This window comes from Hemicordylus capensis, chromosome 3 (genome assembly GCF_027244095.1).
Source record: "Hemicordylus capensis ecotype Gifberg chromosome 3, rHemCap1.1.pri, whole genome shotgun sequence".
Taxonomy (NCBI): Eukaryota; Metazoa; Chordata; class Lepidosauria; order Squamata; family Cordylidae; genus Hemicordylus; species Hemicordylus capensis.
The window spans coordinates 348,635,332-348,777,805 of record NC_069659.1 but is presented as its reverse complement, the minus strand read 5'-3'; the positions used below and the strand labels follow the sequence as shown (position 1 = coordinate 348,777,805).

General features: G+C 48.4%; 4 protein-coding genes across 8 annotated transcripts in view; 2 read left to right on the top strand and 2 right to left on the bottom strand.

The window, feature by feature from the left end:
* CHRD (chordin) overlaps positions 1-37,293 on the bottom strand; it is a 64,131-nt gene extending 26,838 nt beyond the window's left edge. For 2 of the 3 annotated variants that reach the window (XM_053304374.1, XM_053304375.1), the window contains exons 1-11: positions 36,801-37,293; positions 32,670-32,773; positions 29,342-29,468; positions 17,506-17,652; positions 14,814-14,931; positions 6,648-6,744; positions 5,387-5,528; positions 3,995-4,129; positions 3,525-3,607; positions 3,007-3,154; positions 61-167 (exon numbers count right to left, since the gene is read on the bottom strand). In XM_053304374.1, coding sequence (XP_053160349.1) covers positions 61-167; positions 3,007-3,154; positions 3,525-3,607; positions 3,995-4,129; positions 5,387-5,528; positions 6,648-6,744; positions 14,814-14,931; positions 17,506-17,652; positions 29,342-29,468; positions 32,670-32,773; positions 36,801-36,954 — 1,362 coding nt within the window. In that variant the 5' untranslated portion in view covers positions 36,955-37,293. Of the gene's footprint in view, positions 1-60; positions 168-3,006; positions 3,155-3,524; positions 3,608-3,994; positions 4,130-5,386; positions 5,529-6,647; positions 6,745-14,813; positions 14,932-17,505; positions 17,653-22,204; positions 22,251-29,341; positions 29,469-32,669; positions 32,774-36,800 lie in introns of those variants that run through there. The other variant, XM_053304376.1, reaches the window with a different exon arrangement.
* Positions 37,294-65,672: 28,379 nt separating this feature from the next.
* On the top strand, positions 65,673-79,548 carry LOC128351073 (erythropoietin-like). The gene is made up of 5 exons (XM_053310196.1): positions 65,673-65,841; positions 66,402-66,529; positions 68,990-69,076; positions 74,255-74,419; positions 76,923-79,548. The coding sequence occupies exons 1-5, from the start codon at positions 65,829-65,831 to the stop codon at positions 77,079-77,081; spliced, it is 552 nt and encodes a 183-aa protein (XP_053166171.1). The 5' UTR covers positions 65,673-65,828; the 3' UTR covers positions 77,082-79,548.
* A 2,906-nt stretch (positions 79,549-82,454) lies between these two features.
* On the bottom strand, positions 82,455-92,949 carry POLR2H (RNA polymerase II, I and III subunit H). Its single transcript, XM_053312140.1, has 5 exons — positions 92,555-92,949; positions 90,923-91,006; positions 88,355-88,448; positions 87,428-87,511; positions 82,455-83,032 (listed from the first exon to the last, which is right to left on the bottom strand). The coding sequence occupies exons 1-5, from the start codon at positions 92,625-92,627 to the stop codon at positions 82,915-82,917; spliced, it is 453 nt and encodes a 150-aa protein (XP_053168115.1). The 5' UTR covers positions 92,628-92,949; the 3' UTR covers positions 82,455-82,914.
* Positions 92,950-101,488: 8,539 nt separating this feature from the next.
* On the top strand, positions 101,489-137,389 carry LOC128352004 (uncharacterized). 3 transcript variants are annotated; one of them, XM_053312137.1, is made up of 12 exons: positions 101,489-101,941; positions 113,278-113,463; positions 119,235-119,297; positions 119,564-119,683; positions 122,897-122,976; positions 123,988-124,300; positions 124,742-124,815; positions 126,638-126,721; positions 128,924-129,053; positions 132,003-132,128; positions 136,450-136,580; positions 136,850-137,389. In XM_053312137.1, the coding sequence occupies exons 1-12, from the start codon at positions 101,866-101,868 to the stop codon at positions 136,934-136,936; spliced, it is 1,470 nt and encodes a 489-aa protein (XP_053168112.1). In that variant the 5' UTR covers positions 101,489-101,865; the 3' UTR covers positions 136,937-137,389. The 3 variants fall into 3 exon arrangements, with proteins under 3 accessions (XP_053168112.1, XP_053168113.1, XP_053168114.1); XM_053312138.1 differs by having other exon boundaries at positions 101,490-101,941; positions 132,006-132,128; XM_053312139.1 differs by lacking the exon at positions 113,278-113,463 and having other exon boundaries at positions 101,490-101,941.
* Positions 137,390-142,474: the final 5,085 nt, after the last annotated feature.

Sequence of the window (142,474 nt, the reverse complement as noted above, 5' to 3'; positions counted from 1 at the left end):
TGGGGCCATTTTCTCCACCCCACTCCACTCTGTCACACAGCCCCAGAAACCCCTTCCTACCTGATACTCTAAAGTCCCATTCATGTGCAGCGTGAGCTTGGCAGAACCCACAGCTCCTGTCTGGGTGGGTATCAGGGCGTCTCCTCCACACAGCACACTCTGGATGGCTGGGCACAACAAAGAAAAGGGGTGTTTACGGGTGGCAGGGACTGAATTCATATATTCACTGCTGCCCTGAAGCTTTGGAATGTGCTCCCTGCTGAAATCAGAGCCTCCCCATCTCTGACAACTTTTTAAAAGTCTTTAAAGACACATCTGTTCACTCAGGCTTTTAATTAAATACTGTTTTCATTGTTTTAACACTGTTTTAAAATATTGTTTTAACATTTTAAATTGTTGTAATGTTTTGACTTTCTCTGTTGCCATTTATTTTGTTTTCACTAATCTTTTAACTTTTCTGTTGTCATTTGTTTTGTTTTGTTGTAAACCGCCCAGAGACATAAGTTTGGGGCTGTATAAAAATATGTTAAACAAACAAACAAACAAACAAACAAACAAACAAACAAACAAACAAATGCAGGACAATGTTCAGACAACATGAACAGCTGTAGGACAGGCAGAAGTTCAAAAGGTGAAGTGTTCATGACATAGCACTTGTCTTGCTGGATTAGGTCAAAGTCCATGTAGTCAAGCATTCTGTTTCTGACAGCTGTCTTAGAAACGTCTCTGGAAAGCTCATGAGCAGGGCATAGAGATGGTGGCCACTTCCTACTGTGTGGACCCAGAAGCTGATATTCAGAGGTATATTCCTTCTGTTCATGAAAGTTCTGTTAAGTTATTATGGATAATAACTACTGATCAGCCTGTTCCCTATGTTGTCTAACCCTTTTTGAAGCCCATAAGAGCTGATGGCCATCATTCCACAAGTTAATTATGTATGGAGTGAATAAGTACTTCCTTTTGTCCATCCTAACCTATTATCAACTTACCTGGGTGATGCACAGTTCTGCTATTTTGAGAGATGGAGAATTTTTTTCTCCCACTCAGTGAAGCTGCATTGTACTGAATCAGACTTTCGGTACCCTCTAATCCAGGGGTTCTCAACCCTTGGAACCTCAGTTGTTAGCACCCCTGCTAACTTGGCAAAGAGGCATCTTTTAACGTGGTGATTCTCTTTATTTAGCAGGGGGAGAGTAACTGGCTCTGTCCACCCCCAGCACAGGTCCTCCAGTGACTGTTGCTGGTGTCTATCTTGTGCTTCTTTTTAGATTGTGAGCCCTTTGGGGACAGAGAGCCATCTCATTTATTTATTCACTCATTCATTCATTCATTTCTCTGTGTAAACCACCCTGAGCCATTTTTGGATGGGCGGTATAGAAATCAAATGAATGAGATTACAGCTCTAATCATCCCTAGTCAAAGGTCACTATGGCAGGGGACGATGAGAGCTTTGGTCCAACACGATTTGTAAAATAAATAAATGACACACACCTATTTCATCAAATGTATATACGAAAATATACATTTTCATATATGATGTTTTAATGTTTTAAGGTTTTATTTGCATTAATTTTAATCTGTTTTATATGATTTTGGGGTTTTACCTGTTGTTTGTTTAGATTGCAAACAGCCCTGAGATTTTACATAGTTATTTTTATAGAGATTTTATATTTATTTACATACATACATACATAATCTACATATGTTTAATCAAGCTATTTATTTATTTATTTATTTATACATTTCTATCCCGCTCTTCCCCCAAGGAGCCCAGAGTGGTGTACTACATACTTAAGTTTCTCCTCACAACCCTGTGAAGTAGGTTAGGCTGAGAAAAAAGTGACTGGCCCAGAGTCACCCAGCAAGTCTCATGGCTGAATGGGGATTTGAACTCGGGTCTCCCCGGTCCTAGTCCAGCACTCTAACCATTACACCATGCTGGCTCCTTATAGTTTTACAGTTTTAAGTTTTAGAGTTTTTATCTATATCTTAAATTGTTTTAATTGTGTTAATGTTTTAATTGTTGTGTTTTAGATTGTAAACCACCTAGAGATTTGTATATGGGGTTGTATAGAAATGTGCCTAAAATAAATAAAATCTGGGGACCTCCTTGAGAAACCCTGGGCTAGCCCAATATTATTAGGCTGCCGCACCTCTCCAGGAGGTCTCAGGCAGAGGGATCTTTCACTGCCTGCCCCCTGGTTTGTTTTAAACAGGAGGCACCAGAAACTGAACCTGGGACCTTCTGTAGACAAAGCCTGTGCTCAGCCACTAAGCTATGACCCCTCTCTTGCCACACTCTTCAGGTCCTCATAGCTTCAGGTTCTCTCATAGCTTTCAGGTACAGGAAGCCTTACTTGTTCATAGGAACATAGGAAGTTGCCAGGGAGGGAACTTGGCCATCCCCTGAGGAGAATATCTTGCAGTGCTCACACATCAAGTCTCCCATTCATATGTAACCAGGGCGGACCTTGCTTAGCTAAGGGGACATGTCATGCTTGCTACCACAAGACCAGCTCTCCTCCTTAGTTTGGGGTTGCTATGCAGCTGCCAAAAGCACAGGAGCCCTGACATTTAAAAAGTGGCGACCCTTCTTCCATGTCATAGGAACAAAGGAAGCTGCCATATACTGAGGCAGACCATAGGTCCATCTAGCACAGTATTGTCTACACAGTCTGGCAGTGGCTTCTCCAAGGCTGTAGGCAGGAATCTCTCTCAGCCCTATCTTGGAGATGCTGCCAGGGAGGGGACTTGGAACCTTCTGCAGGCAAACAAGCAGGTGCCCTTCCCAGAGCAGCCCCAACCCCACAAAGGAATATCTTAGTGCTCATGTGTAGTATCCCATTCAAATGCAATCCAGGGCATACCCTGCTTAGCTAAGGGGACAATTCATGCTTCCTACCACAAGACTAGCTCTCCAAAAAATAAAAATAAAATAAATGCTCATAGGGTTTCTATGGGCTGGGATGCTAAGCCTCAAGGACTTTCCCCCTGCCTGTGACTCACTGTCACAGCTTCTCCTGATGGTGATGCGGCCAGCAATCTGGTGCCGGGATCCGTCCTCCACCTCGGCAGTGATCCTCAGATGCCCCTGTGCGAGCCACAACATCTCTTGGCTTGAGAGTCCAGTCAGCACCTCTGCAAAGTCGGGGTCCTGGGATGGCATAATGAGAGACAAGAAGGGTGGAGCAGCAGTAAAGAGGCATAAGGACAATACTATCTAGCTCAGTATTGTCTTCATAGGCTGGCAGTGGCTTCTCCAAGGTTGCAGGCAGGAATCTCTCTCAGCCCTATCTTGGAGATGCTGCCACAGAGGGAACTTGGAACCTAGATGCTCTTCCCAGAGTGGCTCCATCCCCTGAGTGGACTATCTTACAGTGCTCACACTTCTAGTCTCCCTTTCAGATGCAACCAGGGCAGACCCTAGTCATGCTTGCTACCACCAGACCATCTCTCCTCTCCCAGCAGGATCCCAGCATGATGCTTCGCATCGCGAAGCACTGCATTAAAAGACGACAGCCTACCTGCTGGGTGACATTGGCTAGGACTTCCCTCAAGACCGTCTCCTGGTGCAGGATTTGCACTCTCAGGGGAATCCAGGGGGATCCTGGGGAAGGAAGAGAGAAGACACGTAACAGTACCTGCTCTCTGTGCCACTGAAGTGCAGTCCTAGCCACCCATTATAGCTACGCCGCCATCATGCTAACCGTTACTTGCGCGCCAGTATGGCCCTCCTTCCTTGCCCCTCCCCAAACTGGCTTTCCCATCGGGGGAACAACGGTGGCCGGCACCCTGAAGGATGCTGCCCGCCTGCTTAAAACAGCACATATGCAGTGGTGGCCCAGACCCACAACCCAGCTCTTGAGAATTCAATCCCACCCAAGACCCCTTCCCTGCAAGAACAGCACTGCTAAGATGCGGTGGCTGGCGCAGCGCTTCGTTTCTCCCGCCCCTCCGAAACAGCAGAGGTTCTGGTTCTTGCTCCCGCTCTTGCCTGCTGACTCAAGCAGCCCCTTGGTCACCAGGACAAAATGCAGGTTGTTCTCCGTGTCACTCAGGGTGAGCATAGCGATGCCCCCCATGCCAACGTGGGCCGGGTCCACTGATGTCAGGATGGAACTGAATGTTTCTGCAGCGGAGGAAAGAGCAAAAGCACATCACAACGGTGCCAGCAGCCGGTGTGGACGAGTAGCCGGTGCTGGCCAGAATGGAAGGGACTGGCGGAGGATCTGCCACTCCTTGGCCCCAAGTGCCACCAGTACTCTCTTCCAATGGCAACCCTGGCTGACTGAGCTCTGTCGTTCAAGGGCGCCCTCTAGGCTGCAGTACCAGCCTGCTTCGGCAGCTAGTCACCTGACCGCAAGGGCCAATCCCCACCCAGGTGACACAACGAAGCAAGGCTGCACAATTTCAGCCTGCCCGCCGTTGTTGGACTACAACTCCCATCATCCTCAGCCACAATGGCCAACGGTCAGGGATTATGGGAGCCCAACAAGAGCTGGAGAGCTGAAGTTGTTCGTAGACATGTGTGGAGGTGGAGTCAGCTCTCACGTAGGACTTGGGCACAAACTTCTCACATGACTCAGTTTTATTGCTGCCTGGAAGGACCCATAGTTGGGGTACTGGTAATGAAAATATTATTTGTTCAAAAAAAGGGGGGGTTTAATCCTGCGAAGCAGCTCACAAAAAAGTCAAATGCACCATTATGTAAGAAATGAACAATTATTTTTTTAAAAAACTCACTAAAACCACAGAGTACGCAAGAGCCAAGTCAATGCTGAAAAACAGTCACTAAGCAGAAACAACTAAAAGCCTGACAGAAGAGCCAGGACTTTGCAGCCCTCCTGAATGAGGCCAGGGACGGTGCCTGGCAGATCTCTCCAGGGAGGATATCCCACAATCCTGGCACCATCACAAAAATGCCCTGTCTCCAGTCATCACCAACCAAGTAGGGAGTAGTGACAGGCCAGAGGGCAGGGCTTGAGAAAGTGAATCTTAAAGTTCCGGAAGGTTCATTGCCCCCTTTGCTAAGCAGTGTCCACCCTGGTTTGCATTTGAATGGGAAACTACATATGAGTGCTGTAAGATATTCCTCTGAGGGATGGGGCCACTCTGGGAAGAGCACTTACATGCTTGCATGAATAATGTTCCAAGATAGTCCCCTTAGGAGATGGAGCCGCTCTGGGAAGAGCACCTAGGTTCCAGGTTCCCTCCCTGGCAGCATCTCCAAGATAGGGCTGAGAGAGACTCCTACCTTGGAGAAGCCGCTGCCAGTCTGGGTAGACAATACTGCGCTAGATGGACCAATGGTCTGACTCGGTATATGGCAGCTTCCTATGAATACTGACATGGGGCTCAGGGAGAAGACGCTGGCAAGCCATGTTACCTGCAAAGAGGGCCCGGTGCTTGATGATTTTGCCTCTGACCTCACCCGCAGGGTGGGACTTGGTGACTAGGGACACACGCAGCTGATCCATCTTCAGTAGCCGGATGGAGGACTTTTGTACGTTTCGCCACATACCACAGATCTATAGAGATGGTAGCCAGAGAGAGGGTCAGGAAGGAGCAGGCCAAGTAATGAGTCAATTGGTGCACAGGAGTGGATGTGCATCCAGGGTACCCATGTGATTTGCACATTGGCCCATGCACAAGAGCTGGTCATAGGAATCATAGGAAGCTGCCATATACTGAGTCAGACCATTGGTCTATCTAGCTCAGTATTGTCTACACAGACGGGCAGCAGCTTCTCCAAGGTTGCAGACAGGTGTCTCTCTCAGCCCTCTCTTGAAGATGACAGGGAGGGAACTAAGAACCTAGATGCTCTTCCCAGAGCAGCTCCATCCCCTAAGAGGAATATCTTGCAGTGCTTACATGTAGTCTACCTTTCATATGCAACCAGGGCGGACCCTGCTTAGCTAAGGGGACAAGTCATGCTTGCTACCACAAGAGCAGCTTACCTCCCTCAAGGGTCTTGCGGTGGCAAGGACAGAATCTCCCCTTTGCTAAGCAGGGTCTGCCCTGGTTTGCATTTGAATGGGCTACTACATATGTGAGCACTGTAAGATATTCCCCTTAGAGCAGGGATCCTCAGCATTGGGCCCCCAGATGTTATTGGACAACTCCCATAATCCCCAACCAAAGGCCACTGGGGCTTGGGATTATGGGAGTTGAAGTCCACTAACATCTGGGGGCCCAACGTTGAGGATCCCTGCCTTAGAGGATGGAGCTGCTTTGGGAAGAGCACCATGCAGAAGGTTCCAAGTTCCCTGCCTGGCATCATCTCCAAGATAGGGCTGAGAGAGACTCCTGCCTGCAACCTTGGAAAAGCCGCTGCCAGTCTGTGTAGACAGTACTGAGCAAGATGGTCCAATGGTTTGACTCAGAATATGGCAGTTGCCTATGTTCCACTTCAAGCAGAGTTGGGTGCAGGTTAAGTGTGATGGCAGCACACTTGGCTGGTCACTTTGAGACAGGGATGCTGCTATCCCATGCAGCTGTTCTTCCCACAACATCACCAGCCGTCGTACAGATGTGCTGTGTGGCTGCATCTCCCTCAGGGCTCCATGACATACTGCTCCAGTTATGCAGGAAGCTAGAAGTCATGTGGGAAAGGGAGGAAGGTGATGACGGTGCCATGGTCCACTCACCATCTGGTCCTGGGGGGAGGCGCCCTTCTGCACAGGTTGCTCAGAAAGGACAGTCCCATCAGGCTCCGTGAAACGGACTCGAATCGGCTGGCCTAGCCTAGGCATGAAGAAGAGCAGAGGACGTGACATAGTCTGTTAAGCAGATGATGGAGACAGTGGCTCCTACCTGGATCTCAACAAACTCTGGCCGGCAGCAAGGATTTATTCATTTGTATTTATTTTTAAATAATGTGTGTGTCAGTAAAACAAACATGAACATGAACAGAATGCAATGACAGTACTGAAAATACGATACACTTTACTTTCTCTTTTTTTGGGGGGGGTTCCACAATGTCACAAAAGAGGTCATTGCTTAATAAATGTATCTGAAGGGTTATAGTGAAAGCTTCTTGTAAAATAGGTGAGTTGCACTGCACCTGGTGCCGAAAAGAGATCCGAGCAGGTGCCAGGCAAGCCTCCCTGGGAGAGCATTCCAAAGCCACCACGTGGTGGAAGGCGCTTTTCCCCACGCACCACCCAGACCGCCTTACTTAGTTCAGATGGCATGGAGATCTGCAGGAAGGCCTCCGCAGGTGACCTCAGGGCGCAGGCAGCTTCTATTTAGATCAGGGCTGCACAACTCATATGCCCTAGCAGGCCAGTACCATACACAACTTGGCATGCAGGGGCCAAAGTCAATTTTTAGCACATTGCATTAAAATTAAAAATATTATTATATTTGTGGATCTATTCCCCCTGTCAATGGACCCATAGTTTCAAACAAGGATAGTGGCCAGAGAATAGGTCCCATCCCTGCTCAATCAGTGGGGCCCCTAGAATGCATGCCAGCCCCCAAACAAATGCCAAGTCCTCTCCTCTCCCTAAACTGTCATTGCTTTCAGGCTGCATTGCTAGGCATGCTCACATGGGAGTAAGCCCCGTTGGGAACACCATAGAATATATTTATAAGAAAACATGCATAGTATGGCGCTATAAGGCAGTTTCCAGCTCCTGTCTTGCTGCAGGATACTTGGGCCCCCAGGCCTTATGTTGTGTAGGGATGTGCACAAAACCGGTTTGCCTGGTTTGGTTCGAATTCGAACCAGGTTCGAACCAGGAGGGGGTGGTTCGGTTTTGGTTTTGTTCGAACCTCCCCGGGTTTGGTTCAAATTCGAACCAGTTTGAACTGGTTTGGACACCCAAAAATTGGTAGGATGGTAGCTGGCACCCAGGGGTACCTGCCACCCAAACCCCAAAGCAATCGGACACTCGTACGATTTTTTATGAATTTTTGGAAATTATTTTTATTTTTTTCTCATAGGGTATAATGGGACTCGAACCAGCCCATTATTCCCTATTGTGGAGCACCCATGGGTGCCAAAAACCATGCAAACCCCGAAGCAATTGGACACCCCTATGATTTTTTATGAATATTTGAAATATTTTTAATTATTTTTCTCATAGGGTATAATGGGGATTCTATGATAGCAAATGAGATTTTCAATGAGACACCATGAATCCACTCTCATTTGCTATCATAGAATCCACACTCAGAACACCTCAGAAACAACAGAACCCTGTATGACATGGGTTAGCAACCCATGGGGGTGGTTGACACCCTATGTGCACTACACCACCACTCGAGCTGGGCCACCCCAGCACCCCCCAAGTGCACTTATGGGGCTGCTGAAAGCTCCATTATACCTTATGAGGAAAAACCTTAAAGACGCATAAACTTCAACAATTCACCAAAAATCAGACCTCTGCCCAAATCCTTTGAAAAAATGCAGGTAGCTTCCTTGCCCCCACCTGGCACTACCACCAACCCCACACTGCTCTAGGCCACCCCTTTCGCCCTGACGTGAAGCAATACACCCTCCATTATAAGTGTTCTGAGTGTAGATTCTTTGGTAGCATATAAGATTTTCAATGACAAACCATGAATCCACTCTCATCTGCTAACCTTAAAGACACATAAACTTCAAAAATCACTTAAAAATCAGCCTTTTGCCCAATTCCTTTCAAATAATTCTGATAGCTTCCTGGCCCCCCTTGGGCACTACCACCCACCACACTCTGCTCTTGGACACCCCTTTGCCCCTGATGTGAAGCTATACATTTGCTGACACCTCCATGCTTCTTTATGGAGAAAAACTTTAAAGTCGCATAAACTTCAAAAATCACTTAAAAATCAGCCTTTTGCCCAATTCCTTTCAAATAGTTCTGATAGCTTCCTTGCCCACCTTGGGAACTACCAGCCAGCACACTCCACTCTAGGACACCCCTTTCTCCCCGACGTGAAGCTATACATTTGCTGGAATCCTCATTATTCTCTATGAGGAATTCCAAAATAATTTAAAAATTCACCAATAATCAGAGGATTGTCTGATTGCCTTGGAACTTTGTGGATAGTAGGCACCCCTGGTTGTCTACCATCCACCCCACTTTTGTGCCCCTAGGTGCTCCACAATAGGGGATATGGGCTGGTTCGGGTCCCATTATACCCTATGAGAAAAATAATTAAAAATATTTCAAATATTCATTAAAAAATCATAGGGGCGTCCAATTGCTTCGGGGTTTGCATGGTTGTTGGCACCCATGGGCGATCCACAATAGGGAATAATGGGCTGGTTTGAGTCCCATTATACCCTATGAGAAAAAATAAAAATAATTTTCAAAAATTCATAAAAAAAATTGTACGAGTGTCCGATTGCTTTGGGGTTTGGGTGGCAGGTACCCCTGGGTGCCAGCTACCATCCTACCAATGTTTGGGTGTCTGAACCAGTTTGAACTGGTTCAAACCGGTTCAAATCGAACCACCCCCTGGTTCGGTTCAAATTCGAACCTGCAGCTCGAACCTGATGGCTGGTTTGGTTCGAATTCAAACCGGTTCGCACATCCCTAATGTTGTGTAGGCCTGATTTAGAGCATTTATGTATTCAAAATATTTATATATCACTTTTCAACAAAATCTCAATGTTGCTTACACAGTAAAAGGAATGAGAAAACTGTTGCCTGTCCCCAAAAGGAACTCGCACTCTGAAAACAGGCACACAGGAGACAGCAGCAACAGCCACTGGAAAAGCACTATGCTGGAATGTATAGGGGCTGTTGCTATTCCTTCTGCTAGTTATGAAAGAGGCACCACTTTAAAAGATGCCTCTTTGCCCAGATAGCACAAGTAAGGATGACGTGGAACTAGATGTTATTTCAGGTACCCAGGTTACACTATAGACTACCGTTCTCAAACGTAGGTCCCGAGAGGTTGTTGGACTACAACTCCCATCATCCCCAGCCCCTTTGGCTGGGGATGATGGGAGATGCAGTCCAACAACATTTCAGGGGCTTTTAAGGGAAGCACCAGCATTTTGCATGGCCCTGCCCATCTGTAATATTCCTTGAAATTATTTGGCATCAGAGGGATATACTCTCCCACATTTTAAACCAAGAGCCTGAATCTGTCCAGCGAAAGGATTTTAGCTGGCACGACGCAGTCCTACCAAACTTAAAACTGGGCTGCGTTGAACACTTTGCATGCACACACCCCGCTCTGGTTTAGCTTTTAAGGAAAAGAAAATTGCTTTCAAATGGAGAGGAAAAGGGGCATTCCACACTTCGATGTGAATTACATGATGTCACTTATCTTTTGTGGATTTCATACTCATTGCCCCAACTATGTCTGAGCACATGTGCTCCATTACTGGACTCCTTACATTTCCCACCCCACCTTTAACATATTTAAATATTACAATCTAAATATGACATCCCTTTAATATGACAATCTAAAATGATAGCCATTATAGAACAGGGCTGAGCCCAACCTTGTCACAAGAGAACTTTTTCAGCTCAGAACCTGGGGCATAAGAGAGATGGGCCAGCCCTGGCACAATGTCCCCTCCTCTCCTGGGGACTCGGGAGTGATGGGAGGGGTTCTGAGGAGGGGACAAGAGAAGTCTCCAGTGCTCCAAGGCTCCTCTGTGTGGGTGACCGGCCTGGCTGCTCCTTCGAGAGGCTTTCCTCTGGTCGACCTCTCTCTCCCACGCAGCATAAAGTGAGAGACCTCCTCGGCTCCACATGTCTGGGGAAGAGAGCTAGATAGTCTTGTGTGGTAGCGAGCATGAATGGTCCCCTTTGCTAAGCAGGGTCTGCCTTGGTTTGTATCTGGATGAGAGACTACCTGTGAGCACAGGATGATATTCCCCTTAGGGGGCGGGGCCATAGCTCAGGTTCACTCCCTGGCAGCATCTCCAGGTAGGGCTGAGAGAGACGCCTGCCTGAAACCATGGAGTGCCACTGCCCGTCAGTGTAGTAGACAATACCGAGCGAGATGGACCAATGGTCTGACATGATATAAGGCAGCTTCCTGTGTTTGAAGTCCTCAGAGGTGCACAGCAAAGGCCATGAGATGGGTTTCGGACTTTGTGCTGGGCACCTGGGACAGGTGGTCCCCGGAAAGAGCATGACGCTGGCTGCTGGTGACCTGGGGTCAGTGACTGTGGACCCCTGCCCATGCCCGTGAACCCTCTACCCGTGTCTGCTCCCTCCTGAAGGGGTGACGAGGTCCTGAAGGCACTGCTTGCCTCTTTCCTACCAGCCTCGAGAGCTGCAAATTCCTCTTGGCCTTCCTAGGAAAAACAACTGCCTCGAAGGCTGCTTGTGGGATGTGTGCATGCATTTTTGAATTCGTCACCGCTTGGCTATGCAAAGGCCTGGAAAAAGAGGAGGGCCCACTGCGGCAGAGTGGCTAGGCGCAGCTCTCTCCCCGTGCAGGCAGCGGGCTGCTTTAACCATCAGAGGAGAGATTGATTGATTGCAGCTCCCCAGAGCCAAGCCCCAGGCAGAAGGACCCCCACTGACGCCAGCCTGGAGCAAGCAAGGAGAGGCAGCTGGGGCCTGGGAACACGGTGGACGCTCAGATTGTTTATTGGACCCTTTCCCATTCCCCCCCCCACCAATTTGTTTCTAATTTTTTTAAAAATTAACTGTGACAGGAGGCGCTTTTCTGCCTGGGATGGACGTGGTGCAATCCCAAACTGGGATTCACCAGTGCCTGCTCAGCTGTTTCGTAATGCTCTTTTCAGAGAAACACCAGCTGCCTGTGAAGATCGGGAGACAGAGAATTGGGGTGAGGAGGAGGCAGAGGAGGGAGACAGTGAGTAAGTACTTGAACCCCAAGAAAGAGGGTGACATTAACCCAGTTCTGTTTTAGGCAGAGTGCCTGGCATGCTGTTGTGTCACCACGGGCATTATTGGAAAGTTGGCTGCACATGTGTGTAGGGATACAACTAGGGCCATACTCCGATAACAGGGGTTTCCCCAGATGTTGTTGGAGTACAGCTCCCATCATTCCTAGCCAGAATGGGCAAGCCATTGTAGTTGGGGGTGATAGGAATTGTAGCCCAACAATCTAATGGGGATCCAAGGTTGGGAACCCCCGTCCTACAACCATAGATATGTCCCCACACTGACCAATGTTATACACCTATACATCATTAGGAAGGGGATTGAAAATAAAACAGCTAATATTATAATGCCCTCATACAAAATGATGGTGCGGCCACACCTGGAGTACTGCATACAGTTCTGGTCACCACATCCAAAAAAGGACATTGTAGAACTGGAAAAGGTGCAGAAGAGGGCAACCAAGATGATCAGGGGCCTAGAGCACCTTCCTTATGAGGCAAGGCTACAACACCTGGGGCTCTTTAGTTTAGAAAAAAGACAAATGCGGGGAGGGAGACATGATAGAGGTCTATAAAATCATGCATGGTGGGGAGAAAGTGGATAGAGAGAAATTCTTCTCCCTCTCCCATAACACTAGAACCACAGGTCATCCCATGAAACTGATTGCCAGGAAATCTAGGACCAACCAACGGAAGTATTTTTTCCACACAATGCATCAACTTGTGGAATTCTCTGCCACGAGATGTGGTGACAGCCAACAACCTGGATGGCTTTAAGAGGGTTTGGATAACTTCATGGAGGAGAGGTCTATCATCGACTACTAGTTGGAGGACTAAAGGCCACTTCCAGCCTCAAAGACAGGATGCCTCTGAGTACCAGTTGCAGGGGAGCAACAGCAGGAGAGAGGGCATGCCCTCAACTCCTGTCTGTGGCTTCCAGCGGCATCTGGTGGGCCACTGTGTGAAACAGGATGCTGGACTAGAAGGGCATCCTTGGGCCTGATCCAGTAGAGATGTTCTTATGTTCTTACACACCTCTTATCAAAATACGTTTTACTCACTGAGCAGGTCCTTCAAAATGTCCCTCACATCCCATTTTTCCCATCACCATTGTCAGGAACATCGGAACACGGGAAGCTGCCTTCTACTGAGTCAGAGACCTTTGGTCCATCTAGCTCAGTATCGCCTACACAGACTGGCAGCAGCTTCTCCAAGGCTTCAGACAGGAGTCTCTCCCAGAGGCCTTTAGTTTGCATCTACTCTGGAATAGAGGTGTGAGTCCACATGTCAGCTGGATTTACCCCACGGTCCCTGCAAGCTGTCAGGGAGCACTTCACACATAATTTGGGTTTTTCATCGCACGTTAGAGTGTAGCCTGATTTATGTCCAGGGGTTTTTTAAAAATCAACTTTTTGCCTCCCCCCCACTCCCGAGCAACTTCAAACTTCCAGTAAAGCCTTGCAGAAAGCCCACAGTAAACAGTAAACACAGTCCACAGTAAACCCTTGCAGAAAGCCTGCTGTCTAGGAAAGCACCTGGAGATGTTGGGGATTGAACCTGGCACTTCTGCATCTAGACCTCTGCGTGGAAGAAGATGCTCTAACACTGAGTGACAGCACCTAAGGGGAACATCTTACAGCAGCCAGCACTCACATGCAGTCACCCATCCAAATGCAAACCTTACTGAGCAAAAGGGATGACTCCTACTGCAAGACTGGTTGTCCACAATGCAGCCTATCTGCCAGATATGGCAGTCTACTAGGGGCTCACAATACCCCCTGTTTTTGCTGTCTGTCTGGAAAGGTAAAAATGGGGTGTGTGGGGTATGGGTTTCAATTCAGCAGCCCAGAATTAGGGCTCAAAGTTTTCCTCTGAGGATTTTTAAATTTGGATGGTCAGGGATTAAGATGGAGTGGGAGAACTTGGCTTATCTTTTCATCAGTTTCCTCACCAGAATGGGTCACACCAGAAGGGTCGCACTTCCCCAAAAGGAACAGGTTCGCAGTCTGGGAGTACTTCTGGATTCACACCTCTCCCTGGTTTCTCAGGTTGAGGGGTGCTTTTTATCAGCTGCGGCTGATATGCCAACTGTGCCCGTTTCTCGAGATCAATGACCTCAAAACAGTGGTACATCTGTCGGTGACCTCCAGACTTGGCTTCTGTAATGCGCTCTACATGGGGCTGCCTTTGTATGTAGTCCGGAAACTTCAGTTGGTTCAGAATGTGGCAGCCAGGTTGGTCTCTGGGTCATCTCGGAGAGACCACATTACTCCTTTACTGATGGAGTTACACTGGCTGCCAATAGGTTTCCGGACAAAATACAAAGTGCTAGTTATAACTTATAAAGCCCTAAATGGCTTAGGCCCTGGGTATCTATGAGAGCGTCTTCTTTACTACAAGTCCCACCGCTCACTGAGGTCATCTGAGGAGGTCCATCTCCAGTTACTGCCGACTCGTTTGGTAGGTACACAGAGACGGGCCTTATCGGTCACTGCCCCGAGATTGTGGAATGCACTCCCTGCTGAGATACAATCCTCCCCATCTCTGGCAATTTTCAAAAAACACCTTAAAACCCATCTTTTCACCCAAGCTTTCTCAGCTTCCTAAAAAAAATTGGGTTTTAATTTCTGGTTTATTTTTAAATTGTTAAATTGTTTTAAATTTTTTTGTATGTGTTTTAACTGTTTTTATGCTATTGTTAACCTCCCAGAGATGAAAGTTTGGGGCAGTGTACAAATTTGATAAAATAATAATAATAAAATAAATAATAGCTGGCCTTAAAAGGGCTTCCCATCCCGCCATCCCCTTTGTAAGTAGCAACAATGGGGTGGCCATTATGCTAATTGTGGTGAGGTCACCAGAAGAAGGTAGCTGCCATTTTGGTACCCAGAATGCCCCTGGGAAAGATGCTACACCACCACATAGGTTGTAAGGTGGAACCCACATGTTTTGATCCGAACCTGAACACTGACTTCAGAGTGTGCCAAGAATGAGACTCACCCACCTCTCATAATGGATGGAGAAAAGCAGGGAAGAGCGCACAAGAGTAAACCTGGCTTTCGCCACTGCGCTGGTCACAGGCATCCATGGCTCCAAACCCCCGGTCAGCAAAGCCACAAAATCTGGGGAGCAAAATGGGTCATTTATGTGATCCTGCAAAAGGTGCGAGCAATCAAGGATGCTCTGGATTCGCAAAAGAACAACCAAAAATGGAACCAACATGATCAAGTCAATTCTACAGGATCACCATTCCATAAGTGCTCTGTTAGCAATCTGGTGTACAGCACATTTCTGGTCAAACAGGTTTTCTAGGTTTCTGAAGAACAAGAACTTCAGAAACCTGCAAAACCTATGATCAGGGGGCCAAACTAGGGGGCCAGCATAGTGCAGTGGTTAGTGTGTTGGACTATGACCAGGAAGACCCGAGTTCAAATCCTCACTCAGTCATGAAACCTCACCAGGGCACTTTCCAGACCAGCTGCTCAACAGCAGCAAAATGCCTCCATTTAGGCAAGTCGCACTGAAAACGTAAACAGCAGGGGGAGCAGTCTTGTGGAAAATAACAACCCTAAAAAACAACAAATTCCTTACGCCGGATATATGATGTCCTAGCTCTCTATTGCAGCGATTAAATTTGAGACAAGGCATTGGCAATGTGAATGCCATCCTGCTGTCTGCGTAGGGACTGCAGTGTCACAACGCAGGAAGTGTGGAAGCACACTTCTGAGATCCGACGTGACCCCTGTTGCAGGATCTAATCTGGAAAGCGCCTAGATGACCCTGGGCCAGTCACTTTTCTTCCAGTCTAACCAACCTCTTAGGGTAGTTGTGAGGATAAACATAACCATGTACACTGTTCTGGGTTCTTTGGAGGAAAAGTGGGATATAAAGGTAAATGCATAAATAAATAATGTTGCCTGGATGGAACTCCTGATATCGTCGGCTTTTCCAAAAAGCAGCTCTGTGTCTATGTGCGCGCGTGTTTGAGCACTCACAAGCAATTTGGATCAGGGCCATGATGCAGGAGAGGGTTTTTTGCAGGTTTTGGTGAGGGTTTGTTTGGAAGTCTTGCCCTCAACAGTTAATATCCAAATTTTTGTGGGTGGATGGTTTAGGTGGATTTAAATCTGGGCCGTGGCACAGGACAAAGGATTAACCATGGCCAATCCAAACTAATTGTGCGCCCCCCCGCCCAGCTCATTTCTTGAAAAAAGAAAAGACATTGGGAGTTCCAGTCACAAAGCTCTTTCGTCACATTTAGCCCAAAGACATTAAATAAACTCTTCCCCCCCACCCGCCCCCCACAAAGATTGTGAGCTGTTTTGGGACAAGGAACCATTTTTTCATTCCTTTTGCGTTGAAAACCACTTTGAACACTTGTTTGGTTGCAAAGAGGCATATACATCTTTAAAGTAACTTAATAATACATATACTCACTGCAGGCAAAGGTGCCTCTACCATGCCATCTTCAACACTCTGAAAAACTATTATCTAGCGCCAGTCAAGGTGAACTACCTGACAGAAGGTTAAAGGTGGCCCCAGGGCCAGGCCAGTGTTAGGGATCACTGGGTGGCTGCTGAGGGCCCAGGGTCCAGCAAAGGACCCCCTGCTGATCCCTGAGGCCACCTCTGCACCCAGAGGCTCCACGAGGTCGTCTCTCAGGATCCTTCCAGGTAGGAAGAGGCCCACTGAGGGAAGTTTTCCAAGAGACTCCTGAAACCTGGATCCAGCTCTGCTAAGATGATGATGATGATTTATTTGATTTCTATACCGCCCTTCCAAAAATGGCTCAGGGCAGTTTACACAGAGAAATAATAAATAAATAAGATGGCTCCCTCTCCCCAAAGGGCTCACAATCTAAAAAGAAGCACAAGATAGACACCAGCAACAGTCACTGGAGGGATGCTGTGCTGGGGGTGGACAGGGCCAGTTACTCTCCCCCTGCTAAATAAAGAGAATCACCGCGGTAAAAGGTGCCTCTTTGCCAAGTTTGCAGGGGCTGCACTAAGATGCACAACTTTGGGATTATTTAAATATGCAGAGTTTCTCACTTTTATTTATTATTTGTATTTATTTAACATCTTTTTATACCTCCCAAAACTGGCTTCTCTGGGCATTTCCCCTACTTTGGCCACAGTTATGCTGTACTATTATTTACCATGGCTGGATGTTATATGTGAATTTGGTGCTGTTCCAGATCAACACAGGTCCAGACTGGAGACTCGGAGTACAAGGCTAAAACAAACAAACAAACAAACAAAATTCCGCCCTCGGGCAGTCCAAATTGGGTGCCAGGCTAGGTCCAGCAATCTGTATAGATTGTGCAATTTGAGTGCATTTGCCTAAATCCTCTTAGGCTGCATAATGTGTTCTGCTGTTTCCTTTTGCTATTTTGCATAATTTATTCTGGGTTTTGCTAGAGGGCCGGGGGGCGGGGGGCGGGCGGGCACTGAAGCCTCTCCCTCAACCACTGGCAGAAATCTTCTTCAGCCGCTTTTCTGGTTTCTGAGATTTCAGCAGGCATAGGGCACACACTTTCAGGGAGATCTGCGCAGCCATAAGGACTTGAAACTTGTGTGCAAGTGTGTGTTTTAAAACTGAAGCCAAGAGACACACAAAAAGCCAGATTCTGCATGCCCCCTTCAGCATCTGATGTTTATTCCCCCGCTCCTGCTGATGCACAGCCCTGCCCATACCTGTGCGGCTTTCATCCCGAGCCAAATCTTCCACGCTGAGATAGGCGCGGTCGTTGTAGTTCCTGTGCAAGTCATCTTCCTTATCCTGGAAATACTCCAAGTTGTCAAACAGCGGCTCAGGTCTCTTCTCAGGGATGCTGGGAGTGGCTGCAAGATGAATAACACAGAAGGAAAGAGTGTTTGCTTGCTCTTTTTGACAACACTGAATCAAGGTTATGTCACAGTGCCTCCCAATCAACCACAGAGACATTGGTCGTCGGTACTTAAAAGGGGTCTAGGCCTACAAGATCTGGGGTCCAGGCTCACACCCTCTTTTTGCTAATGAAACTTTTTCATGCTCGCTACAGCAGTGCTTCTCAAGCTTGAACCCCCAAAGGTTGCTAGACTAAAAGTCTCATCCTCCCTAGCCACAACGCCCTTCAGCTTGTTCTCCCTGGCCGTATGTGGCTTCCAAGAAGGGGAAGAGAGCACTGGATGTCTTTAGAGCAGGGGTCCCCAACTTTGGGTCCCCAGACACTGATGAACTACAAACTCCATCATCCCCAGCCTCCATGATCTCTGTATAAGCATCTTTAGTTTGCTCTCCCTAGAAATATTTGGCTTGAAAAACTGGAAGACAACACTGGATTTCTTTAGGACAGGGATTCCCACCCTTGGGTCCCCACTCAGATGTTGTTGGACTACAACTCCCACCACCCCCAGCCACAATGACCTTCATTGAAGCTAGGGATGATGGGAGATGTAGTCCCACAATGTCTGGGGACCCAAAGTTAGAAAATACCCCTGCTCTAGGCTGCAATGCCAGTCTCAATACATTCAGCTGACCCCACATTCCAGGTCTGACTCATCAGGCCCCATGAAGCCTGACCTCCAAACTAGCTCCTTCCTCTGTGCTGTTTGAGTTCTTTCTTTCTCTTGTCCTACCCCAACTGGATAAGCCACCTAATGGCGCAGCGGGGAAATGACTTGACTAGTAAGCCAGAGGTTGCTGGATCGAATCCCCGCTGATATGTTTCCCAGACTATGGGAAACACCTATATTGGGCAGCAGTGCTATAGGAAGATGCTGAAAAGCATCATCTCATACTGTGCAGGAAGAGGCAACGGTAACCCTCTCCTGTATTCTACCAAAGACAGCCACAGGGCTCTGTGGGCGCCAGGAGTCGACACCGACTCGACAGCACACTTTACTTTACTCCAACTTGTGTTCCTGTTGCAGAACCTGACCAGTGGCTTGTCTCTGGCTGCGTCCTCTGCATCTGCAGCCTGGCCTGCTTGTGACAGCTCTGAATCCCCAAAGATTCCTGAGATGGCCCTCAACCTCCCAGCTTGTCTCTGAACAGACCTGAGGCAGCCTGCCAGAGAACGTCTCATTATGCCTCTTTAGATTTAATTGTATTTAGACAATGCGTTCCCACACTAGCACTCAAAGTGCGATCCCTCCGTTTTAAAAAAAACCAAAATTGCAAGCTGTAAATGAAACCATTCCCTCGGAGGAGCGAGTTTTACAACATTCATGTAAACACTGAGAAGGCCCTGCTCTTCTAAGCCCTCACTTGCTTGACCTCCAGTAAGGATGGGAAATTGAGTCGGCCTTGTCTGAGAGCTATATTAGAAGAGCAACCATACTGCTTGCTTATGTGTCTGCCTGGATCATATCTAAAATGAGAGTGAGGGTTTTGTCACAATAAGGCCACAGGGAGTGAGGGGACACACACACACACACACACACACACACACACACACACACCTTTCCTGATGTACCATTGCAAGCACTTTTCAAACTCTGATACTGTAAGTGAGATGGGCTGAGGAGAAAAGCTCTTGAAGCAGAGGAGGACAGCAAGAAAAGGCAGGGGATGGGGAAGGTGTCCGCTGTCCTCATCTGTGCACCCCGTTTCATGTTACTATAGCACACACATACACACAAACACACACACACCCTTTAAAGACATCAACATGGGCACATCCGGGAATAAACAAACATGGCTGCTACTGTCATGTGTCACTCGGCTCGTAATTGATAGCGAATGTGGGCATTTACTTGCTAGATGTCCCTGGCAAAATGTGCAGAAACGGCATCTCCCAGCTTCACTAGTATACACAGAATCTAGTTAATTCTTCAAAACATGTCAGTGCCTCGTTGGCAATGAGATGCTGTGTGACAGAAATGTGACGATTTATGACATCCACATGTGAACATTCATGCTGTCCAAATGTGCGTGTCTTTTATAATCTCTTTCGGGAGGCAGGCCACAGGGCTCATTCGGCCTCCAGGAACACCAAAGACTTTTGTGCAATTAAATACGACAGGCAAATTCTTATCTTTCCACTGGGATTCCCTCGCATGCCATCGGACAAGACATCCGACTTGTAGAACTAGGCCTGTAAGGTCAACTTGCAGCAACTTTACTATGTCAAAACATAAAGGAAGCAGCAAGCCCTGCTAACGTGGCAAAGAGGCACCTTTTAACGTGGTGATTCTCTTTATTGAGCAGGGGGAGAGTAACTGGCCCTGTCCACCCCCAGAACATTACCTCCAGTGACTGTTGCTGGTGTCTACCTTGTTTCTTTTTTTATTATGAGCCCTTTGGGGACAGGGATCCATCTTATTTATTTGTTATTTCTCTGTGTAACCCACCCTGAGTCATTTTTGGAAGGGTGGTTTAGAAATTGAATAAATAATAATAAATAATAAGGTCTACTCTGCTGCCCCATTCCCACTGTTTTTCCACATCAAGGTCCCTACTTCAGTTTCCTTCTCCATCTGAACCCAGATTGGTTTCTACTAGAAGCGGGGCTTTCTCTGTGGTAGCACCTTCCTGTAAAAATACTCTCTCCAGAGAAGGCTGCCAAGTTCATTTTGTTGGATGAATTGCTAGGGCTTTTTTGGTGGGGGAAAAAAAATCAAATTGTATCACACACATGCTACTACTATGACAACAACGCTGACGAGGACGAATATCTATATACCGCTCTTCAACAAAATTCTCAAAGCAGTTTACATAGAAAACTAAATACATAAATAAGACGGCTATTCTTATTTATGAATATTTATGAATAAGATGGCTATACTATTTATACATTTTAGCTGTGCTGAAATTTCACTGAGCTGAATATTAAAAAAATAAATCAACATTTAGGCTGTAGATCTGGCTGTGGAAGCAGCCACACCCCCTGCTAACACGCAGCACATTGTTTCTTCTTCTTCTTTTGGCTGCACCACAATGAGGGCAGGGAGTATTGCTTCACTTTGATTTAGCTTTGTGATATCATCATGTAGCCACATTGGACAAAGCCAAGTCAGAGTGAAGGCAACACTTCCTGCCCTCGCTCTGGATGAAATATGTGGCATCACGATCATCACATAGCCGAATCTGACTGGCTATGTGGTATTCTCATAAAGTTAAATAAGAAGGTGGGGCAATGCTTCTTGTTCCAACTGTGGCATCACATAATGCCAAGAAGCAATAGGCAGTACAGCTAGAATGGTCAGAACTGCTGGTGGTGGAAAGATGGCCAAACATTTTACCCATCTGCAGACCCTTCTAGAAGAACTGCCCTCTCTGTAGTCTGTGAATAGTATAGTGAGGTTGGGAAAAGGGCTGTCTTGGCTCACAACATTTTTTACAGTGTATTTTAATTGTTTGTTGTTTTATAAATATTACACACTGTGTATTGTTGTTCAGCTAAAATTGTAGCTGCCTTGAGAGCTTTTTGGATCATATTGGTGTGACAAAAATATAATATAGTAGTTTTGAGTGCCTGGCGTTGCTTGGGCGTAAGGTGCGTGTTTCTCTTTGTTATTGCATCCATATCCATTTTTGGGCTATACCCGTTGTATATCCACCTGTCTGTCTGTGCGAGGTGGTTGTCAGGGATCCTGGGTACCCTACATTACTCGTAGGGTCCTAGGCAGTCACTGTGCCAAGTTTGGTGCCAACAGCTCAAAGGGCACGGGAACGCATAGGGAACAGACAGACAGGCATTCAATTTTATATAGATAGATAAAACACCCATTTTCAGAAGAACAGGTGCCTACACAGAAATTGCTTTTATAGAAGCAACTACACAAGTCTTGCTTTTACTACTACTACTACTACTACTACTACTACGATGAATATTTATATACCGCTCTCCAACAAAATTCTCAAAGCGGTTTACATAGAAAAATAAATAATACATAAATAAGATGGTCCCCTGTCCCCAAAGGGCTCACAATCGAAAAAGAAACATAAGGTAGACAGCAGCAACAGCCACTGGAGGGATGCTGTGCTGGGGATGGAGAGGGCCAACCCTTTTAAGACTCACGTTGCCATGTTAGTGGCAACTGCACACATACCCATGCCAGAACAGACACACATGTGCCATTCATGCACGACAAATTATAGTCAGGATCCATGCAACTTCTTACACCAAAGTAACCCAGCGTGAGAGCCAGCGTGGTGTAGTGGTTAGAGTTATGGACTAGGACCGGGGAGACCTGAGTTCAAATCCCCATTCAGCCATGATACTAGCTGGGTGACTCTGGGCCAGTCACTTCTCTCTCAGGCTAGCCTACTTCACAGGGTTGTTGTGAGGAGAAACTTAAGTATGGAGTACACCGCTCTGGGCTCCTTGGAGGAAGAGCGGGATATTAAATGTAAGAAATAAACAAGCAAACCCCTGTGGGAAGGGGCCATTGCTCAGCAGTGGAGTACCTGCTTTGCATACCGAAGGTTCCTGGTTCAATTCCCAGGATCTCCAGGTCGGGCTGGGAGAGGTCCTGCCTGAAACTCTGTAGAGCAGCTGCCAACACAGGGTCCGAATGCAAACTGCTCCCTGCACACAATTAGGGAAAGGGGAAGGACCAATGTGCAGACATCCTTATTGCCAGCCGGCAGAGGTGCTGTTGCTCAGCTTGCTTCTGCTTAGCTTAGCTTGCCGAAGGTCCCAGGCTTAATCCTCAGCATCGCCGGTTTGCGGGGCTGAGAAAAAAATCCTGCCTGAAGTCTGTAGAGTCCAAGGGAAAGAACCGTGGTATGCAAGGACAAGGCTGTGGAGTGGAACCAGGAACATAAATAGTTTTGTGGAACAGATATTATGCTCAGAGAGGAAAGCACAGACAGCTTTTCGGTGCTCTTGCTGCTGGCTGTTATTTTTAGCCCCGCCTCTACTCCAGGACGGGAATACAAGTAACTAAAGTCCCATTCAAAAGCTGGCCTGGATCAAGGAATGGGTTAACCAAAAAAACACAATACGAAGTCCTGGAGAGCTGCTGCCAGTCAGAGTAGACAAAACAGAGCTAGATGGACCAAGGGTCTGACTCAGTAGATGGCAGCTTCTTGTGTTCCTAATGAGGGAAGCTGCCCCAAAGAGGCTCACCAACGAATACACCTCTCTGCCCCCTGGCCTTGATCTGAATGCCAAAGGTCTTTTCCCCGCCTTCACATTGCATTGCCTGGATTGGTGACAATCCAGTAAAGGCCCCAATTTCTCAACTCAAATAGGGGTCTTACAAGATCAAGTGCCTCCCCCTTCTTCCATGTACAACCTGAGATACAAAACAGCTAATCTGAAAGCCAAACTACAAATTAAGTCCCATGCAAAGTCGGCTGCACCCTACATGATTTTTACTTAAATAGCATTTGTGGTGGCGGGGGGGGGGGGGTGTCCTCATCAAGATGAGGCATATGGGTATTGCGGGGGGGGGGAGTTATTTAACCCATTCCACTCATGCTGAAATTTCTTCATGCTGTGAAACAGCACTACAACTTCCTGACCAAAAATGCACCCAGAAACCTGCTATTAATCCTAGGGCAGAAGCTTCTATTGGTGCTGTTAAATACCCCCTCCCCATGCGCCTTGATCTCGATCCTACGCTCCCTCCCTCCCTCTCTCTCTCTCTCTTTCTCTCTCTCTCTCACACACACACACACTCCCGCAACAGCTATTTAACTTTTAAGGAAGCAACAATGCATGGCCAAATTATGGGTGTAACGTAATGTGTAGTCTGACCCTGAAGTTATTTAATCCAAGCCAGAGTAGCCCCATTGAAATCAATGGGACCATCTTGGCCGAAATCCAAGCATTCCACCTTAGCTGGGGTGAGGCTCAGCCAGCCCAGCTGGAAACAGCATTTGGCAGAGAATTTGTCTGCATGCTACTTGGGAGCGAGTCCATCAGAATCTGTTATTAGGTAATCGTTATTGGGACAAAGTTAATTGTGTTTGTGCAAAATCACTTAGGAACGAAGTATCAACAGGATAACTCCATCGAGGCGGGAGACGAGGCCACCGCCTGGGGTGACACAGCTTATTCAAAGCCCTCTGCTGCTTCCAGAAGGGACAGCTCCCCCAGGCAAATGGAGAGTGCCTCCCAGAATCCTGTCCACTTTAGCAGGGGATTCTGGGATGCACTCGTCATTTGCACAGAATGCCCTGTGCGAACCACTAGGCTAGCAAAAAAAATTTTAAAAAATGAAATGGCTTTGAGCAGCAATATAATCCACACCATGTTTCTGTCACGTTAACACGGAAGGGACCTCTTTCCCCTTTTTTCCAGTCCACCCTAGATACATATTTGCCCAGACCATCTTCCAGACTTCCTTGCCAACTTTGGAGGTATTGCCACCATTTTGAACAGAAACATTAAACAGACGCAAAACCCTGCTCCAGCCAAACAAAGGTCCCCTTTAGTCCACTGGTCGGTTTCCAGCAGTAGCCAGCCAGAAGCCTCCGGGAAACACACGAAGAAGAAATGAAGGCAACAGGAGCGCTCCCTCACAGGGGCTCTCTCTCTCTCTCTCTCTCTCTCTCTCTCTTTTTTAAGTGCAACCAGACACAAAACACGCACTTCCAAACCCAGAGGGCAGTTCCAAAGGAACATTTCGGCAGTACAGAAATTCATGTCATGCAAATGTTGTATTACGTTAGAGGATGTAATAAATGACTGATAACAATGGAAAAAGTGAAACGCGTAGTCCAGACTGCTCTTGAACCCGGATCCTGATCAAGCATGCTCATCTCACCCCCCGCCCAAGACGCTTCTGCAACTCCACTGCTATGCCCCACAGTCTTCAACAGTGAATATGGGTGAACATTCATTCTCTGCCATCAAGCTGTCAAATTAACATCTTTGGCAGCCTTTAGAAGAACTCTTAAGACACACCGGTTTAATCAAGACTTTGGCTAGTTAAAAATTGGTTTTATTGTGGTTATTGTGATTTTAACTGTGGATGGGTTTAATGTGATGATTTTACTGTTTTAATTTTTTGCAAACCACAGGAGACACAAATTTTGGGGGGTTATACAATTATTTGGGATTATATAATTTTTTGGGTTACATAACCGTACTTTGTAGTTTGGGCTCATTGTTAAATAAATAATTTAATAAGTAAGTAAGTAAGTAAGTAAGTAAATAAATAAATAAATTGTTGGCCTTCAAGAGAGCCCTAAAAACCTATTTGGTCTGACCTTCCAAGGTTTTTTAATTGTTCTTAAATGTTTTTAACTGGCTTTAAATGGTTTTAAACTTGTTTTTAGATTGTTTTAAGCTGTTTTAAATAGTTGTTTGTTATTGTTGTATACCACCCAGAGCCTTTGAAAAGGGTGGTATAGAAATATAATAAACAAACAAACAAACAAACAGTGTAAATAAGTCAAATAAATAAATGTCCAGTTCTGAGGATTTTCTCCCACTCTGTGTAGGCTTCTAAAAGTCACAGGATGCGACTCCAGGCAACAAAGTAAGTGTGCACGTAGGCAGAAAATGCACAGGTGTGTGTTGTAGCAGCATGTGCTATGTGTTCCATTTACACTCATGTACCACTGTGCCGTTCTGAATTTTCTTCTTCAAAATTCTTGCTCCCCTGTGGAGTTACTGCCCTCTTATCCTTGGGAGAAAGGGATGGGGAGACTGCAGTGTTCCCTGTAACAGGGATTCCCAGGTGTTGCTGATTTCAACTCCCATCATCCCCAGCTGCATTGGCCTTTGGCAGGGGATGATGGGAGTTGTAGTCAACAACATCTGGGGATCCCTGTTACAGGGGAAACTGGGGGAGAGACTTCTCTCCTTTCTTTGACTTTATGTGCTGGAATGCTGCAGTCACTAAGAGGAGGTTTGGGAATGGACAGGTGGGGGCAGGCTGGGGCAGGCTCAATCCAAAATTGGCTTGGGAATAAACTAAACTATTTTTTTGGGTGGGGGGGGGAGAAGTAGCTCAGATTATTTCCAAGTCAATCAGATTCATGCTGGGGAGAGCTCGCCCGTCACTCATTGCATGGTACTGTCTGAGATTTGAACACGGGGGCTGACATCCAGACTAAGTTTCTCAGTATTAGCACTCAAGAGGTACTCTAAGTAAATAAGTAAGTCACCTTAAGTGGCGCAGCAGGGAAATGCTTGACTAACAAGCAGAAGGTTGCCGGTTCGAATCCCCACTGGTACTATATCAGGCAGTAGTGATATAGGAAGATACTGAAAGGCATAATCTCATACTGCATGGGAGGAGGCAATGGTAAACTCCTCCTGTATTCTACCAAAGAAAACCACAGGGCTCGAAATCGACTTGATGGCACACTTTACTTACTTAGTTTACTCAGAAGTAATGAAGTGGCTGTCAGCCATTGCCTCCCATACCCAAAGTAGGAACCATGCTCCTATATCAATTAGCTTACAGCACGCAGTATCCTCAGGGAATCTCCCACTCAGGTACCAACCTCTGCTTAGCCTCTGAGATCAGACAAGAGCAGGTGTGTTCTGGATAGGATGTCCATAGACAAACTTTCTCCCTGGTTGCTACGAAAGACCCAAACAAATGGGGAATAGACTATACAGGGGAAGCAGACACTGTTCAGTGCACAAAGTCAACACACTGAATCCACAAAAGAGCAACACATGTCTCTTCCTTCAGATATCTTTCCCTCCTGTCTGCCATCCAAAAGGGGGTGGCACACACAGCCTCCTCACACAGTAGCTCTCAAATGAAAGTTTCTGCCACAAATGGGTGGGCGGGTCAGCAGACTGCTGGCCAGGGGTGTAGCAAGGTTGGAGTGGGCCCCGAGATGAGATTTTAAAATGGGCCCCCAGCCCCTCAAAGTCCAGGACCGCCACACACCCCAGGCCCCCAAGGATTTAAGTCTGATATTTCAAAATAAGTATGCTGCCTGGAAATACATTTCACTGAATACACACATGCACACATCACAATATATCGTGATATACACTGAATACTATATATCTGTGCTACTTTTAATGCCTAGAACACACTAGAAACACTAATTATTAAAATGGGCCCCTCGCTGCAGATTAGCAAAGGAGACTTTCAGCCATGCAGTGTGAGTCTATGTATGTTTTCTCAGAATTCTGAACAAATTCCGTAAATGGGGAGTCTTGTTACATGTCTCTGGGGGGCCCCTGGAGGCAGCGGGCCCCGAGACAACTGTCTCCCCTTGCCCAATTATAGTTACGCCCCTGCTGCTGGCAACGGATATTAGAAGAGAAGGGTGCTGCCTCAACGACTGTTAGAGGGAGAGCCAATATGGTGTGATATAATGGTGAGTGTTGTGACTAAAATGGAGGAAACCCAAGTTCAAATCCCACTTGGTCATGAAACTGGATGACCTTTTTGCCAGTCTAACCTACTGCACAGAGTTGGCATGAGGATAAAAGGCGGGAGGAAAGAGCCATACATGTTACCCTGAACTCCTTGGAGGAAGGGTGGGATATAAGAATACAAATCCTGAGAAGCGACTTTGGTATAGAATGTTGGCTCTTAGAGAATCTTGACTGTTCCTGTCTTTGTTTTTACAAGCAAGCTGCTAGTCCTCATGAGTCACAGCCAAAGTGGTATACAGGGTGCACAACTACAATGATTTGAAACTAGTATAAATCACACAACCTAAAGAAACCTGGGAATTGCCATCTCAATCTTTCTCCTGGCACAGAGGACCCCTACCCCGTTTTATGAAGGAAGTTAGGCTAGTCACCCAGGAAGTAGTGCAAGAGAGAGACCTAATTTTCACAGAGAAGTATGCACCAGGCTGCAAATGGGAAGCTCATCTCATGGAATGCTCCCCCACACCAACATATTTGTTTCCCCCCCATCTGGCCTATGGACCACAATAAATTCACAAACTCAGACTGACTGACTGACACAGAAATATTATCTGCATTTTTTTTTTTTTAAAAAAAATTACATTTTATATCCTGCTCTTCCTCCAAAGAGCCCAGAGGGGTGTACTACATACTTAAGTTTCTCTTTACAACAACCCTGTGAAGTAGGTTAGGCTGAGAAAGAAGTGACTGGCCCAGAGTCACCCAGCCAGTATCATGGCTGAATGGGGATTTGAATTCGGGTCTCCCTGGTCCTAGTCCAGCATTCTAACCACTACACCATGCTGGCTCCATTTATTTTATTTTTTTAAAGCATATCAGGAAGCAGTTTATTCCTGACATGCTAGTTTCCTATGTGCAGGGATTACTTGTGCATTTATTTGTTTTAATGTGGAGAAGCATTCAATAATGCAAGCCACCATCAGCAGTCTGAAATGGTACAGCCCAGACACAGGTGTGTCACCTCCACAAGGGCAGACTGTCCTCTGTGGAAACGGCCACATTCTCTGTCACTGTCATGGAAACTCACTAGGAAGGCCTACAGCTTCACCCGTTGGCAATGACGTATCGAGAACTGAGTGGACTTGCTCCAAGAACATGAGCTGCTCCTTGGCCACCAAGAAGAAGGGCCGCTGAGCCCCTGCTCCCCGGCTGCCTCTCCTCCCCCCGCACAACTCACCTGACACCCAGGGCCGGATTGAAGTTTTTGTGGGCCCTAGGCACTCTCATAATCTAAACATCTATCTGTAGGCAGTCATCTCTATCACCACCTAGAGAAGTATATATCAGGTGGTATATAAATATGATAGGAAGGAAGGAAGGAAGGAGAAAGAAAGAAAGAAAGAAAGAAAGAAAGAAAGAAAGAAAGAAAGAAAGAAAGAAAGAAAGAAAGAAAGACTGACTGTAGGCCCCCAAGATAGATCTACAGACAAATATTTGCATTGTGTACAATGTATAGAACCCAAATATGTCCCATGATATGTCAGAATGGGCAACCACAGAGCTGGATTATTAATTAAATAATAATAATAACAACAACAACAACAACAACAACAATAATAATAATAATAATAATAATAATAATAATAATAATAATTATTATTATTATTATTATTTATTCAATTTCTATACCGCCCTTCCAAAAATGGCTCAGGGCGGTTTACATAGAGAAATAACAAATAAATAAGATGGCTCCCTGCCCCCAAAGGGCTCGCAATCTAAAAGAAGTGTAAGACAGACACCAGCAACAGTCACTGGAGAGGTACTGTGCTGGGGGTGGATAGGGCCAGTTACTCTCCCCCTGCTAAATAAAGAGAATCACCACATTAAAAGGTGCCTCTTGACCCAGTTAGCAGGGGATTAGCCATTACTTCCTCACAAGACGCTGTATTTTGGGGGCCTAAAACACTTCCGTTGGCCCTTGGGAGCTCTGTAAGCCCTAGGCACTGTGCCCATTGGATCATCCAGCCCTCTTGCTGACCCTGCAGTGGAGGCTTAGTGGGGTCATGTGTGCTACGGCCAGCTTGCTAAGCGCTGCTGCCTGAGGTGCAGTATAATGACGTCATGGCCTGGCAAGAAGTGAGTGGCTGTGGCAGCAGCACCCCAAAAGAACAGACCACTGCAGCCAATGTCCGATGCCACTGCACTTTGAGAACCATTATCTTGGATGCACAGTTAGTTGACAACTCCTCCCCAAACACATCATGCAGGGCTGAGGGCTCTCCGCCACCCACAGACCTTACCTTTCAGACAGGTCCTACAACAGTGTCCTGGCAGGAGGACAGCATCATTGCACATGGGCGTGGGGCAGTCATGCTTAATGTTCTTACAGCTGACTTTGCCTGTTGGCTTCCCACGGCGATTCCTCTGCTGGGGAGGGAAGGGAGGAAGGAAGAATCTGCACAAAAGCAAGAGCTGCCACCAACAGTCATTAGGTCTCCAGGGAGATGCATCCTGACTCTTTGCTTTCTGTTGTGGAGCAAGCAGTAGTTTGCTTCCACATCCATACTGGACATCAGAGAATCTGCAATTGATGGCGTAGATGCCAGAGAACACTCACTTTTATTTTTTATATATATTAATGTTTCTAGACCTCATGACGGCAGAGAGAAGTTTCAAAAGTTGCATGCAGTGTCCATTTGGCATTGCAGCTGGGGATTATGGGAATTGTAGTCAACAACATCTGGGAATTCCTGTTACAGGGAACACTGCACCTCACTCCCTCTGGCGGCTTTCTGTCACTGGGGGAAAGAGTTTCTTGTTCTGCCAGGCTTTCGACATCTCTGCTGCGTGACACCCTTTCACCCTACGGAAACGATGTTGAATCTGTTTTTGCCTGCTGTGGTTTTAGATTGCTGAAATTGTGTTTTTATCTGCTGTTTTTATCTGGGGCTGTTTCTGTTGCATGATTGGTTTTATGTGATTTGCATGATTGTTTTTATTGCATTTTTATTTTCTCTCCTTGGCCGCTATGAGCATCTTATGTAAAATGGGAACATAGGGTTAATATAATGTAACATAAAACAACATGAAAGAGCAAGAATTTCCTGACCTTGAGGGAGCCACTTCCTGTTTCTCTGCATGAATTCTGGAAGCACGCCCAGAGCAGTGACTCATACAGAGACACAAATCAAGGCAGCCTGTGCCAGGGCAAGTCATTCTGCTGCATCACTGCTATTAGGAGCAGCTCCGTGCTCCAACCACACACGATACAGAGACGGGGCGAATTCTCACCCTCTAGGAAAATTTGATGGGAAGAAGGCCAAGCCAGAACAATGACTCATACAGAGATGCAGCAGACAACCCCCAGTGTGGGAAGATATTTTGGGCTTACAGAATCCTTTAATGTACCAATTGTAGCACACACCCTGTTCCCTCATGGCAGACCAGTGCTTCAGCACCCTGGGAATGTCTGGAGCAGACATGAAAGAGAGCCATTCAGTTTAAGGCATATTTATGCCCACAGAGGGTTTACACTGACAATACAGGTGTGAGAAATGGAAAAGCTCACTGGAGCACCTGCAGCTGTAAAGAGTTATAGTCTGCTGTAGAAAAACAAAACAAAACAGAGGCATCTTAAGGACTAACCCAGGCGTTCTCAAACTTGGGTCCCCGGATGTTGTTGGACTACAACACTCATGATCCCCAGCCACAATGGCAGGCATTGTGGCTGGGGATGATGAGAGTTGTAGTCCAACAACATTCCAAGTTTGAGAATCCATGCATGAAAAGATACACACAGTTTGATAGGCTTAGAAGTGTATGGGTAATACTTGGTGACATCACAAAAGCCATAGGACCTAGTAGGCTACAATTCCCTCTCTCCATGCCCTCTCTCCAGCTGTTACTCCCCGGCAACTGTCATCAGTCATTGGTTGTGGGGAGGAGTTCAGAGCCCCACCCTTCCCCAAACTAGCAGAAAGAGAATAAACTATGCCGCTTGAGTGAAGATAGAAAATGTGCTTGGTTGGGATCTTTTGTGCAGGTCACAGAAGTGGTGGAGTTTTGATCCCCCTACACACACACACTCTTTAGCTCTCTCGCTCTCTCTTTAAAAAGCAGAATACATTCAGCCTTGGGTACTGCACATTTGCCTTGTGCTGCCGAGGTAGATTACAGCACTCTCCCTGCTCCAAGTTCTTCGATGGCCTTCCTCCACTCGTGCAGCTCGCAAGGAGACGTTCTTCCTCCTTCCCCGTGACCCCTGCTCCATAACTCTCTGGCTCAACTCCCAATTCCTCGACTGACTCTTTCAAGCAAAATCTAGATGTCAGAACTGAGAAGCTGCCAAGGCTGTAATTAGGGGAAGGAGGGAGAGGATTCATTCCATATCCCAGCATTAGGAGTTTGTGCGTGGGTGTGTCTGCTGGTGGCATCCCCATTTGCGGATATCTTGTTGTTATAAAATATTAATCGGAAAAGATATGAGGCTTTGCTTGGAAATAGTGGTGTAGAGGGGAAAGGGGACAGAAGAGGGGAGGTCCATTTTTACCAAGTTCTCTCCCCCCACCTCCACTTTATGATTTCACTGCCAGGATAGGTTTTCTGTTATTGGGACACATCCTAGTCCGAGGTGCATGGGGGCAAGAAATGGGGCTGTAGCTCAGTGGAAGAGCATCTGCTTTGCATGCGGAAGGTCCCAGGCTCAGTCCCAGGTATCTCCAGGTAGGGCTGGGGAAATACCCTGCCCAGAACCTGGGAGAGCCACTGCCAGCCAGTGAAGGCAATGCGGAGCCAGATGGATCAAAGCACTGACTCAGCATAAGGCAGCTTCCCTTGTTCCTATAAGTCAGAGTTTCTTAACCTTGGGCCCCCAGATGTTGTTGGACTACAACTCCCATCATGCCCAGACATGGCCTTTGTGGCTGAGGATGATGGGAGTTGATATCCAACAACATCTGGGGGCCCAAGTTTAAAAAACCCTGCTATAAGTGATGGCAAGTGAGTGAATTTAAGTTGGTTTCTTGGGGCCTTGATGAATGACGATCTTATCTGCAGCATTCAGCTGTGCACCTCTGGTTCAGGAGTGGATAATGGGCTTACACAGAAACATAGAAAGCTGCCTTATACTGAGTCAGACCCTTGGTCCATCTAGCTCAGTATTGTCTACCCAGACTGGTAGTGGCTTCTCCAAGGTTGCAGGCAGGAGTTTCTCTCAGTCCTATCTGGAGATGCTGCCAGGGAGGGAACATGGGACCTTCTGCATGCAAGCATGAAGATGCTCTTCCCAGAGCAGCCTCATCCCCTAAGGGGAATCTCTTTCAATGCTCATGCAGATCGTCTCCCATTCATATGCAACCAGGGTGGACCCTGCTTAGCTAAAGGGACAAGTCATGCTTGCTGCCACAAGACCAGCTCTCCTCCTTTCCATGTAGCGGATCTCAACCTTGGGTGCTCAGAGGTTACTGGACTGCCACTCCTATCACTCACAGCCATTTGGCTATTGTGGCTGGGGATGATGGGAGCTGTAGCCCAACAATGCCGGGGACCTAATTTTGAGAAGCCTGCTCCACAGTTCTGCAGCAACCTCCTCCCACCCCAGCAACCACAGATCTCCAGACTTATACTTACTGGTTCGCAGGAGCACACCACACAGTGCATGATCCCGAAGGGGTCCCCCAGGTCAGGATGCCAGGTGTCCTCCAGGGCATAGAACCTGCCACCAAAAGAGCAGCCTGCAATGGAGAACAGCACCTTGAGAGTTCCTGCAAAGCGTCACACAAACAAGCCTCATACGGAGTCCAGTTATTGGTCTGTCCAGTCTGATACTGCCTGGCCCAACTGGCAGCAGCAGCAGTTTTCCGTGGCCACCAGAGGGCTCTTTTAGCTGGAGATACTAAGGACTAGAACTGGGGCAATTTAGACTACATGCGCCGCCACAAAGTCATGGTTGCAGGGGTGTAGCAAGGTGGGAGTGGGCCCAGAGACAAGATTTTAAAATGCCCCCCCCTCACTGAAGTGCAGCTTATGAAGTAAAGAAATCTTAAATGAGGCTGAATAGTGGTAACAAAAAGCATAGTAAAATTTATAGACCTATAACCTATGTGCCACAATAGAACATCATCCTAAATTGTTTTTTAAAAGGTTTTGTAAATTGTGGAGGATGCAAAGTCATTTCATGGTCCTAGAGAAAGACATGCTGTTCTGGTAGCTCCAGGTCTCAACACTCACATCCATTTCGGAGGATGAATACAACTGAAGGAAGCCCGGGCGGGTGCGCGGCTGGGGGAGTCAGTCATGTGACCTGCCTCTGGGAGTCAGTCATGTGACTTGCCCCCAAGGCCGCGGGCCCCCAGACAACTGTCTCCCCTTGCCCTATTATAGTTACGCCCCTGCATGGTTGCTCCCCCTCCCTGCAAAGTGTTCAGCCCACTTCCTGTGTATCTGCATACATTCTGGGTGTGCCCCGGAAAAGGAAGGAAGCCAACTAGCCCGGAGCAGTGATTCATACAGAGACACGAAGCAAGGCGGCCTCCTCCTCCAGGCCAGGCCATTATGCTGCAGCACCATATCTTTCTCTGTGCCCTGGTGATTCTTGCCAATACACTGCATTCAATCAAACTTTAATAAAAATGTATTGTTAATAAAATTTATTATCAGCCCCCTGGCTAAATTCACCCATCTTGGACTCCCAGCTCGGAGCATCTGTTCACACTCTATAACGCTGCCCTGCTTGCGGCTTTGCCTCCAGCAGGTCCAATCCTGATTGGGCCAAGGAAACTACTCTTTTGCTGTCCTCAGCTTACCCCAGCAGTCCGAAGCCCTTCTCTAAAAACCTTCCACATACAGCAGGAATTCTCAAAGGTGGGTCCCCAGTTGTTGCTCCCATCAGCCACAGCCGCTGGGCCACCGTGGATGATGGGAGTTGTAGTCCAACAACCTCCGAGGACCCAACTTTGAAAACGCCTGACATGCAGGGAGCCTCTGGTGGTCTACCAGTCTCCTCCTCCAGCCCTCTACATTTCTGCCGCCTCTCACAGTCATGCTCCCGAGTCTCCATTTGAATCAAGATTCACTTAATGTGTTTACCCTTCAAACTTCTTTCCAGGACCAGAAATCAGTCTTGGCTCATGTCCATTGGAGAGCCAACATGGTGTAGTGGTTAAAGTATTGGACTAGGACCAGGGAGACCCATAGAGTGGGCACAAAACCGGGTTGCCTGGTTCAGTTTGAGTCCGGACCGTGCTCGAACTGGACTAGGCATTATAGGTTTTGCCACCCCCCCGGTTTTGTCCAGGGGGGTTCGCAATTATTATTATTTTTTAATCGTGGATCCCACCAAACAGCTGGCATGGGGTGGGGGTGTTGACCTGATAACAAACCAAACCGGTTGGACATAGAACCTGTTTGCACATCCCTAGAGACCCGTTCAAATCCCTGTTCAGCTATGAAACTCACTGGGTGACTCTGGGCCAGCCAATTGTCTCTCAGCCTAGCCCACCTCACAGGGTTGTTCTGAGAATAAATATATAACTATGTACGCCGCTCTGGGCTCCTTGGAGGAAGAGCAGGATATACATGTGGGAAAATAAAATAAATAAAATAATAATAATAAAAAATAAAAACATGTCAGGAATGACAGACAGGCAGCTTTTGGCCACAAGCAGAGTACACTCCCCCCCCATTGATTAAATGCAGTCAGTGCATTTCTCCACATCTGGAATTAGAGTCAGAGCTTCCAGTTCCAGAGGGCGAGTCTTTTTCTAAGAATCCTTGGCACTTTCCTTGCCTTTTTCATATGATGTGCCACTTTTGCTACCTCACATCTCTCAAAAATTATCCGCTCCAAATCCCAGCCTGCCTCGTACCTCCTCTCCCCTCTCCCCCCACCCCCTTACCCTCACCCTGCCCACATGCGCATCCTGACGACACGCCTGTATTTAAAGAAAAGAAAGTATAAACACAAGGCAGCATGTGGGCAGAAGGTCTGGCATTTTACTGGGTAACAGAAGACGACAGGTCCAGGGGCATAGCTAGGGGAGCAGAGGCCCGTGTTCACTCCTCTCTCCAGTGGCCCCTTGGAGTGAGGGAGACAATGAAGCAGATAGGGAGGGGTAGAGCTGGGGGGCCCTCGGGAGCTGGGGGCCCCAGGTTCTTTCAACCCATCCGCTCAATTATTGCTACACCCCTGGACAGGTCTCTGCCCCCAAAGCGGTTACAAACTAGAATTTGACACTGGGGAGACAACAAAAGGAGGGAAACAAGATAATGCAGAAAGGAAGATGAGCTCCTTTCAGTTCCGCATCCCAGGGTTTCATGTCAGTAGCCCAGCCTGCATCCCCCTTGGCCCTCCTTTATTTAATTTCCAAAAATGAGAACTTCTAGGATTCACATCTGCTTGGAAGTCACTCGCCTCGTCCGGGGAATCCTCCTTCCTAATCTCAGCTTCATTAGAGCTGCTGCTGGCAATTCAGTGGGGAAGGAAAGGAATTATTCACAGACTCAGAGACCCACATCCCTCCCACCCAAAGCTAGACTCCACCTATGCTGAGCTAGACAGAGTCCTAGAACGGCAGCAGAGTGATGAGGGAGCAGATGTGAAGCCCACCTCACAGGAACACAGGAAGCTGCCTTATACCGAGTCAGACCCTTGGTCCATCCAACTGAGTATTGTCTGCACTGAACGGCAGCAACGCCACAGCACCCAAGTCTACACAACCAAAAATCGGGGGGGGGGGGTGGAGATAACCCTGGACATGGCACCATTGGGGCAATTGGGCCCAGACCAGCCTCCCCATCTGGTTGTGTTCCTTAGCAAGAAACTATGGGAGAGGGAAGCCCACTGGCCTGATTGGGGGGAAAGAGTGCTATGCAATCGTCTATAGCCTGGAGATTATCTGTGGGGTCCCACATTTGAACCCAGGACCAGCGCACAGCTAGGGAAATAACGAAGAAAACAGAGAGGGGTGGAGCTGGGGGGCCCTCAGGAGCTGGGGGGCCCTCAGGAGCTGGGGGGCCGGGTTTGTTGAACCCATCCGCTACTCAGTTATAGCGACATCCCAGCCGGGACCGACCATGCCGCTCGGAAGTGGCTGCAGGAGGAGGCTCGACAAAGAAAGAAGAAGTTTGTCCGCCGGAGTCCTGCCCTCCGGGCGTATGACTTTCGCGAACAAACTGCAGAAGCACGGGAAGAAAACTTGGTCCTTTTCGCGCCGGTGATCCTTTGCAGGCAGGGATCTTCCGCGGCCAGCGGCTGCCTCCTCCGGCAACACCTTGGCAGCATCGGGCCTCCAGCTCTGCCGCGGCACACGCGCCCCCTGGCACTGCCCGCACGCCCCCCTCCTAGCCAGCCTGCCTGCCTGTCCCAGCTGGCAGCGCGCTGCCTGCCCGCCCGTCAGGAGCTCTCGCCTGGCCAGCGGCAGCGGAGAAGTCACAGCGGGCCGCCCGGCGGCGCGGCCACGGGGGCAAAGGCGAGCGAGCTCCCGACGCATGCCCGCCCGCCCGCCCCCTCCCCGCGGCTGACACCCAGCCAAGCGAAGCCAAGGGATATCAATCTGTCAATGGGAACCAGATGGGAGAGACGCCGCCGCTGTCCGGGCAGCTGTGCCAAGCCGAGGCGCGGCGGGTGCGGGGTTCCTCTGCTAGATCCGCCCTTGACAAAAGAAAAGAGGACGGCTCGGAGCTGGGGGGCGGCGGCGGGGAGGGGAGGGGGAGTTCCTGCTGCTACACAGCCCAACCCGTGTCCCAGGGAGGGTCTCCTACCTGCTGCCCCCTTGGAGGGAAGAGGGTCCGATTCGGGCTGGATGGGCAAGAGGGGCTTCGGGGGACGGGAGGCTGCCAAGGCGCCCTGGCCCGGCCACGGTAGGGCGCGGGGCGGCAGCAGCAGCAGCAGGAGAGCCGCGCCCAGCAGGGTCATGGTGGTGGCGGTGGCGGCGAGCCGATCGCGGATCCCGGCGCGAGTCACTGTCCGCTCTGGCCAAACCCTGCGCCCCGGAGGGTTTTATAGGCTCCGGCATGGGCCAAGCGGAGCGGAGGGGGCATCTCCTTGAGCAAACAAAGGCGGCCGCATTGCAGCCCCAGCGGGGGGCACGCTCAGCACCGCCGCGGGAGGGGGGCGGAGGGACGGGGAGGCGGCAAGAGAGGCCTCCCCCCCGCCGCCCTCCGAGTCCTGGACGGGCGATCGGAAGCGCAGAAGGCGAGCTCGCTCCCGCCTTCCCTCCCTCCCGGCCGGGCTCCTCTCGCGGAGGGCGCCAGAAAGAGGACGGGACGGGACGAGGCACACGACGCCCGACGGCTCCTCGGCAGAAGAGCCGCCGCGGGAGGAAGCTCCGCCCGCGGTGGCGGCGCTGCGCGGGGCGGGCAGGGAACTCCGCGCGTTGCGGACGGAGCGGCTCCGCACTCAGGCTGGACGGAGCGGCTCCGACCCCCGCCCCCCGCTCATCCCAGTCCTCCCTCCGATGCCGGGAATTTCCTCCCGGAGGACCCCCAGCAAGGGAGGCTTCAGAGGGGGCAGGGGCATGCCCCCCCCATCTCTGCTTCAGAAATCTAATACGTGGGACCCATCTCGCCCACCCGTACATGCAATTGGCCCCTTCTGGGCAGCCACCCCGCCCCAGTTTCCTCCCCCCCCCCGGTGCCACCACTGACCCCAAGTCACTCCAGCCAGTCGGAGGCAGCGCCCCTCATTCTGCGCTCCCCCGTCCGACTCCCCGCCACAGGCCCTACCGATCGGTAACCCCCCCCCCCATGCGCCTCTGCCCCACCGTCCTTCTATATCCCCCCACAAGCACCCAGGATGGGGCACCCCACACACAGAGCACATCATCGTCACGCCACCACTACCGAGCCTGCCCCCCATCCTTCAACTTGCCAGGGTGATCCAAGGCTCGCAGCCGCGATATACCCGGTCTTAGAGAATCCCCATATTCGGCTCCGTCCCGTCGCTCTGCCGGGCACCCAAGCCGCACTGTACGCCCCCCAGGTACTCTCGTCTAACGCCAACCAGCACGATCTCCCCTCCTTCGATCTCCCTCACATTCTCCTGGCTAGAGCCTCCCGGTCCCAAAACCACCCCGCACCCCTCCTAAGGCATGAAACGCCCCCCCCCCCCAGACTACGTGTTAAAGGAGGCTTCCCGTGTGGGCACTTGACTTCCCAGGTCCCCAATGAGGGGGACCTTGTTGGGACCCATTAGCTCTCTGCACCCCTTTTGAAAAAAGGGTCTCCCCAATTTTCTCCAGAAAGAATCGAACTGGTGTAGACTGTTTGACCAGTCGTCCAACTGGTCGTTTAGCATTGTGGAAGGAAAGAAAATGGCAGGCCCTAGGCTTTGCTACCGTTCACTTGGAGCACTGGAGACAAACCAGGCAGGTGGTCCAGTCGCCCAGATGTTGTTGGCCATTGTGGCTGGGGATGATGGGAATTGTAGTCCAGCAACATCTGGGGACCAACGTTGAGTCATAGAATGTAGACATAGAACATCATCATCATCATCATCATCATTATAAACTACAAACATTATAAGAAGATCATTTATATTATATTAATTATATTTTATAAACATCATTATAAACTACCTTCTCAGTTACTGCCCCGAGACTGTGGAATCCATGTTGAGAGATACGATCCTCCCCATCTCTGGCAATTAAAAAACAACAACACACACACATCTGAAAACCCATCTTTTCACCCAAGCTTTCCCAGCTTTTAAAAATTGTCTGTTTTAATTTTATGGTTGATTTTAAGTTGTTGAATTGTTTTAACTTTTCATATGTGTTTTAATTGTTTTATGTTAACTGCCCAGAGACAAAAGTTTGGGTGGTATAGAAGTTTGATAAAATAAAATAAAATAAAATAATAAATAAATAAATAAATAACATACAGTAAATGCATGGTCAAACCAGTAAACCTTCCACATACATTCCAAGCACCTCTCCCCAGAAGACCCCCCTCAACATGTATCTTGGGGTTACACCTAGAGTTTTCCCCGCCCCTCTAATGCTCAGCCTCTACAATCAGCATTTTGCACCCATCAGCCAACTAACCTCCCCAGATCCTTAGAGTTTTCCTAGGGGAGGGGGCGATATCCCATATCAGCTGCTGCCAGACACACCCTCCATCCCAGATCTCCCCCCCCCTTCCAGTTCCCAATTCCTTCTTCACTCTCATTTGGACTAGGCTTAATGGAGATTTTGATTGGGGGTGGTGGTGGTAGTTTAGAAGAAGTTATGTTGAAGTTTTCTGTTTATCAGGATTTGAATATATTTTTAAGTATCTTGTCATGTGGGATATGGTTTGAGAAAATTCCAGATAAATATGGAAAAAGCCGTTTTCTTTTGCATCCTATGAGCAACGTTTACACTGGTTCCTATTCTCAGTATGTCACCACATCGCCCTTATACATAAACTGGGCCTCTGCTTCAGCTCCTGATGGCCTAGAATGGGGTTCTGGTGCTGCATTGTTGGGGTAACACTGAACATGGGGTACAGCAACTGTGTGGGACAAGAGGTCCAGGATGGAGATGTTTCCCTAAAGGCCTTCCTCCTAGTCCAGGGTTTCTCAAGCTTGGGCCCCCAGGTGTTGTTGGACTACAAATCCCATCACCCCCAGCCACCACTGTGACTGTGGATGATGGGAGTTGTAGTCCAACCTGTCCTCCTAACTGTTCTATCAACCTTTTCTGTAGAAACCAGAGAGGGATTATCTCCAGCAGGGGGCGTGTGTGTCACTGAATCCTGGCCACTCCAAACACCTGCAGGGACCAAGCAGAGAACGCAGCGGAAGAGCACTGTTGGGGGCTTTCTCCACATTATCACAGACAATCAGTGCTTTCCCCTAAAAGTAAGCCGTGAAACATCTCTGAGCTGAAAAGGCGCATGGCCACACAGGATAGGTTGTGATTTGGAGCACTGGCTCCACTAAAGCCTTTGGATTTTTTCGTTTGAAAAAAACACAGCTGGCACAACGCAGAAGGAATTGGTAAAAAGGTAAAGTTGTGCCACTGAGTCGGTGTCAACTCCTGGCGGTGCCTAAAATGGACAAATGCTTGAGGAGAAAGGGGCATTTCTCTCCTGATACAAGAATTCGTGGCAGCCCCCAAAAGCTGATTAGCAATAGATTCAGGGCTGATGAAAGGATGTGCAGCTCTGCATACCACACCATTATCTTGTGGAACTCACTGCCACAAGATGTGGTGATGGCCACTAGCTTAGATGGCTTTGTAAAAAGGACTGGACAGGTTCATGGAGGAGGAGAGATCCACTAATAACCGACAGTCCTGACAGCCAAATGGAACCTATGACAACATGAGGCTGAGGACAAAGGACCAGGCAGCATCATGGGCTTTGCTTTCTTCTCATATGCTTTGCTGAAGCTTCACCTTTGCTGATTACTGCTGGAACCAGAACTACAGGGGCCTGCTGGGCTCTGTTGCCAGATTTGGCTTTTTAACAGCCAAATTTTGGGTTACGGCCCATCTGACTCACGAGTATACCCCTGAGGTTCTGGTCTGATCCAGTAAGATTGTTCCTAATTATTACATCCTTAAATAAGTGGTTCCCAAATCCGGGTCCCCTGAGGGTGTTGGACTACAACATCCCTAGCCACTATGGCCTTGGGCATCGTGGCAGGGAGTGATAGGTGTTGTGGTCCAACAATATCTGGGGGCCCAAGTTTAAGTACTGTACCCAGTGCTGTGTAGGCTTTGCACTTAAAGTTAGGTGTTATTCCTACTGCCTTGGAGAGGACTGTGGCTCAGACCGGCTCAATCGCTGGCATCTCCAGGTCGGGCTGGGGATGAAGACATTCATCTGGGAGACCCTGGAGAGCTGCTGCCAGTTTGTGCTGGCAATATAGAGCTAGGTAGATGAATGGTCTGACACTGTGTTCCTATGGTAGCTCTGAAACGAACTTCAAAGGAATCTCCAAAAACAGAGAGTATATAACATGCCTAAGAACACTTCTCTCTGGGTTAGGAAGATAGTAAGTGTTGTACCAAATCAGACCATTCGGGGTCCATCTAGCCCAGTATTGACTGGCTGTCCAAGGTTGCAGGCATGGGTCTTTCACAACCCTCACTGGAGATGCCAGATTTCGAACCTGGGGCCTTCTTCTGCATGCAAAGCAGAGGGCCCCATCCCCATAGCTAGAACTGGCCCAATGACTTCTGTGGTTCATAGGAACATAGGAAGCTGACATAAAACAAGTCAGACCCTTGGTCCATCTAGCTCAGTATTGTCTTCACAGATGGGCAGTGGCTTCTCCAAGGCTGTAGGCAGGAATCTCTCTCAGCCCTGTCTTGGAGATGCTGCCAGGGAGGGAACTTGGATCCTAGATGCTCTTCCCAGAGCAGCTCCATCCCCTGAGGGGAATATGTTACAGTTCACTCACACATCAAGTCTCCCATTCAAATGTAACCAGGGCAGACCCTGCTTAGCTATGAGGACAAGTCAGGCTTGCTACGGCTAGCAAAGAGATTGCAGCACCATTTCATTTATAGTTTGGTGAGGGTTCCCCCCCCCCGGACTGGGTGGGGGAGCAGATTTAAGAGCCCCCCTTGCAAGGAAACAAGGAGTTCCAACATTCTGAATCCCGTGGATGCTAAGCTTTGGCCACAGTGAGTCACTGGAGGAAACATGGAGCCATCCTCCTCTCTCTTGAATCCATGTGGCAAAGAGTCAAATGCCAGCCGACCGCAATTCCCTCCCCACCGCACAAGTAATGAGGCTGCATCCCGGTGGCTCAAGCTGGCTGGGGCCTGTACCCCCAGGGAGGCACTGCAATGAGAGAGAAAGCGCTCACGAGAGAGCTTGTGGCTCACTGAACCTCCGAAGCACAGAGTTTTGCAGTCACAAGGTAGCAGAGGTGAGGTGGGAGACGGCAGGGGGAGAGGAACAGGCCTGCACCACCACCACCGTGATGGGGCAGGGAAGCAGCTGTGTTTTGTCTATCACACATGGACTTTATTATTCTCCTCCGATGCAGCATGAAGCAGACCCACTCGATTGAGCTACGGCCTCGGATCGCCTGTAGACACTTCCTGTGAAGTAACATGGTGGGCCAGGGAGGGGACGGGCGGGGGGGGGGAGTTTTGAAGAGAAAGCATTAGCCAGGTGTTCTGGAGCAGAGGACCTTGGGAAAAGGAACGGTTATTTATTTTATTTGGGTTGGACTTTTTTTTTTTTTAACCCCCTGCAACCCTGAAGTAATAGAAGACACCCGGAGATCAAAGATCTATTCCTATCACCACAAAACGAACAAAACCAAAAGTCCCCGTCAAAAGCCCCAACAATGAATATGATGAATATTTATATAGCGCTGTTCAAAAAAAGTCCCCAAAGCGGTTTAGATAGATATAAAGAAACACTTTCCTGCTAGCAAATGTTTGCCTTGATTTAAAAAATAGGTTTTAGGAACATAGGAAGCTGCCATATACTGAGTCAGACCATTGGCCTATCTAGCTCAGTATTGTCTTCACAGACTGGCAGCGGCTTCTCCAAGGTTGCAGGCAGGAATCTCTCTCAGCCCAATCTTGGAGAAGCCAGGGAGGGAACTTGAAACCTTCTGCTCTTCCCAGAGTGGCTTCATCCCCTGAGGGGAATCTCTTGCAGTGCTCACACATCAAGTCTCCCATTCAGATGCAACCAGGGCAGACCCTGCTTAGCTAAGGGGACAAGTCATGCTTGCTACCACAAGACCAGCTCCTCCTCCTCTTTGCATCCTTCCTGGAAGATGATTCTCAGGCTTGGCCTGAGTTGTACCTCTGGGGGGATGTTGTGTGGCATGGAGGCTGTGTTGAACCTCCAGCCATTCTTTGATGGAGCAGGGAGTGAGGCAATAATCACAGATTACTGGGGGTGTCACATAGGCGGCCAGGTGCCCTCCCCACTGCCATCACCACCAGAGCAGCTTTTTAGTTTGATCTGCCCCTTGCCAATTTTCCAAGGAGTGCCTCTCCTCCTCACGTTCCTCGAAGAGCTTGCAAGAAGCACAAGGAGAGAAGAGGAGGGCGCAGGCAACCTTCCTTCCTTCAGGCACTTTCAGAGCTGGCAAGGGTTGGTTCTGGAAGAGGTCTGCCCCCTGGGCATGGGGCAAGGCGGTGTGGTATGCTTTGCCTCAGGTTGCAAAATACCTTGATTCACCCCTGTGAACAGGTGTGCCGTACAGCCTCTAGCACCCAAACGTTGAGGAGTAGCACTATGGGAAAGGGATCTCCAAACTATGGAGCAGACCCCAAAACCGCTTCTCCAGGACGCTTTCCAAACTAGCTGCTCAACAGCAGCAAAATGCCTCCGTTCAGGCAAGGTGCATTCAAAACGTAAACAGCAGAGGGAGCAGTCTCGTGAAAACTAACAACCCCAAAAAAACAGCAACTTTCTTATACCGGATATATAACATCATAGCACTATATCACAGCGATTAAATTCATAGCAAGGCATTGGCAATCTGAACGGCACCCTGCTGTCCGCGTAGGGACTGCGGTGTCATGACGCAGGAAGTGTGGAAGCACACTTCCGAGATCCGACGTGACCCCGTTGCAGGGTCTAGTCTGGAAAGCACCCAGGTGCCCTCACACTGAAATTAGCGTTCAGGACCCTGCTTCTGAACCGGCTGCAATCTGGCCTTTAATATCTGACGTGCAGAAATTATTTATTCACCCATTCCATTCCATTCCTATACCGCCCATCCCAGCACGGCTCAGGGCGGTTAGCACAAAAACCTAAAATAATATAACATTTAAAAATTAATCAGGCGAATCTCTTCCCATTCCTTTATCTCATGGTTTCCAACTGACTGAAGCAGGGTTGCATAGAGCCAGGGAGAGAGCTCCTCGCTTCCACTGCTCTCAGCTGCTTCCATCTTCATAGGTGCCATACTCTAATATCAGAGACTTTAAATGACATACATCATTATTCTTGAGAGTTTAAAAAGGGGGGCTGTGGGTCCAGGCCCCAGATCTTCTAAGTGCCTAGCAATAGCCCTGGACTGAAGTTCTCTCTGCAGATCTGTTCTCTCTCTCCAGTGCATCTCACAATATCAAGTCACTAAAATGTTCAGGACCACTTTCCCATAGTCACCTAGAGACTGATGCCAATTCCTGGGGACTCCTGGATCATCCTGAGGGCTGGTGGGCACCCTGCTTTATCTCTGTGTCAGGAAAAGCTTCACGGCTGGGTTTAATGTTTGCATGTCAGGCCTGTGTTAAAGGCACAGGAGCAAGACCAATCAATAAGCTGGCAATCCTGCTTGGCACTTGGAAGAACCTACCATACATCCTATGTTGACGCTCCACAGAGATTGCCAATGTGCTGATAATACAGATACAAGCAATAGATAGCCTGTCAGCCACAGAAGTTGGATAAATATAACATTGATGTATAAAGTTCCAAGAGTTTAATGTGTTTCCCATACATTACCTCTGCAGTCCTTCTTACACAAGAATGTTGCTAGATCTGGTGGCTTCCTATATAGCAGGGGTTCCCAACCTTAGGTCCCCAGTTGTTGTTGTTGTACTACAACTCCCATCATCCCCAGCTTTTGGCCACTGTGGCTGGAGATGATAGGAGTTGCAGTTCAACAGCATCTGGGGACCCAAGGTCGGGAACCCTATCATAGAAGAAGCTACCAGATCTAGCAACAACATTCTACCAGCTCTGGGGTGGGACACATCCGCTGTTTCAGCAACCTATACCAGCATGATGCAGTAGAGTAGGAATGTTAAGCAAGCCTGCAGGCCCTGCTGACCTCACTCTGTTTCCCTTTGTGAGGAATACATCACCAGCCAAATTAGAGGTCCCAGGGTTGAGTCAGATATTTTGATACTGTCTACTTAATTTAACATGCCCACACTTCAGGTTAGTAGGGATGTGCACAAATTCAATTTTCAGAATCAATTCTAATTCAGATTGAAACTGGCCAATTTGATTTGAATTTGAACCAATTCAATGTATTTTGGTGCCTTTTTTGACCAATCTGGGCACCTGAATGGTTAAAAAAAAAGGTGCTGAAATTTCCCTAAACTGTTGTCGAATTGATTTGAATCTGAATCTGGCCGATTTGATTCAAATATCAACTGAATTAACCCTTTTTAGAGGTGATTCTATTCAAATTTGAATTGTTTGAATCGGCAGATTCAAATCGAATTGATTTCAATTCAAATCGATTCGTACGTCCCTACAGGAGCAGACTGAATGGTACATGTTTCTGAAGAGAAATTGAGTGATTTTGAATGGCACAAAAGTCACACAACAAGCACACCTGTATAGAAATAAGCATGCAGCGTGGATAGATTTGTCATGTATGATGCATGCATGGATGTCACTGCATGAACATGAGCCACTGCACAGGCGTGAAGCATGACATTCATACGCTGTAGCTATGGATTTGTGCTGGTCAGATCTCACTTGGAATACTGAGTCCAGTTCTGGGCACTGCATTTTACGGAGGACATTGGTAAATTGGAATGAGTTCCAAGGAAGGTGGCCAAGATGGTGAGGGGTCTGCAAATCAGATTCTATAAGTAATAGTTGAAGGAGTTGGGCATGTGCATACAGAGAAGGGAAGCCTAAGGGGAGATAGGAGAGTCCTCTTCAAAGATCTGAAGGGCTGCTACATAGAAGAAAGAGTAGACTTGGTCTCTCTGTTGCTCCTGAGGGCAGGACTCGATCCAACCAATGACTTGAAATTGACTTGAGCCAGAGTGGTGTAGTGGTTAGAGTACTGGACTAGGACTGGGGAGACCCGAGTTCAAATCCCCAGTCAGCCATGAGACTTGCTGGTTGACTCTGGGCCAGTCACTTCTCTCTCAGCCTAACCTACTTCACAGGGTTGTTGTGAGGAGAAACTTAGGTATGTATGTAGTACACTGCTTTGGGCTCCTTGGAGGAAGAACAGGATATTAAATGTAAATGTAATTGCAAGGGAAGGGAGCAGTTTTAGGCTAGTCATTAGGAAGAATTCCCTTACTGTAAGAGCTGTTTGACAGTGGAACATTCTGACTCATGAGTGATGGGCTTTCTGCTGGAGGCTTTCAAACAGAGAAAAGCAGAGGGATGCACTAAAAGACCTCCATGGTCCCTTCCAACTCTAAACTTATATGACTCAACGACACGTGGCTAATTAGTAATGCTAAACCCACTCCAGGTGCCAACCTCTCGATCTAGGTTAGCAACCTTTTAAACTGGACCGTCCAGTTATTCATTGCATCAGTGGAGAAAATTGAGTAGAACATACTGCAACCTCAGTATTACTCATGAGTAGTTACATTCACATTATTTTGATAGCATCGGAAAGCCAGTCACTTCCTAGAGGCTGTTAGAACATCTCATTCTATACAGCAAGAAAAGCTGAGTATGACAGACAAACCATATACCATATAATTCTGCAAAAATCAGCACATAATCTTATGACTTCTTTTTTACCTCCTAGAAAGTATGCTTCCTGTGGCTAATGGGAGGCATTTCCCCCTAAGACCTTTCTTTTTGGAAATGAAGACACTGTAGAAGTGATGGTGTTTGTTCAGATACATAAGACGGTTATCCTGAAAGACACATTCCATCCCATTTTTAAAATGAAAAACAAGAAATTCAAGACACGACCTGTTATCAAGGTCTGGCCTTTGGCCTGGCCTTCCAGGGTTTTTAAACTGTTTTTAAACCTTAAAGGTTTGGCCTGGTTTTCCAGGGTTATAAAAACTCTTCTAATTGTTTTAATAATGGTTTTATGTTGTTGTTTTTACAGCTCTCAATTTGAATAGTTAATTGATTTTTGTTTTATTTTGATGTAAACCACCCTGAGCCATTTTGGAAGGGCGGTATAGAAATCAAATCAAACCAATCATATTTTTGTCCAGTGGTTGTTTTCATCAAGCAATTAAACCATCAAACCTGTATCAATCTATACTTGTAAGTAGCAACAATCTTTGAAGAAAAAATAGCATTAGCTTCCTTGAAGACGAGGCACATCTGTGTTGCAAAAGGTCCAATTTTCACAGAATCATATAACTTAAGAGTTGAAAGGGACCTTGGGGGGACTTCTAGTCCCAGCCCGCTTCTCCGAGCAGGAAGCTCCAACAGCCTGCCTGAAAACCTCCAGCAAAGGGGAGCTCACAATGTGCAAGGGAGATTATTCCTCTGTCAAACAGTGGAGAAGGAGGGATGCATCTTCTATGATGGCACCTGCTATTTAAGTTTAGGAACATCCATTTACTGAGTCAGACCCTACACTGACTGGCAGCAGCTCTCCAAGGTTCCAGGCAGGAGTCTCTCCCAGCCCTACCTGGAGATGCTGCCAAGGATTGAACCTGGGGCCTTCTGCATGCTAAGCAGATGTTCTGCCACCGAGCTCCAGCCCCATTCTCCAATGAATTAAAACTGAGCGATACATAAAAACAGTCGTAGGAGCATAGGAAGCTGCCGTATACTGAGTCAGACCATTGGTCCATCTCGCTCAGTTTTGTTTGCACAGACTGGCAGCTGCTTCTCCATGTTTGTAGGCAGGACTCCCTCTCAGCTCTATCTTGGAGATGCTGCCAGGGAGGGAACTTGGGACCTTCGGCATGCAAACATGCAGATGCTCTTCCCAGAGTGGCCCCACACGCTCAGGGGAAGATCTTACAGTGCTAACATGTAGTCTCCCATTCAAATGCACACTGGGGCAGACCCTGCTTAGCAAAGGGGGCAATTCATGCCTGGTGCCACAAAACCAGCTCTCCTCCTCCTCCTCTCCTGTAAACCCACCCTGAAGCATCTTTCCCTTCCCACAGACTGCCTAGAAATGTCTGGATATGTAAAAGATTGGGATCTGGAAAGGTTAGAAAGGCCGCTGAACTGGTGCTGGTTTTCTTCTGCGTGGTGGTGCTCCCAAGTCCCCCGCAAAAGGCTCTCTCCCCAATCTCCCACTCGCAACCCTGACTTGGCAGCCTTTGGGTCTGAGTGGAAGAGATCAAAGGGGGCCAGATGTTCCCCCTTCCTTGTGTGTCTTTGCAGCTGCCTGCGGGGGTCCCCCTGTGTCACCAGCTGGGGAGCGGAGGATGGGGCTTGTTTGGCTTGGGGATTACTGGCTGCATCAGAAAGGGAGGGTTTAATGACACCGGTTATGCTGAGCGAGTTGTGTTTGCCAGGCAGAGGGTTCCCAGCACCACTTCCCCGGGAGGGTGTCCTCCTGCCACACAAGGAGGCCAGGAGATGGAGGCAAATATTTGGGCCCGGCTTTCACAGGAGAGTGAGAAGGAATTCCATTCCTTGGCCCAGATCTTCCCCACCTCCACCCCGCACACACTTAGCCAAGGATTTAAGCAGATGCTCCTTCAACAGCCTCTCTTAACCCAGGACGGTTCCTGCTTTTGAGTACTTGCCCTGAGATAATCACCCCCTCCCCACACACACACTTTTGGAGATGCCTTGTTCAATGGGCTTTAGTGTGATTTGCTAGACTAGACATTTCTCAGGGTCTGGTCCCTTCCCCAGTTCAATCTCCAAAACGAGGGTCAATGCACCTTGCCTCGAATGTACACCATGCATGGACATGCACGCGCATGAGCGTTGAGCTGTCATCTGGCGCGCATGTGATGCCATTCCGCATGTCGGAAACAACAGATTGCGGGACCATTCTCTTTCCCTAGCATATCTTTAACCTCAGCACGTACGTGTGTGTGTGTGTGCAAAACTAACTGTTGCAGTACAGGTGAGTGCAGCATCCAGCAGGTGGAGAAAAGCCTTCCGCAGTGTAGGATGAGGGGCTCAGGTGGGAATCCTGGATCTGAGAACAGATGTGTTATCAGAGAGCTGGTCTTGTGGTAGCAAGCATAACTTGTCCCCTTAGCTAAGCGGGATCCACCCTGTTTGCATTTGAATGGGAGACTACATGTGCGAGCACTGTAAGATATTCCCCTTAGGGGATGGGGCCGCTCTGGGAAGAGCATCTAGGTTCCCTCTCTAGCATCTCCAAGATAGGGCTGAGAGAGATTCCTGCCTGCAACCTTGGAGAAGCCGCTGCCAGTCTGTGAAGACAATACTGAACTGGATAGACCAAGGGTCTGACTCAGTATATGGCAGCTTCCTATGTTCCTTCAGTGAAACAGGAGATGAATGAGACTCTTTCCTGCACTGAAGCACAGGAACGCTAGAAGGACTTTCGGCCACATTGTTTATGGCAGGGTTCCCAACCTTTGGGTCCTCAGATGTCCTTGGACTACAATGCCCATCATGGCCTACCCCACTGAGGCTCCGCAGCTAGGTGGTATTTGCTTGGCTGGGAGTGGGGCAGGGATGGAGGGTCTGTTGGGGCTGCATGTAAGTCAATGGTAGAGTATCTGCTTGGCATGCAGAAGGTCCCAGGTTCAATCTCTGGCAGTATCTCCAGGTAGGCTTGGGAGAGACTCCTGCCTGAAACCTTGGAAAAGCCACTGCCAGTCTGTGTAGACAATACTGTTAGATGGACCAATGGTCGGACTCAGTATATGGCAGCTTCCTGTGTTCCAGTGTAGTGGCAACAGTTCAGGCGTTTCCTGCGAAGCAGCGTCTCTCAATGGGCTCTAGGGGTCTGCCCCTGAGCAAGCCCCACCACTCCATCCCTTCCTACCCTAGCAACAGCTCCAGGGATCCATTTGCTTGTGATGATCTCAGCAAGCAGGAAATGTATTTTTTAATTATCTCCGAGAAGAAAATCTGGATAATATCATCCTGCCTTGTTATTGTCCGAGTGGAGGAAAGGAATTTGGCTGCTCCTAAAGCAGCAAACTGCAGATGAGTTTGAGGAGGCAATCAAGGGGAGAAGAACCCCCATTCCACAGGGGAAAATCCAGGCTCCCAGATATTCAGGGTCTCCTTTGCCTCAGACTTAAGCCACTTCGGAGCCCCCTAAATCCAGGGAGCCTCTTTTCTTGGCTAATAATAGCGGAATTGCATAATATTTTTTTTGGGGGGGGTATTCTAAGCACTCGGCACATACATATCAGATATCCATAATCTTTACAACAGCGCCTTAAAGGAGTATTACAGTGTATTATTTCAATTAAATGGATGAACATGGAAGTGACCAGGGCTGCTGCTTCGTGGCTTTTCCATTTGCACTCACATGCAGTACTGGAATGTTCCAGGAGATGCATGTTTTTGGGAAACAGTAGACTGACCTTTCCCCTTTTCTGTTTCTGTTGTGTTCTGTTGGATTTGGCCACCTGCCTAGCCACAAAGATGGAACAGTAGCACTAACAGCAGCCAAAGTGTGTGGTCATTGCCCTGGTGTGCCATTGAAAAAACCAGATTTTCTCCATTGGAGTCATAGAGTGGGAGGTGTCCCTAGAGGCCATCTAGCCCAGCCCATAGCTCAGTGCAGGAAACCCAGAGCTAAAGCATGCCCAATAGATGTGCCCAGGATATCCAAATTCTGCACCAAGAAGAGCTGAATTCTGCAACCAGCTTCAATTCTGCAGTGTGAGGGCATAATGTCTCCTATTTTGCATGAGCTCAGTTGACAAGAGAAGCAGGCTCGTTATTTCCTGGGCACAGAGCTCCATTTCTGGTATGTCTCTACCTGGAGAACTGCTGGTTTCTCAGCAGGCACCTCTACTCTTTTCTGGTAGCTTATCTACAGATGCATGTGCATACGCAGCACATATCCACCTATGTGTGTGCACACATAGAAGCATTTTCCTTCCTGTAGTGCTGGGCTTTCCTTCATTGGAGGTTTTCAAACAAAGGGTGACTGTCAAGGATGTTGCAGAAATTTCCTGCACTCAATGCGGTTGGACTAGAAGAGTTCTAAGGTTCCTTCCAGCGCTAAGATCCTATCATTCTTGTCTCTAAATCAATGCATGTAACATTTATTTTCAAAGCCCCATTCAGCCATAAGCCTTGGCCAGTCACTTCTCTCTCAGTCGAACCGACCTCATAGGGTTGTTGTGACGATCAACAGAACCATGTACATCATTTTGGACTCCTTGGAGGAAAAGCAAGATAGAATGTAAACGAAACTAACTAAACTGTTGAGGTGAATCCTCTAACCTTCCTACATGGCAAAGGTAATGTGTGCTGTTGTAATGTATTTGTAAGTGTAAAGAACAAATTGCACCAGGCATCGTATTTTCCTGAATCCAAGACTAAATTTCCCCCCTCCAAGTTCTTTTATGTTAGGAATCAGGCTGTCATCTTAAATTCAGGGTCTTCTGTTCAGGGTAAATGCAGGTATAACCTGTACTGTACTTAACCTGTATTTTTTTTAAGGAGGTTGTCTTAAATTTAGAGTTGTCTTCAATTCGGGGAAATACGGTACTTTTTAATACTGGATCATGGGATATGCTAGAAGATCAACAGACTAAATTCATTCATTCATTCATTCACTCACTCAATTTCTATACCGCCCTTCCAAAAATGGCTCAGGGCGGTTTATACAGAGAAATAATAAATAAACAAGATGGATCCCTGTCGCCAAAGGGCTCACAGTCTAAAAAGAAACATAAGACAGCCACCAGCAACAGTCACTGGAGGTACTGTGCTGGGGGTGGAGAGGGCCAGTTACTCTACCCCTGCTAAAATAAAGAGAATCACCATGTTAAAAGGTGCCTCTTTGCCAAGTTAGCAGGGGTTAAAGCAGGGGTTCTCAAACTTGGGTCCCCAGATGTCGTTGGACAACAACTCCCATGGCCAATGGCCAGAGGCCATTGTGGCTGGGGACGATGGGAATTGTAGTCCAACAACACCTGAGGACCCAAGTTTGAGACGCCCTGGGCTAAAGTGCTCAAGTTAGAAGGATGCAAAGCACACTCAGTGGCTTGATGACTTCATATATAACTCCAGCGTGCAACACAGTAAAGAGATACCCTTTGAGAAAGCAAGAGGATTGCATCTTTTCTCAGCAAACAACAGGAGGAGATCATGAATGATGCTTGGTTCCTCAACACCCCTTCCCCACCGTGGCCCCTCTCTGCAAGTCTGTTTGCTCGGTGGAAAGATTAGTGCCCCTGCTGACCCCCAGCTCTCTTTGTTTGCCCCACTTTAATGGTGGGCTTTATAGAACTGGAGGGGATTCAAAGATCTCCCCTTGCAGACTTCTCCCCTGTAGCTAATGCTAACAGGATCTGGCTTTAATGCCAGGATGAGAAAGTAGCTTTGCTGCAGGGAGGTGATGGCTGGAGTGAGAGTCCACGGTGTTCCAGGACCATTTCGGATGTAACGGGAGACTCACGAGTTGCCTTTTTTCTCCCTGCACTAAACAGGTCTTGGAGAGGATTTCTTTGACTTCCAGAATGCAACTCAGCCTTGTTCCCTAAATATCTTCCCCCCACCCGAACCAGGCAATGCTCAATGTGTCACACAAAGTCAACATTTTATTGTGATCTATTATTATTGTGAGACACTTTGAGCAGCATTTTGCTGAAGGGGTGGAATTGGGATATCAATATTTTAAATAAATTCATTATTGGAATGATAAAACTCAGGACCACTCTTCACATTTTACTAGGAATAATTTAAGACCAGTAAAAAAGCATCGTCTTAATTTAAAATCATGTATGTCATAGGAATTTCCCCCCTTCTCCTTTTTTTAGTTTAAAGTAAAATTTTAAAAAGTAATTTAAATAATTTTTCTTTCTTTCTTTTTGTTTCCTTTGGTTTTGCTTAAATTTATATACTTATAAACTTTGCCATTATGTATTGGGATTAGACATTTGTAATGCTTTTTTAATAAAGAAAAAATTCAAAAAAGGAAAAATGTTTTAAATACATTAAAATAGTTTTGACTTTCAGAAAAGAGGTGAAATACTTTTACAGTAGCGTGTGTGTATATATATATGTATTTGGTTGGGTGAATGGGACCTTCCCAAAGGTCTGGGTGGGCTGTGTCATTTCCCCCACTCTGATCTCCGGTGTTCCTCAAGCAGAAAGTTCAAGGAAGTCATCGAGGCCACAGCCCTCTCCTGCAGCCCTCCTCTGGCATTGACTAGTGTTCAGAGGTAGACTGCCTCTGAACCTGGAGGTTTTGTTTGGCTGTCATGGCTAATAGCCACAGAGTGACCCATTCTCCACAAATTGGTCTAATCCCCTACTGAAATTAAGCGGAAGGTCATGTAAACACATATTGCCTTCCTGTTCATTCTCACTTCCTTTCCCGTCCCCTCCCTCTTTTGCTTTCCCAGACTGTAAGCTCCTTGGGGCAGGGGCCTGTCTTTTTGTTGGTACTAATTATATCTGTCACACACACACACACACACAAACACATGTCACTGAGGGACACCCAGCTTGCCCTGCATGCTCTGGAGCACCACAAACAGATGCCACCCTGAGTGACTCAGGAGGCATGAATCAGGCTTCCAGGAAATGCTTGAGAAAAGGAATCCCAGTCAACTCAAGTGTAGCACCACATTCACCCCAAGGCAAAGCACAGCCCTAGCCTCTCCTGGTCCATGTCCTGGTGCTGCTCAGGTTTTTCCTCCTCCCTCTTCCGTCTCACCCACTTTGCACCTGGCAAGATCATTTAGCGGCCTGCCAAGCAAGTGCAAACTGCTTCCAGCCATGAACCCTGGACAATCCATCAGGAGCCATTACCACCTTCTTAGCCCAGGTGCAGCTGGCCACCTGGCCTCTAAGCAGGGGGCAGGCCTGCCCTCACCGAGATTGCAGGCTGTCCCTGCAGCTCTGTCCTCCTGAGACATAAGCACTGGACCTGTTGGGGATTGTCTATTTGAGGGGTTACATAGGAACATAGGAAGCTGCCATATACTGAGTCAGACCATTGGTCTATCTAGCTCAGTATTGTCTTCACAGACTGGCAGCGGCTTCTCCAACGTGGCAGGCAGGAGTCTCTCCCAGCCCTCTCTTGGAGATGCTGCCAGGGAGGGAACGTGAAACCTTCCCATTGAGGCTGGGGGTGATGGGAGTTGTAGTCCAACAACATCTAGGGACCCAAGGTTGGGAACCAGAGGAACATAGGAAGCTCCCTTCTACCGAGTCACACCGTTGGTCCATCTCGCTTAGTATTGTTTACCCAGACTGGCAGCAGCTTCTCCAAGATTGCAGGCAGGAGTCTCTCTCAGCCCTGTCTGGAGGTGCCAGGCAGGGGACCTGGAACCTTCTGCATGCAAGCAGGCAGGTGCTCTTCCCAGGATGGCCCCATCCCCTCTGGGCAGTCCTGTACAACATAAGGCCCGTGGGCCAGTTCTGGCCTGTGGGGACATTTTTGGTGGCCCAGGTAGCCAGCAACAGCAGGAGCCCCAAAGTTTGGCATTTGTGTGGGGCTGGAACAGTCAGGTGCCCACAGACTGACAGGGCTTGTTTTCTGGCCTCTGGCCTTGGTTAAAATTGTGGGCCTCTGGCAGGAGGGAAGGACCCACCACTAACTAGGAATTTAATTTATACTACAATAATCAATGCACTGAAAATTGACTTTGTCCCCCACATACATCGTCATGGTTATTTCTGGCCCATTGGGACGTTTTGAGTTGTGCACCCCTGCCTAAGGAGAATATCTTGCAGCGCTCACGTGTGGTCTCCCTTTCAAATGCAAACCAGAGCGGACCCTGCTTAGCAGAGGGAAAAATTCCTGCTTGCCCCCGCAAGACCAGCTCTCCTCCTGGTCTACCCTTCTGGTCTACTCCTTCTGGCAGAGATGATTTCCACGATAAACCACCAGCCAAACGGCATAGGAAGCTGCCTGCTATTGAGTCAGAGGATTCGCCCATCTAGCTTAGCACTGTACACACACCGAGGAGTGGCAGCAACGATCCAAGGTTTCAGCTGGGAGGAGTTCCCCACCCTAGAGACTGAGCCCCAGACCTCCCGCATGCAAAAGAAGCAGCTTTCGGAGCAGAGAACAGGGGTAGGTGACTTCCGCTCTCCAGCTGGGGGTGATGGGAATTGTAGCTCAAAGAGCTATGCTTGAAACTATCAAGACCACCTGCTAATATTGTCTCCTTCTGCGAATTACATTACATACTACTTTTCAACAAAAGTCCTCAAAGCGGTGTACACAGAAAAACAAATAATAAACAAGATGGTTCTCTTTCCCAAAAGGGCTTGCAATCGAAAAGGAAATATAAGGTAGGCAGCGGCAGCAGCAACCACTAGAAGGAAGTTGTGTTGGGGCTGGAAAAAGCCAGTTGCTCTCCCCCTGCTTAATAAAAGAGAATCGCCACTTTAAGAGGTGCCTCTTTGCTCAGTTAGCAGGGCTTGGTAAAGGTAAAGTGTGCCGTCAAGTCGATTTTTACTCCTGACGCCGAAAGAGCCCTGTGGTTTTCTTTGGTAGAATGCAGGAGGGGTTGACCATTGCCTCCTCCTGCACAGTATGAGATGACGCCTTCCAGCATCTTCCTATATTGCTGCTGTCCGATATAGTACCTGCGGGGATTTGAACCAGCAATGTTCTGCTTGTTAGTCAAGCATTTCCTTGCTGCGCCACTTAAGGTTTTACTGCAGGAAATTGCTGAAAAAGTTGGCCACTCCACAACAAACATAAACAGGGCCATCCCAAAAGGACTTCTGGGAATTGTAGTTTGGCAGGGTGAGATTTCTGTTAGGCATACATGGGTCTGGCTGGGGGTGCCAGGGGAGAGAATGACTATTAAACCCATTCAAGCTTGTAGTTTAGGGTTGCCTAGTCTCATTCATGTTTCCTGGGATGCATGTCCTTTTGAATTCAGTGAAGGTTATTCTTAGGACCAAATGCCACACTAAATTAGGCCAGCCCTCCACAACCTCTGCAGATGTTGGACTACAATTCCCATAATCCATGACAACTGGCCACTGTGGCTGGGGATGATGGGAAGTGTAGTCCAATAACAGCAAGAGGGCCGAAGTTATGTGGCTCTGAGCTAAACTCATTGGCTGACAGACTCATTTACTCAGCAGTACTACTCAGGAGTTACTCTAAGGCAGGGGGTCTCAAACTTGGGTCCCCAGATGTTGTTGGACTACCAACCCCATCATCCCCAGCCACAATGGCCACAGATGATGGGAGTTGTCGTCCAAGAGGCCCAAGTTTGAGAACCCCTGTTCTAGGATAAGGAGTAGCCATGAGGGTGGGGTGGGAAATCAAGACCAGGAATACGGGGTGTGTGCAAGCCCATTCACACATTACAATAGAAGACAACGGATATTTATATACCGCTTTTCAACACAAGTTTCCAAAGTGGTTTACACAGAAATACATTAAATTAAATTAAATTAAATTAAATTAAATTGCTTCCAAAGGGCTCACCATCTAAAAAAGCAACATGATAGACACCAGCAACAGCCACTGGAAGGATGCTGTGCTGGGGACGGAGAGGGCCAATTGGTCTCCCCCTGCTACATAAAGAGAATCACCACTTTTAAAAGGTGCCTCTTTGCTCAGTTAGCAGGGGACAGCTTGTGGCCTAATACACAATAAAATACAACAAATACAATACAGTACATGTTATATTCATTACTTGTACAAGTGTATAGTGTATGCAGGTAAAGTCATTCACATGTTGAATGCCGGTACAGAAGTATACTTCCTATGTGTACTATGCATTTGAATGGCCTGTGCTGTATTTTTAAATGAACTCAGGTACAGTCATTCACACAATCACATGTACAAGTGTACAGACATCTGTACACTAGTACAGCATAATGTCTGAAGTGTGTGTGTGTTATGAGTGAGAAAGATCTTTTGTGTTGATGTGGTCACAATCCTGATCAGTATTAGAAAAAAATAAACCTGCAGGAGACAAATGATATGTTTAAGGCAAGGTCAAACTTGGCCTTTAGGCACGGGTGCAAAGAATGCAGATGAGGTGTTTGGGGGAAGGTGTGTATTAAAGAAAAGGAAACCAACCAGGTAAGCAGCCCAGCGCAGTACCTGTCACCTCTTTGGCACTAAATCAATGTAGGTCATTGTTGGAGCAAACAGAGGAAATCAGTGCAAAGCCAGCCAATGTGTATTCAGCTTTGCATTGGAGCGAGACTCCCATAAGCAACTCCAGTTAGATGGAGCACCGAGCAAACTGCAGCCGGATCATTAACACATGGCTTTGTCTTTCTCACCAGGAGCACAGGGCTCAAATCAGTATTCGATAACATGCTACCAGCTGGCCCCTGTAGCCGTACCTTTGAAAGCAGCTTAATGTGGAATTGTTAGCAGGTGATCATGTTTATCTCCGTGCAAGGAAAAGCACCATCTGTTGATTTTTGCACCTAGAGCTGATGTTAAAGGGGACAGAGCATGCCTGGGTTTTGGGGGGTTTTTTTTGCCCTCGACCAGACAGGCAACAGCCCAAGTTCATGTAGACTCCTTGGCAAAGCCACTGGGGAGGAGACCTGGTCTTGTCCTACTGAGCATGAATCGCCCCCTTTGCTAAGCAGGGTCCACCCTGGTTTGCATTTGGATGGGAGACTACATGTGAGCACTGTAAGATATTCCCCTTAGGGGGTGGGGCCACTCTGGGAAGAGCAGAATTTCCCAAATTCCCTGCCTGGAATCTCCAGATAGGGCTGAGAGAGACTCCTGCCTGCAACCTTGGAGAAGCCGCTGCCAGTCTGTGAAGACCAGGCCTGCTCAACCTAGGGCCCCCCCAGCTGTTTTTGGACTACAACTCCCATAATCCCCAGCCACAGTGGCCGATAGCCAGGGATTATGGGAGTTGTAGGCCAACATCTGCAGGAGGGCCAAAGCTGAGCAGGCCTGGTGTGTAGACAATACTGAGCTAGATAGGCCAATGGTCTGACTTGGTATAAATGTTCAGCGCATTTGACCATTTCAATGGAACTGTCAACCCAGTATGAAAAGCATACCCCTTGCAAGCAACAGGGCCAGCTCTGACATGCAAAATGGCCACATTTTAAATGCATACACCCCTTCCTGTGATGCACAGAGAAGTTGAGCCATCTCTGATGGGAGTGGCCCTTTTTGTCCTTGTTGCAGCCATGGGGATGGCGCCGTAGCTCAGTGGGTAGAGCATCAGCTTGGCATGGAGAAGGGCCCCGGTTCAATCCCTGGCAGCATCTCCAGGTAGGGCTGGGAAAGGCTCCTCTCTGTGGCCCTGGACGGCTGTTGCCAGTCAGAGTGGAGAGTCCTGAGTAGGTGGGCCAGTGGCCTGACTCAGTCAGCCCCGCTCTCCCCACAAACTCCCTCTTGGCTCTACACATGGATCATGTGTAGAGCCTTAATATGTGAATAGGGCTACTGGAGTTTCTTCATGAAATCAGCAGCATGGAAGGGGCGGTGATAAGATCGGAGGAAGGAAGGAAAGAAATACCTAGGGTGTTTTGTGAACTGGCTTATATACAATACCTAGGGTGGATTGTGAACTGGCTTAAGTCCCAAAAGGATTGTAGAAGTTACTAGAGATTGATCTTTATGGCTGCCGTTCTGTGCACATAACTTGGGAATGAACCACACTGGACTCAGTAGGAATTGGTTCCGAGTTGCAAGGATTGGGTTGTGCGAGATGTATCCTTTTCCCTATTTTAAATGGGCCTTGTGTGGTGAGCTGGGGGCATGCATGCGGAGGGGGGGGCATTCTCAGATATCAAGCCTCCCCAAATTAAAAATTAACTGGCCCTAACAGCTGAATATCAAGTGAAATGCTTCCCCCATCTCTGTTCCAGTTCAGAATAACAGACTGTGTTGCCCTTTCTTCCCCTACACATTCTGCGGAAGAATTCTGGAGAAATCAAAAGTTTGCACGCACACAAGCACATGCATACACACACACACACACACACACACACACACACCCCTCTGTCTTCTACCCCCGCCAGCATGCTGCTGCTTGGGGTGGGTTACAATGAAACCATGAAACAATAAAAGGATAATAACAGCAATAAAAACACAGTACACACACTAAAAGACAGCAAAATGGCTAATAGAGAAGATAAAATATTGTGTCCCCCTAGCTGGTCCAAATAAAAGCATGGCCCGATTTTTGCCGGTAGATCCTCCACATGGTTTCAGAGGCTGCTGGCTGCTACCCTCTGGTGGTGACTGGGGGGCATTACTCTTCAGAGAAACATTTATTATTTCGCCAACCTGTGAGATCCCCTGTTTTTCAAGTTGAGAAGGGGGGGGGATGCTTTGGCAAAGAGCCTCCCATATGAGCGCCCTTGCCCACTGTGCTGACCTCCATGCAGTGATACGCTTTGCCCAGTGCCAGGGGACGGGTAGGCTTTAAGAGAAATGGAGCTTTCTCAAGCCTCAGTGCTGGGGCGCTAGGTACTTAAAGATCTGGGCTTCAGGCCCATAGCCCCGCTTTTGAGAATTGAACTCAGTCATAGCTCCCAAGAATAATTGCAGTGAGTCTCTCATACTTATGAAGGTGGAAGCAGCCGAGAGCTAGGTGAGGCTGGGAGCTCTCTCCCCCCTGATCTGTGCAGGTGCCTCTGAGAGAGATTCCTGCCTGCAGCCTTGGAGAAGCCGCTGCCAGTCTGTGAAGACAATACTGAGCTAGATGGACCAAGGGTCTGACTCAGTATATGGCAGCTTCCTAGGCTCCTATGCTGCACGTCCGTTCTGGAGGAGGCCATGGAGGTGGGAAGTGGCTGATGGGATTCGGGGCTCTGAGCCATTCATTGGGGGCCCGTGTCCCATGGGCTACCCCCTAATAATGCCCCTGCCCAGCAGTATCCTGGAAGGGGTGCACAGAGCGCTGGGGTGTGTAGTCCTTCCCAGAGCTTTCCCACAGAGCCCTTATAGGAGCCTCACCAGTGCTGGGCAAAGTGCAGGACACCGTGGGAAAGGTCAACTCTGTGCAATGACTGGGGAGCTATGGGGAGAATGTGGCTTTGGCCAAAGCTTCACACAGGCCTAATACGCAGGTAACCAGAGAGCCACACTAAGGGTTGATGGGCGTTTCCACTGCCTCCCAAGCCTGAGCTCAGGGCCTTGGCCTGAGGCCTGTGAGAACATTCGAGGGTCAGCGTGTACAGTACACAATACGCATAGGGGTCATGAGATGTTTGGGACTGCACCGACTTGTCTTCCTCACTATGCCGGATCGATGCACACTTGAGCTCCCGTCTGTGCAGAGTCTGACACACCGTCACCCCACATTTTTCATGACAACTTGAGCTGAGGTTGGAATTTATTCTTTCCTTCGTGCCATCTGCTGGCAATCTGCAGCAATCAGCAAAACAACCACATTTTTTCATCCTCCTTTTATTCTAACTTGAAAAATGTCCGTTGCTTCATGGTCGTAAAGTCATCCACTCTTAACGACTTGCCTTATGGAAATGTATCACCCAGGCCGTTTCTTAATCTTTTCTTATTTGTCATAGGAACATAGGAAGCTGCCATATACTGAGTCCGACCATTGGTCCATCTAGCTCAGTATTTTCTACACAGATTGGCAGCGGCTTCTCCAAGGTTGCAGGCAGGAATCTCTCTCAGCCCTATCTTGGACATGCCAGGGAGGTGACCTGGAACCTTCTGCTCTTCTCAGAGTGGCTCCACCCCCTCAGGGGAATATCTTACAGCGCTCACACTTCTAGTCTCCCATTCATATGCAACCAGGGTGGACCCTGCTTAGCTAAGGGGACAAGTCATACTTGCTACCACAAGACCATCTTGCAAGCAGCCTCCATTAACTCAGTCCTCCGATGTTTCAATATAGTCAAGGTTCTAATCCCCCCAAAATATGAAAGCTGCATCTGATCCCAGCAACTCACAAAACAGCTAACCCTAAAAACTTGAACAACAATGACACACTAGACTGATAAGATTTAACAGAGAGCAGGAGCATTAGAGAAATATCGCCCACCTGAGTGCCATCTTGGCCCCTCCCCTTTCAGGGTTGTTTCGCTGAGTGCCGCAAATGGCCAGCAGATGGTGCTAAAAATATGATGGGACCTCTTTCCTTCCCCTGTGGATTCCCCATGCTTTTCCATGGTAATCTGAGCCCATGTTAAATTATAGCAGCATCTGCAAGAGCCCCTTCTTTGGACCTGTATCCGCCTAATATGGTGACTGCAAACTGGAGCAGCTGAGAAGCTCCTAGTGGTGTGATGCCATCCTGGTGCCCGTGACATGTGTAGCCTGTCACGTCCGTAACTGGGCAGAGGCCTCCCTGCAGCACGGTCCGTGTGTGCTGAAGCAACGAGGTGGTTGACCCCTGTTATCTTTGCACGCCCACTCTTGATCTAGGGCAGCCCGCAGAGGCTAGGATTGCCCTCTGCTCTTCTCCCAGTCCTCTTGCCATCCATGTGAGATTCTGGGGCAGCCGAGTCGACTCTGACTCTCAAGGTGGGTGATCTACAGGACCTGGAGTGGGCCGGAGATAAGTGTGGAAGGCAGCCTGCCCAGATCTACTGAGAAAGAGAAGGAAGGAGAGAGAGAGAGAGAGAGAGAGAGAGAGAGGCGCTGGGTCAGCAGGCTTTGTTTGCTTGTCTAGTCAAACATCCAGCTTCCGGAAAGGCCTGGCCTCTGCTAGGAAAGCACAGTTGCACTTCTGGCTGTGGGATGCAGAAGGGCCAAGAGGCGAGAGGGAGGGAATGCTAGTCATTCAAACCCAGGCACAGGTGGGATCTCGGAGGTGGCTCTCCGCAGGCAGTGGGAGGACAGTTCCATGAGCTCTGGAATGGCGTGTAGGCTTTGAAGGCCCTGGTTCAGTCTTGAGTCAGCTGCAAGCTTAGTGGAGCTCATTCAGGGCAGGTTCTCTGTCTCTTAACGCCCCCCCCCCCCACCGCCATGGTGCTATGGGGCAGATAGTACCCCTGGCCTACCATTTCTTTAAGCCATGGATTCCCAAACTTGGGTTCCCAGAGATTGCTGGACTACATGTCCCATCATCCCCAGCCTCAATGACCATGAAATGAAATGACCATGTTCAGAATAACAGAACACAATGACCATTTTGGCCAGGGATGATGGGAACTGTAGTCCAACAGCATCTGGGAACTCAAGTTAGCGAACTCCTGAACATCCATGTTTACCCCACATTTCTGCATTCCCTTTGCTGCATTTGCTGCTACAGTTGCATTATTGTTTCTTTTATGTTTTATTTCTTTTTACTGTTTGCTGAGGTTTTTTTTTAATATAAATTCCTTTGAGCATCATTAATATTCAACGTCTTTTATGGGTATATTCAACACGCTCAACCACCAGTACAAATAAATAACACATAAAAGAAACAATGGTAGCATCAGAGAGGCAACCCCAACAAAATGAATTAACATCCCAAAGGGCAATGTTCAAAGCCTGCCTAAATAGATGGGTCCGGGTCATCTGAGACTCTCCCGCTGCTGTTGGACTGCAACACCCATAATCCCCAGCTGCAGTGTGGCTGGGGTGATGGGAATTGTAGTGGAACAACAGCTGGAGAGTTTCAGGTCCGTCATCCCTGAAATAGGTTTCCAGAGGCCTCCTAAATCCAGGGCGAGATGGGACCTGGCAGATCTCTCCCTTCCTGTTTTGGTGCCTCCTCCAACCTTCCAAGGCTCTGTTCCTTGTGCCTGCCTGAAACGGCTCTGGTGATGATGGGACCCAGAGCAGGGACAGTGACGGCCATCTGAGGATGTGGGCAGGTCCCTAGGATTCTTGGGGTTTGCTGCTGCTCCTACCATGCTGGGCGGAAGTTGCAGGTCTGATCTCTGGCTTCTCTGCTCGTGGGAAAGCCCTGTGCCAGAGAGCTGTGGTCCTGACCCCAGCCTAGTAGCATACAGCCGGACCGGGAAGAAGAGGGAGGAGCTGGGCTGGAGGAGTCGGGCCTAACCCCAAGCACTGACCCGGGAGGCCTGAGCTGGCCAGCTTGGAGGCCTCGTTGTCAGCACAGGTGGAGCCTGAGGCTGTGTGCCATGAAGAAGCCTCCCCCAGGGCAAATACCACCTGCCCCTCCAGGCCTGCTCAGCAGCACTGGCAACAGGCGATAGGGTTTGTCTCACCCACTTTGCACCTGGTGAGATCATTCAGCTGCCTGCAAAGCAAGTGCAAATTGGAGCCATTACCACCCTCTTCGGGGCCCGGGAGTAGATGGCCATCTGGCCACTAAGCAGGGGGCAGCCCCTCCCTCACCGAAACTGCAGGCTGCCCCTTCAGCTCAGTCCTCCTGGGAAGTAGCCACAGCATCATTGGGGGATTGTCTACGCCAGGGGTTCCCAGCCTTGGGTCCCCAGATGTTGCTGGATTACAACTCCCATCATCCTCAGCCACCAAAGGGGGGAGGCAATAGGTTAGGAGGCACCTAATGGAGGGAGGGAGGAGCGCTAAACTCCAGACCAGAGGGTGGCCTCTTTCAATCTCTCTGCTCTAAAAACACCTGGGGCTTTTTAGTTTAGAAAAAAGACGACTGCGGGGAGACATGATAGAGGTCTATAAAATCATGCATGGCGTGGAGAAAGTGGAGAGAGAGAGAGATTCTTTTCCCTCTCACACAACACTAGAACCAGGGGTCACTCCATGAAATTGATTGCCAGGAGGTCTAGGACCAACAAATGGAAGTACTTTTTCACACAACACGTGTTCCACTTGTGGAACTCTCTGCCACAGGATGTGGTGACAGCCAACAACCTGGATGGCTTTAAGAGGGGTTTGGATGACTTCATGGAGGAGAGGTCTATCAATGGCTACTAGTCAGAAGGCTGTGGGCCACCTCCAGCCTCAAGGGTGTGCCTCTGAGTGCCAGTTGCAGGGGAGTAATGGCAAGAGGGAGGGCATGCCCTCAACTCCTGCCTGTGTCTTCCAGCGGCATCTGGTGGGCCACTGTGCGAAACAGGATGCTGGACTAGATGGGCCTTGAGCCTGATCCAGCAGGGCTGTTCTTATGTTCTCTCTAGGCACGAGACAGAACTTGGGAGGGGCAGTGGGAGCATGGAGGTCCTGAAGACCTCCTGGGAATGCCAGCTCTGGCCCTTTGGAGAGCAAGTGGCTTGTTGGGAGCTCTCCAGGGTACTGCAACCAGTCCCACCTTGTGGGCTGCTGATTTCGGGACAGGACCACTGTTGCCGCCCTTGGAGTGGACAGCACTGGACTAGATAGCACAGTGGCTCAGCTTGATATAAGGCAAGTAAGATCACTAAGGGGGAACATGGTAGAGGTCTATAAAAGTAGGCATGGTTTGGATAGAGTGGATAGAGAGAATCTCTCTCTCTCTCTCTCTCTCCTAACACTAGAACCAGGGGTTGTCCCATGAAACTGATTGCCAGAAAATTCAGGGCCGACAAAAAGAAGCACTTTCCCACACAATGCATAGGGCCTATGGAATTCTCTGCCACAGGATGTGGTGATGGCTGCTAGTTTGGATCACTTTAAAAGGGGCTTAGACAAATTCATGGAGGGCAGGACTATCAATGGCTACTAGTCCAGTGGCTACTGGCCACCTCTAGCCTCAGAGGCAAGATGCCTCTCGATCCCAGTTGCAGGGGAGCAACAGCAAGAGAGAAGGAATGCACTCAGCTCTTTCTGTCATCTTCAGCTGATACACCAGTTGCATCAGTTTCTTGAAATAAATGACCTCAGAACAGTAGTACATATGCTGGTAAGGTAACCTCCAGACTTGACTACGGCAACACACTCTATGTGGGGCTGCCTTTGTACGTAGTCCGGAAACCACACTTGGTCCAGAATGCGGCAGCCAGGTTGGTCTCTGGGTCATCTCGGAGAGACCGTGTGACTCCTATATTAAATGAACTATACTGGCTCCCAATAAGTTTCTGGGCAAAATACAAGGTCCTGGTTATAGCCTATAAAGCCCTAAGCAGCTTAGGCCCTGGGTATTTAAGAGAATGCCTTCTTCGCTGTGAACCACACCGCCCATTGAGATCATCAGGAGAGGTCCGTCTGCAGTTGCCACTGGCTCGTCTGGTGGCTACTCGGGGACAGGCCTTCTCCGTTGCCACCTTGAGACTCTGGAATGTGCTCCCTGCTTAAATGAACCTCCCCATCTCTGACAACTTTTAAAAAGTTGCCAGAGACATATTTATTCACCCAAGCTTTTTAACTAGACTTGTGATTTTCAAATTGTTTTAAGGTTTTAATTTATTTTAATTTGTTTTATGTTGCTGAAAACCTCCCAGAGACTGAAGTTTGGGCCCAGTCAAAACCAGTTTTACAAGTTAAAAGGCCACTAAAACAGTCAAGGATCGTTTTTTAAAAGCTCTCTAAAAAGATGGGCTTGAACATGGGACCTTTCGCACGCAGACCAAATGCACCACAGAGCTATGACCTCTAAGTCTAAGGCACTGCAGAGGGGGCAGACCCCCTTGAAAATCTCACACTTTCCCCCACTTTGCACCAGGTTGTTGTGGAGCCCTGTGCCCTTTTCAAGGGACATGCCTGTCTCTTTCTGCTGGACTCTTCAACACCAGCTGCAGGGGACCTGATTTAGGCTGGCCAGTGAACGCACAAGAGAGACTTTGGCTCAGCTGTAAGGAAGCCCAGCCTAAGAGAGAGTGGTGGATTCCCCATCCTTCCCTGACCCACGGGGACAGGTGCAGCAGGATGGAGCCCTTGATCCGCAGCGCAGAGGGCAGCCCTGCGGGCAGAGAGTGACAATGTCTGGTGGCTTGCTGGCAGTCCGCCGGCTAGCCAGGAATCGTCAGGGCTTGCCTCATCCAGCAGCTGGGAGCCAAGAAGGAAACGTCTGGACGCTGGGAGCCTTCCTGAAGGCTGGTACTCCATGCTGCAGGGCCCAAAGGTCAGCAGCAGCAGCAGCAGCACAACAGGAAGCCAGGCGACACTCATGCGTCAGGCTGGGAAGGATGCAGAGAGCCTCTCTGGAGCACAGGAGCCCCCTCGGCCGGCGTTCCACTCCGCAGGCCCCCTGCCTCAACTTTGGAACGAGCCAGATGGGAACTGGAGGGCAGCCACTGTCCCCGGACAGGAAGATGCTGTGACAAGCCAGCCAGCTTGGCATGGAGTTGAACCGTGAGTGTTGCTGGGTTAATAGAGATCCACCCCACCAGCATTCCTTCTTGGGCAGGACTCCTGGGTTCTCAAGTGAGACGTCAGCCTATGACTCTGTCTCCTGGAAGTTCTCTCCTCTATAATCCCTGGGATGGTCGTGGGTGGATGAGGGAAAGGCACTCTGCACATGCACTAGAAAATTTCAGGGTGTAGGGCCAGAATCGGGGCGGGCAGGCTATATTGTTGTTTTGCCGCATTTTGTCCCACCCCCAGGTTCATCCCCTGCTTGCCCCAACTGGGTACCACCAGGCGGCCCCACTCCATCCCACCAGGCTCCACCCATGCTCTGCCAAGCCCCGCCCTTTATTTCCCTGGCTCCGCCCCTGCCTCTCAGGGTCTGAGCCTCAGGAAATGTTGCAACCTAGCAGTTAATGGGCATGTTGGGGGCTGCCCAGCAGACCTTAAAGGGAAAGAAATGAAACAGATGGAGAACAAGAGGGCCTCTCCCAAACAGGACGATGAAGCTGTTGCGTTGGGTGCCAAACTCTTGGGGGGGTCTGTCCCTTTGCCTTCTCCCCCAGGGCTGCTTCTCTTCACTACATTCCTGCTTCACATAAAACCATCCAGGATGAGTCCCATGGGGCTGATCTGTGACCAGCGGCTCATCCAGAAGTACGTCCTTGAAGCCGTGGCTCTGGAGGACAAAGTGGTAAGTGTGGGCCTGGATCCTTTGCAGTGAAAGGTCTCTCTTTTGGTTTCTTGACCCTTGCTCCTCTCTGAAGGGGGTGTCTCCATGCAGGGCTGCCATATTTGTAATGGATGGGGGTCTTTTAGGAATAGCCTGCCATGAGCCACAGCTGGAAGAAGTAGGGAATAAGACCCTTGTGGGTACTGCAGACCTTCGCCTATCATGGCTGGCTGCAATACCTACCATTTACGCGTGGCTGGAGGCTCTTTTCTGCCTAATGCACTTTTCAATAAACTGACCTTAATGATACCTTGGCAAAAAATGCTGAAGAATGTTCAATAAGATGTTACATCTCCTACTTGAAAAATAGGGCTGTGCTTATGTAATGGAGGCATTGATGGGTACTTAGAAAAAAATCTGGGGTTCAGGTCCACAGGGCCAGAATCAGGCCCACAGCCTCCCCCGGTTTTGATTAATAATAATAATAATAATAATAATAATAATAATAATAATAATTCGATTTCTATACCACCCTTCCAGAAATGGCTCAGGGCGGTTTACAAAGAGAAACAACAAACAAATAAGATGGCTCCCTGTCCCCAAAGGGCTCACATTCTAAAAAGAAACATAAGACAGACACCAGCAACAGTCACTGGAAGTACTGTGCTGGGGGTGGATAGGGCCAGTTACTCTCCCCCTGCTAAATAAAGAGAATCACCATGGTAAAAGGTGCCTCTTTGCCCAGTTAGCAGGGCAATTAAGCTTTTTAATGCTCACGAAAGGAATCCAAAAATCTCTTCCCATTTTTGAAGCTGTTCATTATATAAGAACAGCCCTTCTGGATCAGGCCCAAGGCCTATCTGGCTGAGAATCCTGTTCCCCACTGTGGCCCACCAGAAGCCTCTGGGAAGCCCACAGCCAGGAGATGGAGGCAGAGGTGCAGCTAGGTAATTTGGGAGCCTGGACCTAAAAGCCTTTGGAGCCCCCCTCCCTGCAAGTTAAGCATCATTTTTTAACATGTAGGTTCTTGAGGGCACAGACCACACTGCCCAGGACAGGCTAAAGACGATTTGGGAACCCCAGGGGGTAGACCTCTGTCCCAAAGTCCAGGGGTAAGAGCACCTCTGGATGAAGGCACGCCCCCTCTCCTGCTGTTGCTCCCCTGCCAGAGGCATAGCTAGGGGAGAGGGGTCCCCTGTCCGCCCCTTTCCCCGGCAGACCCTCAGAGAAAGGGAGATAAACAAGAAAAGGGTGGAGCTGGGGGGGGTCTGGGTTCTCGGAACCCATCCGCTCAATTGTAGCTACACCCCTGTCCCCTGTCATTCAGAGACATCTCCAGTAAATCCTTGTTCAAGCCAATCTTTATTGCAGCTTGCCTAGGGAGCAAGAGGCTGCTGGTTCAAATCCCCGCCGGTCTGCTTCCCAGACTGTGCCTCGTAAATATACATTTGTAGTCCCCTAACCCCTGCTAACTTGGCAAAGAGGCACCTTTTAACATGGTGATTCTCTTTTATTGAGCAGGGGGAGAGTAACTGGCCCTGTCCACCCCCAGCAAAGTACCTCCAGTGACTGTTGCTGGTGTCTGTCTTATATTTCTTTTTAGATTGTGAGCCCTTTGGAGACAGGGATCCATTTTATTTATTTGTTATTTCTCTGTGTAAACTGCCCTGAGCCATTTTTGGAAGGGCAGTATAGAAATCAGATAGATAGATAGATAGATAGATAGATAGATAGATAGGGCAGCAGCAATATAGGAAGGCGCTGGAGGTGGATGCTCACTTCAGTGACAACGGCAAAGGCATCATCTCATACACTGCATGGGAGGTGGCCATGGTCAACCCCTCCTATATTCTACCAAGAAAGCCACATGGCTCTGTGGTCGCCAGGAGTCGACACCGACTCGACGACACAATATTTCCTTTCCTATGACTAGGTACATCCTTTTTCATCCCGGCATGTTTGGGCCAGGGACATTGCTAGGGTCCTATTAGGACTGGGTCTCTGGCCCACAGTACTTGCTTTATTTTCAGATTCCCCTCTTGTTTGCAGTGACCTCTTGTGGTGGACTGACCACCATGTGAAATTGGGAGTGTGGGTTACTGTGCATTAATATCTCACCCTCAGCATTTTTCTTGGTGGCAGCTGTTTTGCACAGTTTTTTAAAAACAGAATTTTGCAGGGAGTTAACACAGACACGGTTTCTACAGACACGGGACAGACACGTCACGGGAGTTAACAGACACGTTTTTTAAGCAGGGCGGGTTGCCTACCTCCTCCTGGGTGATTGCCATCACTTTCCACTGAGCCCGTCAGCCGGGTTGCCACCACTGGGCACAGGAAACCAAGCATTCATGGCTGCATGTACTCCTAGTTGTATTGCCCGTCAGGGGGGTGGGTGTGTGACTGTGTGAGGAAGCCGGAGGTGTGAATGAGCTAGCCTTGGCCCCCTCTCAACGCTTCCTTCCTGCCCTTTTTCTGCAGAGCCACTGTGGGGAGCTACCCTTGCTTCAGCAGCCCGTGCATTTGCCCCTGGTGGGTTTCAACCCCAGAGACTGGATGGCGAAGACGGTGAGTCAGGAGGACAAGATATATCTATCCTGATGGTGATTAGCTGTGATGTGGCATCCAGACAGGATTAGACAAACCCAAGGAAGACTGATCGATCACAGGCTAGTTGCTCTGCCAGCGGAACAAGAACCTCTGTTTCACAAACAGTAGACCACAATATCAAGTTAGGCCATCACTATCTATGAAATTCCCATTTTGTGGTGCGGGGGAGGGTGCGTTAGAATTAAAGTAGAGGGGTCCAGGTTCAAACCCACACACTATTATGAAGTTTCTTGGGTGACCCTGGGGCATTAAATTCTTATGGTTAAGAATATATACCGTTTTCAAGAAACACATTCCCATGTGGTTTCCTTTCCATGAAAAAAGGGATAAAATGGTTCCCTGTCCCAAAAGGATTCACAGTCTAAAAAGAAACATGAAGTCGGCATCAGCAGCCACCACTGGAGGGATGCTGTGCTGGGACTGGACAGGGACACTAAAAAATATAAGATAGCCTCTGCTGCTAGATATTCTCTGCTACTAAGTACAAGACAGCCAGCTCTTTAATGGGTGCTTCTTTGTCCACTTAGCAGAGGATAATTAGTCTCCCAGACTATGCGAAACATCTCTATCGGGCAGCAGCGATATAGGAAGATGCTGAAAGGCATCATCATCTCATACTGTGAGGGAGGAGGCAATGGTCAACCCCTCCTGTATTCTACCAAAGAAAAACCACAGGGCTCTGTGGGCAACAAGAGTCGGCACCGACTCGACGGCACACTTTACCTTTAATTATAAATATTAATAATGATGATGATGTGTGCTGCCCTGAGGACTGAACAGACATGACTTTAACAGTGTGTTGGAATCCTCCAACTGGGATTGCCCATGCCTCTTCTTTACATAATAATAAAAAGCAGTCACAGAGGGTGGGGTTTTGGGGTGGGGTGGAGTGTTTGTTTATCCAGTGAAATTTACCCTGCCCAAACTCCCCTGATTAGCTAAACTGACATATGCCCCATTCCCGGGATTCCAACACACTCTTAAAGCATGGACTCTCAAATGTTGTTGGACTACAACTCCCATCATTCCCAATCATCCCAGCCTGTCAGAATGCTGAACTCTACATCCTATACTATACTGTAAATTTGTGTGGGATAATGGGATCTCAGCCGCCTTGCTAAGAATGCTGACATTGTCCCTCTGGTGTGGAAACCAAGGTGGAGCTGAAATGGACAACTTCTTTTGACTCGCCCTGCTCCTATGACATGTAAAAATTAAGCAGGTGAAGCCTTTTCTGTTCCTTTTATCTCTCCAGACCAGGAAAAGCATCACCTGTTGAATTGCTGGGCTACTGGCTGTAGTGGTGTGCATTTATACCCCACCCTTCCAATACACTACTGCTCGAGGTGGCTCACAACATCAACAAAACAGATACAAGAGTGATACAGTGTCAAGTAAAAGATTAATCAAGTTATACAAGTTAAAAGACCAGACTAAAACCATATTGAAAACTACAAATTTTAAAAGTTTCAAATTAATAAAAAGCTAAAAACTGAGAATTAAAAAACCCCCAAGGAACTGCAGAACACACTGCTCAGCAGTGGTGTACAGCTAGGGCTTTTTAGTTTAGAAAAAAGATGACTGCAGGGAGACGTGATAAAGGTCTATAAAATCATGCATGGTGTGGAAAAAGAGGATAGAGAGAAATTCTTCTCCCTCTCACATAATACTAGAACCAGGGGTCATCCCATGAAATTGATTGCCAGGAAATGTAGGACCAACAAAAGGAGGTACTTTTTCACACAACACATAATCAACTTGTGGAATTCTCTGCCACAAGATGTGGTGACAGCCAACAACCTGGATGGCTTCATGGAGGAGAGGTCTATCAGTGACTACTAGTCAGAGGGCTACAGGCCACCTCCAGCCTCAAAGGCAGGATGCCTCTGAGTACTAGTTGCAGGGGAGTAATAGCAGGAGAGAGGGCATGCCCCCAACTCCTGTCTGTGGCTTCCAGTGGCATTTGGTGGGCCACTGTGTGAAACAGGATGCTGGACTAGATAGGCATTCTTGGGCCTGATCCAGCAGGGCTGTTCTTATGTTAAGTTCTTATGTAGTGAGTCCCCTGCTAACTGAGCAAAGAGGCACATTTTAAAAGTGGCAATTCTCTTTATTTAGGAGGGGGAGAGTGACTGGCCCTATCCATCCCCAGCACAACATCCCTCCAGTGGCTGTTGTTTTTTTTAGATTTGAGGACAGGGAACTATTTTATCGAGCTCTCTCTCTCTCTCTCTCTCTCTCTCTCTCTAAACAGCTTTGGGAATTTTTGTTGAAAAGTGGTATATAAATATTCATCATGATCGTATTTGTGATACATAGGGACACCTCAACAGTGTAGTTTGTGATTACCGTATATACCCGAGTATAAGCCGATCCGAATATAAGCTGAGGTACCTAATTTCACCTAAGAAACCAAAAAACTTATTGACTTGAGTATAAGCCTAGTGTGGGAAATGCAGCAGCTACTGGTGAGTTTCAATAATCAAAATAAATGCCAATAAAATTACATTAATTGAGACATTAGTGGGGTATATTGTGACCAGTATGTACTTTATTACAGAGGGACATTTTAGCACGGGCAGATAGATGACTCGAGTATAAGCCGAGGCTGATTTTTTCAGCATATTTTGGGTGCTGAAAAATTCGGCTTATACTCGAGTATATACGGTATGTAATCCACCCCAGTTCAAGATGGCGGACACATGAATGTTTGAGGTGCAAGTGGGCTAACTTGTGAATCGCCTAACTGATTTAAACTAAATTTGGTACAGTTGTAGTGAATGACACACAGGGACACCTCAACAGTGTAGTTTGTGATGATGTAATCCACCCCAATTCAAGATGGTAGTCATGTAAACATTTGAGGCGCAAGTGAGCTAACCTGTGGACCACCTGATTTGGACCAAATTTGGTGCAGTTGTAGTGAGTGACACAAAGGGACACCTCAACTGCATAGTTTGTGATGATGTCCTCCTCCCCAGTTCAAGATGGCAGACACGTGAATGTTTGAGGCACAAGAGGGTTAACTTGTGAACCACCTAACCAATTTGAACCAAATTTGTTAGAGCTGTAGGAAGACATAGAGATTGCACAAGGGTGTTGTTTGTAATGAATCCAAGATGGCGGACACATGAACGTTTGAGTTGCAAGTGGGAACTGATTTGGACCAAATTTGGTACAGTTGTAGTGAGACATAGGGACACCTCAAAGGCATAGTTTGTGAGGATGTCATCCACCTTGATTCAAGATGGCGGACGCATGAATGTTTGAGGTAGACATGGGCTAACTTGTGAACTGCCTCACTGATTTGAACCAAATTTAGTCCAGGTGTAGGGATAATGAAAGGAAATTAGGCAGATTAGTTCTTACCAGAACAACTTATTCATTAACACTTTTGTGGAGACTGGGGGAAAATATGAGTTCCTCTTGGAAAGCAAGAGCTGGCCAGCAGGTGGTGCTGTGAAAATCATGCAAGGACTTTGCTGGGTGTATGGGTAAGGTCATGCCAAGAATTAGCATGGAAGCATGCTGCAGCATGTGTACAGGGAGAGAGCTAGTGCTTAGAACTTGTGCAGAAGCTGCAAACATCCTACAAGACGAGTCCTCTAGTCTTGCAAGAGAATGATTAGCTGTGCCTTCATGTCTTCTTTTATTACATATGCCCCTGAAAAAAGTACATCAGTGAAACATGTTGGGTATACAAAGATTCCAAGATTTCTTGTTCATAATAAATCCCACATATTGTTCCACACTTTTATCCACTGCCTCTTTATACTGAGTCAGACTATTGGTTCCTCTTGCTCAGCACTGTCTGCACTGACCGGCAGCAACTGCCGGTTTTAAGAAGAGGGTCTTTCCAAGCCATACGTGGGGATGTAGGGTCGAACCTGGGCTTTTTGTATGCAAAGCAGATGCTTTACCACTGAGCTACAGCCACCATCCCGATATGAAGTCTTGTCATATCAGCATCTGGGGCTCTTTACCTTGGAAAAGAGGTGACTAAGGGGAGACATGATCAAAGTGTATAAAATCATGCATGGATTGGAGAGGGTGGACAGAGAGAAATTTTTCTCCCTCTCTCACAACACTAGAACCGGGGGGCACCCCATGAAACTGAAGGTCAGGAAATTTAGGACTGACAAGAGGAAGAACTTTTGTAGTGATGGCCACCACTAGGAGAGGAGAGCTAATCTTGTGGTAGCAAGCATGACTTGTCCCCTTAGCTAAGCAGGGTCCATCCTGGCTGCATATGAATGGGAGACTTGATGTCTGAGTACTGTATGAGATTCCCCTTAGGAGATGGAGCCGTTCTGGGAAGAGCAGAAGGTCCCGCATTCCCTCCCTGGCAGCATCTCCAAGATAGGGCTGAGAGAGACTCTTACCTACAACCTTGGAGAAGCTGATGCCAGCCTGTGTAGACAATACTGAGCTAGATGGACCAATGGTCTGACTCAGTATATGGCAGCTTCCTATGTTCACCTTGCATGGCTTTAAGAGGGGCTTGGACAGATTCATGGAGAGGACAAGTCTATCAATGGCTACTAATTTGGTGGCTGTGGGCCACCTCCAGCCTCAGTGGCAAGATGCCTCTCAATACCAGTTGCAGGGGAGCCACAGCAGGAGAGAGGGCATGCCCACACCTTTTGCCTGTGGACCTCTCAGAGGAATCTGGTGGGCCACTATGTGAAACCGTATGCTGGACTGGATGGGCCTTGGGCATGATTCAGCAGGGCTGTTCTTACGTTCTTATGTCAGACCATCAGTCCACCTAGCTCAGAACTGTATCCTCTGACTGGCAGGATTTTCAGTCCAGGGTTTTAGACAGAATTCTGTCTCAACCCTACTTGGAGATGCCGCCAGGGATTGAACCTGGGAACTTCTGCATGCAAATCCGGTGCTCAGCCCTTGAGCTACGACTCCCTTTCCTGGTCAGAAGCTGCCTTGTACTGAGCCAGACCATCGGCCCATCGAGCTCAGGACTGTATGCTCTAGCAGGGCTTCAGAGAGAGATTTATCGCAGCCTTACCTGGAGACAGCGGGGTGTCTGGGGCTGATCGGCCATAAAGAACCCGCCCTCCCAATAGCCTCTGTTAACGTGATGCTGGGGGGGTCATACAGTCCCTGTCTCTCTTTCAGAATCAGGCCAAAGGGCTGGAAGTCCTGCGTGACCTGGCCAAGCTGGTGGATGGCACGGCAGCTGCCCAGCGTGGACTGCAGCCGGGGTGCGCCTTTGCACTGCTGCAGCAGCTCTATGAGAAAGCCAGCACTTTCCTCCTGCAGCTACGGAACTTTGAGTGGCAGGTGAGAGACTCAGGGGTGGGGTGTTGGTTGCCGGCAGCTTCTCAGGACACCTGCTCCCCACATCCCCACCGTGGCCTCCCTCTTCTCCAGCCCCCTTAATGGGGGGGGGGGAGACAAGCCGGCCCCTCTTGGCACCCTGCCATGATGTGTGCTCGCTGGAGAATGATGTCAGCGCTCTGCACGCCTGGAAAGGAAAACGTAATTCCTGCATGTCCGACTGCTGTTAGATGTAGGAGGAATTGTTAATCATTAGAAAAACACAAGAAAAGCCCAAGGCCCATCCATTCTGGCAACCTGCCTCATGCAGTGGCTAGCCAGGTGCACCTGGGACAGAAGCCCCCGAACGGGGAAAAGAGGGAGACCACTCCTCCCTTGGTGTTCCCTGTGGGGGTTGTAGTTTTTATCCCCCAGTTAATTAGCACCGCACTAAAGAAGCTACCCACTGCAGTTACAGAGTAGAATGCAGAGTTTAGCTGGTGCAGCTATTTAGAGAAGACACATGGAGATTCTTCTAGAATCAAATACTAAGTAGATTTATCGTTGAAGTACACTTTGGATAGGAAAGACCTAATCCTAACCTATAGAACTACATAATGAATAGTTAGAGGGAGAGAGAGTTGCTTCCATCTGAGGGAAGGGAGGGATTCTGACTTAGCCCAGGAAATACCGGTAGAGTCATATCAGGGGTCATAGCATAGAGACAGTTCAGGGGCGGAGCCACCGTTGGGCAAACGGGTTCAAAGAACCCAGGCCGCCACCAATCAAGGGCTGCGAGTGCCCTAAGTGCTCCTGCTGTTGCTCCCCTGCAACTGGTATTGGGAGGCCTCGTGCCTCTGAGGCTAGAGGGGTACACAGGTACAGTCATTCACATGTTATGCTGAACACAGGTACAGAAGTACATTTCCTATCCTATCCGTACCATGCATCTAAAGGGCCTGTATTGAGGTTCACTTTTTAAATGAACACAGGTACAGTCATTCTCACAATCAAGTCTACAATTGTACGGACATCTGTACACTCCTACAGCATAATGTCTGAATCGGGCTACACTTTGTTGCCTAGAGTCATATCCCATGACTTATAGAAGCCTTCACAGTGGGAGGAAATCCTCAGAAATTGACAGCACTCTTGTAGAAGAGTCTTGTAGTCATTGGTGAAGACTCAGTGGGGAGTAGTAGGGGAGTCTGTGGGAAGTGTATTTGCAAGGGAGATCAGGGTGTGCTTGATCAGGGTCTGGGTTCTAGAGCAGCCTGGATTACTCAATTCCCTTTCCTCATTGTCACCAGTCACTTTTTACAGCATCTAACGTAATTCAGTTTTTGCATGACTTGAATACTGTTACACAAATGTTCTTTTAGAACTGGACCTTTTTTCGGGTGGGGGGGGCTGCACAGTTTGCATCCGGATGCACATCAATCAATCAACCAACCAATCAATCAATTTAACTGCATATCAATCAATCAATCAATCAAACAAACAAATTTGTAGACCCCCCCCCCAAACCTCCATCTCTGGGTGGTTAACACCAACATAAAGCAAATTTAAACAAAAATAAGAACACAGGAAGCTGCCGTATATTGAGTCAGATCATTGGTCTATCTAGCTCAATATTGTCTTCACAGACTGGCAGCAGCTTCTCCAAAGTTGCAGGCAGGAATCTCTCTCAGCCCTATCTTGGAGAAGCCAGGGAGGGAACTTGAAACCTTCCATCCAGTTTTTTTAAAAAGCCCTTTTGGTGTTGGTAGAAAGCCTAACCCTAACACAGAGCCAGACGAAAGGAAATGGAGCCTGTCAAAGGCTGGGCTTAAATTTAGTGACAGGGTTAAACCCCCCCCCCCGCCCCCAATGTATGTTCTACACTAGGGCTGAGTCCTAGAATATGGGAAGCATTAAGAAAGAGATGCCCTGAGTGTGTGCACAGAAGACTTGTATTTCACCACTGATTATCCGTACGCACTATTCCTGCACACCAAAGACTGGCATAGCTTAGGCCCTGGTGTAACCTGTAATACATGGAAGGCACACCGTGTCGTGACAGCTGGTCTTGTGGTGGCAAGCATGGATTGCCCTCTTTGCTAAGCAGAGCTCACCCTGGTTTGCATTTGAATGGGAGACTACGTGAGTGAGCCCTGAAAGAGATTCCCCTGAGGGGATGGGGCCTCTCTGGGAAGAGCCTCTGCCTGCTTGCATGCAGAAGGTTCCAAGTTCGCTCCCTGGCAGCACCTCCAGACAGAGAGCTGGATGATATTCCTGCATGTAACCTTGGAGAGACGCTGTTGCCAGTCTGGGTAGACAATCCTGAGCTGGGTGGACCAAGGGTCTGACTCGGTAGAAGGCAGCTTCCCAGGTCCCTATGTTTCTATCTGCTTTGCACCTGTTCAGGTCCTTGGTTCAATCCCGGGCAGTATCCCCAGGCAGGGCTGAGAAAGGCCCCTGTCTGAAACCTTGGAGAGCCACGGCCATGCTGTGTAGTCAAAACTGCGCGTTTCTCTTCTCACTTCAGGAGCAGGACTCCACCAGGCAGCCAGAAGAAGATTCCCAGTTAATTCCGGAGAGAAATCTTAGGACCATCTTCCAGACCTACAAGCAGCTTGTCCGGGGAAAGCTGCGCCTCCTCTTCCATGACCTGTGGAAAGACTCCTGTGGCGGAGATCACGGGTAGAGATGGCCCAATGCCCCCTGCTCATAGCATGTTGGCTCGGAAATTATCCAGTTACTCTCCCTGAAAATTGGGTAGCTTTCCAAACCCTTTCAAGGCTCAGAAAACCCTTCCCCACCAGCCCCCACCCTTCTACAGTCCTTCTACCCCTTTTACTTACTGATCATCAGAGGCAGCAAGCAGGAGTATTGGCAGTTTTGTCCACTTGTGTACAGTGCAGCACCATGCATTGGGTTTTTGTCTAGGGTTCTTTCTCTCAGCAGTCAAGGGAAAGGTGCAGTGGCTCCTGGGACTTGTAGACTTCCCAAGGGCATTGAAGCAGCCCTTGGGAAGACTACTAGTCCCAAGAGTCACCATGCCTTTCCTTTGACCTCCTGAAGGAAGAAAAAGAGCAGTTTGCTGCTGCATCATTGCACTTTACATGTAGGCAGAGAATCCATTGCTGACCAGTAAGTAAAGGGTAGGAACTGGGGCAAGGTGCAGAAGACATCTTGTAGAAGAGCAGAGAAGAATTTTGGGGACTTGGAGCTCAGATCTCCTTTGAGGTGAGCTTTGTTGAGCCTGAACTTTAAGAATGTCGGAGACCAGATGGGGCTACCAATTTTGCCCAGCGCCCTTCCCGTTTGACCCCCTCAAGGGGGCAGTGAGCGATGGTCCAAGCCATCACGGGAGAGGCGAGATGAATAGCAGGTCACCCAGTGGCCTGCAGGGCATAAGGCCAAAACTCCAGGAGAAAGAGACCCCAGTGGAAAAAGACAAGAATTGCGTGGCAGTGGAAGACAGAGGTTCCAGTCCTCCTCATCAAAGAACTGCTTGCTTTAGGCACCTGCAGGCAAGGCTTCCGGAGATGAGCAAGTCTGGCTGTGCTCTCAGGAGGACTTTCCCCACCCCATTCGTCTTCCTTTGGGGTGCCTGAGATGTTAGCAAATCCAGCAGGTTCTGTGCAGTTATTGGAAGCGTCAGCATTGCCAGCTTTCTTGAAACCTCCCTCACACTGGAGTCCACGGGCCTTCCTTCAGCTGCATGCCAGGAACAAGGAGAGGGCTTCCAAACAGCCATTAGGCCATACAGGGCTGCCGAGAGGATGTCCCAGGCTGAGCACAGAGCTTGTACGGGAGTGACCTTCTGCTCCTGTTCCCCCAGAGGTTTTCCAGGCGGTGCATGTTTAAAATGCACATGCCCTCACACAAGGGGAGCACTTCTTAGCAACCTGAAGGAACGGATGCCCAGAGTTTCTCTCAGCGAGCTACGGACTCCCCATGAATGCCATCTGCATCCTCCTGCCTGTGGGTCTGATTTTAGTGACAACCATAAAAACACATGTTGGCAGGAAACTGGTATGGAGGCCTGAACTTCAGAGGCAAAGCACAACGGATGTGTTTTATTTATTTGTATTCATTTTTGCTACTCACCGTATCCCAAAACTTGCATCAAGGTGTGAGAAAGGATTAGCAGAGTGTTGAAAAAAAGGACACAGAATTGGGTTGAAATGGGTGCAAAATTTGGCACACCTTATGGATGTTGTCCTGGCTTTGATTGCCCTTCTATACCCCCAGGCTTTCTCCGATGGGCTGGAGGTTTTCTTGGGACTATATATTGGCAAGGATCTTATAGATGTGGTGACTACCTGGATGGCTTTAAGAGGGGCTTAGATAAATTCATGGAGGAGGTCTATCAATGGCTACTAGTCTGGTGGCTATAGGCCACCTCCAACCTCAGAGGCACAATGCCACTAAATACCAGTTGCAGGGGAGCAACAGCAGGAGAGAGGGCATGCACATACCTCTTGCTCGTGGACTTCCCAGAGGCATCTGGTGGGCCACTGTGTGGAACAGGATGCTGGACTAGATGGGCATTTTTGGGCCTGATCCAGCAGGGCTGTTCTTATGATGTTTCTCAGCAGACTGCAGCAGGAAACATCTCAGTGCTGGGTAAACTCATGTGGATATATGGCATCGTCCTTACCATGAGTGACAGCATAACTCTCATTTCTCTTAAGGCTGGAAATCTAAGAATTTCTGGGCTTATCCACTGACAGGGGTTTCCACCTGTGGGTCCACAGATGATGTTGGAATACAACTCCCATCATCCCCTGCCACAGTGGCTGAGGCCTGGAGGTGATGGGAGTTGTATTGCTCTGGGGACCCACAGTTGGGAATGCTGGCAATAACTACGGCAAAATATTTATGCAATGTTTTTCAACAAATGTTCTCAAAGCAGTTTAACCCTTGCAGTAAGGGGCTGGAAAGTCAGGTGTGAGCCACTGTGACAGGTGGGCAGGGGGAGAAGCATAATTCTCTGCGGTTCAGCCTGTCTGACACTGATGGTTCACCTCAAGAGGACTTCTGAGGCAACCTGACTGAATGCCTGTTGATAAGCCTGCAAACTGGTTATTTCAGATGTGATGGGCCTCGACCCCAATTCTTATTGTCAATGGGGTTGTATATTTAATAATTATTTTGTCTCTACAGCTGGTTATTGTGTGTATGGATGACTGTGGTCTTATGAAAATATACATGAAAAGAACCCATCACTCAGCCAGCTTGAGGCAGAAGGTTCACCTAAAGTCACCAGAAGGGTCACTTTAGCGACAAGCTGGTTTAGGGTCTGTGGATGCCTGCAAATGGATTGTGTTCAGGGAACTGCCTTCTGCAGCGGCAGAAGGCACTACCTCGCCAACATCTTGAAAGAGACTTGAATTAACCAGAAGATCTGTGAGATATTAAATCAGCAGACATTTTGAGGAAATAATCCCAAACCCTGGATTCTGAATCTAAAGAAGTTTATTTACTTGCTTTCCACTGAATGTTGTTCCATTTGTGTTTTAAGAACATCAAATAAGTTTGAAGGGCATACATATCACCTGCTTTTGATTCTCTTCATCTGCATTATCAAGAAGTAAAAGAAATCACAAGACGGGATCACACTCCAGCAGAGCCTATTGGACTTGTATTTTTCAAAACGGGTCATGTCAGATTGTATTAGGACATAAGGCTATGCAGGGGTCCCCCCCTCAAACTTGGGAACCCCAGATGCTGGACTAAAACACCCATCATCCCCTGCCACAGTGGTCAAAAGCAAATTTGACCAATAACATCTACAGCAGGAGATGAGGACAATATTAAAGGTAAAGTGTGCTGTCGAGTCGATTTCAACTCCTGGCACCCAGAGCCCTGTGGTTTTCTTTTGGTAGAATACAGGAGGAGTTTACCATTGCCTCCTCCCATGCAGTATGAGATTATGCCTTCCAGCATCTTCCTATATTGCTACTGCCTGATATAGGCGCTTCCCACTGGCGGAGGGAGACCAGCGGCGGCCCATGTCTGGCCGCCATGGTGGCCCTGCTCGGACCAGCTTAGCCACACCCCTGCATCTGACATCAGATGTGCGGGGCATGGTCTAGCTCCCGAATGGGGCCGCATGGCCAATGATCAAGGCCATCCCTGCATTCGCCATGCGGCCAGAAGTGGCTCTCCTTGCCTTTTAAGGCAGGGAGAGCCGCTCCTGGCCACACGGTGAATGCAGTGCTGGCCATTCAACTCCCAGATGGTGTCGTGTGGCCGTGTTTGGGAGCTAATGCACACACATGCACATCTGATGTCAGACGTATGTGTGTGTGGGGGGGCCGTGAGGCACGGTAGTGGCCCGGGTTCTTTGAACCCGATTGCCCAATTGTGGCCACACCCCTGGTGTGTTTCCCATAGTCTGGGAAACATACCAGCAGGGATTTGAACTGGCAACCTTCTGCTTGTTAGTCAAGCATTTCCCCTCTGAGCCACTTAAGGTGACTGAGGACAACATTAGGAACTTCAAATTTAGCATTTTTTTTAAATGACAAACACAACAGCATTCAGTGGAGAAAACACCTTTGGACTCAAGTGTCCAGGAGGAGGGCTTGCTTCCCCAAAATATCCACAAATCTAGTATTTCATTATCTCCTGCATGGAAATGCCTACCATCACGATTACAGCGTTTGCTTCTTCAGACTCATGCTGTTGGAATGGTGAGGAGCGCGGGGAGAAGACGAGTGACATGCCGGGGAGGGGCTTCTGGCCCACTTTCAGAGGCTGTGTGCAAGTCCAGCCTCTGTTCTAATGGTGTCTGAATGGGGCTGCTGTAGGTTTTGTATGTAGCACCCCAGCTACATCCAAGTGCACCATCATGAAGCTCTTGTTGCAAAATGGCACCCACTCTATTGTAAAGCTGGAGCACCTGTGAGGAAAGCAGCCCTGGCAGAAGCCCTTTAACATAGGGGGAAAACCCGAACTTCCCATTTTGCTTCTGAAAAAGAACAGGTTTTCACAGTCTCCCATTTTCCCAAGAAAGCCAAAAGGTGGTTTCTATTACAAAAGGACTACCAGCAGTCATGCACTTGTTTAGCTTAAGTCAGCGGCTCTCAACCTTGAGCCCTCCCCCCAACCTGCTGCCCCAAATTTCTGTTTTTAAAAAATTGTTGCTGGACTAAATCTCGCATCAGAAGGGGATCATGGGAGTTGTAGTCCAACAGCATCTGGGGCCCCATGGTTGGGAAGCCCCTCACTTAGGTGACATACTAGTGCTGGTTCTCAAAACTGACAGCTGGGTATTTTTATTATTATTTTTACATTTATATCCCACTCTTCCTCCAAGGAGCCCAGACTACATACTTAAGTTTCTCCTCACAACAATCCTGTGAAGTAGGTTAGGCTGAGAGAGAAGTGACTGGCCCAGAGTCACCCAGCAAGTCTCATGAAGCTGAATGGGGATTCGAACTCAGGTCTCCCCGGTCCTAGTCCAGCACTCTAACCACTACACCACGCTGGCTAGCATGCAGCCAGGCTCCCAGCCCAGTATGTGCTCCTGAGAAATGGTCATGGTAGAGAAGGGGGAAGTGGTTGTGTGCTGGCTGTGATGTGGGTTGGACGGCAGCAGCCAACCCACACTGGGTACCCAGGACTGTATTGCACCCCACGCCGTCTACCCAGATCACAGCTAACAGACAATCCCTTCCCACTTCCCCCTGCCTCGACGTTTGCTAGCACAGGACTGTGTTCCAGGAGTGCACTGGAACACAGCCTGGCTGGAAGTTCCTCTGACCCAGCTGTCGGTCACGAGAGCCAGCCCCCAAATTCCATGGGGCCTGACCCTTGCCTATTTGCTTATTAGTCTGCTGCCTAGGAGCACTAATGCTCCTTGCCCACCAGGGATGCAGTCCTGACCCAAAGGTCTCCATTCAGTGGAGGGCAGCAAAACAATAGTTTAGGCTTGCAGAATGGGCTGGGTAACTCGTTTCCGCCTGCACACCTCAGACGGCAGAGTCTCAAGACTTTTCAGGTCACAAGGTCCTCGGACCACTCACTTTCTCGCACAGCTGCAATAGGTAGGCGGACAGCCAAGCATGAAAAAGCTAGGTTTTAATGAAGATCACATAACCAAGGCCACAGAGAAAGCCTGCATTGCGAGCTGCACCTCTTTCCTCCCAGTGAACTCAGGAAAGAGCGGTCCCAGCCTGCTTGAAGGGGCAGGGCTGGTCTTCGGGGACTTGAATCCGGAGAATAAAAAGGCCGTTCATCACAGACACAGAGATGCCTGGCGTGCAAACGCAGCACCCCCAGCATCAGTGGGGGCTGCTCTCATTCCCGGTTCCCCTCCCATCAAGAGGTGTCCTGGGCCAGTTCTCACAGTGGAGTCCTGATGAATTCTGGAAGCTGAGCCTCCCGATGCTCAGAGGCGGAGCCCACGGGGGAGAGGCTTTGCTTGCAACCCTCTCCACTTGCGTGGGAGGCAGCCGATGGGTTCTTGTTCCTGAGTCCCGGCTGCCATGGCAGAGTCCAACCATTCTGCAACCCCAAACTGCTTAGAAGGCGAGCTTCTTCATCAGGAGATAAACCCTGGAGTCCACTTCAAAGCCATGCAGATTGTTGGCGTCTCCCTGGAGCCGCATGAGCAGGCCCCCATAGGACACGTAGGCAGAGCTGCAGGAAAGCAGGAACAGAAGAGCAGGGGAGAAGCAAGAAGAGAGCCGCCATCAGCTGTGGGGCAAAACCGCTCCAGCATATAAAACAAGTTGTGTTTCACAGAGCATCAGACTAGGGATGTGCACGAATTGCAATTCGAAGTGCAATTAGCAGCACATCCCCAGGACCTCTGAGAGAGAGAGAGCAGGTCCATACCTGCTCTGCTCACTGCAGCATTCTGTTTGGGCGGTGCACCCCCCCCCCCACAAGCTGCCATAGTGTGCTGGTGATGCTCTCCCCAGCTGGAGGGCGCACCACTCAAATAGAAAGCTGCGTGAGCAGCGGAGGAGCAGGTATGGACCTGCTCTCCGCCCTTTTAAAAAGGAGCCAAGGATGCACTGCGAATTGCTCTTTGAATCGCGATTCATGCACATCCCTACATCAAACTATTGGTCCACAGCTCCCCAGGGAGTCTTTAGGCCCATTCACACATTATCTTCAACACTCGTACGAGTGTACACAGGTTCAGATCTGTACACAGATACAGGCATCCACATGTTATGCTGAATGCAGTTACAGAAATACACTTTCTATCTGTACCATGCATTTGAAGGGCCTGTATCCCGGTTCCCTTTTAAAATGAACACAGGTAGAATCACTCAGACACACATGTGTTTGAGTGTTTAGACATCTGTACACTCGTACAGCATAACGTCTGAATCAGGCTTTTCTCTGATATCCCTGCTAACCGAGCAAAGAGGCACCTTTCAAAGTGGTGATCCTCTTACATTTAGCAGGGGGAGAGCAATTGCCCCATCCAACCCAGCACAACATCCCTCCAGGGGCTGTTGCTGGTGTCCATTCTGTATTTATTTTTTGTTTGCACACCCTCTTTGGACAGAGAACCATCTTATTCATTTTTTTAAATGTAAACCTCTTTGAGAATGGCCGAAAAGCAGCAAATACCATATTTACCCTAACAGAAGGCAACTCTGAATTTAAGACGATCCTCTAAAAAAGCAGAGTTAAAACAGAGGTTATAAGTGTATTTACTAGAAAGGAAAATTCAGAGATTTAGGACACACACACCCTCCCCCGTCCGGATTTCTAACTTCAAAGAACTTGAGAAAAACCCTAGTCTTGTATTCAGGTAAATACAGTCAATATTTGTAGTGGTAGCAGGACAGCCACACAAGATCCTTTCCACTGGAAGGTGCCAGGAACTGCATCCAAGACCTTGCACAGGCAAAGCACACGAGCGATGTGCACGGACCTGTTCGGAGGCCCTTTTACAGGCCTCTGAACAGGTCTGAACACTGGTCTGTTCGATCGTTCAGCAGGGGTAGGACATTAAGGGCGGGGGAGGGTGCACATACCCCTCCCCCCGCTGGCGCTAGAGTTTAGTAAAATGCCTCCGGGCAGCAGCATATCTCCCTGCCTTCTCCTTCTTGGGCGGCCGGAAGTACCAGGCATGTGTGTGCACGCCAGGCATCTAAACCACCCCCCCGCCTTCGAGCCACCCCCACCACCCGGTTCCGTGCACATCCCTAAAGCACACACCCCAGCACTAAGCCGTGGACACTTCCTCATAAAGTAGCCAAACTGCAGCTCCAAGAGAATTTTGGATAGGCAAAGGATGCTTGGTCACCCTGCCGCCCCCCCCCCCAGCAAAGTTCTCTTACCCAGCTTCTCTACTCTACAGCAAATGGCCTGCAGATGGACAGCCAGATTCCCGGAAGAGGCCGTAATTCAGGGGTAGAGCATCTCCCTTGCATGCTGAGGGTCCCAGGTTCAGTCCCTGGCAGCATCTCCAGGTAGGGCTGGGTGAAGCTGCAGAGAGATGCTGCTGCCAGGCAGTGTAGACTGCACGGAGCTAGATGGACCCAGGGACGGTCATGGAGGAAGGCAGCTTGGTAAGTTCATCGATGGTGCTCAGAAGATGATTGGGTTACAGCAATGGAAAGCTGATGTGCTGGCCTGCTCTTGCACTACGCCCACAGGCTCTTGTATTAGAGTAGGGAGAGGCAACCTTGGCTCTCCAGTTGCTGCTGAACTACAATTCCCAGAACACAACACCAGAAGCTGCTTTCTACCGAGTCAGACCCTTGGTCCATCTAGCTCAGTTTTGTCTACACAGACTGGCAGCATCTTCTCCAAGGTTGCAGGCAGGAGTCTCTCTCAGCTTTATCTTGGAGATGCCGCCAGGGAGGGATCTGAAACCTTCTGCATGCAAGCAAGCAGGTACTCTTCCCAGAGCAGTCCCATCCCCTAAGGCACTGGTTCCCAACCAGGGTTCCTCCAGATGTTGCTGAACTAGAACTCCCATCATCCTCAGCCACAATCAATTGTAGCTGGGGGTGCTGGGAGATGTTGTTCAGCAACATCTGGAGGAACCCTGGTTGGGAACCAGTGTTCCCTCTAACAGAGATTCCCAGATGTTAAAGTCCATTGCAGCTGGGGATGCTGGGAGTTGTAGTCAACAACATCTGGGAATCCCTGTTAGAGGGAACATTGTTGGGAACCACTGCCCTAAGGCAAACACCTTACAGTGCTCACGCATGTAGTCTCCCATTCAAATGCAAACCAGGGTGGACCCTGCTTAGCAACAGGACAATACACGCTTGCTACAAGATCAGCTCTCCTTCAATGTACTGTGGGTCCAACAGATGGATAAGGCTTTTTTTTTTTTTTTGCTGCCTGCCTAAGACTGCAAAACTAGGGCATTGCTGCAGTCCATGGTTAATTGGGCTGCCTCTGGTTTGTGGGTCACAAGCTGCACAGGCCTCTCTTATAATCTTGGTGCAGAACCAGAAAACAGGTGCCACGTGGCTGCTGCAGGAAAGCCAACAGGGTGGAGGCTGAACTGTGCAGGGAGGCGGTCAGTTGTATTTGCATAGCGTGCGGTGAGGCCCAGCATTAGCACCCCTCCATTTCTCCTGATTTCGAGGTGGCCAAGGAGAACGTGCAAAGGTGGGCAGGACCACATGGACAAGGATGGCTGCAGTCCCATGTGGTACACTTGTATGTGGCTTGTAACTGTCCTAGTCCACCCACGGTTGCTGCTCCTGCTGGCAGCAGTTCCTTTTCCTTCTGTGTGCTCTGCAGAGGTATGGGAGGAGGTGAGCAGATGAGTTTGCTTTCATCAGCTAGCCATGTGTCAATCAGAATGCACCCTCTAGATTTTAGTCACTTTAGTCACTCATGTGTTGGTAACATCCAGATCGGACTACTGCAATGCGCTCTACGTGGGGCTGCCCTTGAAGACTGTTTGGAAGCTTCAGCTGGTTCAGAATGCTGCTTCAAGGATGCTCGTGGGTGCAAGTCGCTTCACGAGTATTACACCCATTCTGCGTCAGCTTCATTGGCTACTGGTCCGCTTCCGGGCTAGATTCAAGGTGCTGGTATTGACCTTTAAAGCCCTACATTGCTTGGGGCTGGGGTACCTGTCAGACCGCATTCGCCCATATGAACCTGCCAGGGCCCTCCGCTTATCATCTCAGGCCCTGCTCATGACCCCGCCACTAACAGAGATCTGGTTGGCGGGGACTAGAGACAGGGCCTTTTCAGTTATGGCCCCTCAGCTTTGGAACGCCCTCCCTGAAGAGCTTCGCCATGCTCCCTGCCTCAGTGTTTTTGAAAAACATCTTAAAACGCACCTTTTTAAAGAGGCCTTTTAATGCTCCATTATTATTATTATTATTGTTATATCTGGTAGGTTCTCTAGCTTTTTATAATTTTCAGTTTTAATTTGAACCTAATAATGACTGTGATTTTTAACCTGACAACTTTTTGTTGTTGTTTAATTTAGTTAATTGTATTACTTGTATTGTATCTTCTGTCTATCTTATTGTTGAGAGCTGCCCCGAGCAGTAGTGCACTGGAGGGGTGGGGTATAAATATTTTAAACAAACAATAAATAATAATAAATAGTATAGCCGCTCTAGTCTAGCTAAAACTATAGCTAATATAGCTCCTCCGAGATGGGGATGGAGCCACAGCATAGGGGAAGAGCAGGTTCTTTGCATGCAGAAGGTCCCAGGTTGGATTCCTGGCAGCATCTCCAGGCAGAGCTGGGAAAGACTCCAGCCTGAAACCTTGGAGAGCTGCTGCCAGTCAATGCAGGCGATACTGAGCTAGATGGATCAATAATCCGACTCAGTAGAGGGCAGCTTCCTATGTTCCTATGAGCAGAGCTCTTAGAGAAACCTGGAATGGTTGCGTGTGTGTGTGCATGCAGCACACCCCCCCCCCCATCCATCGGCTTAAATTCTTCTTGGGGCTATGTTGCAGTGGCATCTGGAGGGCCACTGTGTGAAACAGGATGCTGGACTTGATGGGCCTTGGGCCTGATCCAGCAGGGCTGTTCTTATGATTTGCACAAATAAGGAAACTCCAAATGAACTGGACACTTACAGGCGTGTGGCTGCCTCTGTGGAGGTCTCATCGCCCTCAATCCTGTACACTTTTCCATACATCACGTACTCAAACTGGTCAGCCCTGTGGGCGAGAAGAACAGCAGTAGAAAAGAGGATCCCCATGATTTTTTAAAAAAACAATGTTCTTTATATTTAAAAAAATTCCAATCATCGTATCATGGACAACCACTCCCATTTTGAGGTGTGTCCCCCCCCAAACCCCCCCCAAACTTTTTACATTCTCATCATAGAACTGAAATAAAGACATTATGAGATGCATATATGTGTAACCTGCCCCATGCAGTATGCCCGCACAAAAGTTAAATATTGCAAGTGCAGAATGTGGGACCCAAAGACTTCCAGATTGTATGAGCTTTGCCTGCTGAACAGGCTCTCCTCTTGGGGATCGGATCAGTAGACACGGTTTGCCTTCCTTACGATGTCTGGTGTCTCTTCCCGTGTAAACCAGCAAACCCTTAGCAAGGCAAAGCACAGCCTCCTTTCTGGCCCTCTCTCTACAGCTCAGGAGCACTCAGAGAAGCAGAGGGATTTCATCAGATGCATGGCTTGGAGAATCCCACACATCGACTCCTCATACAGGAGAAACAAATAGCTAAGTAGTAAGCACTGCAGACATCATAGAGGCGGTGTCAACTTCAAAGAAGACTGGATCATGAACCTGCTCCTCAGGCATGCACTTCTTGGAGCAGCTCATTCTTGACTCCTCATAGAAGTCTGAAAGGGAGAGGACCCAGTCACAGCACTGACCTCTGCCAACTTTCACTGTGTGGCTCTCCCTTTACTGCCTTCTATTAGCTTTGGAAATTTAGCCCCCAGTATGGATGTGGCAGGGCTCAGACAACCTGATTTGCAATGAATGTCAGCTGGGTTCACTCTCCCACTGAGGGTGCTGACTTCCCATTACCTTGATGGTCTATCGTCAGTAGGGTTATATTCTCCATCATCCAAAGTCCCATCTTCATATAAGGTGCTCGCAATGACGAGGCGGAATTTGTCGCCTGGAACAGACAAAGGAACAAATGGTGGCTGATCTCCTGGCTAAGGAAATGCTTGTGCAACGGAACAGGTTGTACTACTAGAAGAATGAACTGGCTCCCTTGAATGAACTGTAAAAGCTCCCTTTAGCCCAGATGAAGCATGCTGCAGTTGCACAACTGTTACACAAGCATGCCTGGGGGAGTGCAACGTTAGTCTGACAATGCAATATCTGGATTTACAACTACAAATACGATGAATATTTATATATCACTTTTCAACTTAGGAACATAGGAAGCTGCCATATACTGAGTCAGACCATTTGTCTATCTAGCTCAGTATTGTCTTTACAGACTGGCAGCGGCTTCTCCAAGGTTGCAGGCAGGAGTCTCTCTCAGCCCTATCTTGGAGATGCCCGGGAGGGAACCTGGAACTTTCTGCTCTTCCCAGAGCAGCTCCATCCCCTGAGGGGAATATCTTACAGTGCTCACACTTCTAGTCTCCCTTTCACATGCAATCAGGGCAGACCTTGCTTAGCTAATGGGACATGTCATGCTTGCTACCACAAGACCAGCTCTCCTCCACAAAAGTTCCCAAAGTAGTTCACATTGATATCAATACATAAATAAAATGGCTCCCTGTCCCCAAAGGGCTCACAATCTTAAAAAGAAACATAAGACAGCCCCCAGCAACAGCCACTGGAAAGATGCTTCCTCGGGATGGACAGGGCCAGTTGCTCTCCTCCTGCTAAATAAAGAGAATCACCACTTTAAAAAGGTGCCTCTTTGCTCTGTTAGCACCTCCTAGGGCAACAATTCTACACCAGCACAATGTCTCTCCACCAGCTCTTCATTAGTCAGCATGCCAGCCAGTGAGAGGCAAACTTCAGTAAGACTGTCTTGCTTCCCTGTGGCTCTTGTAAAGCCAGGTGGAAAGTGGTGGTGGTGGTGGTGCACAGTTACAAATCTAAGACCAGCAGTGAAATTAAAAGCAGAGCAGAGGCAAAATATGAGAAACTAGAAAAGAACTGCACAAATATGACAAGGAAGACCATAGGCCTTATAGAAGTAGTGACAGGATCCAGACTAAGCTAATCATAGGAGCATGGGAAGCTGCCATATACTGAGTCAGACCCTTGGAATGTCCATACAGACTGGCAGAGACTTCTCCAAGGTTGCAGGCAGGAGTCTCTCTCAGCCCTATCTTGGAGGCGCCAAGACCCTTCTTGGATGCAAGTGTGGAATCTTGCAACCTTCTGCACGCAAGTGTGCAGATGCTCTTCTCAGAGTGGCCCCATCCCTTAAGGGGAATATCCTACAGTGCTCACATATGCCTCCCATTCAAATGCAAACCAGGGTAGAACCTTCTTAGCAAAGAGGACAATTCATGTTTGCTACCACAAGACCACAACGAAGTCCCCTTGAAATGAATGGGACTTAAGTCAATCATGACTAACTGATTTATTTCAGTGGTGCTGAGTCATGGCTAACGTAGGCTAGATCCTGCCTACTGCTCACAGTTGAAATGGACAGAAAGAATTCAGAAATGACTCAGAAGGCAGAACATAATGAGGAAAAGACAAGGTGGAGAGGTGTTGAACAGGGAAATGTTAGGAGAGGCTTCTTAATTATGCAAACACTTGGAAAGTTATGTAGAAATGCATAGGCTGCCATGAAAATGGATACCTACCCATTGGAGGAAGGTATCTATGAAAATGCTAGAACAGTAACTGCAGAGAGGTAGGACTTCTGCACAGAGTCTGCACGGGCATGCTCAGGAGACCACCAGGCAGTGGCTGGTAACTATCCCCATCTCTTCCAGCCTATAGCAATAACCCTACCCACTACTCCATTGGGATGTGCACAGAACCAGTTATGTGAACTCCCGAGAGGGTGGGGACTTTAAGACATGGGGAGGGTGTCCTTATCTCCCCAGCCAGCGTTGCTGTCAAAATTGCTGGTGTGAGGCAGCTGTATACTCTCTTATTATTTATTTATCAAATTTGTACACTGCCCCAGACTTTCGTCTCTGGGCAGTTAACAATAGCATAAAACAAGTTTAAAACATTTACAAAAACTTAACACAATTTAACAATGTAAACTGTGCGCGTGTCATGCACAAACACCAGCCACTTCTGGTAGTACACTGACCAGAGCAGCAAGAGAGTATACAGACACCCCACACCAGCAATTTTGACAGCAGCGCTGATGGGGGAAATATGGCTGGGGAGGTAAGGACACCCTCCCCACACCTTAAAGCAACCCCCTCCCTGCCTCTGAACCAGCTCAAATGCCGGTCTTTTGAACCGGTTTGGAGGTCTGTGCACAACCCTACCAGTGTTCCTGCTAAAAGAGACTCCCAGATGTTGTTGACTACAACTCTTAGAATCCTCAGCTGCAATGGTTTTTGCTTGGGGATTATGGGAGTTCTAGTCAACAACTTCTGGGAATTCCTGTTAGAGGGAATACTGACCCCCTCCTACTCCATCCCCACTTACCGAGATCAACAGGGTATATCTGCACATTCACATCCAGGATCAGGTCCATTTTGAATGACTCACTCTCACAATGCAGTCGGGAAACTGAGGGAAACAAGTGTGGTGTCAGATTTTAAGACAGTGGCATGGAATATAGGACCGTGTATGGCTGGAGCCCTAGGCCAGGGGTTCCTAACCCTGGGCCCCCAAATGTGAACATAGGAAGCTGCCATATACTGAGTCAGACCATTGGTCTATCTAGCTCAGTATTGTCTTCACAGACTGGCAGCAGCTTCTCCAGGGTTGCAGGCAGGCATCTCTCTCAGCCCTATCTTGGAGATGCTGCCAGGGAGGGAACTTGAAACCTTCTGCTCTTCCCAGAGCGGCTCCATCCCCTGAGGGGAATCTCTTCCAGTGCTCACACTTCTAGTCTCCCTTTCATATGCAACCAGGGCAGACCCTGCTTAGCTAAGGGGACAAGTCATGCTTGCTACCACAAGACCAGTGGTTAGACTACAGCTCCCATCCAGTGGCCATTTTGGCTGCGGATGACGGGAGTTGTAGTAGTATACAAACATCTGGGCACCACTGACCTAGGCCACTCCAAACCCAGGTCTATATAAGGGAAAGGATAAGGAGTTAAAGGCTATTAAATATGAAATTTCAGCTAAATCCCTAACCTAACCTAAGCGATTCAGTTTTAGCTGAATCCCTAACCTAAGTCAGGGAAAGGGACACAGGAACACAAATTCCTCTGCAAAGCACCATGTACACAAATGGTGCTACAGACATATCATCATCAATGGTTCGATTCATACAGGAGTTCTCAAACTTGGGTCCCCAGACGTTGTTGGCCAAAGGCCATTGTGGCTGGAGATGACTGGAGTTGTAGTCTAACATCAGGACAATTATTGTGGTAGTTCCCCTGCTAACTGAGCAAAGAGGCACCTTTCAAAAGTGATTTTCTTCACTGAGCAGGGGGAGACCAACTGGCCCTATCCAAGCCCAGAACAGCATCCCCCCAGTGGCTGTTCCTATTGTCTATCTTATGTTTCTTTCTAGATTGTGAGCCCTTTGGGGACAGGGTGCCATCTTTATTTTTATTTCTCTATGTAATCCACTTTAGGCGCTTTTACTGAAAAGCAGTATATAAATATCAGTAGTAGTCCAACATCATCAGGACAATTACTATTGTTCTCATTACTTGATGTAGATGTTATTGGTCAAATTCATTATTGCAGGGGTTCTCAAACTTGGGGCCTGGGATGTTGGACTACAACACTCATCATCCCCAGCCACAATGGCCTTTGGCCACTGCATACCTGCCATGTCCCCATTTCCCCATCCAGGTGAATGGGAAAATAGGGACCCGCTGGCAGGCATGCCACTGTGGTAGGGGATGATGGGAGTTGTAGTCCAACATTATCAGGGCACCCAAATTTAAGAACCCCTGGGGCGGGGGGAGGAAGCGTACTATATAAGCCTGTCCTGCACCACACTGGCAGCCTGAATGTGCACACAGAGAGCGGGTGGATTTGAGACAGTCAGAGCAGGTGGGCCTGAGCCCAAATTCCTGGGGTGTGTGGATGGGGTGGGTGGCTGGGGGTGGGGGATAAGGAGGAAGCTATAAGGGGAGGAGAGTCTCTTTCTCACCCCTGTCGAATTTCTTGCCCTCGGGGTCGATGTCCTTCACGTCGAAAATATCCTCGAAGAGAATGCCAGCCATAGCAAGGCAGATACAGCGGAGAGCGGATGGGCAGAGCGGTGGGGCTTATTGGGAGATCTGGAGAGGCTTATTGGGAGATCTGGAGAGGCGGGGAGGGTGGAGGAGGAAATCCCGCAGAGGAAGCCACTGGAAGACAACCCCACCAAAAATGGAAGACAACAAAACCCCGGAGAGGGCAAGCCCCGTCACTGCTGGGAGGACCCGCGGCTTCCAGGGACCCGCATGCAAGTGCAACACACAGACACACGCTGGTTTGCTTTCCCCCCCTCACTTCCGGCGCCGACGACGCTTGTGGATGACGTAAGCCGCACGAAGCCAAGATCGCCATGTTGGTGGGCAGAGAAAGAGCGCGTGGATAGACCGAAGAGAAAGTGGGGAGGGTCTATTTGCTGCGCAGGCGCAACGATCTCTTAGCGGTGCGTGACGGTGTGTGTGTGCTGTGCAATGCCCAGGCCGGCACCCCCTTTACACCGCAAATTGAAATTATTCAACTTTATCAGGTTTCCCCCCCTGAAACACCTTTAAAAAAAACAAAACAAAAAAACCCCACACCTATCCTGTATTTAAATATACATTTTGATAAAATGCATTTTCAGAAGAGTTGATCCTGTTAGCAAGTACTTCTTGATAACAATAATTAAAAAAACCCCCAAAAAAGTCCTCTTGGTGGAGATAGTCCTTGCACTTTGTGGCAGTTAAGGATTCCCCCCCCCCACCAGCATATCCAAGCCTCCCCTTCCTCTGTTATTTCTCTCCTATGTTCGTTTTAGATTGTGAGCCCCTTGGGGCACAGACCAGACAGAAGAAGGGCGGGGGGAGGAGAAACAATGACGTGGGGAGCGAGGGGAGTTTTTTGGAAGGATTCTTTTTTTGGTCTTTTTTAAAGAAAAAATGGGGGAACGGATTATGACATACTTTTTGGGGGAATAATGAATAAAATCTAAGAAAAGGTGTTCAGATATATTCGTATAAGGTGTTCACTTCACTTTCCCAAGCTTCTTGCTTGTGATTCTTCTTACTTCACTTCTTTCACTTCTATAGCATGTGAAAGAACTGGTCTATGTTTTTTGAAATAAACCTGATCAAGAAATAAAAGGAAGTCTGACTACAACTCCCAGAATCTCCAGCTGCAATACTTTTTCTTGGGGATTGGTAGACAGGCTTGTTTCAATACAGGCAATTCAGTTTTCATAAATCATTAAGATGATGATGATGATGATGATGATGATGATGATGATGATGATGATTTATTCAATTTCTATACCGCCCTCCCAAAAATGGCTCAGGGCGGTTTACACAGAGAAATAATACATAAATAAGATGGATCCCTGTCCCCAAAGGGCTCACAATCTAAAAAGAAACACAAGATAGACACCAGCAACAGTCACTGGAGGTACTGTGCTGGGGGTGAATAGGGCCATTTACTCTCCCCCTGCTAAAATGAAGGATTAGAAGAAGTACTGTAGTGATACAGTTCTTCTAAATGTAATATACTAAATGCGATCAATGTTATGGCAAAGCAGTTTATATATAATAAATGCTCCTAAAGGGAAAAAAATGCAACTTTAGATGCGTAAAGGGTGCTAGAAAAAAAGTATTGCATATATTTCAATTTTTCCCCATTTCCATTTCCATTTTTGTTTTTTGTTTTTTAAAAGGGAACAAAACAGGTTTTCTCATGGCTTCAAAATTTCCAGAAATTTTACATCTCTATCACAGAATTGTTTCCTCATTAACATAAGAACAGCCCTGCTGGATCAGGCCCAAGGCCCATCTAGTCCAGCATCCTGTTTCACACAGTGGCCTACCCAGAGGTGCATCTAGGTCATTTTGGAGACTAGACCGAAAGGCCTTTGGAGGTTTCCCCTCCCCTGCAAATTAAGCATGATCATGGTTGGCCGGGTGAGCACATCACCCAGGACAGACTAAAGAGGATTTGGCCGGGGGGTGGGGCAGGGGTTGTAGAGGCCCTGGACTTTGGCCTGGAGGTCCAGGGGTAAGAGTGCCTCTGGGTCCACCAGATGCCCCAGAGAAGCCCACAGGCAAGAGCTGAGGGTATATGCCTCTCTTAAGATCCTGCAACTTAGGATCTTTAGTTTATCTTTAGAAAAAATATTTATTACTATTTAAGTATTCATCTCCATCACCTGCAGTTAAAAAATAAAACCAAAAAACCCTCACAGGGTGGCAATTGCAAACATTTGCCAAAACAATTTCACAATTAAATGAAGCAACTCAAGCATCACAATGTGAAAGCAGAACCTGTTGTAGAGGAACAGGCTGGTGAGTCTGGCTGGCTGATGCGTGATAGCTTGTCTAGGGCCACCCAGCGAGTTTCATGACTGAGCAGAGAGTCTTAGCCTAGATCTCCCTGGTCTCAGGAGCTTGGGTGATGGTGGGGGGAGGCTCCTCTCTCTCGCACTCCACCCAAGAGCCATACTCAGGGGTGGGCAGCAGCTCCTGGCCTTGCTGCGAACGTGGCACTGGCCGGTATTTGCTCTCAAACGGGGCCCCATTTCGGAGTGAAGTCACACCCTCTGTGTCTGACATCAGAAATGCAGGGGGTGTGGCGGGGGGCCTCGCCAGCGGGAGGAACATGGGCCACTGGCTGGCTTCTTCCGTCAGTGGCCATACTGCCGGCACACTGTGTTGGGAATTCTCTCTGGTGAGAGAAACCCTTTTTCATTATAGCAGAGTGCACAGAGGCACAACACAGCGGAATTTGGTTAGGCATGCGTGTATGCTGAGAGTAAAATAACTTGGAGCCAGTTCATAGTTGCAAATCAATAGAAGTGGTATTTATTAGAGAACTCCATTCTAGATCGGAAAGTGAGGAGATAGGATCTCTAATCTATCTATCTAGCTGGATGCAGATGGAGTCTGCATCTCTGCACACATGGTGCAGGGGAGAGGAGCTTGCATGTTGCAAGGTTGAAGGAAGAGAAGAGAGAAGGGAGAGAGGAAGTGACAAGGCAGGCAGGCAGGAAGTGTAGTAATCTACATTCCAAAGGGATAGTGTCAAAGCAGTAGAGAAGGGATGACCAGTAGAGAAGGGATGACCCTCTGACTCAGTCGTCTGTCCTCCACTGTCATTGAGACAAGAGACAGCGCAAAGTCCTTCACTTCCAACACACTGGCCATTTGTCTGGTAGAGCTGTGCACAACTGCACAGCTCTACCTGGAAAATGGACAGCCTGTGGGCAGTGCAGGAAAGAGAGGAGCAACCCAAGCTGATGTCACGGGCTTGCAACAATCTCTAAACTGCGCAGACATGACTCACAATTGCTTAGAGACGCTGGCCCGAACAGATGGGCCCAGCATCTCTCCTGGTCCCCGCCACCAGGTGGGGGAGAAGGGAGAAGGACTGCTCTGCTCCGCGCCACGCCACAGCCACCTCTTGGCCACAGAAAGAGTTTAAAAAACGTGGAGATTTGGCGGGGCAGGGTGGCTGCTGGAGGCCCCTGGCCCCAGCCATTTGGAAGCCCCCCCCCGGACCTTGGAGGACAGGACCGGTTCCCCAAGGTCCGGGGATTGGTCCGCCTCTGATGCTGGGGTTGGATAGGGCCAGTTGCTCTCCCCCTGCTAAATATAAGAGAATCATCACTTTAAAAGGTATCTCTTTGCTCAATTTGAAGGGGTAATTAGTTAGACAGCAAGCTGGGGCTCCTTCCTCTCAGCTTGCAGTGAGGCGGGGCCGGAGGAAGCTGTTTAACCCGGAGGTGATTATCCAGACAATTGCTGGGCAAGAACCACTGTTTCGCTTAACCCCAGCTAAATACCGGGTTAAAAATTGGGGCTTGGCGCTGGGGCAGCACTGGGAGCGGCCTCGCTTGTGGCGCTTCACACACATAGCCTAGCCCAGGCTGGGTGACCCTAGCCTGGGTCAGGCTGCACATGTGAATACCCTTACTATATTGTATTTCATGGTCTAATCACATCTGATAAAGCTCAGCCAATATTCCTTTAGTTGATGTACCAGTTTTAAACAAACATTCAAAAACGGTGTATTCAATTCTCAGTGGTCTGTTACTAGTTTTATTGTCTACGTAACTTCTTAATCTCGTATACTGGAACCAGTCCACTGTCTCCCCAGTCATTCTTTGAGTCAACAGATTAAAACTTAAACATTTTTTATTCTGAAAGACACTGTATCTGGTTATATTACTGCAGACCCAAATTAATTCTCTACCTGCAAAATTAAAGGATTCATTGAAAATAAAGGAACCTAAAGAGAAATATTTGGATTTACAAAGCTTTTACATTTTTCCCAGTTTTGCATTAACTCACAATATATAGTTGTCATAACTCCTCATACCTGACCTCCTATAAGGATGTTCTCTTGCCCACAGTAAGTAATCTAGTAGTACCTTATATGCAACTTGTTCAATAACTTTAAAAGGGTCTGTGTCCTTTGCAGTCTTCCATTTTAGAACCAATTTCAATCTCATTGCTTTATAAATAAAGTGTGCCGTCGAGTTGGTGTTGACTCCTGGCACCCACAGAGCCCTGTGGTTGTCTTTGGTAGAACACAGGAGGGGTTTACCATTGCCTCCTCCCACGCAGTTTGAGGCGATGCAGTATCAGACAATGCCTTCCTATATCGCTGCTGCCCAATAGAGGTGTTTCCCCTAGTCTGGGAAACATATCAGCTGGGATTCGAACTGGCAACCTCTGGCTTGCTAGTCAAGTCATTTCCCGCTGCGCCATTAGGTTTATAATACAGTATTAAATTTGGTGCTGCAATGCCTCCCTTTTTTGGTTGCTGCTGAAAAGCAGCTAATGACACCCGTGGTCTCTTATTAGAGGAATTAATAAGGAAACCATCTTATCATTTTTTCCTATGGAAACCAAGTTGAGAACTTTTTTTGTCTGTTGAAAAGAAGAATATAAATATTCTTATTCTTATTAGTTGACCCCTGCTAACTGAGCAAAGAGGCACCTTTCAAAGTGGCGATTCTCTTATATTTAGCAGGGGGAGAGCAATTGGCCCTATCCAACCCAGCACAGCATCCCTCCAGTGGCTGTTGCTGGGGTCTGCCTTGCGTTTCTTTTTTAGATTGTGAGCCTTTTGGGACAGGGACTCATTTATTATTTATTTATTTATTTTTCTATTGAAAAGCGGTATATAAGTATCAATGGTGGTGGTGGTGGTGGTAGTAGTAGTAGTAGTAAATAGCACTTGGTGCCAAGCAAGGGTGTCAGTTCCTGCATAGCAGGCCCGCACAAGTTTACACCTGAACATGGCTAGGGAAGCTCAGAGCCTAGGGAGGGGTTGTGAGTCAGTGACAGAGCACCTGGAACAGAGGAAGCTGCCATATGCTGAGTCAGACCATTGGTCCATCTAGCTCAGTATTGTCTACACAGACTGGCAGCAGCTTCTCCAAGGTTGCAGGCAGGAATCTCTCTCAGCCCTCTCTTGGAGATGCTGCCAGGGAGGGAACTTGGAACCTTCTGCTCTTCCCAGAGCTGCTTCATCCCCTGAGGGGAAGATCTCACAGTGCTCACACATCAAGTCTCCCATTAAATGCAAATAGGGCAGACCCTGCTTAACTAAGGGAACAAGCCCTGCTTGCTACCACAAGACCAGCAGCTCTCCAAAGTTTCAGGCAGGACTTTCCCAGCAATATTTGGAGATGCTGCCAAGGATTGAACCTGGAAGCTTCTGTGCACAAAGCAGGAGAACTGGTCTTTTACGTGACTGTCATTCTTTGCCAACCGCGAGGGTTCCGGTCCGCAAAAACCTTGTGGTAGGCAAATTCGTGGTTGGCAAAGCATTACAGTCAATGGGAAATGGGGGGTTAGGGGAATCGCGGTCGCAAAGTGACCAAAAACAAGGTAATAAATCAAAAGAATCTCCCCCTGACCCCTGGAAATCTCCCCCTGACCCCCGGAAATTGCCTCTGACCCCGGAAGTGACCCCTGACCTCCAAAATCCACCCCCAAATGCTTTTTTTTTAAACTCGCCAAACCGTGGGTACTCAGGTTGCGGTTGGAGAGGGCAGTCAAAGTTTCCCAGTCACAGATACTCAAATCTGTGATTGGGAAACCTGCGATAGGCAAGGGATGACTGTATTTATTAAAAAGCTTATATCCCACTAAATCGTCCCAACGTATCTCAAAGCACCAAACATGACAATAATCATACTTGATAAAATTACAACAATCAAAGCACAATATAAAAAAACCAGTATTCAAGAGGGAGATTTAAAAAAAACTAAAAGAGGGATTTGGAGACAGACAGAGAGTGAGTTTTGCTGGAGATGGAGTTCCAGTGTATCGACCTTTTGCACTAACTATCCTAATGACCACTAGGGGCACTGGAAGTAGAGACAGTGAGTAAGGGTCTTCCTATCTGTCCATACTCTATGACCCCTGATCTGACTCTTTAGCACTTCCTGTGCTGAGTCACAATCCTTCCTTTCCTCTTAGAGAGAGTAGATGGGAACAGCTCTCTCCCTCCTTAGCTATTCATTATGTAGTCCTTTAGATTAGGATTAGGTCTTTCCTATCCAAGTGTATTTAACCAATAAATACTTGGCATTTAGGGATGGGTCCTGACCGGTCCGGACCTGAGCGGTCCGGTTCGGGGGGGGGACCTTTAAGAGCGGCAGGAGGGTTTACTTACCCCTCCCGCCGCTTTCCCGCACTTTCGCCGTAATTCCAAGAGTAATTGGGGCGGCAGGATACCTCCCTGCTGCCCCTTCCCCGACGTTGCTGGGAAAACTCCCAGCAGTCCTTTGCGCGGCGCGTGCGCATGTCACAGAGGCGCGCACGTCTGTGACATGCGTGCATGCTGCGCAAAGGACTGCTGGGAGTTTTCCCAGCAACGTCGGGGAAGGGGCGGCAGGGAGGTATCCTGCCGCCCCAATTACTCTTGGAATTACGGCGAAAGTGCGGGAAAGCGGAGGGAGGGGTAAGTAAACCCTCCCGCCGCTCTTAAAGGTACCCCCCACCCCAGTGCCGGACCGCAGTTGGCGGTTCCGTGCACACCTCTATTGGCATTTAGCTCTACAAGAATTTCCATGTGTTTTCTCTAAATAGCTGCAACAACTATACCATCGTCTTCTACCTACTCTGTAACTGGAGTGTGTGCTCATTCCTTAGTGCTCTGCTGTTTTACCTACTGGGGGTAAAAATTAGCAACCCACAACAAGTTTAGAGTATCTGAGATGTGCCATGTGCCTGGAAGCCTGCCCTGCGACTGGCTTGGTGGTCCTTGTTCGGCTCTGATGAATTGCAAGCTGTGTAGGAGGGCTGGCCTCAAGAAGACCTGTTCTTCCAACATGATTCCTATTGCAACATTTGTAGCAGCTAAATGGCATTAAACTTGGATTGTGTTGATGTATGCAGGGGCGTAACTACTATTAGGCAAGGGGAGGCAGCTGCCTGGGGCCCCCCATGCCTCAAGGGGCTCCCCAGAGGCAAGTCACATGACTATATATTGTGAAGTGTGTGTGTGTGTGTGTGTGTGTGTGTGTGTGTGTGTGTGTGTGTATCAGCGAGGGGCCCATTTTAAAATTTTGTCTCTGGGCCCACTCCAGCCTTGTTATGCCCCTGGATGTATGTTTTTAATACGTATCTGGTGTTTTTTGTTTTTAATGCTGTGAACATCCTTCAAATGCTTTGGCACAAAGGCCCATTCACACATTATGTTCAACACCTGTCTGACAGGCATTCACAGGTTATGATGAACACAGTTACAGCAGTACACTTCTTATCTGTACCATGCATTTGAAGGGCCTGAATCCAGGTTCATTTTTAAAATGAACACAGATAGAGTCATTCACACAAACACGTGTATGTGTATACAGACATTTGTACACTTATACAGCATAATGTCTGAATCGGGCTAAGGGACAACAACAACAGACTAACAAAATGGCAATAATAGCACTGTCAGGACAATAAGTAGGGCTACCCATTTGGTTTTTTATAGGAAGGGCTCCTGTGCTTTTAACAATTTGGCAGGTGAAGTCTTTTCCCATCCCTGAATCTACATGCCAGGAAAGGCTTTACTGGCTGAAATTTCTCCATCTTAAGGCTGCAGTGCACAGGAAAAAGGCTAGCATCTCTCTCTGTATTCCTCCGTATATTGTTACCTAGAGTTACCACTTTTCTCCCTGTGGACCCCCTATGCAGTTTTCAGCTGCACAGACAGGCAGAAATTCATCAGGTGAAGTCTTTCCTATCTGCATGCTAAGAAAAGCTTTATCCCTGCTGAATTCCCTCATTTGTCTGTCTGTCTGTCTGTCTGTCTAGCAAAACAAATGTCTTCCATACAAGATAATTCCGTATCATACTCCACGTGAATATATCCAGCTTTATGTTCAACACTAGAACAGCGAAGGCCCATTCACATGTTATGTTCAAAACTTGTACAAGTGTACACACGTACAGTCATTCAGTACAGTCAGTACACATGTTATGCTCACCGCAGGTACAGAACTCCACTTCCTATCTGAAAGGCCCGCATCCAGGTTCACTTTTACAATAAACCCAGGTACAGTCGTTCACACAAACACGTGTACGAGTGTAGAGACACCTGTACACTCGTAGGACATAAAGTCTGAACAGGGGTCGTCACCTCGAATGGTAAACTGCGATATACCCTCCTCTGGGGCTGGGAGTCAGTCCTGGCGATGAACTCCACGGGACGTGCCTAACCACGCACAGGATGGGGCCGCGCGCGGTGTACAGCGAGAGAGCCTGGTCCCGCAGGTGGCAGCCTGTCCTCACCTGCAGCAAATGTCCCCCTCCGCGGGGGCCCAGGGATGCTTTGCGCGTGTCGTGTCTTCGCTGCGGCGCGTCCTGATTGGCTCCCTTCCCTGGCCCTGAGCCAAGCCAGGATCGTAGCCAGGGAGAGGGCCAGGCGAGAGCTGGCGCCGGCCGGCGAGGATGCGCTCGGCATTGGCTGCCCGCCGCGGTGGTCCCACCCCCGCGCCCCCCCCCCCCCGATCTTCCCATAAAGTTTCTCCTGTCCTGTGTGTGGTAGCGTGCCAGGGCTAACAGCTGCAGCGGCGCGCATTGTTGGGTTGCAGCGGGGAGCGCCAATTGCCGGCCGAGGGGCGCCCCTCGCCTTGTGCGCATAAGGCTCGGCGCGCGCGGAGCCGGGATGGCACCCGCGGCCGCTTCCTGAGGGCTGCGGGCCGGGGGAGCGAGCGGCGGCCCCTCCCCTCGTATCTCCCCCCCACCCCGAGCGCAGCTGTCATCCCCGTGTTGGCAAAGCAACGCCGCGTGTATGGATTACGCGAGGAAGAAGAAGCTGACCAATTGGACCATCGGTCTCATCTTCCTGTCGTCGGGCATCGAGTATGGTGGGTACGCCCAGGCTGGCCGGGCTGCTGGGCATCGGAGAGGATGGGGCGCTGGCTGGAGCCTCAGTGCCTAACCTCTTCCCGTGGATCCCCACTTCTTCTTTTGCCCTTCTGGTTTTTAAGGTGCTGTTTTGATTTCTCCTGTGGAGGAATCTTGGGAGGGGGTCCGCTGTCTGCACCATCCTCCCAGACAGTTCTGCACAGAGACCCTTGTTGTGGCCGGGGACTCTGCTGCCCTGCATGGCCCAGGAGTTACAAGAGCTGCGGGAAGGGGCTCCGGGGAGCTTCCTTGCCCTCGCCTCCCCCGCCATGGGAACTGTTGGAGATTTGCGGGGGGGGGGGGGCACAAGTTATTTGGTACTCAGAGGTATTCTCGTTTTGCAAGGCTGTATGCTCTATGCCTGAGGCCTGGTTTAATAATGGGGGGGGGGGGCAGAGTGGGTTCTGAGATTGAGTTGGCCTGTCCTGCAGTGGTGGATTAATGGAGAAGCAAAGTACGTGCCAAAATTTGAGGAGCAGCAAATCCCGCCCCCCCCCCTCAAATTTTGCTGCCCCTCTCTGTGGGCAGTGACAGGGTAGAGTGAGCGAAGAGAAAGCCCCCCCCCCACTTTACCTTAAAAAAACACAAACTTTTTTTGTTTAAGGTAAAGGGTGGCAAAAGCCTTTTTGCCTATGGGCGGCGAAAAGGTTAATCTTCCCTTGCATCCCTGCCTTTGACACCTGCTCATTGGACTTCTACCCTGGTTTGTAGAACTGGAGGAAATAGCATCATGAAAGGCCCACTCACATGTTATGTTCAACACTCCTACAAAGTGTACACAGGGACAGATCTGTATACACGTTAGGCTGAATGCAGGTACAGAAGTACGCTTCCTATCTGTACTATGCATTTGCAGGGCCTGTATCCAGGCTCACGTTTAAAATGAACATTGGTACAGTCATTCACACACATGTGTGTACACATCTGTACACTTGTACAGCATAATGTCTGCAAGAATGCAGTTCTTCTGTTTTAACCTCACCCTCACCTGCCTTGCATGTTTCACTGTTTCTGACGCTTCTAGGAGCTAAAAGATGGCTCTTGTCTTGGATTTCAATATGCACCATCTTCTCCCACTCCTCTTTACCTGTGTGATGAGACTGTTGCAAGTGTTGGAATGTTACCCACTATGAATGTTCCATAGTTGCGTGGAGATAATGTTTGATTTGAACCGGATGCCTTCCGTTTCCAGCCTCTTCTTCTGTGAAGCTAACTGGCTGATCTTGGTCAGGTTGCTGTTTTGCCGAGAATGCCTACTCTGGGATGGGCTTACCTTAGCGTGTAAATGCATAGGAGTGGACTAAAAAGGCTCAAGTTGGAAGTGTGATTACTCTTGAGTAAGCCCCATCATAATTTATTATGATGACTTCAGAATAAACTTGAATCTGAACTAGGTGGTTTAGTGGCTGGTGTTGGAAGGAATGCGGGAGATCTCTGTACATCTATAAAAGTCGCTTGAGGCAATGCTAAACCCCTCCTGTATTCTACCAAACACAACCACAGGGCTCTGTGGTTGCCAGGAGTTGATACCAACTCAACGGCACAACTTTACCTCGTGGACCATTCATCCATCTAGCTCAGTTTTGTCTACACAGACTGGCAGTGGTTTCTCCAAGGCTGCAGGCAGGAGTCTCTCTCAGCCCTCTCTTGGAGATGCTGCCAGGGAAGGGAATTGGAACCTGCAAATGCTCTTCCCAGAGTGGCCCCATTCCCTGAGGGGAATATCTTATAGTGCTCACATGTGTCTCCCATTCAAATGCAAGCCAGGGTGGACCCTGCTTAGCAAAGGGGACAATTTGTGCTTTCTACCACAAGGCCAGCTCTCCCCCTCTGGGGTGTGGTCCATAACTGGCTCTACTTCCCACCACCATTATTTTGTACTTGGCACCTTAGAGAACCTTGGAGTATTGGTTAAAAAACCCACAGTAGATCCTACAGGTGAAACTCGGAAAATTAGAATATCGTGCAAAAGTCCATTAATTTCAGTAATGCAAATTAAAAGGTGAAACTGATATATGAGACAGACGCATTACATGCAAAGCGAGATAAGTCAAGCCTTAATTTGTTATAATTGTGATGATCATGGCATACAGCTCATGAAAACCCCAAATCCACAATCTCAGAAAATTAGAATATTACATGGAACCAAGAAGACAAGGATTGAAGAATAGAACAATATCGGACCTCTGAAAAGTATACAGTGTACTGTGCTTGATTGGCCAGCAAACTCGCCTGACCTGACCCCATAGAGAATCTAAGGGGCATTGCCAAGAGAAGGATGAGAGACATGAGACCAAACAATGCAGAATTGCTGAAGGCCGCTAATGAAGCATCCTGGTCTTCCATAATACCTCATCAGTGCCACAGGCTGATAGCATCCATGCCACGCTGCATTGAGGCAGTAATTGCTGCAAAAGGGCCCCAAACCAAGTACTGAATACATATGCATGCTTATACTTTTCAGAGGTCCGATATTGTTCTATTCTTCAATCCTTGTCTTCTTGGTTCCATGTAATATTCTAATTTTCTGAGATTGTGGATTTGGGGTTTTCATGAGCTGTACGCCATGATCATCACAATTATAACAAATTAAGGCTTGACATCTCGCTTTGCATGTAATGCGTCTGTCTCATATATCAGTTTCACCTTTTAATTTGCATTACTGAAATTAATGGACTTTTGCACGATATTCTAATTTTCCGAGTTTCACCTGTAGTGCATAAAAAGTGTTCCAGGAAGCTTGCTCCTTGAACCACCCGGTTAGGCTGCTTGCTTGCTTGCGGGTGTGTTCAGGGGAGGATAGGCACCCCCCAACTTGCTCTTTGAAGCTGCAAGCGGACTCGAGCCCTTCTGGCCAGCCGGCTTAAGAGTTTCAGCCTGCTGTTTTTTCAGGTCAGGGTCCTTCCTCCCATCCTGGGTATTGAAGAGAACGTCTTCTTCGCTATGTGCCCCAGTGCCCATTGAGGTCACTTGAGAAGGTCCGTCTCCAGCTGCCGCCAACTCGTTTGGTGGCTACACAGAGACGGGCCTTCTCGGCTGCTGCCCCAAGATTGTGGAATGCGCTCCCTACTAAGATACGAGCCTCCCCATCTCTGGCAATTATTAAGAAACGTCTGAAAACACATCTCTTCAACCAAGCTTTCTCAGCTTTTAAAAACTTGTTTTTAAATTGTTTTGGCTATTTAATTGGTGTTTTATGATGTTTTAATTGATAATTATTATTTTATGCAGTTTATAATTTTTGTTTTAATTGTTAATTGATTTTAATGGTGTTTTAATGTAAACCGCCCTAAGCCTTTTGGAAGGGCGGTATAAAAATTTTAATAGTAAATAAATAAAATAAATAAATGTAGAACTAGCTAGTACTGCTGGTCTAGCCAATGCCATCCTGAGTTTCCTCCTGTCATCCTTAGGAGTGAAATAACAGGATCAAGCTAGATATGACATTAATTGCATCATTTGATGATGAGTGGGTTCTTGTTAAATATCTGTTCTGGAGGGGAACAGGGGGAGAGAGGGTCTTGGATGTGCCTTGTTCAGTGCTTGTGTATGGCACACTGGAGGCCTTGTGCGGTTCTGGACTCCTGGCAGCTTGGCTGTCCAAATGAGCTTCACCTAGGCAGTTGAGGCGATCAGAGTGCTGCTAGCTAATTCCTCAACAGGCTACCTTGGGGTGTTCAAGTTCAAGGCGAGGTAAGAAGTGGCATTGTTGTTAATGATGACAATGAAACCATTCCCATCTTGCAACACATCTTGCTGAAATGATAGTTGCTCTGCTGTGCTGCAGTATGAAATGAACTGGCTTATATTGCTGTCGTGCTCACACAGTCAAAGGGCAGAGCCTGTTACAAAGTGCAAGAGGACAGACCCTCCTTGACCTGAGGAATTAAAGACGGCGTGACTATTCAGTTGCACATACTCAGGCTTAGTTGCATTACAGAACAGACACAAGTGGGTAATGCCAAAAGCAAAACAGGAAAACTGGGTTTTGAGAGAGGAGCTGAAGGGAGTAAGAGGCAGCATCTCACAAGCATTCCTGGAAGCAGTGCCAAGCAGAAGGGAGAAAGGGCAGAACCCGTTGATGCAACTCTTATGTTTAGAAAGGATGAGCCAGCGTGGTGTAGTGGTTAGAGTGCCGGACTAGGACCGGGGAGACCCGAGTTCAAATCCCCATTCAGCCATGATACTAGCTGGGTGACTCTGGGCCAGTCACTCCTCTCTCAGCCTAACCTACTTCACAGGATTGTTGTGAGGAGAAACTCAAGTATGTAGTACACTGCTCTGGGCTACTTGGAGGAAGAGCGGGATATAAATGTAGTAGTAATAATAATAATAATAAGGGGGGACATGATAGAAATATGCACAGCATGCATGAAGTTGATAGAGGTTTTTCTCCCTCTTTCATAATATTGGAACCCAGGATAATCTGTGGAAGCTGGATGCTAGGAGATTCAGGACAGACAAAAGGAAGCACTTCCTTATACAATGTGTGGTTAAACTCTGGAATTAGCTGGCACCGGATGTGGTGATGGCCACCAATCTAAATGGTTTTTAAAAAGGATTGGACAAATTCATGGAGGATAGGGCTAATCAGCGGCTATGGTAGCCATATATGTCCTTCAAAATCAGATGGGGCATGATGGCTTTGAACACGAGGGGCTAGGGAGGACCAAGGTAAAGTGTGCCATCAAGTCAGTTTTGACTCATGGCCTTTTGGGCCCAGCATTAATAATCCCCCTTCCCCCCCATTCTGTATCCATATCAGCTGAGGACAACATTTTGTACTTTTGATCAAATGGGCTCTAGCAGGGCTTTTAAAAGGGGAAATTTAGAACTGCACACATAGTTGTAGGTGAGTGACTGCAACTCACCCCCACAGCTGCATCCCCACAGCACGCACCTATTCAGGGCCGGCCGGCCCACTAGGCAAACTAGCTGGTCGCCTAGACAGAGCACCCAGCGGGGAGGGGCGACCACGGCCTGAGTCATGTGCCACCCAGGGGGCCAAAAGCAGGGCCTGCCTGCTGGGTGGACTTAGGTGACCCCCTGGGGCAGCAGTCTGTGGGGTGTGCTGTTGCACCTCCCACCCCGTTTCCCCGTAACCCTAAGCCCACCCTCACAGGTGGGCACATGAGTGGGTTGTAAAGGTAAAGTGTGCCGTCAACTCGATTTTGACTCCTGGCGCCCACAGAACCCTGTGGTTGTCTTTGGTAGGATACAGGAGGGGTTTACCATTGCCTCCTCCCGTGCAGTATGACATGATTCCTTTCAGCATCTTCCTAGATTGCTGCCGCCCGATATAGTCCCAGCGTGGATTTGAACCGGCAGCCTTCTGCTTGCTAGACAAGCATTTCCCTGCTGCACCACTTAAGGTGACCAGGAGGACCAAGGGAGGGGGTAATCTCCCTCTCTCCCTCTGCACTGGTGAGCTTCCTGATTGCACCCGGTTGGCTACTGCCTGGGGCAAAATGCTGGACTGATCCAGCAGGGCTCTTCTAATGTCCTTCCTGTGTTTTGACTCTCACTCACCCTCGAGCCACACTTCTGACTCTGCCATCTTTGTGGAAATGAGCAGAAGAACATACTAGTGCCCTGTGCGGCATTGCCCACTGCTACCCAGTGAACAGCGATCCCAGTGTCGACCTCTTCTCACCCGGCATCTAATTTTGCCAAGCTGGCTTTGTCGGCATATACAGCCAATGATCCCTCCTGGGTTCGTCCTTGGCCATCCTGCTCTGTGTCCGCTTTCTGAGGGCTGCTCTGACCATGCCTTTTCCTGGTTCCCCTCTTATAACTCAGCTAGTGGGTGTGGGTGGGGGGACACATCGGTTCACATGAACAGAGTTTCAGCTTGTAGCTGCATGGAGCACATTTTAAAGATCCCCAAATGTTGAAACTATCTGGGATTTCCTAGCAGTGCCTGCTTATCAATAAGTGATGATTTAGGCCTTACCTAAATCAGTGGCTTCAGGCCCAGGCGGGCAAGAGACTCCTTATCTCGGAAGACTGACTAGTCACAAACTCCTATTCATTCCAACTAGTCTGCCCACCGAAGGAAAGGGAACTGCTTGTGTACAGAGAGGAAAGCTCTTCAGGGCTTCCGCCCCCACTAACCCTATTGCCTTTTCTCACTGGTCATGAGAAAGGGCTCAGTCACTGCTACCCAGGTTCTCCTCCTACCTTGCTTCCACACAACCGTACATTGGGAGCACACGCAGCTCCCCAACCTGAATAGAACAGTTTTGGATTGTGTGAATGACCTCAATCTTATATATGTATCTGGCCCAGTCTGGTCCCAGCTTCTCCCTCCAGGGTACTCTGTTAAGGAGTGGGAACGGGGACATGGGTGGGGAGGTGGAGTGGCTGTGGTCTATAACCTCTCCCTGACCAGGATTCCTGTGGAAGTGTCTGACCATATTGAATGTGTGTACCTAGGTTTGGGGACCAGGGATAGACTGGGACTTCTTTTGGTGTACTGATAGCCCCGCTGCCCAATGGAGTCCCTAACTGAGCTCACGGACTCAGTCTCGGGTTTAGCGTTGGAGTCTCCCAGGCTTGTGGTGCTGGGGGACTTCAATGTCCACTATGGGACCAATGTGTCTGGGGCGGCTCAGGAGTCCATAGCAGCCATAACAACTATGGGCCTATCCCAAAGGGACTTGGGACCGATGCACATTGCAGGTCACACACTTGATCTGGTCTTTCACTCTGATCAGGGTGGTGTTCCGTGGGTGGGGACTCCTGTGATTTCCCGATTGTCATGGACGGACCACCATCTGATTAAGACCAGCTACCACAAGAGCTGGTCTTGTCATAACAAGCATGACTTGTCCCCTTAGCTAACCAGGGTCTGCCCTAATTGCATATGAATGGGAGACTAGAAGTGTGAGCACTGTAAGATATTCCGCTCAGGGCATGGAGCTGCTCTGTGAAGAGCAGAAGGTTCCAAGTTCCCTCCCCGGCTTCTCCAAGACAGGGCTGAGAGAGATTCCTGCCTGCAAACTGGGAGAAGCCAGAAACATCTACACTGGCTGCTGGTATGTTTCTGGGCAGAGTACAAGGCTTTGGTTATAACCTATAAAGCCCTAAGCAGCTTGGGCCCTGGGTATTTACGAGAATGCCTTCTTCGCTGTGAACCACACCGCCCATTGAGATCATCTGGAGAGGTTTGTCTGCAGTTGCCACCGGCTCATCTGGTGGCTACTCAGGGATGGGCCTTCTCCATTGCTGCCCTGAGGCTTTGGAACACACTTCCTGCTGAAATAAGAGCCTCCCCATCTCTTACAACTTTCAAAAGGGCAGTCAAGATACATTTGTTCACCCAGGCTTTTAATTAGATACTGTTTTAATTGTGTTTTAATTGTGTTTTAATAGTTTTAACTTTTTAATTTTAATTGTTGAAATGTTTTAATCTTGTATTGGCTGTTTTTATTGTTTTGTAAACCGCCCAGAGAACTTGCGTTTTGGGCGGTATAGAAATGTATTAAATAAATAAATAAATAAAATATATGTCTGAATACAAGTTTGAAGTATAAGGGGTGGTGTACAGTCTTGCTAGTTCTAAGAGAGTTATTTTGTCTCAGAAACCATTATTCGTTTGACCCTACATTGTATTTATTGTAGTGAATAAGAAACCACTGAAGCGATTGTACAAGAAAAAAGTTATTTTTTTTGGTTTTGAACTTTAAAGCTGTTTCAACTGTGTCTATTTGCTTCTTGGGCGCAATATCAAAGTTAGTGTTTGAATTAGGATTTGAGTTTTAATTTAATTTAATTTAATTTAATTTAATTTAAATCATCATCATCATCAACAATAACAACAACAAATATTTATATACCGCTTTTCAACAAAAGTTTCCAAAGCAGATTACATAAATAAATAAGATGGCTCCCTGTCCCCAAAGGGCTCACATTCTAAAAAGAAACATAAGATAGACACCAGCAACAGTCACTGGAGGACCTGTGCTGGGGGTGGATATGGCCAGTTACTCTCCCCCTGCTAAATAAAGAGAATCACCACGTTAAAAAGCTGCCTCTTTCCCTAGTTAGCAGGGTTTAAAACAAATCAAAAGGGTCACATATTATTTTAACACACACACACACACACACACACACACACACACACACACACACACACACACCTCTCTCTCTCTCTCTCTCTCTCTCTCTCTCTCTCTCTCTCTCTCTCACAAATCTCCCAGTCCCAACCTCGTGTCCTGACCGCTGTTCCCTCTAACAGGGGATTCCCAGATGTTGTTTACAACTCCCAGAATCCCCAGTTGCAATGGTTTTTGCTTGGGGATTATGGGAATTGTAGTCAGCAACATCTGGGAATCTCTGTTAGAGGGAACAGTGGTCTTGACAGTCTGAATACAGCCTCTGAGGACACGTAAAGTGCCTTTTCTTCAAGTAGTCACACAGGCATCCTGCAATGGGAGTGAAAGGGAGTGGGGTGTGGAAAGGGGAGTGCTTGTCCCTTTCCTATGCTGCAGATATTACTACTTCATCAGCTTCCATTAAATGCTGAAACACATACTTGTGTGTTACACTTTCATGAGCCTAAAATCCCACAAGAACACATCAGATCCAGATTTTGTGGTAGTAGCCACTTCGTCGTTCTGACTTTTGAAGGTTCATCCAGCGGTTTTCAATGCTGTTGGTCCACAACTCCCATTTTCCCTTTTTCCATTGTGGCTGGGGATGATGGGGATTGTGGTTTAACAGCATCTGGGGGCCCTTGTTTGAAAACCCTTGGGCTAAGTGATGCATTTACAGGCTGACACACAGCAAAAACCGATTCCACAGCCCCCCCAAATCCTGCAGGGAAGAGCGTTGACAACTGCTGCGAAAACATGTCTGGATTCTGTTAGGTTCCTGTTTTTCACATTGCTAACTTGTCTAACAATACTTAAGAATTCAGCTTCAGAGGGAGATGTTCCAGCTTGCAGTAAAACATGTCTGGTAGTGGCAGTTCCTTACCTATCTTTCCTGTGCAATCCATATTAACTTTCCAGTGGCAGATAGGAACCTGCAAAGACAAGGGGGACTCTGTTCCTCCTTATCTCAGGAACCGTATTTGCGGAGTTGAGCAAGTGATAACACAACCTTCAGTCTAATTTGTTTCCACCTCTTTATTTGTGGGCTCCCAGACAATTGTTAGCAACCAAGCTTGTCAAGGAGCTCATTTGCCAAAGCAAAGTACTTTTAAGAAGCTGGCTGTCACCAGCTAGTTCAGAAACTTTGCTAAACCGGAGCTGCAAGATAACTTGGGGATGCAGGTCTTGCCATCTGCAGCTTGGGTTCAGCAAAGCTTAACTGATTGTGTATGCAGGAAAGATTTGGGAACTAGATTTGGCAGAGCCATATAAAAGGAAGTTGACAGCACTGGGCCATCTGGGCATGTTGCCCCCCCGCCCCCCGCTGCTTGGCATTGGTGGATGGATTGGTGATTAATAGCTTCAAAACCTGGGAGAAAACACTGGATCCCTTTAGAGAGCCATAAAAGCTTTAATTATCAAAATGGGAGGTGGGACTGTGGACCTGGGCTCTGGATGTTTCAAGTATCTAGCAACACTCCTTATGGGAAGCATATAAATACATATAATATAATATAATATAATATAATATAATATAATAGCATATTTATATTTAAATATATAATATTTAATTTAAATATTATATACATGCATATATAAATGCATTTAGGCCTGAATGCAAATACTGAGATGTTTCTGTGACTTTTATTGGTTTCTGTCATGGGGCAAAGTAGCAAAAACCTATATAGGAAGCTGCCTTGTACTGAGTCAGACCCTTGGTCCACCTAGCTCAGTACTGGCTACACGGACTGGCAGCAGGTCTCCAAGGTTTCAGGCAGGAGTCTCTCCCAGCTCATGGAGGACAGGTTTCCCAGCTTATGCAGGACAGATCTAATGATGGCTACAAGTCTGATGGCTACAGGCCACCTTCAGGCTCAGAAGCAAGATGCCCCGGAATACCAGTTGCAGGGGAACAGCTGCAGGAGAGAGGGCATGCCCTCAGCTCTTGCCTGTGGGCTTCTCAGAGCAGGGGCGTAACTATAACTGGGCAAGGGGAAACTGTTGTCTGGGGGCCCACTGCCTTGGCGGGCCCCCAGAGGCAAGTCACATGACTGACTCCCCCAGCTGTGCACCTGGCCCGGCTTCCTTCAGTTGTATTCATCCTCCGAAACTGATGTGAGTGTTCAGACCTGGAGCTACCAGAACAGCATGTCTTTCTCTAGTACCATTACATGACTTGCATCCTCCACAATTTACGAAACCTTTTAAAAAATAATTTAGGATGATGTTCTATATAAACTATGCTTTTTGTTACCACTATTCAGTCTCATTTAAGATTTCTTTACTTCATAAGCTGAGCTTCAGTGAGTGGGGTGGGGGCATATTTTAAAATCTTGTCTCTGGGCCCACTCCAACCTTGCTACGCCCCTGTCTCAGAGGCATCTGGTGGACCACTGTGGGAAACAGGATACTGGGACTAGACAGGGCTTGGGCCTGATCCAGCAGGGCTGTTCTTATAAGTCTGATCTGGAGATGCCAGCAGGGACGTAGCAAGGTTGGAGTGAGCCCAGAGACAAGATTTTAAAATGGGCCTCCCGCTCACTGAAGCTCAGCTCATGAATTAAGGAAATCTTAAATGAGGCTGAATAGTGGTTTAAAAAAGCATATATATATATATATATATATATATATATATATATATATATATATATATATATTATATATATATATAATATATATATATATATATATAAACCTATGTGCCACAATATTTATTTATTATTTATTTATTATTAAAACTTTTATACCGCCCTTCCAAAAGGCTCAGGGCAGTTTACAATAGAACATCATCCTAAATTATTTTTAAAAAGGTTTTGTAAATTGTGGGTGATGCAAGTCATGTCATGGTCCTAGAGAAAGACATGCTGTTCTGGTAGCTCCAGGTCTTCACACTCACATCAGTTTCGGAGGATGAATACAACTGAAGGAAGCCTAGGCAGGTGTGCAGCTGGGGGAGTCAGTCATGTGACTTGCCTCTGGGGCCCCCCTCAAGGCAGCAGCCCCCCAGACAACTGTCTCCCCTTGCCCTATTATAGTTACGCCCCTGGCTGCCAGGGATTGAACGTGGAACCTTCTGCATGCAGAGCGAGCCGGTGCATTTTCACTGATCTATGGCCTCTTACCCTTGTGGAGGAGCTTGTGATGCAGGCTTCTGTTTCTGACGCTTGCCCTTCTCTTCTTCCCCCCCCCCCCCACTGCAGCGGTGATCCTGCCGACCATCTGGGCCTACCTGCAATTGCTGGATGCGGAGCCATACTTCCTAGGGCTGTGCCTCTCGGCCTTCAGCTTTGCCGGCCTGTTCACAGGCCCGGTCTTTGGATACTGGTCTGACCGCCGCCATCAGACCAAGGCCGTCATCCTCTTTGCCAACCTGTTTCAGATAGTGGGTAAGTGGGCTGTCTTGGACGGGGCGGCTGTTGCTGCACTCAGGGCCAGCTGCATGGGACTCTGGCAAGGCTGAGGCTTGGAATTTGGGGCTTTCTCAATTCTGTGCAAAACGGGGGGGGGGGGGGACAGGCTCAGGCCTCAGAGAGCCGGCGGGATGGTGGTGGTTTTGCGCCCTGCTGCTTTCCCCCCATTCCTGTTTCCTTGCCAGAAGAGCCCAGGGGTGTGTGTGTGTGTATGTGTGTGTGAAGGAAAAACCTTACTTCTGGAGACTGACTGCTAGGGAGAGAAAATGGTTGTGTGTGTGTGTGTTCCCTCCCATTTCCTTTTAAATCTTATCCAATTCTCATTTTATCCATATCTGGGACAGACCTTTATTTCGTCTTCAGACATCGTTTGGGCCCTGTGTAGTTTTCTTTTCTTTTCTTTTTGCTAAACAGCAGTCACAGGTGGGGTGGGGACCCACACCTGGACCACAGGATGGGAGGAGGGGGTTGATCCTTTTTGCATCATCCATGGTCTGGATCACAGAGCGCCCCGCCCCCGCCCCCTGTAGCAGAATTCCCCCCTGGGTTCAGAGTGAGAGATTGACACCAGCAGTTGAGAGAAACCAGACTTTATTGCTAGCAATAGACTCAGTGGGATAACTCCCAAAAAGCTGAGCTCCGATCACATTCCAGCTTCAGCTCTTATACCCATCTTAATTACATTCAGTGGATACATTCCTCATTGGTTGGCATCACGTAATCTTCATTTTACAATAATTATAATCATTGCTATTATTACAATTAGGCAATATTTCTCTAGCTTATAATCGAGCATTCCTCCCCTCCTTCATCTTGTTCCAACCTCTACTCCCCTCAGCTATTGGCCTTGAAGGTCTACTGACCATCACTTTGCTATCTAGAGATATCAGAGGCGCCCTAGCCTGCATTCCACAGGAGACAGATTTATGACTTTTAGCAAGTTACAATTAACAACTTGTAGACTCTTTAACCATTTCTTGACCACAACCTGAGTTCAGCCTCACCCCCGAGACAGGAAAGCTCTATTTTGCACCTTCTTATAGAGTTAAAATCGTAATGTGCTTTTGGAGAGGGAGCAGTTCAGAAAATGAGGACATTTCTCCCCATTGAGTCTGCAGAGCTTGAGTCCTTCCTCTGCTATTAGAATCATAGCATTTTGGAGATGGAAGGGACCTCAGAGGTCTTCTAGTCTGGCCCTCTGCTCAGGACAGGAGGTTGCTTTAGCACCCCCAATAGATGGCCATCCAGCCTCTCTTTGGAAAGCTTGATCGAAGGAGGGCCCACCACTGCTCAAGTCAGACTGTTCCACTGTAGAGAGGCTCTCAGGAAATTCCTCCTAAAGTTTAGCCTTAACCTGCTTCCCTGTTTCCTAGAACCCATTGGTTCTAGTCCTGTGCTCAGGAGCCACAGAGAACAAGTCCGCTGCTCCTCCTATATGGTAGCCCTTCATGTTTGGCTTTCGCATCTCCCCTTCGTCTTCTCTTCTTGGCTCTTCTGGTGGCGACTTGTGATTAGGCCTCCTCTGTGGCTGCCCCAGGGCTTTGGAATGCACTCTGTCAAAATAAGAGCTTATCCGTCTCTGCTTTTAAAAAGGCCCTTCGGACACACCTATTTTTCTCAAGCTTTGGATTAAAATTCATTTAATCAGTTTTAATTAGATCCCCTGCTAACTGGGCAAAGTTATGTCCCGCTCTTCCTCTGAGGAGCTCAGAGCGGTACACATGGTTATTTTTATCCTCACAACAACCCTGTGAGGTAGGTTAGGCTGAGAGATACATGACTGGCCCAGAGTCATGTAGTGAGTTTCATGGTTGAATGTGGATTCCTACTCGGGTCTTCCAGGTCCTATTCCAACACTCTAACCACTACACTATGCTGGCTCTTCTCTCTGGCCCTCTCCACCCCCAGCACAGCATCCCTCTTGTGGCTGTTGCTGGTGACTATCTTATGTTTCTTTTTAAGGTTGTGAGCCCTTTGGGGACAGGGAGCCATCTTATTTGTTTGTTTCTCTATGTAAGCTGCTTTGGAAACATTTATTGAAGAGCAACATATACATATTTGTAGCTGTAGTAGTAGTGTTAAGCTGTTTTATTCTGTGAAGTTGTTTTAATTGTGTGTGCGCTGTTTTTATATTTCATTTTGAACTATGTACACCGCCTAGAGTTATATATCAGGTGGTATACAAATTAAATAAACAAACAGCTCCTTCAAGCATTTCTCATAGGACTTGGTTTCCAGACCCCTCACCGTCTGTATTGCCCTCCTTTTGAATCCGTTCCAGTTCATCAACATCCCTGCCCCAGGATTTTGGGATGGAGTAAGAAAAACAAGCTATACGGTTGTCACTATTTTTTTGTAGCAATCAACAGCTGCCCCCTACCTAAACTAAGTTCTGTTGGGCAAACTGTTTCTTGCACCCCGAAGCATATCCTTCTAGTCTAGGAATAATACAAGAGGGCCCCTGCATTTCCCCAGGGCATAGTTGAAGGGTGGATGCTGCAGCCACCTTGCTCAAACAAAGTAGGTCGTGGTGAACTGTCACACTTAAACCATTGTGTTGAGGAGGAAGGATGCCGGGGGAAGCTATCTTGTGTTCAGTAGTGCAATGTTGCCCGGCCTTTTTGATCTGACGGCACAGCACACTGCACGCCCCCTCCCCAAAATGGCCCTCCCTCCCCCTGTTTTTCAGTTTCTCTTTTTTTGTGGCAGCAAAGCTGTCACATGATTCTTATTTAGGAGCTAGCTCCCCCCCTTATGTCCCAGGAGGAATTGGCTCTTCCTGGTATATTATATGCAGTGTTGCCTGTAACAGGGATTCCCAGATGTTGACTACAACTCCCAAAGGCCATTGCAGCTGGGGATTCTGGGAGCTGTAGTCAACAACACCTGGGAATCCCTGTTACGGGCAACCCTGGGAGAAGTCTGCTCCAAAAGCCGGGGGCTTCATCTCCCTGCTTTTGAGCCGTAATGGTTGAGCTTTTCCCAGGGCATTATAGCTCCAAAGGCAAGGAGCTGAAATGCACTGCTCTTTGAGCAGACTTGCCCCATCATGCAGCAGGAAGAGTGTATTCTTCCCAATGACTGTTGGAGCTGGCTCGCTCCCATATACACTTTTGGACTATGGTGGATTAATGTAGTAGCAAATGCAGCATTTGCTACAGGCCCCGCGTTTTTGAGGGCCCCGCATGCCTGGCTTCTGCCAGGGAATTAAAGTTAAAACTTTACCTGTGTTATTTGATCCATGTTAGATAAAATATCCCTTTCCTGCTAAATGTGCCTTTTAAGAGAAGGCCCAGCACAGCATTTGTCCAGTGGCTGTTGCTGGTGCCTACCACGTTTTTCTTTTTAGAGGGCGAGCCCTTTGGAGACAGAGAATCATCTATCCACTCTTTATTTTTCGATGTAATCCACTTTGAGAATTTTGACTGGAAAATGGTGTATAAATGTTCACTGTTGTTGTTGTAAGTGTGAGTTTGTGGCTTGGTCTCCCATACTCCAAAATATAGCAAATGAAAAAAATTGAATTACTTTACTATGCAAGTAAATAATTTATGTTTTAATATTTATGTGCATTTTTTAAAATTTAGGACCCCGTTATAACATATGCTGCAGGCCCCACACTAGCTTAATCCGGCCCTGATTTTGGAGCAGTCAGCAGCATGGCACACTGCGTGTGTGTGTGTGTGTGTGTGTGTGTGGTTGTCACCCTCTGCTCACTCAGTTATTACAATGGCTTCTAGAATGATGTTTGTGCCAAATGGACCTGCTTGGTGGCAGTCTTATTCTGACTTGGAATGGAACGGAAGCATTGAGTTGCCCATGTGGACGGGCATCTTGATACAGCTGGAGTTCAGCAAAGTGGGAGTTCAGCAGAAAGAGGGTCCTAGAAACACAGGAAGCTGCCTCATACCGAGTCAGACTCTTGGGCCCATCCAGCTTGATATTGTCTACACCAGGGGTTCCCAACCTGTTGTACTCCAGATGTGGCAGAACTACAACTCCCATAATCCCCAGCCCCAAATTGTAGCTGGGGATGATGGGAGTGGCATTTCAGCAACACCTGGGGCACTACAGGTTGAGAACCCCTGGTCTACGCTGACTGGCAGCAGCTCTCCCAGGTTTCAGGCAGGAGTCTCACCCAGCCCTACCTGGAGGTGCTGCCAGGGATTGAACCTGGGACCTTCTGCAAGCAAAGCAGATGGCTCTTCCACTGAGCTATGGCCCCACCCCCTAAAGGATATCTGATGGCCGATGATGCTCACATTTGACACCCATCCAAGTGCAAACCAGAGTGGCCCCTGCTTAGCAAATTGGGCAACTAATACTCGCTACCACAAGGGCGGCTCTTCTCCCTTCGAGACGAATTGAAAGAGGGTGTGGAGAGGCAACATCCAGGAGGTGTATGGGGTGACTGTGGGGACTTGTCATCCTTTTACCACCCCTTCTGAGTGACAGCAAAACCGATACTACATAATTAACTCAGGAAGTGGTTGCTTCCCTGCCTCCATTAATCTTCAGCAGCAGGCACCTTTTCTTCTCAGGGGCTGGGCTGGGGAATGAAAACAAATGTATAATGAAAAAGCAAGTATCTGTTGCTTCATTTCTATTCATCCCATCTGAGTGATATGTGCTCTGTTTGGTTCACCTTTTCTATATTTTCTGTATTGAATGTACACGTCTACTTGGCATCTCTCTAGCATGGAGTCTTTCCAGATGGCAGTGACCTGTGTTGAATTCACTCGCTGTTCAGACACCAACTGGGGTCCTTGTGCAATTTTTGCAGTTCCACCTGCTGGCCAGCCCTTGTTTCACAAGAAGAGCAGATTCCTACTTTTCTGATAGATGGTGATTCTTCTCAAAGCAAGAGCTGACCAGTAGGTGGCACTGTGAAAACGGCACAAAGACCCGGCTTGGCATCAGAACAGAGCATGAATTTCTGCTGGGAAGGAAGACAGAAGCCTACAGGAGTGTGTGGAGGAGGAAACTTGTACTTGGACCAACGCAGCTTATTATTGTCCAGAAGGAGCCATTGAGGTTATTCACACAATCAAAAACTGTGTTCTACCTGGGTTTGTGAGCTGTATGTGCTCCCAATTTTTGGTTGTGTGGAAGCAAGGTAGGAGGAAAACCTGGGTAGCTTTCCCCCCACCTTGCTTCCACACATTCACTTCTACCCAAGTTTTCCTCTTACCTCGCTTCTACACAACTAAAAATTGGGAGCACACAGAGCTCCCAAATAGTGATGTCCACGGACCGGTCCGGAGGCCATTGTACAGGCCTCCGGACTGGTCTGAGCATGGGCGGTTTGCGGTTCGGGCGGACTGGGGTGGGGGTTCCTTTAAGGGCAGGAGGAGGGTGTACTTACCCCTCCCACCACTTTCCCCCCTCCAGCGTGCCTTTTTTTGTTAGCAATTGGGGTGGCAGGATACCTCCCTGCCGCCCCTTCCTGAAGCCTTTTGCAGCCGAGAGGGGGAAGGGGCGGCAGGGAGGTATCCTGCCACCCCAATTGCTAACAAAAAAAAGGCGCGCCGGAGGGGGAAAAGCGGTGGGAGTGTTAAGTACACCCTCCCCCCGCCCTTAAAGGAACCCCCACTTCAGTGCCGGACCGCAGCTCTGTCGTTCCGTGCACATCTCTACTCCCAAACCCAGGCAGAACACAGGTTTTGATTGTGTGAATGACTTCATTGTCTTCCCATTGGCCAACATTTATCCCAGGTAGCCTGCTTTATTTTTCTCCTCTCTTTCAGGGAACTTTATGTTCTTCATTGGTGGTTCCAAATGGATGATCCTCAGCAGTCGGCTAGTAGCAGGTAAGCGCTGGAAATGGCTTCCTAGATTTAGACCATGGCAGGGTGGCCAATCTGAGATGCTCCAACGGTGGTTGGACAACATCATTGCCTGCTGCAATCCATGGCAGCTGGGGATGGTGGGATTCATAGCCCAGCAACAGCGGGAGAGTCTCAGATTGGGCATCCGTGGACTAGCAAGTTTGTGTGGGTAGGGATGGGGGACGATGGAGGCCTTAGTGCCTAACGTGGTGTTGTCGTCTCCTCCTTTATCTACACCTCCTCTGCAGGCGCGGCGACTGGAGTGAGTGCTTCCATCTTTAGCTACCTCGCCCGATCCACCAATTCACAGGAGCGTGCCAGGGTGTTTTCGACTGTCATGGCTTGCCGGCAGGTTGGGTTGCTAATTGGTAAGGCTGTTTCCTCTACCATCCCCTCTTGGTTCCAGAAACCTGCAGTTATCCCTTTAGAGAGTCAACTGTGTGGTCCCTTTAAAGTTTCTGTAGTCTGACCTTCAGTACTGCGTCTTCCAGGATGCTTTTTTTTTTTTTTTTTTGGAAGAGCAAGGAGAGAAATGAGTCATGTTCAGTGGAGACACTCTGCAGAGTAGGCTGACTTCTTGTAGCAACTTAAATGGACCATCATTGACTTAATGTTTCAAGATCAGATTGCCCTGATCTTAAGACTGTGGATTTAAATGAAAATTTCCCACTTGGAAATTTATATTTCTTGAACAAGCATGTATACAAACTGAATGCTCTAACAATTAAAATGTGTCTGTCTGGCTTTTGTGATAGTAGCAGAAATGTGAGATTACTCTTTGCTTAACTAAGAGCTACTTTATTATATTTATTGCTGATTTGGTGCATTTTTATCCCACCCCATATATAAAACTCTGAGTGGTTTGCTATTTTAAAATACAAACAATTAAAACACTAAATAAATCAGTTTAAAATACAGACAACCAATTTTAATTAAAATGAAGAACTAAAACGAAGAAGTAAATAAAATAAACCCCCATCCCCGGATACCGTGTACCTTTGACCATTGTATCTGCAGATGATGGAGCTGTAGTCCAACATCTAAGGATGTGGCTGGACTACAATTCCCATCATCTCCAGCCACAAAGGGCATTGTGTCTGGGGTTTGATGGGAGTTGTAGTCCAACATTGGGGACCCAAGTTTGAGAACCCGTGCCCTCCATGATAAAGGTGCAAAGGGCCTTCTGCACGCCAACATGCATTTTTTTAATGCATAGGGGCACAGTTTGTCCCAATAGCCTCTCTACACGCGATCCAAATACTTTTTTAAAGTGGTATTTAGAATGTGTGTCGGGGGTGACCTGGATGAATTGCACCACGATGCCATTTAAGGAACAGTGCGCTGAGGTGTGTGGTGAGGGAAGGCGCAAATCTTTATTGCATGATGCAAGCTGGTTGGGCAAAATAATAGTCGCTGGTCCCGTCTGTTTGGGCCGGCATTTTCTTCCAGCTGCGATGCACGCCTGCGCGGTTGAGAGATCGTCGCAAGCCTTTGATGTCACGGGCCTGCAACGATCTCAGTTGCACAGGCGCATTGCAGTTGGAAAAAGACGCTGGCTCAAACAGACGGGCCAAGCGTCACTCTGGCCTCTGCTACCGCTGGCGGAGGGGGCACAGGGGAGAAGGACTGTTCCGCCCCTGCCCCTGCAGTCACCCCTTGGCCGGAGTAATGATTTTTTTTTTAAGAGACGGATGTTTGGCGGGGCAGGCACGGGGTGGCCTCCAGAGACTCCGGCCATTTGGAGGCCCTCCCTGACCTTGGAGGACCAGACCAGGTTCCCAAGGTCCAGTCATTAGGGCGCCTCTGCCTGGTCTTTAGGCCACGTTCAGAACTCTCAGTAGTAGAAGTAGTATTCTACTAACCCTGTTCATAGTGGTGTAATGTCCCCTGACTGCACTTTACCAAAAATGAGTGGATGAATCCCTGCCCTGAGTGGCTTACAGCCTAGATCAGGGACTTCAACTCCCATAATCCCCAGCCCTGGTGGCCTTTGGTTGGGAATTATGGGAGTTGAAGTCCAATAACATCTGGGGACCCAACGTTGTGAATCCCTGGTCTACATACTAGCATGAGAGAGACATTTGGCCCATTCACACATTATTAGTCACGGGCCCAGAGTCATCCAGAGAGTTTCATGGCTGAAGGGGGATTTAAACTCTGATCTCCCTGGCTCTAGTCCAGCACAATAACCACTACACCATGCTGGCGTGTGGTGTATTCAACACACGTACAATGAGTGTACAGTGTACACAGGTATAGTCATTCACATGTTATGCTGAACACAGGTACAGAAGTACACTTCCTATCTGTACCATGCATTTGAAGGGTCTGTATCCAGGTTCATTTTTAAAATGAGCATGGGTACAGTCATTTATATACATGTGTACGGATATCTGTACACTCATACTGTGTACTGTCTGAACTGAGCTACAGAGGAAGGGGTCCAACTTGGAAGTGGAGGCAGAAATGGGGACGATATTGCAATTATTTTGGTTATATGATGCATTGCAGCTGCCACAGCTTGAAAAAGCCAGTGTATAAAGCTCCATATTGCTGTGACTCAGTATTGCTGACACAAAGCCAGCATGGTGGTGTGGTTAGAGCGTTGGTCTAGAGCCAGGGAGATCTGAGTTCAAATCCCCCTTCAGCTATGAAACTCTCTGGGTGACTCTGGGCCCGTCACGTATCTTTGAGCCTAACCTACCTAACAGGTTTGTTGTGAAGATAAACATAACCGTTTATCAGGTACACCTCTCTGGACTCCGTGGAAGAAGAGCAGGATATAAATGTAGTAAATGTTTGACCACAAAACAGTACTGCAGTTGGAAAGATACATTAATAAGTTTGCAACTAAACAGAGTGTTTGTGTGTCCTAGGAGCATAATCCAAAGCTCTGGTTCTGTAGCTCACATGCATGACAGAATTCTCACATGCATGACAGAATTCTTTCTGCTTGGAGACTAGAGACAAGCTTCTCCGTGAAACTCTATATACATGCAAGGATACAAAGCAAGATAACTTACTTCAGGCCTAAGGGTAAAGTTGTGCCACCGAGTTGGTGTTGACTCCTGGTGCCCACAGAACCCTGTGGTTTTCTTGGTAGAATACAGGAGGGGTTTACCATTGCCATCTCCCACGCAGTATGAGATGATGCCCTTCAGCATCTTCCTATATCGCTGCTGCCCGATATAAGTATTTCCATAGTGTGGGATACATACCAGCGGGTATTCGAACCAGCAACCTCTGGCTCGCTAGGCAAGTTATTTCCCCGCTGCGCCATTAGGTGGCTACTGCAAGCCTAAGCTTGCCTACTTAGTGGCATGCATCTGTGACCCAGTCCTACGTCTTTCCAAAGACGAAAGCATCAATAATTGCCAGGTACAAACTACTTTCTTGGAGGATGGGAAGACAAGGGCAATCGATTGCAGGGGAAAAGATCAGTTCCACATTGCTAACAGAACTCCATGTTCTTCGCTAATATGAGTTTATAAAACCTCTAATGAAACCCAGAAGCCAGAGCCTTCCCCTGGTATATGTGGAGAGTTGTCTTGCTAAAATGCCGCCTATGCACACATTCCCAGGACCAGCCTGTAACCTCTTCCTGCGGCTCTGTAACGTCCAAGTGGGGCCCTTCGTGGTCAACAAGTTCACATCGCCTGGGGTGAGTAATAGAAGCTTGGCAATGAAACCAGTTGCTTCATGGGGGGCTCTCCCATGCTTGGACAGCCAGTTCCTGATCTGACCCCTGCAAAGTTCGGCAAGGGGGCAGCATGAAGGACGGTCCTTGCACAGCACCATTGCAAAGGTCTGATCCAGAGCTCCTTTGCAAGGGCACAGCATGAGGAGCAAGGGATGCCAGCAGCCTCGCCCTCATGCAGTGGCCAGACCAGGAGCTTCTGATTCCACTCCTGGAGGGAAAGTTGGCTCCTCTGAGCTGGTGGTTGCAGCGGCCGCTCCAGCTCCTTTGCGGCTTCCCTGCTGCTTCCTGCCCTTGGCCTGCTCAAAAAGCAGAGGGTGAGAAAGCCGGAGCAGGCGGAGGCGATTAAAACACTGCTCCAGCTTCTCTGCCCTCTCTGCCTCTTGAACAGGCAGAGGACAGAATGTGGCCGAGAGGGAGGCAGAGCGCTGTCTCTGGAAGAAAAGGTTTTTGGGAGGCGATGGCCAGCCTAGGTGGGGTGAGGTGGCTGGAGGCAGATCCAGGGGCTGCCAGCCTACTGCTTGTGGTGGCCACATCTCCTTGCCTCATTAGCAGGCTGTGACCATAACTTTGGATGCAGTGATGCAGGTTCGATCCCCGGCATCTCCAGGTGGGACTAGGAAAGACTCCTGCCTGAAACCTTGGAGAGAGCTGCCAGTTGGTGTAGAGTAGACAGTGCCAAGTTAGAGGGACCACGAGGTCTGACTCGGTATAAGGCCTCTTCCTGTGTTTTTATGAATAGCAAAAATTAAGACTCCGAAGACTAGTCACTTACTGCCCACCTCTGCTCTCCTCAGCTCAACCTCTGCCCCCACATGCACCCCTGTTTTGTGGAAGGTGGAGAGGGAAAGAATCCAAGCCCCTCCCTGCTCAGGGGCTCCCTCCCCTCTTGCTTTGGTCCTGCTTCTAATGCAGGCGGGATGGACTACACATCCACACTGAGTCCCTTTGCTTGGCCCTTGCTTTTGCCCACAGCTCTTCATGTGCCTGGTGTGGCTTCTGCTTCAGATCCTTGTCATGGTGATGTACCACGACCTGCCGCCACCAACTCTCCCCTCGAGGGTGGTGGCGGCAGCATCACATGATGTTCTGGAAGAGGAGGAGCCTCTCATGCAGCAGGAGGCTGGCCACGAGGAGGTGGCGGAGAGTGGCAGCTACGGGAGCACCTCGGCGGAACACCGGGTGCCAGTGTTGGGGGACGAGTGCCGGTATGTGCCCAATGGACACTTGGCTGATGAGGAGCCAGTCGGAGAGAAGAGCCCCTTCGAGGACTTCAGCTCCACAAGAGGTGAGCCCCTTTCCATGGGAGGGTGGGGGCCTGTCGCTCTCAAAAGCTCTCCTGCAGGAAGGCAAAGGGCAGAGTTAAGCAGATTTTTGGTATCTGGCCTGGAAGCTTAGGGGTAGTCTGATGAATGCTATTTTATCATGCTGCTGCGGTTGCCATCACCCCCACAACATTAGAGATTTCTTTTCAAGTGCATAAGTGGGGAAGGGTTCGTGCTGGGAGATCTTCGAGAATAGGATGTCTGTGGATGCAGGCGAGGTTCAAAAGAAAAGACAAGTATTGTTAGGGGCAGAGTGAAGGTTAATGCTCCATTATTTATTTATTTATTCATTCATCACACTTATATACTGCCCAGACTTTCATCTCTGGGCGGTTAGGGTGCGTGAGTATAGACATAGTGGGACCCAAGTATAATATCACAGGGTAGATGTCTTGTCATTACAGAGTATCTCAGGGAGGAGGTGGTAGTTCTGCTCACAGCTCAGTTCATCATCCTCTTCAATCAGATGGCACTAGAGGTAAGCATGTGCAGAGTGGGCAGGGAAAAGGGATTGGGGGATTTCCCAGTCAAGAAACCCTTGACTCAATGCAGAATTTGTAATAACACCAGGTGTGTTGTGGATATGCAGCACTTAACCGTTCTGGAAGGGCAGTTCTGTAGGGGTGCCTTCCACCTCTCATGAACTGGTTTTTCTGGTCACCATTAATACAGGGGACATGGTAGCAAACTGAGGCTGTTCGCTTTGAGACGGGTATGAACTCAGTCAAGCCATTAAGGGTATAGACTTTCACAGTATGGGTCATGAGGCATTGGGTCCCTGCTCATTAAAAACTTCTATATCTTAAAACATCCGAGAAAAGAATCTAAACTAAAATCATAACCCAGCTAGAAAATAAGATGCATATTAATACAGTAGGACCTCATTATTCGTGGATCCAACATCCGTGGTTTCGCATATCCACGGTTGGGTAATTGGCACCTGACTTTGGTATATGAAAGGAAACACTGGCAATTAATGGACCGGCGTGGAGCCAGAAATGACCTCTGAGGTCATTTCTTTGAGTTTTTTGGTGGGGTTTTTGCCGATTTTTTGCAATTCCCCATGCCATTCAGAACCTGACCCCCGCGATCCCATCGACTTAATGTCTTGGTATTTGTGGCTTCAGTATTCATGGCACTAGCTGAGAACAAAACCCCTGCAAATACAGAGGTCCTCCTGCATGTCAAAAATAGACAAAACATATAAGAGCTCTTCCCCAATATAATACATAAACCCAATAAACAATGTGTGAATTTTCAAGGATTAATACAATAGATTGCAAAACTATGAAGGCAAAACCCATTGATGAAATCCAAAGTCGTCATAAATATGTCAAGCAAGAGGAATAGATGAATCAAAATCTTATTTAAAATAGTCCCAAGTACTCATTCCAAATAGTAATCATTGTATATGGCAAAAAATAAAAAATAATGCATGGTTCAAAATCCACAAACAGAGAATCAAAGGTTCTTCCAGATTCAGAGACCTTTTTAGAAAAAATTCTTAAGATGTCAAATAATGGAAATCCAGATTTATAGACAAACAAACCAGGGAATTTGCTTTGCAATGCCAAACACGTTTTGACCTTCCACCAGTCTTCAGTGGCAGTCAGTAACCCTTTGCAAGCCATACAAATTTTAAGAAGAATCATATAGCTGTAGATATTTAAGGTGCATGCTCCTGGTTGACTTTCTCCCAAAGAGCCACACACACTAGTCTCCAGATGCAATCTAACTGCTTGAACGCACTGCTGCAAACAGAATTCTGAGAACAAGTCAGCTCTTCCTCCTTCTACATGGCAGGCCTTCAGATATTTGAAGATGGCCATTCTCTCTCCCCCTTCCCCCTCCCTTAGTTTTCTCTGCTGCAAGCTAAACATAGTTGGCTCCTTTAACCATTCCTCGTAGGTCTTGGTTTCCACACCTTTCCCCCTCCTGGTTGCCTCCAAACCCATCCCAGTTTATCCATGTCCTTCTGAAAATGTTGGCCCCAGAACTGGACGCAGTATTCCAAGTGAGGTCTGGGCCGCATGGAATAGAGAAGAACAATTCCACTTGTGATCAGGGCACTATGCTTCTGTTAATGCAAGTTAAGACTGCATTAGCTTTTTGAGCAGCGGCATCACACTGCTGGCTCATGTTAACTTGGCCCACTAAGACCTTTTTGCATGTCCTACTTAAGATCACTGCTTTTGAGTGGGCATAAGACTCTCAAAGGCTAAAATGAAGAATAACTCTGGGGAAGTCCTTTTGTTCCACCCACCACACAATGTTGCTCCTGCCCTTTCCTGCCTCCTTAGACCATGTTGACCCCCTTCACCCAGCAGTACTTGGGCTTTGGAGACTTGGAGAACAGCATCATGTATTTCTTGAGTGGCGTGGAGGTGAGTATCGAACCCTGTGCCGCATATAACCTTCAGGCCTGTAACTGAGTGGTGTGTATGCACATACTGTATTTGTTTTACGTGAGTGACTGTTCATTCCTTGCAGCATTTCTCCCTGACTCCTTAATTTGATCTTGAGTGGAGACAGATCAGAGCCAAAAGTTCCTTCAGGGAGATTTGGCTTCCGACGGTATACGCAGGCACAAACAGGCACAAACAGACCCTGCAGCTTTTTTGAACCTCACTAAAACCTGCCAGACCTGTGCTGAGCACATGCACCACAAGGAGAGGTCACTCTCTGAAGCTACCTTCTGTAGGACCTGAATTTGTTTTAGAATTTTGGTCAGGATTGGCAGATCATGGATAGGAGCCAGTGATCTTCACTATTTTTCAAGTTGGGGTCACTTTGGCAAAAAAACAAAAACCCTTCAATAGATGAGAGCTATTTCCCACTGTGCTGATCTCCACACAGGACTGTGCTTTTCTCCGTGTCGGAAGGGACCTTTTAAGAGAGATGGAACCCTCTCTTAAGAGCTCTAGGAGGAAAGCAGTGGGAAAGGCGACACTTCCCAGCACTCTGTGCAGGCCCCTCAAGATAGTGCAGGAGCTCAAGAATGCCCAGTTTCCAATAAAGGAGAGCACTGCATGGTGAGAAGGGTCATCTCCACATGGCCGGGGGGCGGTGGGCGGGCTATGCAGAGTATTCCACTTGGACTGAAGTTCCACACTGGCCTAATAAACAGTCTGGGAGCCGTGCTTACGATTAATGGGGGCCACCAATGGCCCTCGGACCTTACACTGAACAAGAGCATCCCAAGGTGGTTGGCCAGTTAGAGAAGGGGAGTTATACCTTAAGAAGGTTTCCATATGTTCCCTTTCCCCACCCTTTTCTAAGGGTGGGGAAAGGGAGCATATGGAAACCTACTTTCCTGTTTGCTATCTCAAGATTTACTCTTATATATTATAAGAAGAGTCCTGAAGGATTATACCAAAGATCTATCAAGTCCAGTATCTTGTTTCCGACAGTGGCCAACCAGATACTTCTGGGAAGCCCACAAGTAGGAGATGAAAGCATGCCTCCCTCTCCTGCTGTGATTCCCCTGTGACTGGTGTTACAGTGGTATACGACTTCTGAACCAGGAGGTTCCATTTGGTCATCCTAACTAACTGCCATGAATTGAGGAGAAACCTATAGCCCTATTCAAACATCACGTTGTGCCTGTATTCAGATGTCTGAGCACAGCTACATTTTTGTGTGAATGATTGTACGTGTGTTCATTTTAAAAGTGAACCTGGGTACAGACCCCTTACAAACATGGTACAGACAGGAAGTGTACTGCTGTACCTGTGTTCAACATAATGTGTGAACATTATGACATACATACAGATCTGTACTCATGTACACTCAGGTGTGTTGAGCAGAATCTATGAGTAGGGCTTACATATTTGTTCAACCCCCTTTCGAAACCATCTAAGCTAGTGGTCATTCCATCTTGTGGCAGTGAATCCTGTATAGCAGGGGTTCCCAACCTTGGTTCCTTAGATGGTGTTGGACTACAACTCCCATCATGCCCATGTTTCAGCCATTGTGGCTGGGGATGATGGGAAGTTGTATTCCAAGAACTGCAAAACAAAGCTGGGAACTCTTGCTATGCATTGTGTCTTGCATGAAGAATTGCTTCCCTCTCCTGTCCTGAATCTCCTGCCAATCAGTTTGACTAGATGGCTCCAAGTTCTGATGTTGGGAGATGGAGAAAAACGGTTCCTTAGACACCACTTTCATATTGTGCAGGATTTAATAAACCTCAGTCATGTTCCTCTCATGGTTGCCATTTTCCTAAACTAATGTTGTAGCCCAGGGCTACTCACCTTTGTAGCCTTTCCTCCATAGGGAAGGTGCTCCTGGTCACCCTGGATGCTCTTTTCTGGCTCAGCAATTCCTTCGTATAAGATAAGAATGGCTGGTCAAAAAGAGAGCTCTGCCCGATGCTTCCATAACTCTTTCCCAAGTTCACTGCCCAAAAGCTTCTTCATGTATCTGGAATGGAACGACCTGCTCATGTATTCTGTGAGCAAAGGAGATAAGCCGCCTTTCAGGACCTGATACTACACCCCATACCAACTCCTCCGGTGCATGCAGGGTCCTTGAATTAAAGCATCAACTAGGCCCTCGGTTAAGCTTGTTGGTTCTCCTTCCTCTAGGTCATTTGTAGCTTCTTCCTGGTACGCTGCCTCAGCACCCGCCTGACTGATCGTGTCGTCCTGGTAATCGGCCTGGTCATCTGCAACATGGCCGGTGTCTGGTGCTTGATCTTCCTGGCTCAGCCCAGAGGTAATGATGTTGAACTGCTGGCAAGAGGCAGTGAAGGGCTACCTTGTCATTTCCCTCTTTAATAAAACCACATGTCTGTCAAACTTTGGCCTGTTCAGACATAATGCTAAACCTACGGCTTAATCTGGGGTGAGCCTCACTCTCCAGGTCACTCTCACGTGCGCGTGCTCTCGCGCACTCTCTCTCTCGTGCGCGCTCTCTCTCTCTCGTGCTCTCTCACTCCCATGCGCACTCTCTCTCTCGCGCGCGCACGCGCTCTCTTTCTCTTGCGCTCCCTTTCTCTTGCGCTCTCTCTCTCTAAAGCACTCTCACGCACTCTCTCTCTCTCTCGCTCTCTCTCTCATATGTGCACGCTCTCTCTCGGGCGCTCTCTCTCTCTCTCTCTAAAGCGCTCCATCTCTCTCTCTCGCGCGCGCTCCCTCTCTCTCACACGCGCTCTCTCTCTCTCGTGCGCTCTCACTCTCTCTCGCGCACTCTCTTTAGTGCTCGCTCTCTCTCCCTCACACACTCTCTCACGCTCTCTCTCTCATGCGCACTCTCTCTCTAAAGCGCTCTTTCACGCGTGCACTCTCTCTCGCACACACTCTCTCTCTCACATGCGCCCTCTCTCGCGTGAGAGAGTGCGTGTGAGAGAGAGCGCTTTAGAGAGAGAGCGCTCTCTCTTGCACACGCTCTCTCTCTCTCTTTCTCTCATGTGTACTCTCTCTCTCTCTCTCTCCAGTGAGAGAGAGCGCGTGCGAGAGAGCGAGAGAGCGAGTGAGAGAGCGCTTTAGAAAGAGAGTGCTCTCTCTTGCTCTCTCTCACTCGCGCTCTCTCTCTTGCCCACTCTCTCTCTCGCGTGTTCTCTCTCTCTCTCTCTCTCTCTCTCTCATGCATGAGGGGAGGAGATTTAAAGCTTCTATATTTACAGATTGGAACAAGCCATGGTTTCCCTGTTTGATCCTGACTTGCTCACTGGTTTGATAAAGCCACAGTTTCCCACATTTGGATGAAATGGGAAACTATGGCTTGATCCAAGCTGCAAATGGAAGTTTTAAACATCCCTCCCCTTGTATGTGGAGGAGAAGCATCAGTCTGAGGCTCTCTGTGTCTTACATGCTTACAGGAAAACCATGTTCCCGAGCTGGGTCTCTGCCAGTTTGTCTGCTTTATTTGTAAACTACCTGACATATAATATCTCCAGGCAGTTTACATATAATTCAGAAAAGTTAATAGCAGCAATTAAAACAGTTCACTATATATAATTATAATGGTATACTGGAGAACCCTGTTCTGTGCCGGGAGCGGGGCGGGTAGTGAAACAGCGGATAATGGGGCATTAGGGCAATGGGAATTGAGGGGTTAGGTTTCTGACGCAGCGGGCAAAAGGGTGAAAACGGCATGATGGGGCTGATGCAAAGGCTGCAGAAGGGCTGACAAAAACAGGATGAAAAATGGCCTGAAAGTGGGGAGAGTTGTGGGTGGGGGGAGTGCCCTACCGTGCTCAGTCTGTCCCTGTCCCGCAATGCCCCCCAAATGCTGCAATTTTTTTTAAAATTAAAAATTGTGGGGGGCGTTTTCTTTAAAAACAAAAAACAAAACACCAACCAGAAACTGTCTCCCTTACACAAAATGGTGGGCAGAAATGTTATTTATTTATTTATTTGATTTCTATACTGCCTTTCCAAAAATGGCTCAGGGCGGTTTACGCAGAAAAATAATAAATAAATAAGATGACTCCCTGTCCCCAAAGGGCTCACAATCTAAAAGAAACATGACACCAGCAACAGTCACTGGAGGGGTACTGTGCTGGGGGTGGATTGGGCCAGTTACTCTCCCCCTGCTAAAGAAAGAGAATCACCACGTTAAAAGGTCCCTCTTTGCCTTGGAGGTCATTTCTGCCCACCCCAACCCGCTTATGCTGTGGGGGTTTTGCTGTTTTTTTTCTACGTATAACGTGGTTGGGTGCCAATTTCTCGACTGAGCATATGCGAAACTGTGGATGTCGGATTACAGGGTTCTCCTATATATGCATGAATGTGTGTTTACTTACACTCGTACACTCTAAACTAAAAGCCTGAAGAAACAGGTGTGTCTTAAGAGCTTTCTTGAAGGCCACCAGAGATAGGGAGGCTCTTATTCCGATATGGAGCGCGTTCCAAAGTCCCAGGCCGGCCATAGAGAAGGCTTAGTCAGGAGTCCCCACCAAACAAGCCAGAGGCAACTGCAATTGGAATTCTCCTGATCAAATCGGCAGGTAGCAGGGTTTATGACTAAGGCGGCACTTTCGTAAATACCAGGGGCCCAAGCCAAACTTGGATGGAAGTGATGTTGCGTACATGGCATGTCAAAATACTTAATGCCAGCTTTTGCCTGGTACCTGGTGGACTTCTTTTTGTCCCCTTGCTCCCAGGTGATGTGTTTGGGACTGGGAGATGGATAGAGTGTTCATTAATAAAGGTTCTCTCTGGCTGAAGGCTGTCCCATGGCATGACATGCAACACCTGCCCAGGGTCACACTTTGCTATTCCGGTTCAAGTACACAAGGTTGCCATAGTTAGTACATATGGGACCTGCTCTAACCAAACACGTAGAACTAATTTCATGGCGGGTGGGAACACTTGCTGCAAAGTGAAGATGAACATTGACACAAACCAATTTATTTCAGGTATATCGCTTGATGAGGGCACTATTAAAGGGTAACTTGTCTCAGAACCTTGTTTCACACATGCAAGAGATAAAGTTTGTTTTCCCAGTGTCTCAATCAAGTGACCGATGTATGAAAATGTGAGCCCCAGCCCTTGTGTGAGAAGTGACTCCAGTGAAAACCATTGCATCGGAGAAGAGGGGAGACCCTAGCAAAGTTAGTGCCCGCTCACATTTGCAAGCCACCCTTGATGCTGGCAACGAACACATGTGTGAATCAGTCCTGAAGAAAACCTTCTCTGTCCACTTTGTCCTTGTTGTCAGCAGGTAGCTTTGCTGTCCTTCTCGCAGAGCTGGTGGTGGGCATATTCCTGAAGGTCCTGGGCCTGCCCTTTGTTGCAGTCTCCCAGATGTCGCTCTTCTCCAAGGTCACGGCTGAGAAAACGCAAGGTGAGTCTCTGCCTCTCCCATGGACAGTGGCACTTCAGGGGGAAATGGGCAGCCTTGGTTTTTCATTTGTCTCCCTCCTGGGAGGTTCTCCCAACACAGGGCCTCCTTTTACTTGGATTGATTGCTGCTGGTTGGGAAAGGAGACACCTTTTTTTCTTTCTTTTTTTAAAGTGGTGGTTCTTTTGTAAATGGTTGGGGGACAGTGTGGTGGGGGGAGAACAGTGGTCCCTACTCAGCCCTGGCCAGGTATCCTTCCAGTGACTCTTGCTGGTGTCTCTTAGATTATGAGCCCTTTTGAGACAGGGAAGTATCTTTCTATGAAAACTCCTTTGGGAACTTTTCTTTTTTGGTTGAAAAGTGCTCTCTCTCTCTCTCTCTCTCTCTCTCTCTCTCTCTGTCTCTCTCTCTCTCTCTCTCTCTCTCTCTCTCTCTCTCTCTCTCTCTCTCTCTCTCTCTATGAATTCTGAAGAATAATGTAACGTGCCGCTTCAGGCTGCAAATGGATAATACTATTGCTATTTTATTTTATTTTATTTTATTTTATTTTATTTTATTTTATTTCATTCATTCATTCATTCATTCATTTTCTATACCGCCCTTCCAAAAATGGCTCAGGGCGGTTTATTATACTCCTCCATTGCAAAGTGTAGAGATGGCAGGTGATTGAACCTGATACAGTTAGCAAGGAGAGATGTATCAAATTGCTCAATGTGCCTGGGGGAGACCCCTGTAAGCTCTTATGGCCAAACCAATGTGCCTCCAAAGAAGAATTTATCTCCTGCTTGTATGTATCAAAGAATTAAAGTAAGTTACCCTCTACTGCTGCCCTCATCAAGGATATATATGCAATAAATAAAAGCTCATGTCAGTGTGGGGGCTGGGCACTACCACAGGCCCCACACCCACCTAACTGACCCCTGGACCCCCAGTACATGCTTCGGGGACAAGAGTCAGACAACAGGCTTCTGCTTTCACAGCTCCTGCCCAGAAACCCCCATTAGCCAATAGCAGGATCTTCCAGAGTCCCTGGCATCCTCATGAAGTCTCCAGGGATACTCCCATTGGCTGACGGGGAAGACAGAAGGAGGAGCTTCTGAATGAGTCTCTTGGCCAAGAGATTTGTGCGACAGCTTCTTTTTCCTGCCCTCCCCTGTCCCCATTGGCCCATGAGCTGCTCTTTCTCCTACATTCCAAGGAGAGGGGCTGCCAATACAGCCAACGCTCTTTCCCATACTCCAGTGAGCTTGGACCTGTTCCGATGGACATGGTCATCTACACAGGATAATGTTGGGGCTGCGGCGAGAACATGCCCACCCCAATGCCATTTAAACAGGACTGCTCAACCCAGGCCCCCCAGCTGTTTTTGGACTACAACTCCCAGAATCCCCAGCTGCAGTGGCCAATAGCCAGGGATTACAGGAGTTGTAGGCAGGCCAAAGCTGAGCAGCCTCGCATTTAAGGCACATGCCAGTGCATTCCCAGCACGTCCTTTAATCCTGTGTGAAGAATGTTCATTGGAACCAACCCCTCTACATGCATGGCAAAACCCTGTTTAAAGGATGCCCCAGCTCGTCCTTTGGTGGTGACAGGGCAGGTGCATTATTATTTATTCATGTATATATCATGTATATACCACCTCATACAAAATGTCTGGGCAGTTTATAAATTAGACAAAGCCCTAAATAATATAAAACAAAATAACCATCAGTAAAACATTATAAACAAGGAGCCTGAGAAAATGGGTGCATTTTTGAGAGTCACTTAAAAACAGCCAGAGATAGGGAGGATCTGATTTCGTTTGGGAGTGTGTTCCAGAGCCCTGGGGTAACCCTAGAGAGGGCCCAGTTACGCGTCCTTGCCAAATGAGAGGGTCCTTGCCCAACGAGAGACTCTTATGGTTAAATGAGACACTTTTACGCCAAACGAGAGACAGTTATGGGTCCTTGCCAAATGAGAGACTTGCGGTTTGGGTGATATACCAATGTGTTAAATAAAAATAATAAAAACAAGCTGGTGGTAAGTGAAACCAGTCCTCCCCTGATGACCTTAGTAGGCATCAAGGTTCACGAAGAAGGGGTTTTGTTAAATACCCTGGGCCCAAGCCATTCAGGGCTTTATTGGTATGTAAAAAGCTTTCTTCATCTGAGCCCACCCCATATGGGAAGGGGCAGCACACAATGGTGGACCCAGTGCAGGGCTTTCCCCCAGGGCCCTTAGTACCTGCCATGATTCAGTTCAGGATGCAGGCTAGTACACTATTGTGAATGAGGAGCAGCTATTTGGCCTGCACTGTGATGGTGGTGATCAGTGTCTACAGTGTTGCTTGTAGGGGCTGCAGCTCAGTCCCAGCGCACTTGCTTTGTATGCTTTTGCATCCGGGCTCTCCTTGGCATCTCCCACTAGGGTAGGGAAAGACCCTTCTCTGAAACCCTGGTTGTCTGGATAGAGGGACTGGGGCACCTAATTTGTGCCTCTACATTCACCCTGTAGCTGTGCTGGACTGTTCTTATCTCTCATTTCTCTGTGTGTCTCGGTGGCACTCACGGCGGGGAGCAGTCTCTTGTTTCCCCTTCCGGATTTCTGTTTCCCAGGCCAGTGTTCTCTTCCTGATCAGGCCGGGTCCAGTTACTGCCCGGTCGTGCCCTCTTGATCACCTCCTTTGCAGAGCTTGGTGACTGGTGGTGTCGCTTTTCTCTCGACCCGGATTTCTTTCTCTCTCTGTCCCTTGATATCTGCCACTCCTGAGCAGCAAAGCCCTGTTGCAAAATCTTTCCAGTCCTGGGAGGGGACGGTCTTCTTTTTCTTTTTTTCTTTTGCCTAGTGTCTGTGTCCTCCTCTGTTCAAGTCACCAAAGTAAAATGCCAGATCTGGCTTCATTAGCTCTGGTGTAGGTCAGTGTCCCCCCAAACAGGGATTCCCAGATGTCGTTGACTACAACTGCCATAACCCCAAGCAAAAGCCATTGCAGCTGGGGATTCTGGGAGTTGTAGTCAACAATGTCTGGGAATCCCTGTTAGAGGGAACACTGGTGTAGGCCAACATGTACAGCTGCCCCTTGAGCGTAGTGAGGGGAGGGAGTGTGGGAAGCACTTAGGCCAGAATGCAGAATTCTACAATGACTTGCTAAAGCTAAAAAGGGTGCAGTTGGCACAGGCGGCAAGGGTCTCTAACTACAGCTCTGCTACTTGCGCTTGGCGACAGTCAACTTGCAGATGTCTGCCCAGGGTACCACTTGGTCAAGTGTAGTTCTCTTAGGGGCATAGCAAGCTGCCTTATACAGAGTCGGGCCATTGGTCTCTCTAGCTCAGTATTGTCAACACTGACTGGCAGCAGCTCTCCAAGGTTCCAGGCAGGAGTCTCTCCCAGGGTCTGCCCTGGTCGCATTTGAATGGGAGACCACATGTGGGCACTACAAGATATTCCCCCTCAGGGGATGGAGCTGCTCTGGGAAGAGCAAAAGGTTTCGTTCACTCCCTGGCAGCATCTCCAAGATAGGGCTGAGAGAGATTCCTGCCTGCAACCTTGGAGAAGCCGCTGCCAGTCTGTGAAGACAATACCAACCTAGATAGACCAATGATCTGACTCAATATATGGCAGCTTCCTATGTTCCTATGACCTTCTGTCTGCAAACTGATGCTCTTCCACTGAGCTAGGGCCCCATCCCTTAAGGGCGGCACCCTGCAGCAGGTTTCCCTGGCTCTCCTTGGCAGCTCCCACTAGGATAGGGAAAGACCCCTACCCTAGAATAAAACTTTCCCTACCCTAGGGAAAGTGTTGACATGTAGTTGCCCATCCAAATGAAAACCAAGGTGAATACTGCTTAGCAAAGGGGACAATTCATGTTCGCTACTGCAAGACCGGCTCTCCACCTTCTTCCTCCTGTTCATCATGTCTTTCTCTCCCTGGTGCACAATGTATGCTGCTGCTGTGGACTAGGAGTGGGCAAAGGGCCAAAGGTACTAACCCAATACCTCAGAGGTCTAGTTCCAACAGAGGTGGTAAGCTTGTGTCTAGAATACTGCAAGGGAGGGGGGCGGTTCCTGTGGATAAATGCCTCTTCATACACACATTAAAGGTCCATCTGCAACAAACAAACAAACAAAAACCCTAGTACATCAGGAAGATTTTGTTTTCTGTATGCAAAACATATTGTACAGAGGCTATTGGAGATGGCAATATGATTGGACCCATAGAAAGATGTGGGTCTTGGCTGCAGATGCCTGCATCCAGACCAAAATCACCCCAAACCAAATCCTGCTTCTATGGAGGTGCAAGGTGGTAGAAACTGAGCATCCCCCAACTTCTCTCCCTCCTTCTGCAGGACTCAGCCAGGGCCTCCGCCGCTCTGTAGGGGGCATTGCAACCATCCTCGGACCTCTGTGGGCTGGGGGCTTGACTGGGAATCTTTACATCATGCTGGGGGTAATGATGGGGCTTCTGAGCCTACTGACGGTGAGTGCCTTTAGACCAACCTCTTGTTCTTCCTTTCCTCCCCTCTCCCCGTTGGAGTACTGGATCCTGTTCCGGGCTTCCTGGGGTGCATACAGTCTGGGGCTGCACAACTCTGGATGATGGGAGTTGTAGTCCCATCATCCCCAGGCGTGGTGGCCAATAGTCGGAGATGGTCAACACCACCAGGAGGGCCAAAATTGTGCAGCCCTGCCCTAGGCCTTGCTTCAGCCCCGCCTCTCTGTTGACCCACTCCGCTTCTCCTCCCATAGATGATGGTGGGGCTCTCGTACACTTACCTGGTGGAACCGCCGAGGGAGTACCAGTCAGAAGTGACCCAAGATGAATGCAGCTCATGAGCGCCCCATTGGCTGGAGGTGCGTTCGAAGGAACGGACGAGCTTGTGCTGCCCCAGGGGAGAGGAATAGCCGTCACGCCTGGCGGTGCAGTGTGTGTGTGGCTTTTGATCCCCAGGAGCCAAGTGGGGTCCAGAGAAGCTGGCGGCGGAATCTGCTTTGGCAGAGGTGGAGGAGTTGGCGATGGAAAGCTCTGGTCTTTTTCTTTTTTTGCCGCCCAGCATGTCCGTACAGAGCACTTGATTCTCGAATCTTCACACAAAACTGTCTGACCCTTTTCTCGATGTTGTGCCGGTTAGGATGATGCAGAGCATGGGCGCGTGCAGGTGGGCAGAAAGCCGCTTGAGGGGTGTGTGCGTGCGTGATCCTTTTTTCTTTTTCTTTTTTACAGTATTCAACCAATTGTCACATAGTTTTAGCCAATAAAGATATTTAAAATCATTGACAGAAATGCAAGAGGTGGCTCCTCTCAATTTGTGTCTGTTGGGATAAATCCAGTTTCGGGTAATTCAAAATCCCATCCTTGCTCTTATATTGTAAGGTAAGGTAAAGTTGTGCCGTCCAGTCGGTGTGGACTCCTGGCGCCCACAGAGCCCTGTGGTTGTCTTTGGTAGAATACAGGAGGGATTTACCATTGCCACCTCCTGCACAGTATGAGATGATGCCTTCCAGCATCTTCCTAGATCGCTGCTGTCTGATAGAGTACCCGCGGGGATTCGAACTGGCAACCTTCTGCTTGTTAGTCAAGTATTTCCCCACTGCACCACTTAAGGTGTTGTTCGCTAAATTGCCATGCAAATAGATACACCCCCCAGGCCTTTCCTCTCTGGAGCCTAGAGAGGTAAGGAGTGAAAAGGCTCTTTGGCCAAACAACCTGACAGGTAAAGTTGCCTCTTTGGGACTGGGGTTCAAGTGGCACCCCGGCTGGATCAGGCCTTCAGAGACTTTTGCTCCAGGATTCCTCCTTGGCCAACTGCCCCTCATGACCCCCTTTCTTGACATTTGCTATTATTTGATAATTGGAGCAGGGCATTTCTTCAGCAGGGCTGGGTGTCTGTAAGGATGACCTGAATAAATCCACATGATGTCCTACGAAAGCTTTTTGAGAGCAATCTTAGGAACACAGGAAGCTGCCTTCTACCGAATCAGACCCTTGATCTGTGTAGCTGAGTATTGTCTACACTACAGCAAGGATTCTCAACCTTGGGTCCCCAGGTGTTATTGGACTTCAAATCCCACAACCAAAGGCCACTGGGGCTGGGGCTTATGGGAGTTGAAGTCCAATAACATCTGGGGTCCCAACGTCGAGAATCCCTGGTCTACAGTGACTGCCGGCAGCATTTCAGGCAGGACCCCCTCCCAGCCCTACCCAGAGATTCAGCCTGGGACCTTCTAGTGCCCTGCCACAGAGTCATGGATTTACTGTGTCCAATTTACTCATCACAACCTCAACATTCAACCTGATATCTAACACTCTTTGGGTGAACATAAATGGACTGCTGATCTCTCTAGCTCAGGGATGGGCAAATTTGGCCCTTCAGCTCCTTTTGGACTACAACTCCCAGCATGCCCAGCCACAATAAATTGTGGCTAGGGAGGATGGGAGTTGTAGCCTAACAACAGCTGGAGGGCCAAATTTGCCCACCCCGATCTAGCTCAATATTGCCTGCTCTGGCTAGCAGCAGCTTTCTAGGATTTTAGGTGGGTCCTTTCCACGCCTACCTGGAGATGCTGCCAGGGATTGAACCTGGGACCTTCTACAGACAAAGCAAGTGCTCTGCCCTGAACTACAGTCTCTCCCCTCAATCCTGCCTGTGAAAGAGTAGGTGGGCTGGGCAGTGAATGCAGGGATCTGCTTTGGATCTCGGCAATCATTGCTCCTTCTAGCCCAGAATGGCTGCTTTGGCCACAGGCAGCCCAAATCAGAACTCCCCAGTTCAAATCTTGCCTCTGCTGTGAACTGATTGGCGGCTGTGGGCAAGCCACTTCTTCTCAGTCTCTGCTTTCCAGCTGCAATCGGGGGATGGAAATAATATTTACTTATCTTGAAGGAGAGGCCCCCAGATGATGTTGGACTACAGCTCCCACCATCATCGCCCATGGGAGATGGAGGTTGTACTCCAATGACATCTGCGGAACCATGGTTGAGAACTCTTGCTTTACTGCAGGGTTTCTTAACCTTAGACCCCCAGATGTTGGACTACCACTCCCAGAATCCTCATCTGCAATGGCTTTTGATTGGGGATTATGGGAGCTGTAGTCCAACAACATCTGGGGGCCCAAGGTTAAGAAACCCTGCTTACTGAGTTATTTATTTATTACATATTTCCACTGCCCCGTCCAAAGGCTCTGGGAGGTACATATATGCTTATAAGAACTGCAAAAAGACAATGCACCTCAAGTGCAATGAACCCAGGACTTTCTGCATCCAAAGCATGCACTCTGGCTGAGGGTTGTATGTCGGGAGGATGCGTTTCTCCCAGCAGGTTGCCTGCCCATATTGGTAGCCATGGCTAAACTTGCAGGATCTTGTTCATGTAACCAAACGGGTTCCTGATGCATTAGAAGCTGGGCCCACTGCATGTTCCTACTCCAGTGGAATTCACATGTAATGCGCAACAGCAGATCCAATGGACCCACGGATCCACGCCGCCCTCTTCCCCATCCACATTCGGACGTACTGGAGAGTGTCGTGTCTGTGGTCAGTGAGACTGCAGAGAGGCAGGGGAGCTGGCTGTGTGGGCTTCCTTCTTGCTTGATGGACTGCCCACACAGCCAATTGGGGAGAGATAGAGAGAGGAGCTTCCTCCCTCAATGTGAGTACAGCCGAATGCAGCCTCCAGTGCTGCATTCGGGGGGGAAAGGAGGCTCCCTGGACCCTCTGTTTGGAGCAGTGAAACTCACTACAAATGGAGGGTTCAAATTAGAGTCTCATCAGTGTGCAAATTAGAGTCTCATCAGTGTGATCTCCAGTTGTGCTGTGTTCGGACGCAACAGGAAGGAAACTGTGGGTCCCTCATACATGTGAATGTGGCTGCCTCCTCCTCCTCCCTCCAAGCATTCAATAACCCCTGTTTGGACACATGAACAGGTTCTGGGAGCTTTCGTACTTGCTGTGAATATGGGCATATTTGAGCAAGCTGCCTGCTGGGAAACACACACACACACCCCGGCTGCTTGGGCAAAGAGGAGAGCCTCAGTGCGGAAGAGCCATTAAACTCCTGGAGCCTCTTGTGGATCTGGGCCTCTGCCTGTACCAGGGTAAGGCAACCTTTGGCACTGCAGCTGCTGTTCAACTATGACTCCCAACATCCCAGCCACAAGAAATTGGGGCTGGGAATGATGGGGCTTGTGGTTCAACAGCAGCTGCTGTGCCAGTGGTTGCCTACTCTTGGTCTATAGAGTGGTCGCATTCGCACATACCATGGGCCCAATGAACCCGTGGTTCCACTCCCTCTTCCCCATTCTCCTGTCCAAATGCAGATGTCATCGAGAGCACTCTCTGTGGTCAGCGAGACTGCAGAGAGGAGGGGGAATTGGCTGTGTGGGCTTCCTTCTTGCATGAAGGACAGCCTGCACAGCCAATCACGGCCAGAGTTGAGGGAGGAGCTTGCGGTTCTAAATTTGGATGCAACGTGGGCTGCTTCTAATCTTGGGTTCCCGAGACAAAGCTCACTACAACCCGAGGGTTCAGACTGGAGTCTTAAAAACAGAACAGAACAGTCACCGTGTGGAACCGGAATTGCATGCATTCACACATAATGGTAGGACAACCTCTGGCCCCTTCAACTCCAATGCCATGTTATGTGTGAATGTAGTGAGCCTGTGGATGATTTCTGAGCCAGGAGAATGTGAAGAGCAAGTTTGTTCCAGCAGGGGGCGCAGTGGTACCGCAAAAGAGAATTTGATGGAAAGAGGGCACCTAGGGAAAGAGAGCTTCCCCCGCCCCCGAGATTTTTTAACAAGAAAGCTTGTAAATATTGAGCCAAACCATGTGTGTGAGTGATAGATATGGTTTATCTGTACCCTAAATATGTAGCTTACTTGCATCATTCCAGCTCACAGATGTGATCTGTATCTCCGAACCAGTTGCGCCCACTCCCAATGGTTGGCAGCTTCCTTTAGGATATCTCACAGAGCACTGCAGCTCAGGTCAGCTTGGCCTCAACTGAGCCGGCCATGCAGATACACCCCCGCCCAGGCCTTTCCTCTCTGGAGCCTCACTGGGAGGCATTTGCAGGACTCTCCCCAAAGGTTTGCTGTCTTGAGAGGAGAGCTGGTCTTGTGGTAGCAAGCATGACTTGCCCCCTTAGCTAAGCAGGGTCCGCCCTGGCTACAAATGAATGGGAGACTAGAAGTGTGAGCACTGGAAGATATTGCCCTCAGGGGATGGAGCCGCTCTGGGAAGAGCATCTAGGTTCCAAGTTCCCTCCCTGGCAGCATCTCCAAGATAGGGCTGAGAGAGATTCCTGCCTGCAACCTTGGAGAAGCCGCTGCCAGTCTGTGAAGACAATGCTGAGCTAGATAGACCAATGATCTGACTCAGTATATGGCAGCTTCCTATGTTCCTATGAGAGTCTCCTGTTTTCTCAGGCAGCGGGAAGAATCAGGGTAGCAGCGAAATGCTTGGGGAACCAGGTGCAAAATGAGCAAAGAGCTGATGGGAGTTGATGGGAGTTGTAGTTCAGCAACATCTGGAGTACCGCAGGTTGGGAACCCCTAGTCTGAAAGGAACGCAAGGTCAGCATCAGCAAACAAACAGCCACCTAAAGGGACACAAAGCGAACATGAGTAGGGCTAGTTGTTCTCTCCTGCTAAATAGAAGAGAGGCACCACTTTAAAAGGTGCTCATTTGCTCAGCAAGCAGCAGAATCATGACATCTGACTGCATAGTTATGAGATTGTACTGGGGGATAAGCCCGTCCTTCTCCTGAGAGTTCTCGTCCCATTTGCAATTTAGTGCCTGCACATTGCTTTCTGCCTGATCAGCCTTGGGAATGGTGGTAGTCAACTGCCTCCCCTCCCCAAAGAACAGACCCAGGAACAAAAGAGGGTGTTTGATCTGGATGGAAGGCAGCAACCCGCACCCACCACCCCGGATATTAAGAGAATTGACCCAAGAAAAGATGATACTTGGCCAACCAAAGAGGTCTGGGTTGGGTAGTTGATCACAGCAGTCAATGAGGCTTTCACTGAGAGCTTCCTTGAGAGAGTAAGGAACTAACATTAAAGAGAGAGAGAGAGCGTGCTTCCGATGTGCCTAGGAAGCCGTCTGAGGAAACCAATGCTTGATTTATAACACACCCAAACATATAGGATGAATTCGTACTCTGGGTTAAGTAATTGAGAATTTTGGCAATATCACTAATTTTGAATGCATTTGACACACAGTTGCTCCCCCACCTTACAGGTGACGGCAATACTCATTTGAAGGCCATCTCCTTTGATTCTTAATTTCTGCAAAAAATTAAAAGAAAGTTTAGAGAAATCGTTGTGCAGAAGTGGGAAGTTCAACAGGTACAGCTTCTCTTCTCTCTGCTC

What these genes read in the sequence shown, in the direction of transcription:
- LOC128351073 (XM_053310196.1), top strand. An exon ending in GAGACTGGATGGCGAAGACG is followed by an intron (nt 69,077 to 74,254) that starts GTGAGTCAGGAG and finishes TCTCTCTTTCAG; the next exon opens with AATCAGGCCAAAGGGCTGGA. An exon ending in TACGGAACTTTGAGTGGCAG is followed by an intron (nt 74,420 to 76,922) that starts GTGAGAGACTCA and finishes TTCTCACTTCAG; the next exon opens with GAGCAGGACTCCACCAGGCA.
- POLR2H (XM_053312140.1), bottom strand. Translation starts at nt 92,627, where the DNA reads ATGGCTGGCATTCTCTTCGAGGATATTTTCGACGTGAAGGACATCGAC. An exon ending in GATATACCCTGTTGATCTCG is followed by an intron (nt 88,449 to 90,922) that starts GTAAGTGGGGAT and finishes TGTCTGTTCCAG; the next exon opens with GCGACAAATTCCGCCTCGTC. An exon ending in ACTGACGATAGACCATCAAG is followed by an intron (nt 87,512 to 88,354) that starts GTAATGGGAAGT and finishes TCTCGCCCACAG; the next exon opens with GGCTGACCAGTTTGAGTACG.
- LOC128352004 (XM_053312137.1), top strand. Translation starts at nt 101,866, where the DNA reads ATGGATTACGCGAGGAAGAAGAAGCTGACCAATTGGACCATCGGTCTC. An exon ending in CAGCAGTCGGCTAGTAGCAG is followed by an intron (nt 119,298 to 119,563) that starts GTAAGCGCTGGA and finishes CCTCCTCTGCAG; the next exon opens with GCGCGGCGACTGGAGTGAGT. An exon ending in GGCTTCTGAGCCTACTGACG is followed by an intron (nt 136,581 to 136,849) that starts GTGAGTGCCTTT and finishes CTCCTCCCATAG; the next exon opens with ATGATGGTGGGGCTCTCGTA.